Genomic DNA, 144179 nt, shown 5'->3' on the forward strand with positions numbered 1-144179 from the left:
TGACCTTGACCGTTGACTTTAACTTTAACCATGGTTGACCAAGTTAGACTTTTGAGGGCATTTTGGTTATTTCGGAATTTTGATGGGCTGGGTTATGATCGTGTTAGGCAGTTTTTAGGGAGTTGATATTTGGAGTCAGACCTTATCAGTTCTGCACTAATTGTGAGGTGAGTTGTCCTCACTGTACTTATAGGTCGCTCTAGACCGCGTCAGGGAGATCATTCGCGAGGAAGTAATTGCTATTGTCCAGGGTCAGATTTCGGAGATGTTCGAGTCTATCAAGACCACGATGATGGAGTTATTTGATGATCGCTAGATAGCCATTGCTGAGATGGCTGCTGCTGCAGCCTCCGCAGCCGTGGCGGATGCAGGTGTTGGGACAAGGCAGATCTTCCAGTATCGGGACTTCGATAATATGAAGCCCCCGACTTTCGACGAAGTTCAAGACTCGATCATAGCCATAATGTGGCTATCTGATGTGGAGGGATGTTTCTTTACTTGTTCATGCCCTGCTGACCAGAAGGTCAGGTGCTCTGAACCTTCTGAGGTCTAGAGCAAAGGATTGGTGGAGGTTCGCTACTAGTTCTTATTATGTTGAGTAGAGAGTTGCTGTTTCATGGGAGCAGTTTGCTGAGATAGACGGAGATCACCAAGATGTTCACAGAGATAGCTATGTTCTTCCCTGAGTTTGCTGCATCTAAGTAGGCTCACATGACCTGTTACTTGAGCATGCTCAAGACGGAGATCAAGCAGTTTGTTTCTACACAGTGCTATGGCTCTTTGTTGGAGATCCAGGAGGCTGCCAAGCGGCATGGGATTGAGATTGAGTTGTAGACTCGGTAGTTGAGACCGGTCCCGATGCAATCGCAGCTTGTGCCGAAGTGGTTTAGGGCCGCTGACTCCAGGTCGGAGAGTCAGAGGGGTCGCACTTATGGGAAGTGCGGCAAGGTACATGATGGTGTTTTTCGGCCTTCTTCGGGTAGCCATAAATGTGGCAAGTAGGGCCACATTGCGAGGGATTGTCGGCAGCAGGATCCAGCTTCTGGCACCAGACCTTGTTACCATTGTGATCAGGTGGGCCATATGAAGGCCCAATGTCCCTGGTTAGCTGCCAAGTCGGCGCAGGTTCCAGCACCGACTACTTTGAGGATCACTGATGGGAGTCAGGGCAGGGCGGAATCCCCAAGGGCTCGAGGTCTCGATTTCCAGATTACTATCGAGGAGGCCTGGACAGCACCATATGTTGTGACTGGTATGTTTCTATCCCTTTATCTTATTGATTATGTTTATTTTATGCTCATATGTTTGTACCTCTGTTAGGTACGTTCTTAGTGAACTCCTTGCCTGGTCTTGTATAGTTTGACTCGGGTGCGAGTAGATCCTTTGTTTCTTGATCTTTTAGTAGGGAGTTTGATTTGCCCATGGGGGAGTTGGAGTGTCCGTTGCGAGTTTCTATCGCCAATAAACATGGGATTTTTCCTTCTTCGGTTTATCAGGGTTGCGTTCTGGAGATCCTCGGGGTATCCTTTCCGATTGATTTGATTCATATTCCCATGGCGGATGTCTTCGTGATAGTGGGTATGGATTGGCTGAGCCGTTTCGGTGCCATGATCGACTACGAGGGTCAGCGTGTGGTGGTTTGAACACCAAGTGGGGGAGAACTGGTTATTTATGGAGAGGGCATCAGAATGGGTTCAGGGTTTTGTTTGGCAGCCAGGGCTCGACAATATATTCAGCACGAGTGTGCAGGTTATTTGCCTTATGTGATGGACACGTGGGTTGGGGATCAAGTGTTGATTGTTGATTTTCCAGTTGTCAGGGAGTTCGCTGATGTATTTCCAGAGGAGCTACCCGGTGTGCCTCCTGAGAGGCAGGTTGAGTTCAGGATTGACATTGTGCCAAGTGTGGCCCCTATTGCCAAGGTGTCATACCGATTGGCACCGCCTAAGATGCAGGAGCTGTCATCTCAGCTGCAGGAGCTGATAGGCAAGTAGTTCATCTGTCCAAGCAGTTCTCCATGGGGAGCACCGATTTTATTCATCAAGAAGAAGGATTGTTCAAACCAGATGTGAATTGATTACCGGGTGTTGAACAAGTTAACAGTGGAGAATCGTTATCCTCTTCCGCGGATTGATGATCTCTTTGATCAATTGCTGGAAGCATCTTGGTTCTCCAAGATTGATCGGAGGTATGGGTACCATCAGGTCAGGGTGAGGGAGGAGGACGTGGAGAAGACCGTGTTCCGCACTAGCTAAGGGCATTACGAGTTCGCAGTAATGCCATTCGGGCTCATCAATGCGCCTACGATATTTATGGATTTGATGAATTAGGTATGCAGGCTGATGCTTGATCGTTCGGTTATCATGTTTATTGATGATATCTTGTTGTATTCCAAGACCATATAGTAGCATGAGGAGCTCCTTAGTGAGCTTCTAGTGGGTTTTAGGTGGGAAGAACTATATGCTAAGTTCTCGAAATGCGAGTTTTGGTTGTGAGACGTTCAGTTCCTTGGACATCTCATTAATCAAGATGGGATTTTGGTCGATCCGGCCAAAATCGAGGCAGTGATGCAGTGGGAGGTTCTGAAGTCTCCCTCGGATAGCAGGAGTTGTTTGGGTTTGGCAAGGTATTTACCGGAGATTTATTCAGGACTTCTCCAAGATTGTAGTACCCCTCACTCGTCTGACGAGGAAGGGGGTGGATTTCTGGTGGGGCCCTAAGCAGCAGTCAGCGTTTGAGACCCTTCGGCAGAGACATTGTGAGGCCCCAATCTTGACCTCCCGGATGGAATTGAGGATTTTGTGGTTTTCTGTGATGCATCCATCACCGGCTTGGGGGCAGTTCATGTAGAGAGGACGTGTGATAGCTTATGCTTCGCAGAAATTGAAGCCACATGAGATGAGATATCTGACACATGATCTTGAGTTGGGGGCGGTGGTTTTCGCCCTCAAGATTTGGAGAAATTAACTTTTTGGGTTCTGTTGTACCATCTACACGGATCACAAGAGTTTGAGTCATAATATGGATTAGCTGAACCTGAACATGAGGCAACGCAGGTGGCTGGACGTAGTCAAGGATTATGACTGCGAGATCCTTTACCATCCGGGTAAAGTGAATGTGGTGGCGGATGCCCTGAGCCGCAAGTCGGTTGGATCTTCCGTTCTGGTGTCATGTATGAGGATATCTGTGGATTATCCACTTGTGAGTTTGGTTAGGGAGGCTCATACAAAGGGTGTTCGACAGTAGAATTTGAAGATTGAGAGGATCAGGGGTGAGATTACCAGATTTGTTCCGGACATTCGTGGTTTATTGACCCGTTGTAGTCGGGTATGGGTTCCTGTGTGTGGTGGGGTCGGACAGATTGTGCTGGAGGAGGCTCATATGTCTCGCTTTTCTATCCATCCGGGGGCTACCAAGATGTATCAGGATTTGAGATGGAGTTATTGGTGGTCGTGCATGAAGAGAGAGATCGCTTGCTACCTTGAGAGGTGCTTGACCTACAGGATGGTCAATACCAAGCATCAGAGGCCGCATGGCAAGCTGCAGCCTCTGGAGTTTCCCATGTGGAAATGGGAGCAGATTTCGATGGACTTTATCACCAAGTTTCCGAAGACGGCAAAGGGTTTTGATGCTATTTGGGTCATCGTGGATCGAATGACCAAGAGTGCCCACTTCCTATCAATTCGAGAGAGCTCGTCTGCCGAGAAGTTGGCTGATGTGTATATTCACGAGATCGTTGCTCGCCATGGGGTTACGGTCTCTATTCTTTCAGACCGTGATGTTCAGTTCACCTCTCGATTTTGGCAGAAGTTCCATGAGGAACTGGGCACGAGGCTACACTTCATCACATTTTATCATCCGCAGACTGATGGCTAGAGTGAGCGGACCATTCAGACTCTCGAGGATATGTTGCGAGCATGCGATATTGATTTTGGTGGGAGCTGGGACTCCTACCTATCACTTGTGGAGTTCTCCTACAAAAACAATTTTCACTCCGATATTGGTGCTCCGCCTTTTGAGCTTTTGTATGGGTGGAGATGTCACACCCCAGTCTGTTGGGGCGAGGTTGGTCATAGGGTCATGGGTCAGACCGAAGTGGTTCTGCAGACTACAGAGATGATTCAACAGATCAACCAAGATTGCAGACTGCTCAGAGTCGGCAGAAGAGTTATGCCGACCGGCGCCGATATGAGTTGGAGTTTCAGGTTGGTGACATGGTGTTGCCGAAGGTCTCACCTTGGAAAGGTGTAATTCGCTTCAAGAAGAGGGGGAGGTTGGGCCCCCGATATATTGGATCATTCCGGGTTATTGCCGGGTTGGCAAGGTTGCTTATAGATTGGGTCTTCCCGAGGAGCTCAGTTAGATTCATAGTACTTTCCATGTTTTGCGGTTGCGGAAGTGCGTATTGGATGAGGATGCAGTGGTATCATTGGATGATATTCAGGTTGATGAGCACCTGAACTATGTCGAGAGGCCGGTAGCTATTCTGGAGAGGAAGGTAAAGGTTGTGCGTAGGAAGGAGGTACCTTTGGTAAAGGTACAGTGGTAGCACCGGAGGGGATCTGAGTGGACCTGGGAGCCAGAGACTGAGATGCGGGAGCATTATCCAGATTTGTTCACCGCAGTAGGCTTCGAGGACGAAGCATATTCCAAGTGAGGGAGAGTTGTAACATCCTGAATTCCATGTATGAGCACTCGGCTAGTTGATGGCCTCAACTCGACGTGTTGGAAGGTTTTGGGCCGTGCATCTTTTTGGACCAACTCGACGAGTTAGTGAGGAAAACTTGACGAGTTGGCGCTGGATGAGAAACCCTAAATTTTAGGGTTTGCACCCTATATAACCTCCTTATGTCCTTGAGACTGATCTTTTATTATCCTGCAAACCCTATTATCGGCTTTGTGAACCATAATCTTCACTCCATCTCATATTGTGAGTTAGTATGGCAATTTGGAGCAAAAGAAGGAGAAGGTTGAGAGAAGGAAGAAAGGATCTAGCAAGCAAAGCTCTTGACTTCAGTTTGGCACTCCTTTGGATCATTGTAAGTATTCAAGATCGGATTTTTATCTATCTATGTAGCTAGATCTTGAGTTTTGTCCCTTTTTTCCATATTCTTAGATGTTTCAATGGATAGGCCTCATAAAGTTTGCAACATTATAAATGTCCATGTCAAGGTGACCTTATATTGGGTTAGATCCGTCTCTAGCCAAGATTTGATGCCATGGATGGAGTTTAGCTCATATTTCCCATTTTTGACCCATTTTGGGTTCAAAACATGCATGTCTATAAAGCACCAACCTTTGGGTCGTTTTTGAGGCTTGAATCTCTTCTGTAAAAGTTGGGTTCCTGATCTCAAGGATTTTGTGCTTAATGGTTAACTCTTTGAGTTTTCAAGCTTTATGGAAGGGTTCTTGAGCATTTGGAGTAGCCCCAAAGGATAAAGTTGGAAACTTATCCTTTTAGACACATTTTGGGTTTAGATCTGAGGCTTAGAGTCCCTGTAATCGAAGAATCAACTGCATGTGTTGAGCTGGGGAAAACTTGGTGAGTTGTCCAAACAACTTGGCGAGTTGGCTAGGGTTTTCCCTGACTTTCTGAGTACTGCAGAACTCGACGAGCTCAAGAGGTGCACTCGACGAGTTGGGTCAACATGGACTGTTGACCTTGACCGTTGACATTGACTTTCACCATGGTTGACCAAGTTGGACGTTTGAGGGCATTTTGGGTATTTCAGAATTTTAATGGGTTGGGTCCTGATGGTTGTAGGCATTGTTTCCGGAGCTGAGATTCGGTGTCAGACCTTATCAGTTCTACACTACTTGTGAGGTGAGTTTTCCTCATTATACTTGCGGGTCGAAGGCACCAATGCCGACTCATTGGATTTATATACTATTATGCATGCATTGTATTGTTATGATCTGTTAGATCGGTATCCTACTAGATAGGATGTTGCTATGCTTAGTGATATGTAGATCTGTGTGACAAGATGTAGTCTGTTACATGATTATCCGTTATATGTGCACATGGTTGAGGGCCTGGGGTATTCAACCCCGAGGATGACTGAACCCATAGAATATCGGCATTCCAACCTGATGGTTGAGGGGCCTGGGGTATTCCAACCAGATGGTTGATTGGGCCCAAAGTATGATGCTATTATAACTACGCTATTTGTTATGTATTGGTATTTTGGGGGAAACTCACTAAGCTTTAGGTTTACAGGTTGGATTATGTTTCAGGTAGCTCAGTGGATCGTGGAAAGGCGAAGGCATTATCGTGCCCCTCCTCAGGTTTTGTTCTTACGATTTTGGGATTTTCTCTAATGTGAAACTTATTTTGAAAACAAATTGTAATGAATGATAGTTTTGTGGTTATTTAAAAAATTTTAAATTTTCAAGAATTTTTCGAATGTTATAATTCCTCCATATCTTTAATGCGAATACTACCGCTGCCGACTCTAGATCATGAGTGGGGTAGTTCTTCTCGTACTCTTTCAATTGTCGAGACGCATATGCTATCACTTTATCTCTCTGGGTCAGAACACAACCTAACCCAACTCCAGATGCATCGCTATAGACAGCGAAGTCTTCAACTCCGTCAGGTAAAGAAAGAATCGGTGCTTCACAAAACTTCTCTTTAATTTATCGAATGCTTCTTAATGTTTCTCACTCCATGTATATGTAGCTCCTTTATGGGTCAAAGCTGTTAATGGAGCAGCTATCGAAGAAAAGCCTTGGATAAATCTTCGGTAATGTCCAGCTAATCCCATAAAGCTTCGATTCTTAGTGGGACTTTTTGGTCGTTCCTATTTTATCACAACTTCAATCTTTGTTGGGTCAACCATTATTCCCTCTTGGTTAACCACATGACCCAAGAATTGTACTTCTCAAATCCAAAAATCACATTTGGAGAACTTTGCGTACAACTTTTCCTTCTTAAGAACTTCTAATACTTCTTGTAGGTATTTGCCATGCTCATGCTGGCTCTTTGAGTAAATCAGAATGTCATCTATGAACACTATCATGGATTTATCGGGGAATGGTTTACAAACCCTGTTCATAAAATCCATAAATGCTTCTGGAGCATTGTTTAGTACAAATGACATAACCAAGAGCTCATAGTGTCCGTATCTTGTTCTGAATGTGGTTTTCTCAATATCTCGCTCTCTCACCTTCAGCTGATGATATCCTGACCTAAGATCAATAGTTGAGAAATAGCTCGAACCTTGCAGCTGATCAAATAGGTCATCAATACTTGGCAATGGATACTTTTTCTTTACTGTTTCCTTGTTCAGCTCTTTATAGTCTATGCACATCCTCATGCTTCCAACATTCTTCTTTACAAATAACACCGGAGCTCCCCAGGGTGATGAACTAGGTCTAATGAAACCGTTTTCCAACAACTCCTGAAGTTGCATCATAAGCTCATTCATCTCTGTCGGTGCTAATAGGTATGGTGCTTTTGCTATTGGTGTCGATCCTGGCAACAAGTCTATTTGAAACTCTACTTGTCTATTAGGGGGCAATCCAGGAAGATCTTTGGGAAAGGCTTCTGGATAGTCACACACCACTGGTATTCTTTGTATCTCTTTCTTCTCATTATTTGCATCGATCACAAAGGCCAAGTATGATGTGCATCCTTTAGACAAACAATTTTTGGCTTTCATTTGGGAAATGATTCTATAATCCACTCTACGTTTGTCTCCGTACACCACAAATGACTCTTTTCCAGGTGGGTTTAGTCTCACCGTCTTCTTCTTGCAGAGTATCTCGACATCGTCTGCACTAAGCCAATCCATTCCCAGTACGATGTCGAAACCATTCAACTCAATGGGTAACAACTGCTCGTGGAATTTATTTTCATTCGAGTTGATAACGATGTTTTTAATGCAATCGCTAACAAATATGATTTTGCCACTAGCAACTTCTATAACTAGAGCATTATCAAGTTGATCTACATGCAATGTGATCTACAGGAAATGCTGGTCTTCCACTAAATTTATGTGATATAAAGGAGTAATTTTCTCCAGAATCAAACAATATATTGGCAGGCAATCCGTTTATAAGAAAGGCACCTGAAGTGACATCTACTTTATCCCTTGCTACTTCCAGGGTCATTTGGAATGCTCTTGACTTTGGCCTTGGTGGAACATTAGGCCTTGCTGCCTCTTTCTTCTTCAGGCAATCCCTAGAAATATGCCCTTCTTCGTTACATCCAAAACACACCTTCTTGTTGAATGTGCACTCATTGGCATAATGCCCAGACTTTCCACACTTGAAACAGGTCACCTCCTCGCCACATTTTCCAAAGTGTTTCTTTTTTCACTTATCGCACCATCTTGTTTCGCCTCCTCCTCCTCCAAACTTCTTTGAAGCGGACTTCGAGAACTTGCTCTTCTTATTGGACCTTGAAGATTCTTCAAACTTCCTATTCTCGGCAACTTCAACCTTGCTGGCGGCTTTACTCTAAATCATCTCTTCAACAAACTTAGCAGCCCAGATTGTGACATCCCCAAATTCACAGTCATTTTTAAAAATTTTATTTCTGCTTATTTGAAAATCAAAGTATTCATAATATTGCAGAATTTGCTCCTAGAAAACGTGATAAATATTTTATCAAAGCATTTCCAAAGAAATGTATTTTGTTTATATTAAAACTTTGGATGTCATCGTCAATACAGAAACATAAGCATAAACAGACCTTACATTCATTTACGCTAGTGATTTACATCTCCTTTAATCTGTCAGTGTAATGTAGCTTTGTATCGACACCTGTGATACAAATAAACTGAGTGGGTCAGGTTGGGAAACCTGGAGAGTACATAGGCTTTTCAACCCATACTATTTAAGTTATTATGTCTCATCATCAAACAATTAACCCAATTACCCATCCCCATTATCTTCTTTATTTGTTAAGTATCTACCCTAAGAATCATCTATCATTCACTCATTCATTCCTCAGGATTGTCCTAAGGAATAGGCACAAAGTCCATCGCTGCCAGGGTTTATTTAACAGGCACTAAGTCTATAGTTGCCGATGTTCATCTATAGGGCACTAAATCGATAACTGCCAGGGTTTATCACTTTTAATGATGGTATTATTTAAAGGAGTCCACCCACAATACATGTCAATGGGTTTTTAGAGTACATCTGGTGAACACATTGTTCACAACACCTACAGGTTAGGAGCCTGCTAGTATTCCACTGGACTGTCCAGAATAGTCCATGGTTGTCTTCTATACTCTGCTAGATGACCGGGCCATCACTTAGGTCATCGCTTCTCATCATCTTTCACCTCTCATCACCTATATCATCTTTCATCTCTCATATTTCATCTTTCATGTACCCATCTTTACCCATCATAATTATGGGTATAAAATATGTATACGCTTTAAATCGAATAAAACATGTATATTTTGTTCATTTACATAGATACCAAGAACACAGATAATATGCATACATAGCACGTAATTTATATTAAATACTTCATTTTTCTATGTGTAAGATTAAAGTAATTATGCACTCACTTGTTAAAGTGATGATTCCAAACTCGGGCAACATTCGCTTCTGACAATTCTATTTTCCTTCGGCGAAACCTAGTATCATTACCGCTAGATTTTAGTCTAATATTTATAGCGACTATTTACGAGCGACATTGTTTTATAAGTGTTAAACAATACTTTTCAACCACTATGTACAAACAGGGGCCATACATGAAACACCGGAGGGCAGGACCATTTTGGCATTATCGCACTTTTGAAATCTAACAACCCTATGCGACTCTTCAAACTAGATTCCCCGTACCGCATGTAGTTAAAAGATATTATAACAACACTTTGTATATTATATTTTTATAATCTATATATATATATATATATATATATATATATATATATATATATATATATATATATATATATATATATATATATATTGTTTTTAAGTTCATAATAACGATATTGAACTTAAACATAAACTATACTTAAAGTAGGGTAAGCGTAACTCACTTACTAGGAGGTTTGGCCAGGAACTGGGCTCTGCAGGGGCAGAACTACCGAGCCGAAAGCTCTTCTTCTCGTAGCCTTTTGGCGCTCTGGGACTCGTCTCTAGCACTTGGGAAGTGCTAGGGAATGGGAGGGTATAAGAGGGGTGTTTGAGAGAGAAAAAATGGGAAAGGTGTGAGTTTTGGGATGATTTGCGCCTCTATTTACTGGTTGAGTCCGATTCGAACATAAGGTGTTCCTTTTATGAACGTTGGGCGTTCGTGGCCAGGTGTCATCATCTGCTGCCAAGCCGTGGTGAGGAAGCAGTGGCTCAGATCGCGCCACGTGTCGTCTCCTGGTTATTCCAAAAACTAATTGTCTTCTAAAATACATAATTTTTGCATACGAGCTCTGTTTTTTATGTTCTTTATATCCACACGTAGGTAGCGACGGGATATACAACTTTCGTTTTGACCCCATTGGCTAATTCTCAACCGATTTTAAATTTAACCATTTGAGAAGATTACACTGATAATGACTGTGTAAAATTCATAACTTCTACATACAGACTCCATTTTCGACTGTATTTATATTGTTGAGCTCCTATTAATGAGATATTCAATTCAAATTTAGGTTGTGTTGGCTAAAAATCGACCGATCTAAAATTCGATTTCTGGGTTGTGCACTGTTATGCTAAATCTTAGAAAAATCATAACTTCCTCATACGAAGTCAGATTTAGACGTTCTTTTTATGTACGTTCTCGGTTTAACGTATACTATGACTTTTGTTTAGATCCCTAAGGCTAAAAAGTAATTAATCAAAAATTCACTTTTTACGTTACGCGGTGCCGTGCCGGTTTAGTCGTAAAACTTCGACGGGTCATAGCTTCTTCGTTACAACTCGCATTTCAGCGTTCTTTATATATACGGAACCCTTGTGACATATACTATAACATGGTTAAGATTATTTATTCTAAATAATCTTTTATCAAAAAGTCATTTTTGATGCTTATTGTCTCTAAATTGATTAGCCCGAATCTATAAGCGTTACGATTATATCCCCCTTAGGATGATTACATCCCGGAATCATCAACATAACAGGGCTTGTATAATGACTCCATACGTTATCTCTTTATCCTAGGTAATAACCGTAACTTCTTTGTTCCTTCAAATAAGTATCTAACTCTTGGACTTCTTGACTGCAGGCGGTGCTCAATCTTGCACCCGCTCGTTATCCTATGTTGGACTTTCAATCGTAACCTTCGAGTTAGAAAATCGATCCTTATTGGAGACTCCTACTTCTTCTTAAATAGACTTAACCTAAAAGAAGTGCTTTACTTTGATTATCATGAAAAACCGATGGGTCATGTTCTAATGACCTCATGTCGTATGATGCAACGCTTAGACTTAGTTATTTTAAAGTCAAATTCCATAATGGAATATATCTTCCTTCATGTTCTAATGTGATATAATCACATTCTAGCATGTATCACTTCTAGCTACAAGCTTCTTACCTTAACAACGGTTGCGATGCTTCTATTGATCGCTTTGATTATCTTTCACTTCAATCTTCTGGCTTAATTCAGATACTACCACGAACTTGGTTCTCTGATCCACGTAACATACTCATCTTAGTCGGATTCGATTTGATATGACCACTAGGATCAGGATAACAATCATCTTCTTAGTCATTACCGAAATGATGGTGACGACATACATGAATAAAACAGAATCAATTACTAGCGCCTTGATAACCTTGTGACTTTCCCTGATCGAAGTACGAGTCATGTGCTTCCAGTAGTATAGGCCTCTAATACCTTTCACACCTACTCATACTCATCCCAAGTATTGTTTCGCAGTTTTCCAAGTCACAATACAAGAATTTCACATAGTCATTTAACATATCGGATAACATAACCAAGCTTTATATTATTTCTTGAAACGATTACATAAATGTTTAAGTTCAACCTGTACTATGCCTCTAATAGGCTACACCACATGATACTATTCGCATGGCTACTTCATATCTTGATCTTCAAATATAAATTCCTCACTCCAGGTTCCTTGTATTGTCACCTGCTTCGTCAACGATCATCTGAGATGCTCTTTCCTTTGACTTTGGAGGCACATTCTCTCCTGCTGCTTCATTTTTCTTTGGGCAGTCCCTAGAAATATGCCCTTCTCCCTTACGTCTGTAACATACCCTCTTGTTAGATGTACACTCATTGGCGTAATGCCCAGTTTTCCCACACTAGAAACAAATCACCTTCCTTCCATATTTTCCAGAGTGTTTCTTTTTGCACTTCTCACACCATTTTTATTTACCTCCTCCTCCTCCAGACTTTGAGAACATGTTGGTCATGTTAGACCTTGAAGATCCCTCAAATTTCCTCTTCTTTCCAACTTCAACCCAGATGGCTACCTCGAGAGTAGGTTCCTGGCGTACTAGCATAATAGGTTCATCCTTATTTTGTTGAAGTAAACGCCTTGTCTCTTCCATCTAACGATCCAACCTCATTTGCATCATCACTTGTACTCCTCCCATCATGATTGGCTCGGGTGCAACTGCTACTTCTGGTGCACGCTCAATCACTTGTGGATTAGGCTGTGGGTTACCTCTTTCCAATCCGCTTCGAGTTCTCACCATGTCTATCTATACACCATATCAGACGTTCGGTGTACAATGAAGAGAATTTAGATCGGGAAAGAATTATTTACGATTGACGTATAAATCTCCATATCACTCTGAAAAGTTACATGCCAGTTCTAATACCGTAATTAAACGTTTAAAAATCTGAACACATAAACATTCCAGATCCCAGCGGCAACATACCATAGATCTGATCAAACGATAGCATAAAGCATCACAAATCATTTTAGCAGACAGACGCAATTTAGGCGTCTTCCTTAAATAAACTAATGCTTGTGTCTATATAACGACCCAATTTTCAAAGTAAATTTTTCATTTTTAGAGTAGTCAAACATTATTCCATACATTAAGAAACCCAGTTATAATTGTTTTCAAAACATAAGTCAAATACAACTTTTATTCCAAATATCAGAGTGTCCCATCAAACGCCTGTGAGAGAGTGCACGCCGCGCCATCACGCCTTGCCCTTGCCCTTGGGATCTGAAGTACCTGAAACCATAACAAACATGTAAGCACGAAGCTTAGTGAGTTCCCCAGAGCATACCCCACACACAATCCACATAACATGCTGGCTATAAAAGCTACCTCTACCACATAACACATATCAATTAGCTATAAAGCTACCTCTACCACATAATGCATATCAATCAGCTATAAAGCTATCTCTACCATTAGCCAGAAAGGCTATCTCTACCCTTAGCCATAAAGGCTATCTTTAACATTATCCCTGAAGGCTATCTCTACCATTCGCTGTAAAAGCTTTCTCTACTACTTATCAATGCATAACAATGTCACACACCTATACACAGCAAGTATAACAACTATCATACAATGGCCAGCCTTGGTGCCTTAGACCCATTGGTATGGTGAGAAGACTCACCTTTCAAAGGCTGAACTGGCAAACTGAAGTTAGATATATCCCACGGTGCTCCTCCCACACTGCCTATAATCAATGAGTAAACAGCTCAGCATAATCCCATAACACCCCCCAGAGTCAAAGTCTATAGTCAAGCTCAACAGTCCATATTGACGTTGACTTGTCGAGTACAAATAGCCACTCGTTGGGTTCCCTGCTTAACTCATCGACTCGTCGAGTCACCCGAGGGACTCGTCGAGTTCCTTGATGTTCACGGCCGTAAACCACCAACCGAACACCCTTGACGGTAAACCCTTGGCTATGAACCCTTGACCGTAAACCCTTGACCGTGAACTAGAAAACCCTCTTGACTCGTCGAGTCACTTGCACATCCCGCCGAGTCTCCTTAGTCCCTTATGTTTACGGCCCTTTCCAGTGGGGATCAAGGTCCCAAACTTCAGATCTATACCCTACTAGTGTGGATAACACGTAAAGTTGCAAACTTTACGTGCATGTAAGGCCTCACATGGCCATAACACCAAAACTAACCTTCAAACAAGGTTTTCATGCATGGAGAGGGAATGAGCTTAATAAAAGGTGCAACTTTATGATATTTGGGACCTAAGAAGGTCCAAATATGGACCCATATCCTTGCGATAGGTCCAGATCTAAGCTTGCTTCCATTTCCTCAAAGTTGGTCATAAACTCTCGAATAGAATCTAGGCTTAAGGTAACAGATTCATACCTCAATTCGATGCCCAAGACGAAATAGATGCTAGATCTAGTGTTTTCCCCTTGATACCTCTTCTTCAATCTTGGAATCCCTTCTACAATCCCAAAGTTTAAGCTCCCAATGCTCTTACTTCACACCCCCAAGTGTTAAGGAAGGCTACAAAGGCGTATAATGATGTTTATATATGGGGCAAACCCCGGAACTAGGGTTTTCTCTAAACAGCTCTGACTCACCGAGTTGGGCCTTTCGACTCGCCGAGTCTGTTCCGAACCGCGTCCAAAATGTCTCGACTCTACTCGACGAATTGATCTCCCAACTCGCTGAGTCCATGCATAAAACCTCCCTAAATTGGCAACTTTCCAACCAACACCTGAACCAGGTGTTACAACTCTCTCCCACTTGAACTAGACTTCGTCCTCGAAGTTTGCTGACACAAACAAATGGGGGTAATGCTCTCGCATCTCCTCTTCCGGTTCCCAAGTCCATTCAGAACCCTTCCGATGCTGCCATTGCACTTTCACCAGTCTTACTTCCTTGTTCCGAAGAACCTTCGTCTTCCTATCCAAAATGGCAACGGGCTTCTCAATGTAGTTCAAGCTCTCATCCACCTGGATATAACCCAGTGAGACAATCGTGGCCTCGTCAGCGATACATTTCCGAAGCTGAGAAACGTGGAAGGTGTTGTGAATCTGGTTAAGCTCTTCCGGCAAATCCAAGTGATAGGCTACCTTGCCCACCCGAGCCGAAATCCTGAAAGGCCCAATATACCGACATCCTAGCTTGCCCCTCTGCCGAAACCGGATGATCCCTTTCCAGGGTGACACCTTCAATAACACGAAGTCCCGCACCTGGAACTCCAAATCTGATCTCCTCCGGTCAACATAACTTTTCTGACGGCTCTGCGCGACTCGCAGCCGGTCGTGCACCTGCTGAATCAGCCCGGTAGTTTTGAGCACTACCTCAGTGCTCCCCATGACCCGATGTCCAATCTCGTCCCAACAAATCGGGTCCTGCACCTCCGACCATATAACATCTCGAACGGAGCTCGATCGATACTAGCATGATAACTATTATTGTATGAAAACTCTGCCAGGGGAAGATACGTATCCCAACTCCCTCCAAAATCCAACACGCATGCCCGTAGCATATCATCCAGTGTCTGAATCGTTCTCTCGCTCTGACCGTCGGTCTGGGGGTGGTATGCCGTGCTAAAATGTAGTTGAGTGCCCAGCTCCTCGTGGAATTTCTTCCTGAACCTGGATGTGAACCGAACATCACGATCAGAGACTACCGACACAGGTACCCCGTGTCTAGCCACCACCTCACGCACGTAAATATCTGCCAACTTCTCTGCGGATATACTTTTGGATATCGAAATTAAATGAGCATTCTTCGTCATTCTGTGCACAATCACCCATATGGCATCCTGATGGGTTTTGAGCATTCTAACACTTCCTAAGTGTACATGCAACCCTAATAACCTTGGATCTATGTTTGTCTAATAATCATGCAAAGTTGAATTCCAAGGTTATATTCCTATCTAGCATACATGGGGAACATTTTTAACTTGAATGAAAGATAGAATAACTTACCTTGTTGTTGATTATGATCCTTGAAACCTTATGAGCCTAGCACCCCAAGTGTGATGCCTCAAATGCTTCACACAACATCAAATGCAAAGGAGTAAACATTGAAAGATTCTTACACTTGCAAAATCGGCTCTAGCCCTCTTGTTTCTTATGTGTACCGATTTTGGTGGTGAATGGGTTTCTTATATAGTGTTGACACATCTAGGGTTACACCATGTAAACCCTAATGTGTCATGACTCTTCATTTCCATGACCCATGGGTTTGTAACTCCCATGGATCATCCATGGAGCATGCTATGGGTGGAACCCAACTTGATAATCCATGGAGCCTCTTAGCCCACTATATAAGATATGGAAGATTTACATAATCTACCCATATATTTAATTAGTTATCTTTTGATCACTTAATTAATTCTAAATTAATTCTTGATCAAACTAATTAAATAATATTATTAATATATTAGAACTTATAATATATTTATAAACGATAAGTTTTATTTCTTTCATTTTAGTTTATCCAATTGCATGGTGCCATGCAACCCAAATTGACCATGTCGGGTCGGGTCAAGTACATACCAGAATAGTTATGGACTTAGACACCTTATCCAACAGTCTCCCACTTGGATAAGTCTAATAACTATAACTGCAATACTTCAGGAACCGATCGGCAATCGTAGCTCTTTCAAGGTCTCTCGGAACTGAGAAGATGATGATACGCCATTTAAGACAAGTGATCATATAATCCTCTGTTCTAGATATCAGTCGGACAAATACATGGAACAATGTCTTACTTATTGTCCAGCGGTTTGTTTCCCGATTTCCGATTTGTTTGACAAAGAACTTAATTGAACACATCAACTTAGTTCTGATCGGGCCCGGTACATAGGTCAAAACAAAATCATCGAGGGGCCCAAATATCAGCTTCTAATCCAAGAAAGAACAGATAAACTTCGACTCATATGTTTGTTCTACCACTCATTGAATTATACACAAAAGCACGTTTTATAACATCGAGTTACCAATGCGTTAACGTACAATCAATGCATAACCAACTCATAAGTAACAAATCATATCTCTAGGTTTGAAAACTTATATGATATTACCGTCTCACGATCACTCGAGATAAATTCCATGAAGTGATTCCAGTGAGCGTGGGTTGAGTCCAATGCTCAGAACTTATGAGCACTCATGAGTGTTGTAGCAATGTCCAACAGCTTAGACCTCTGCAACCAATCATGACAGTCTTGATTCATACCTACTTCCGACATATGACCGACTGTGGAGGTTCGAATAATATGATATACCAAACATAATTATTCTGGAAGTCAAAACATGCAAAAGAAATATAGTAAACGATCGTCAAGAGATAGCAACACTTTACTCATAAATAAAACACCTTTTATTCATCATCTAATGTCAATTACACTTTACAAATTTCAAGGTTATCTAACTACTAAATCTAATATCATCCTTCAGCCCTATGCTCCGAGCATGCTGGAGATTCTTAACCCGAGTCAGTCCCTTCGTGAGGGGATCTGCTGGATTCTCATCCGATGATACCCTCTTTGCCACGAGGAGTCCTTCTTCTATTCGATGTCTGATGAAATGGTATTTTCTGTCGATGTGTCTGGATCTCCCGTGATCCCTTGGTTCCTTGGCTAAGGCAACTGCACTTTCACTATCACAGAAAATTTCCATTGGCTCTTTAATAGCTGGTAGAACTCCAAGGTCTCCAATGAAGTTCTTCAGCCATATCGCCTCCTTTGCTGCCTTGCTAGCTGCTATATACTCTGATTCGCAAGTTGAATCAGCCACTGTCTCTTGCTTGGAACTCTTCCAAGAATTTTCTCCTCCATTTAAGGTAAAGACCCACCCTGACTGAGAGCGGAAATTATCCCTATCATTCTGAAAGCTAGCATCACTATACCCTACAACTCTCAAGTCTTCACTCCCACCGAGGGTAAGGACCCAGTCCTTAGTCCTCCGTAGGTACTTGAGGATATTCTTTACCGCAGTCCAGTGTGCCTTGCCAGGGTTCCCCTGATACCTGCTAACCATGCTCAAAGCAAAGGCTACATCGGGTCGAGTACACGTCATAGCATACATGATCGATCCTACAGCCGAAGCATAAGGTATTCGACACATTTATGCTATCTCAGCCTCAGAGGTACAGACTTGTCAATTGGCTCAACATGAGTTTCCTCCTCAAGTTGAGTGCTAGGGTTTCAAGTTCCTTCACCACTTGACTCTTGAATTTATTCAAGGTCAACTTGCCTCCCACTGTCTCCTTGGCTTATGAACTCTCTCTCTCGAAAGAAAGCCCTCCTAGCTACAAAGACCACATTCTCACTAGGTCTGTAGAAGAGGTAACCAAAGGATTTATGTGGGTAGCCGATGAAAATACACCTCTCACTTCGAGGTTCGAGCTTATCATGAGTCTCGCGTCTCACGAAAGCCTCGCAACCCCAAATCTTAATGTGGTCTAGTTTGGGTACTTTACCAGTCCACATCTCATGAGGAGTTTTGGCAACTTTCTTTGTGGGAACTAGATTAAGGATATGGGCGGCAGTCTCTAAGGCATACCCCCAAAATGAGATTGGTAGCGAAGCTCGACTCATCATGGAACGAACCATATCCAACAAGGTTCGATTACGCCTCGCAGCTACACCATTCAACTGCGGTGTCCTGGGAGGTGTCAATTGTGAGACAATCCCACATTCCCTAAGATAGTCGAGGAACTCTGAACTAAGATACTCACCACCTCGATCGGATCGAAGCATCTTAATGTTCCTGCCCAATTGATTCTCTACTTCCTGTTTAAACTCTTTAAACCTCTCAAAAGTCTCTGACTTATGCTTGATTAAGTAGACATATCCATATCTACTGTAATCATCAGTAAAAGTCAAATAATAACGATTAGCATCCCTTGTGGCATGTTTGAAGGGCCCACACACATCCGTGTGTATAAGATCCAACAAACCTTCACCCCTCTCACAAGAACCTGTGAAGGGTGACTTTGTCATTTTTCCAAGTAAGCATGATTCGCAACTATCATCTAACTTTAGGTCAAATGACTCCAATACTCCATCCTTTTGGAGTTGGCCTATGCGTTTCTTGCTTATATGTCCAAGACGACAATGCCATAATGATGCTTTATCCAAGTTATTATCATTAACAGAATCAATACACAATACATTATTTCCTAAGTTATCAACCACAGATACAGTTTCATACACACCATCACAAGGTAATGCTTTAAAATAAAGAACATTATTAAAGAAAGCATTAATCGAACCAACTTCATTATCAAATGAAAAGGTGAAACCTTGTTTATACAATGCATGAAAGGAAATAATATTTCTTGCCATTTCTGGCGAATAACAACATTTATTCAAATCTAAACTAAACCCACTACTTAGCGATAAAGTATAAACTCCAATCTTGGTGACAGGTAAAGCTTTCCTATTCCCCATGATTAAGTTTATTCTTCCATGCTCCACATTCTCACTTCTTTTTAGTCCCTGCAAATCAGAACAGATATGAATACCACAACCAGTATCAAGGACCCAAGAGTTAGAATGGGGTGAGTTATTAGATAAGATAGTGTAAATACCTGCATGGTTGGGTTTAACTTTCCCATCCTTCACATCTTGCTGGTACTTTGGGCAGTTCCGCTTCCAATGTGACTTTTCATGGCAATAGAAGCATTCATCCTCTTTAGGGTCAGAAGAAGGAGTGACAAAACCTTTCTTGGTTCCACTTGAAGAAGAGCCATCAAGGGTCCTAGCCTTGGTACCCTTCGAAGAGCTCTTCCTCTTCTTCCCTCTACCTTTCCCGATTGCCAAAAATGGGGCGGAGTTTGGAGTAGGAGTGTTAACAACCGACTTACCCTTAAGACCTGTTTCTGCGGTCTTGAGGAGTCCCTGAAGTTTGCTGAGTGTGACCTCTTCCTTATTTATGTGATATGTCATGCGGAATTGATCATAGGACGATGGTAAGGAGTGCAAAATGATATCTATTGCAAGCTCCTCAGGGAAGTTCACATTAAGCTTCAGCAACCGATCCACATACCTTTGCATTTTCTGCATGTGGCTCGTGACGGATTCCCCGTCCTTCATCATGGTTGTTATGATAGAGCATATAATTTCATACCTCTCTTGTCGTGCACTTTGATGGTATCTTTCCATCAGATCTTGGTGCATTTCAAAAGGGTAGAAGTCCTCATAGGACTTTTGGACTTCCGCTGTCATGGTGGCCAACATGATGCATGCCACTTTTGTAGCATCCCTTTCATGTGCCCGGAAGTCAGCGATCTCCTGGGGAGTTGCAGTGGTCTCATCAATCTCCTTAAGCTCCTTGTCAAGGACATATTATTTGTCCTCGTAGCGGGTAATCATCCTGATGTTTCTGATCCATTCATTGAAGTTGGATCCATCAAAAGTGACTTTCCCACACAAGTTCATAAGGGTAAGGGAGCCATTAGCATTAGAGCCAGAAGCAGCATTGTTTGAAGACATCTGAAAGAAGAGAACAAGATTAGTTTAAATATTAAGAGAGTCCTTAATAAAACACCCAAATGTAATATTAAGGCTAGGATCCAATCACAATATATTATAACTTAGAAGAGGTATGCCGTAATCCAAGCTATAACATATTTGAAAGGTAGGTGAATGACGATTCACCAATTTCCACCATGAAAAACAAAATATAAATATTAGGTTTTTAATTGGTTCTTAGAAATTCCTAGATTCTTTTGAGATTCAATGAACTTTTCAAAGGCATGTTTCAATCTCGAGTGTGCCCTCTAAGTTTTGTGACTGGGATACCGAGGATCACAAAACGAGGTGTGAAGTAACCATGCAAATCACTTGGTACACTCAATGTTTATTACTCAATCGATGTGCCGGTTAACCACACGAGCTCCACCGACCTATAATAAACTTTAAGTTACCCTTTACCTACCTTGTTAAGTCCAAGTTAGTGTGCCGGTTAACCACACGAGCTCCACTAACGACTTAAACAAAGTGTAAAGTGTAATTTCATGGATTAGCACCTTATTCACATTTTCCTAAAGTAACTAAGATTGGGAATTTAATAAAAGCATTTAGTTAATTTATAATATTCATTATACTTTTAATGAGAATTTATAAGTCCTTGTCCTACCCGTTCGGCTAACGACCCTCCACCGATCAAGGAGTGGTGGGTGAGAGTGGACACCCATTAAGTTGCCATTTTATAGGCAACAACCTTATACCCCACTTATAGACCGGCTTCGTGAATGAGGCGTACTAGCGGTAAGACAACTTGACGTTATACATATATATATTAGTAACTTATAATATTATAAAGTATAAGGGTTGAATTTTAACTTTTTAAAATTCTAAGGGTTGGAACTAAAGTTTTAATCAAGACTTTACATGTTCCAAAACTTGAGGGCAAGTTTTGTAAACTTCCAAAACTTTTCATTTCTTATAACTTATGAATTAATTGAGTAATAAAAATGAAGACTCTTCATTTTTATAACTCTTGTGTTCTTTTAATGGCTTTAATAAAAGTGAGACTTTTGGTTTTCCATAACTTGAGGACAAGTTATGGACTCCATTAAAACACATTATGATCATGAATTAAACTACCATGAAGGTTACTAACAATTCTTATGATCATCTAATCTTCATAAGTTCAAGAACATGAATATGAACACTTTCAAGAATCAAAAATTACACTTAAAAAAACTTGTAATTTTAATAATTGCCATTGTAAATGGATTAGCATAAACATTACACCATCTAAAACAAGCATTAAAACATCAAAACAGTTTAGGGTAATGTTTCTAGTCCATTTCCAGCAACAAATGTGCAAACTTTCATACGAGCAGAAAACAGAAAAAACGATTTTTTTCAAGCTATTTGCACAAAAAAAAACAACAAACAAACCTAGGCTCTGATACCACTGATGGGTTTTGAGCATTCTAACACTTCCTAAGTGTACATGCAACCCTAATAACCTTGGATATATGTTTGTCTAATAATCATGCAAAGTTGAATTCCAAGGTTATATTCCTATCTAGCATACATGGGGAACATTTTTAACTTGAATGAAAGATAGAATAACTTACCTTGTTGTTGATTATGATCCTTGAAACCTTGTGAGCCTAGCACCCCAAGTGTGATGCCTCAAATGCTTCACACAACACCAAATGCAAAGGAGTAAACTTTGAAAGAATCTTACACTTGCAAAATCGGCTCTAGCCCTCTTGTTTATTATGTGTACCGATTTTGGTGGTGAATGGGTTTCTTATAAAGTGTTGACACATCTAGGGTTAGACCATGTAAACCCTAATGTGTCATGACTCTTCATTTCCATGACCCATGGGTTTGTAACTCCCATGGAGCATCCTATGGGTGGAACCCAACTTGATAATCCATGGAGCCTCTTAGCCCACTATATAAGATATGGAAGATTTACATAATCTACCCATATATTTAATTAGTTATCTTTTGATCACTTAATTAATTCTAAATTAATTCTTGATCAAACTAATTAAATAATATTATTAATATATTAGAACTTATAATATATTAATGAACCATAAGTGTTATTTCTCTCATTTTAGTTTATCCAATTGCATGGTGCCATGCAACCCAAATGGACCATGCCGGGTCGGGTCAAGTACATACCAGAAATAGTTATGGACTTAGACACCTTATCCAACACATCCACACCCATCGCCGTCCTTGGCAACTTCGTAATGAAGTCCATCGTGATCTCCTCCCACTTCCACATGGGAATGGGTAGCGGCTGGACCTTACCATGAGGTCGCTGATGCTCGGCCTTGACCTTTGTAACATCCCAAAATTCAAGGCCAAAAATTTCATTTTTAAATAAGTTAATATAAAACCAACAGTATAAGAAAACATCCATAATATCATGTCATGTCAAAACCAAAGTAGGAATAATCATATGAGTTTAGAAGATCATAGAAATTATGTGCTAATAATTGATTAGATTAATTCTTGATCTTTATGTGTTTTAATGGAGTCCATAACTAGTTCTTAAGTTATGGATAACCAAAAGTCACATTTATAAATAACCATTAAAAGAACACATAGGTTACAAAAAATGAAGAGTCTTCATTTTTAATAACCATTAACTCATAAGTTATGAGAAATGAAAAGTCTTGAAAGTTTACAAAACTTGCCCTCAAGTTTTGGAACACGTAAGGTCATATTAAAAACTTTAGTTCCAACCCCTAGAATTTTAAAAGTTAAAATTCAACCCTTATACTTTATAATATTATAAGTATAATAATATTTATATATGTATAAGATCAAGTCGTCTTACCGCTAGTACGCCTCATTCACGAAGCCGGTCTATAAGGGGGGTATAAGGTTGTTGCCTATAAAATGGCAACTTAATGGGTGTCCACTCTCACCCACCGCTTCCTTGATCGGTGGAGGGTCGTTAGCCGAACGGGTAGGACAAGGACTTATAAATTGTCATTAAAAGTATAATGATAATACTAAAGTAACTAAACTTTATTGAATTCCCAATCTTAGTTATTTTAGGAAAATGTGAATAAGGTGCTAATCCATGAAATTACACTTTACACTTTCTTTAAGTCGTTAGTGGAGCGTGTGTGGTTAACCGGCACACTAACTTGAACTTAACAAGGTAGGTAAAGGGTGACTTAATGTCTATCATAGTATCGATGGAGCGTGTGTGGTGAACCGGCACATCGATTGAGGGGTAATACAATAAGGGTACCAAGTAATTTGCATGGTTACTTCACACCTTGTTTTGTGATCCTCGGCATCCCAGTCACAAAACTTGAAGGGCACACTCGAGATTGAAACATGCCATTGAAGAAAGTTCAATGAATCTCAAAGAATCTAGGAGTTTCTAAACCAATTAAAACCTAATTAAATATTTCGTTTTTCATGGTGGAAATTGGTGAATCGTCATTCACCTACCTTCAAATATCTTATAGCTTAGATTACGGAATCCCTCTTCTAAGTTATAAAATATTGTGTTGGGTCCTAGCCTTAATATTACATTTGGGTGTTTTGTTAAGGACTATCTCTATATCTAATCTAATCTATTCCCTCTTCTTTTCAGATGTCTTCCAATAACAATGCTTCTGGCTCAAACCCTACTAGCTCCTTCTCTCTCATGAATCTTTGTGGGAGAATCATCTTTGATGGGTCCAATTTTACAGATTGGATCAGAAACATCAGGATGGTCACTCGGTATGAGAACAAAGAATATGTTCTCGACAAGCAGCTGAAGATACCCGAGCCAACTGCTACTCCTAAAGAGCTTGCTGAATATGAGGTACATGAAAGAGATGCTACAAAAGTGGCATGCATCATGATGGCCACCATGACAGCCGAGCTCCAAAAGTCCTATGAGGACTATTATCCTTTTGAGATGCACCAGGACTTGATGGACCGCTACCATCAAAGTGCTTGTCAAGAGCGATATGAAATAATCTCCTCCATGATAACAACCCGAATGAAGGATGGTGAACCCATCACGGGCCACATGCAGCAAATGCAAAGGTATGTGGACCGTTTACTGAAGCTGAATGTGAACTTCCCTGAGGAGTTAGCAATAGACATCATTTTGCACTCCTTGCCATCGTGTTATGATCAATTCCGCATGACATATCACATGAACAAGGAAGAAGTCACCCTCAGCAAACTTCAAGGACTCTTGAAGACCGCCGAAAGTGGTCTAAAGGGTAAGTCGGTTGTTACTACTCCTACTCCTACTCCAACTGCGACCAATGTCTTGGAAATCGGGCATGGCAAAGGGAAGAAGAGAAAGAACCCTTCTAAGGGTACCAAGGGTAAGACCCTTGAAGGCTCCTCTTCAAGCAAAACCAAGAAAGGTTTTGTCACTCCTTCTGCTAACCCTAATGAGGCTGAATGCTTCTATTGCCATGAAAAGTCACACTCGAAGCGAAACTGCCCAAAGTACCAGCAAGATTTGAAGGATGGGAATGTAAAACCCAACCATGCAGGTATATACACTATATTGTCTAATAACTCACCTCATTCTAAGTTTTGGGTCCTTGATACAGGTTGTGGTATTCACATATGTTGTGATTTGCAGGGACTAAAAAGAAGTGAGAATGTGGAGCAAGGAAAGATAGACTTGATCATGGGAAACAGGAAAGCATCACCTGTCACCAAGATAGGAGTTTATTCCTTAGTGCTAAATAGTGGGTTTACATTAGATTTGAATAAATGTTATTATTCGCCAGAAATGGCAAGAAATGTTATTTCCTTTCATGCATTGTATAAACAAGGTTTTACCTTTTATTTTGATAATAATAATGGTAGTATTGATGCTTTCTTTAATAATGTTCTTTATTTTAAAGCATTACCTTGTGATGGCGTGTATGAAACTGTATCTGTTGTAGATAATGTAGGAAATAATGTATTGTGTATTAACTTTTCCACTAGCTTAGATAAAGCATCCGTATGGCATTGTCGTCTTGGACATGTAAGCAAGAAACGCATAGGCCAACTCCAAAAGGATGGAGTCTTGGAGTCATTTGACCTAAAGTCAGATGATAGTTGTGAATCTTGTTTGCTTGGTAAAATGACAAAGTCACCTTTTACTGGCACTTGTGCTAGGAGTGAAGGTTTGTTGGACCTCATACACACGGATGTGTGTGGACCCTTCAGAACCGCCACAAGAGATGCTAATCGGTTCTATGTGACTTTTACTGATGATTTTAGTAGATATGGATATGTCTACCTAATCAAGCATAAGTCAGAAACCTTTGAGAAATTCAAAGAGTTTAAGCAAGAAGTGGAGAATCAGTTGGGCAGGAACATTAAGATGGTTCGATCCGATCGTGGTGGTGAGTATCTTAGTACTGAGTTCCTTGACTATGTTAAGGAATCTGGGATTGTCTCACAATTGACACCTCCTAGGACACCACAGTTGAATGGTGTAGCTGAGAGGCACAATCGGACCATGTTGGACATGGTTCGTTCCATGATGAGTCGAGCTTCGCTACCAATCTCATTTTGGGGGTATGCCTTAGAGACTGCCGCCCATATCCTTAATCTAGTCCCTACAAAGAAGGTTGCCAAAACACCTCACGAGGTGTGGACTGGAAAAGTTCCCAATCTAGACCACATCAAGATTTGGGGTTGCGAGGCTTTCGTGAGACGCGAGACTCACGATAAGCTCGAACCCCGAATCGAAAGGTGTATTTTCATCGGCTACCCACAAAAATCCTTTGGTTACATCTTCTACAGACCCAGTGATAATGTTGTCTTTGTAGCAAGAAGAGGATTCTTTCGAGAGAGAGAATTCATGAGCCAAGGAGACAGTTGGAGGCAAATTGACCTTGAGGAAATTCAAGAGTCAAGTGGTGAAGGAACCTCAAACCCTAGCCCTCAACCTGAGGAGGAAACTCCGGTTGAGCCGACTGAAGAATCTATACCTCTGAGGCGTTCCACCAGTGTTAGGCATGCACCTGAGCATTATTATGGTTTTCATATTACTGCAGAAGGTGAGACACTTATCAGTGATAACACACTGGTAAATCTGGATGAACCTAACAGCTACACGGAAGCCATGGCAGGCCCTGAAGCTGCTAAATGGAAAGAGGCTATGGATAGCGAGATACAGTCCATGTATGACAATCAAGTTTGGAACTTGGTTGATAATGTACCTGATCGTAAGATAGTTGGGTGCAAATGGATCTTCAAGAAGAAGACCGACATGGATGGTAATGTACACACTTATAAGGCACGACTGGTTGCAAAGGGTTATTCTAAAACTCCGGGAGTTGATTATGATGAGACCTTTTCACCAGTGGCCAAGATTAAGTCTATTAGGGTTCTGTTAGCCATTGCTGCATTTCATGATTATGAAATATGGCAAATGGATGTCAAAACCGCTTTCCTTAATGGAAACTTGGCTGAAGATGTTTACATGGTTCAGCCAGAGGGTTTTGTCAGTACAGAGTACCCCAGTAGAGTGTGTAAGCTTGAGAAATCTATTTATGGATTAAAACAGGCACCTCGCAGATGGAATCTTTGCTTTGATGAGAAAGTCAAATAATTTGGCTTTTCAAGGAGTGAAGATGAATCTTGTGTCTATATCAAGGCTACTGGCAGTATAGTCAGCCTTTTGGTACTGTATGTGGATGACATACTACTCATAGGAAATGACATCCCAACCCTGCAGAAAGTAAAGTCCTGGCTTGGGAAGTGTTTCGCTATGAAGGACCTTGGAGAAGCTGCCTATATCCTAGGGATAATGATTTTGAGAAACAGGAGTAAAAGACTAATTGGACTTAGTCAAAGCACCTATGTGGACAAACTATTGAAAAGGTTCAACATGCATAACTCCAAGAAAGGAGAGTTACCCATCCAGAGTAACGCCAGATTGAGTAAGACACAAAGCCCTAGTACTGAGGTTGAGATAGCAGAAATGAGTCGAATACCTTATGCTTCAGCTGTAGGATCGATCATGTATGCTATGACGTGTACTCGACCTGATGTAGCCTTTGCTTTGAGCATGGTTAGCAGGTATCAGGGGAACCCTAGGAAGGCACACTGGACTGTGGTAAAGAATATCCTCAAGTACCTACGGAGGACTAAGGACTGGGTCCTTACCCTCGGTGGCAGTGAGGACTTGAGAGTTGTAGGGTACATTGATGCTAGCTTTCAGACTGACAGGGATAATTTCCGCTCTCAGTCGGGCTGGGTCTTTACTCTAAACGGAGGGGTAATTACTTGGAAAAGTTCCAAGCAGGAGACAGTGGCTGATTCCACTTGTGAATCAGAGTATATAGCAGCAAGCGAGGCAGCAAAGGAGGCTATATGGCTAAAGAACTTCATCGGAGACCTTGGAGTTGTACCAGCTATAAAGGAGCCAATGGAGATTTTCTGTGACAGCAATAGTGCGGTTGCCTTAGCCAAGGAACCAAGAGATCATGGGAGATCCAGACACATTGACAGAAAATATCACTTCATCAGACATCGAATAGAAGAAGGAATCCTCGTGGCAAAGAGGGTATCATCGGATGAGAACCCAGCAGATCCCCTCACGAAGGGACTGACTCGGGCTAAGCATCTCCAACATGCTCGGAGCATAGGGCTGAAGGATGATATTAGTTTTAGTAGTTAGATAATCTTGAAATTTGTAAAATGTAATTGACATTTGATGATAAATAAAAGCTGTTATTTATGAGTAAAGTGTTGCTATCTCTTGTCAATCGTTTACTATTATTTTTTTTTCATGTTTTGACTTCCAGAATAATTATGTTATGGTTTATATCATATTATTCAAACTCTCCACAGTCGGTCATATGTTGGAGTTGATATGAATCAAGACTGTCATGGGTTGGCTTGTAGAGGTCTAAGATGTTAGACAAAGCGGGGCTACATCACTCATGAGTGCTCATAAGTTCTGAGTATTGGATTCAACCCACGCTCACTTGTATCACTTCATGGAATTTATCTCGAGTGATCGTGAGACGGTAATATCATATAAGTCTTCAAACCTAGAGATATGATTTGTTGCCTATGAGTTGGTTATGCATTGATTGCACGAAAACGCATTGGTAACTCGATGTTATAAACCGTGCTTTTGTGTGTAATTCAACAAGTAGTAGAGCAAACGTATGAGTCGAAGTTTATCTGTTCCTTCTAGGATTAGAAACGATATCTGGGCCCCTCGATGATTTTGTTTTGACCTATGTATCGGGCCCAGTCAGAACTAAATTGATGTGTTCAGTTAAGTTCTATGTCAAACAAATCGGAAATCGGGAAACAAATGCTGGACAATAAGCAAGACCATGTTCCATGTATTTGTCCGGCTGATATCTAGAACAGAGGATTATATGATCACTTATCTAAAATGGCGTTTCATAGTTCAACAGAGTTTAAAGAGCTACGATTGCTGATCGGTTCCTGAAGTCATACTTGCAACTATAGTTATTAGACTTATCCAAGTGGGAGACTGTTGGATATAGTGTCTAAGTCCATAACTATATTTGGTATGTACTTGACCCGACCCGGCATGGTCCATTTGGGTTGCACTTCACCCGAACAATTTATGGATAATCGTTTGAGAATAGTATAAGTTATGATTTATTAATATATTATAAGTCCTAATATATTAATATAAAATCATATTATTTAATTAGTATTGATCTATAATTAATCTAGAATTAATTTAGAGATCAAAAGTATGACTAATTAAATATGGGCTCTTGTATTTATATAGTGTGGGCTAATGCTTATTTGGAATGGGCTAGGCTTGCATGGAAAGTCCATGGATACTCCATGGAGCTTTAACCCATGGATCTCATGGAAATGAAAAGACATTGGTATTAGGGTTTACATGAATGTAACCCTAATCCACCACACTATATAAAGGAGGCTTTGGTTCTTGAAATCACACTAGTTGTGGTGAGTAAAGTAAGAGGGCCGATTTCAAGAAAGGTGATTACTATTCTCTCAAAATTCCAAGTTTGTGGTGATTTGGGATTTCCATTTGAGGCATCCACACTATTGGTGCTAGGCTATAAAACTCCAAGCAATCAACTACAACTACAAGGTAAGTAATTCTACTAGCTTTATTTGATTCAAGTTCCCCATGCCATGCTAGATAGGATAAGAACCTTGGAAAAATAATTATTTGCATGTATCTTAGTCAAACATAGATCCAAGGTTTCTAGGGTTGCATGTACACCATAGGAGTGTTAGAATGCTCTGAAATCCCATCACTATCATGGCCGGATCGACCAGAATACCCTTTTGGTTGACAAGGTGCCCAAGAGATTGCACCTCGCACAACCAGAACTCACATTTGGAGAACTTTACAAAAAGTCTCTCTCCCACTTAGATTAGACTAAGTCTTCACGGCACGCGAGAATTGAAGGATTCCTAATCCTTCTCGCTTTCTAGTATCCCACTGATGACAACCTGTGCTTACCAATGCTAGCGATTGATCACCGGTTAAACCTTAAGATCGCCCATACTCTGAAATCTTGATGAGTAATCTTGAAATCTGGTCCAGTCTGACACCTCAGTCCACCTCTCATGCTGATCCTTGGAGGCCTTAATTCTTATCCTGGCTGACGAATCCTCATTCTCACTTCCAATCTTGCAGCACCACTGAACTCTAACTGAACACAACCCATGCAAGAAAATCAATTCTCTTGAACATACACTGACCAAACACCCATGCGTCTCACACTCGCAACTGACTCCACTATCTTCACGCTACCAATCCTTCCCTAGCAACGGTGGTGCCTTGAACTCCAAAGTTCTTCCATAGACAGCTAACGACCATACCCAAACAATGATAGAACCACTGAACCCTGACTTCACTGGAGAACTATCGCTCTAATCCTAACCCAATATTCTCTGAATAATACTCCAGCACAGATCCCGACAAAGATCCGGGATGAGAACGGTAGACGCGGAATCCACTCCGCAAGATACATCCCTTTGCAGGTTCATCAAGGACTCCCGGCATGCAGATTGGCATATGACAATCTTTGATAACCCATACAGTAGCAGAAACCGACCTAATATTTGACTTGTCCAAGTCACTCAAAATTCTGAAGCGGTATAGATTCCGAATATCTACTTGAAGTGGCAAAAGATGACATACCCGCGAACATCTAACGAAATCCTGATCTTGATGACAGGGACCAACTATAGGATCTTCCTTCCCGAAGGATTCTAAGGGTCCACAGACCTTGGGTTCCAAATGAACCCCTAACTCCCCCCGCGACAATTCGGGCCCGAAAGGCCCCGAGACGACTACCGAGGGCTCCCAAAGTCCTTTCCATGACTGAACGAAAGACCACTAATGTCCATTCCCATAATTTTGCAAGTAATCTCTGAGGAGATGAACTTCTGCGATCGCGCATCGACCGGTTCAGTCTCTGCTCCTGAGCTAGAACCCAAATCTGAGTTTCGTTCTTGGGTGCTTAACACCATACCGAACTGACATTCCAAAGATCAGAATATACCCAAGAATCCTTATCACCTTTTGCTGACATAACCAAACCCGCTACCTTGTAGTAGCTTAAACCCTTGGTGCGACAAACTCCCTTGCGCACTTTCTCGTACGTGCAGCACTGACTCCGACCCTGCTGGCCCTTCACTCGATGATCAGAAGTCATGGATCTCTACCCGGAACCCTCAACTATATGCACCTGGCACGTCCCTCTCTTCCCAGAGTGCTCCAAATCGATCTCGCATCTGTAACTCTTGGAAATCATATCCTTCTGGGTCTGACACCCTGTCACGCTCACTAGCTCACTTGCCAATGGCTAAGTAGCAACAACTGGAACATCCTCTGTCCCCAAACTAGGTCACAAACGCCCCCCGAATCTTCTCAGATTTTCCAAGACTCTCACCGATTCGAGTATGGATCCTGTGCTTTCAGTAGTACGAGCCCAATACTACCTTCCACACCTATCCATATTTTCCTCAGCAATTCTCCCGAATCCTCCAAGTCACTTCCTCAAACTGGTACTCCCACGTCTCACTGAACCTCACTACTAACCCACTGAAACGTATCCTAGGGTTTCCCAGTAATGTCAACTAGCTACCTTATGAATATAGCTGGCTCACATTACTAAGAGTCCCACAAAGCAGAAAGCAACCAGCATTCATACAATGGAAAATCTAACTGCCATATTCCAGTCAAACCATTTTATCCTCTACTCAGGAATCTATACATGCAAATCAAAGGCCCATGCAATCAGGCATAACCTGAACAGGCTATCCTATCACTGACTGATCAGTAGTACCATGCAAGTCTACAAGCACATACAATAGGCATATAAGGCATCCTCATAGATCCTTATCCCTAATCTAGCTTGCAGTTCTCATAATCATATCATAACATAACATTTATGGGTATCTTGGGGAAAACTTACTTGAGCTCGGTTGATTGCACGCATCATACACCTTGTTCTTTTCAAAGTTCTTTTCCCTTTCCAAACTTCTTTTTATAAAATGATTTTTACTTTTGAAAATTTTCATACCAAGTCCTTAGTTTGAGTTCAGACACAACCGAGAGTGTGCCCGAATCCCTCAAACCAAGGCTCTGATACCAACTTGTAACATCCCAAAATTCAAGGCCAAAAATTTCATTTTTAAATAAGTTATTATAAAACCAACCGTATAAGAAAACATCCATAATATCATGTCATGTCAAAACCAAAGTAGGAATAGTCAAAACATGTTATTATAAACAATATCAGAGTGTAATCCCAAAGATCTCATATGCGGAAAACCATAGTGTGATGCGCTGCGATCGAGCCGGCTCCTTTCCTTTGAAAACGAAGTACCTGAAACCAAAACTGAAAACCATAGTGTGATGCACTGCGATCGAGCCGGCTCCTTTCCACATACCATAGAACACACATGCTGCCAAGCATATCCGGGTGTTAGCCTACCCCTTCGGTATCTTTCAACCGGTATCTGGGGACTGTTTCACCCCTATCACTACCACCTAATAACATATCATAACATACATAAATATACTGTCAGGAATATCTGGGTGCCCGACCTACCCCTTCGGTATCTTTCAACCAGTAACTAGGAGCTAAGCTCCCCTTTGGTATCTTTCAACCGGTAACCGGGAGCTAACCTCCTCTTCGGTATCTTTCAACCGGTATCCGGGGACTATTTCACCCTAATACTACTAATACATATAACAGAGCATCCTAACACATAGAGCATATCAGATAGTTGCAAACCAGACAATTATCACAAAGACAATCATCTTATACATAGTCACCTAATAGTGGGCCGGCATTGGTGCCTTTGACCCACCTCTACTGGAAGGTAACCCACCTCACACTGCTGAAGTCCCGTAGACATAACCCCCAGCTGCTGGATGACAGATTCGCGAACTGTCAATATCGAAACATCACCCAATTAATATATGGGTTCCAACACATAACCATAAATACATACTTGGGGGTAAATACTACTTTACCCCTAACTTAGCTTTCTTCAAGCCCAAGGCCCAATCCAAAGGCCCAAAAGTCAACTATGAGTCAAAGCCTAACATATGGCCCAATTTTCCAAATTGGGCCCAAACCTTTACAAGGTCTTACCATAAGGCCCAACCATTTAGTCCAGTCCAACATTCAACATTCTAATGGCCCAATATCACATAATCATAAAGGCCCAAACTATGGCCCATTATGGCCCAATTTTCCAAATTGGGCCCAACTCCTCATATGGGCCTTACCTCAAAGCCCATTAATTATTCTAGTCCATTTTCTTGATCTTGGATGGCCCATTAATAACCCAATCATCAAGGCCCAATAGAAATGCCCAACAACAAATCCAAGTGAAATTAGGGTTTCACATAAAATGACGATTAGGGTTAAGTGTTTCTCTCTTAACCCATTAAGGACTTAATCCATTAAGTCCATCACTCTTTTAAATAACTCATATGGTGTGATTGGGCTTAATACACACTTCCATTCCAATGGCCCAAATGTGGGTAACGATAAGTCCAAGCCCATAAATCCAATATTAGGGTTTTCTAAACCCTAATTAAGGTTTCCAATCCCATCTAGCCCAATAGGCCCAATAGCTAGGTCTTTTGATCAATTAAGGTTCATTAGGCCCATTAGTCACATGTTTGGGCTTTTAGGTCAATTAGGGATTCATTGGGCCCATTAGGGTTTCATTAGGCCCGCTAGGGTTCACTAGGCCCATTAGGGTTTTAGTCCCTTGTCCAAACATCCCAAACTATTCACAATACAAACGAGGCACACCACCAACCGACACGGCGACCGGTGGCGGCAGAAGGCGGCTGCCACCACCCTACGGTGGTGGTTTGAGCTTCTTTCCATTATTCTTCTTTCTAGTTACATTTTACAATGCTAAACTCCAATAATCACACACACACACACACTAATACAAATACATATAGACAACAACCTAGTGGTGGCCGGCGGTGGCACGTGGTGGCAGCCACCACCCTATGGTGGTGGTGATGCCATTTCCAAGAACTTCAGCCATATACACACACACCAACTGAAACACGCACATCTTCACTTCTTGCTCGGAAGGGAAGCCAACCACCCACCTGGTGGCGTACGGTGGCGGTGGTGACACAAGAAGACGGCAGCAGTGGCGATCATCGGTAGTTTTTCGATGATAGCCACCACCTTACGGTGGTGGAAAGTTTCCTTGGGTCCCAGCCCAACAACACGTCCACAGAACCCTAGTCGTCGCGAGTTTGATATAGGGTTGCACTCCGACCTCAGCCACTTCTCGTGGTGGCGCAAGGCAGCTGGAAAGGACCACCGATTATTAGGGAGTAGCATGGAGATAGCGGTTGTGAAACTTCGAAAAGGTGGCAGTCGAACGGAAAGGCGGCGACTGGGGTAGCCATCGGAACTGCATCAGCGAAGTACCAGGATAAAATCGGAGAAGGGAATGGGAGAGGTTCGCTCTTCAGTAACCACAAACAGCAGCAGCGACAGCCACTCGTCATCGTCATCAACAAGGGAACAACAACACTTGCGGCGCCATCGACCGAAGATGTGGCAGCAGCGGACAGTTCCGCCGGTCGGGAAAGGAGTATGGAGGGGGTGGTGGCGGCTGGAGAGAAAGCGAGTTAGGGTTAGGGTCTCACCGGGGTGACGGGTTTATCTACCCCGATCCCCCAAACTTGTTACCATAATGCCAGGATCAGTCCCTCATTCCCTTTTCTTTAAAAATGTAATCCAATATTTACCCTTTCAACCCAATCCATGGAAATCCCTTACAAATTAAGTCCCGTAAATTACCAAACAACCCCCCAATATCTTAATTATGATATATTCAGCCCTTCGACCTCTTTTCCTTTTAAATTAAATCCAATAATTATTATGGAGCCCCTGCCTTCATAAATAAGTATAAACTGAGTCCGGAACTTACACTTTTAACCTATGACTTCTAAATTATGAAAATTAAATCCTCGAAACCAACACCCTGCATATATAATTATTGATTTTAGGGCTACTATACATTCGTCAATTTATTTAATAAATAAACGGGGTGTTACAACCTGCCTGCAGGTCAAGCACCGCTGTACAAACCAAGCAATTTCTCGTTTCATGCAGGGCCACCAATAACTCAGCCTCAAGTCCCTATACATTTTTATAGCTCCTAGATGAATAGAGAACCTGGATTTATGCGCTTCCTCCAGTACCTTCTGTCTCACTCCCCCAATAGTCGGTAGCCACACCCGACCACACTCCGTCAATAGTCCTCGACTATCCTTAACAAACAAAGGATACTGACCTCGGATCCTCTCTACCTTCCAATTCTCTTTCTTCACTCCCTCAACCTGAGCCTCTTTGACCATCACCAACAGTGGAAATATCACCGTCATCCTCAAACACACATTCCCAAACGGGGAACCTACCGTTTTACGGATCAAAGCGTCGACCACTAGGTTGGCCTTCCCTGAGTGGTATAGAATCTCGCAATCATAGTCTTTTAGCACATTCAACCACCTTCTCTGTCACATGTTGAGGTTCTGCTGGTCCATCAAATACCTCAGACTCTTGTGGTCGGTGTAAATGGTACACCGCACTCCATACAAGTAATGCCTCCAAATCTTGAGGGCAAACACCACTGCCCCCAGTTCCAAGTCGTGGTAGGGTAATTTGCCTCATGCGGCTTCAACTGTCGCGAGGCATATGCTATCACGTGCCCTCTCTACATCAGTACCGTACCTAAACCTGAAATCGATGCGTCGCAGTACACCACCAGATCATCTAATCCCTCCTGTAGTACAAGGATCGGAGCCTCACACAGTCTCCGCCTCAAGGTCTCGAAGGCCAAGTGCTGATTCGTACCCCACCAAAACGTCACATTCTTCTTGGTCAGACGGGTCAATGGACAGCAATCTTGGAGAAATCCTGGATGAATCTTAGGTAATAAACCGCTAAACCCAAGAAGCTACGAATCTCTGATGCATTCTTTGGTACTTCCCACCTCATCATAGCCTCAACCTTGGGTGGATCAACCAAAATACCCTCATGGTTGATGATATGCCCCAAGAATTGTACCTCTTGCAGCCAGAAATCACACTTGGAGAACTTGGCATACAGCCTCTCCGCCCTTAGGGTCTCCAACACCTCCCTTAAGTGTTGTTCGTGTTGCTCCCTGGTCTTAGAATAGAGGGTTAAAGAGTAATTTAGGACCAAATATAAAAAGGATTTGTTGAGGAGGGGTTGTTTGTCTAATTTGGACTTAATTTGTAAAGGTTTTAGAGGGCAGGGTCTAAATGGTAAATTTTGGAAAAAGATTGAAAAGTGACGGAGGTATATAATCCGTCACCCATGCCCTCCTCAAACCCTAACCCTAATATTCATTAGCCTCCACCCTCTCCATCTTCAACCTCCAGTCACCGCCACCACCATAGGAACCCTTCTCATCCGTCGTTTGCATCACCGAGCCTGACAGCCACTATTCCTCCTACTACCTCGCCGATGAAACGCCACCACAACTTCGTTGCTGCCGGAAACGTCGTGTACACCGGAGAACCACCGAGACCAAGGAAGCGAATTACGTGTGTCCTTCTGCGGGTCGTGAGCGGAAAGGGAGCTCATAGTAAGGACCACCGCCACCACCTACATCTTCTTCTTCTTTCTTTCTGTGGCATGACGCCGTGGTCGTCAACGTGAATCGATGGTGGGCTTTGGTCGCTGTTTCGGGGTTTTCGGTCGTCGCTTGCCACCCTTAGTGGCTGAGTTAGGAAAGTCTCGGTCTTCAGATCGTATTTTCGAGTGTGTGTGTGTGGTTGCTCGGCTGGGAATCAAGAGAACCGCCGCCACCACGGTGAGGTGGTGGCTGTCTGTTAGGTGCATTTCATGTACCCATTTTTGTAGCTTTATTTCATAAAAGTACATTGCATATAGGCTTAAACTCATGCATTTTGCATGTTTTTCGGGATTTTTCATGAGGCAATTTCATTCACATACTTTTGTGATATTTTAGGGACTTTTGGAGGTAGGATATTGTTGGAGGAGGTAAATAAAAGTTGCGGACAAAATTTCAGGACTTGCGGAGCACCGAGGAGCAAGATATCAAAGAAATGAAGATTTTGGCTTTACAGAGATTTACACGGCCGTGTAAATGCAAGCCTTGCGTTTACACGGGCCGTGTAAACGTAGATTTCTGCACAGTATATTTTTGCGTTTACGCGGGCCGTGTAAATGACAGTGTTAATTTACGCGGGCCGTGTAAACGTAAATGCGGGTTTTAAAGCAGTTTTTCACCATTTTTAAGAGGGGGAACCAATTTTTTTAAGGGGGGGTCGACTTTTGAGCAGAGAGAAGGCGATTTTCAGAGCTTTTGGAAGTAGATTAACACTTGGGAACATTTGATTTCATTTTGTAAGAACTTTAATTTCATTTTCTAGATTTGTGATCTTGTTCTAGTCATGAGTGGCTAGAACCCTAGATTCTCCAACTTTATGTCTTGACTTCTAGTTGTGATTTCAATCATATGACTTGATGTTTTCTTTCAATTTTCTATCTAGTGAATTTGATTTTGTTTCAATCGAATGTTTGATTCTAATTGTGATTCTTATTGGCCATTTGAATTAGGGTTAGATCATTCAAGTTATCTAATTGCAAAATCCGTAATTGTTTTGTAAATTGGACTAGGTAACAAGCACTAAACTGATTTCTATTATATGAATTTAGTGTAAATCTTATTTACACATTCTTATGCTCCCGAGCTTATGAGGAGTATTGAGTGTTGTTGGGAACATTCACATAAAGTTTAATGCAATCTTTCAACCTAATTCTAAGAGTTTGTTTAGATTAGATTGGTAAGGTTAGGATTAATCAAAGAGCTTTTTTTGGTTAATTATTGTGGTGAATGGGAAGTGTTAGAGCTTGTTAACACTTTCAAGTACCAACTTAGATAGAATTAAACAAATATCTTGTCATCCATGGAATCACATTGCTAATTTGTTTTGCATAGAGTTGTAGTACTTACAAATCTTGAACTTATTTCACTTAATCAATCATTTACTTATTGCTTTATTCTATAGTTTAAATCATTGCGTATAAATTCCCCCCATTCTGTGACCATTTTTGTACCTTACGCAAAAAGTTATAAACACTTGTCCCGTGTCTCTGTGGATCGAACCTACTTACCTTATACTACGTTTTTAGTGCATAGTAGTAGTGTTTAATGAGTCATTTGTACCCTTTATTTGTTGGGTTTGACACGCCTAACAAATTGGCGCCGTTGCCGGGGACACGGTGTTACTAATTGTTTATGCCAAGCATTTTGTGAGCAGGTGCTTTAAAAAAAAAAGAAAAAAAAGTCAGGTAGAAGATAAGTTTTCAATTGAAGGAAGTGGCGAGAAGGTTAATGTGTTGTAAAGGCCCACCTACTTAGAACAAAGCACATTCAGGGGCCAAGTCGAGCCAACGATTTAAAACAAGGGCAGCTAACCGGGAGGCAACCCGGAGTTTTTTTTTCTTTCTTTTAAAACTTTTTAGTCTTTGGTAAATTTCAATTTTTTTTAATGTCCCAAATGGTTTTAAACTTATTTTTTATGCCTAGAAAATGAATCTCCGGCTCCAAAAATACTTCACGGATAGCTTGGGAAGGATGAAGAGGAGGTTCACACCACAATTGTGAGGCACCAAGAAAGATTTGGTAAATTCTTTCCATATCTTTAATCGTTCCTATTTTACTTAAAATTCAATTGGTGTGCATTTGTGAATGTTTTAGACCCATTCCCAAATCAACTACCATCCTCCACCATCCGACTCTTAATAGGCCGACTATGCCTCTCTCCAAGCATCGAGGACGATGCTATATTTTAAGCTTGGGGAGGGGCATCCATCCATGCATAAATCCCATTGCATGTAGGTTGCATGTAGTTTTGTACATATTGCATTAATTTTCATTTCATTTTCTTTTTCATTTTTTTTTCTGCATGGAAAATTTTTCAAAAACCAAAAAGATTTTCTTTCTATTCTAATTTTTATTATTTTCTTTGCATTTTGTTTGCATCTAAATTTTTGCATTGCATTCATTGCATAATTTAAAAAAAAAAAAAAAAAAACGATCCAATCCCAAGCAACCGAATCTTTTCAAAACAGTTGAGCTGGTAAATGAGTCATGTGCCTTGAAATTGGCTTGCTCTTTTTATTGAAAAATCTAAAAGCAAGTTAATCACACACGAACACACCTCCCGAAGCTACTTGTGCAAAACAGAAAGTGAGAAGATTGTCAACATTGGAGCATAACAGCAGGTATGAGTTAATTCCTTGGGACATATGGCCGGTCTTATGAGTAGTAATGCTCAATTGAACTTAAAATGCCAAATTCAAAAGTTCATAAAAAGAATACAAAATCTCAATGTCCCGAGCCTTCCAGCGCTGTAAAAAGTCCTTTCTACTCATTCCCTTTTATATACCCTGCTTGGGGACATAGCTTTCAACTATACTTACGGGTCTTTGCATGTTAACCTTTAGTCCCCTGAAAATTGTCTTAGAAGTCCTCACGGTAATAGACCGTGAGATGTCCCACAATAGAAAAGTCAAGGACAAAAATATAAAGAAATAGGCCTAGCAAATAAATTAATAAGAGTGTTATATGTTATCTTATTTATATGAAAAAATAAAAAAAATAATAATAAAAAAAATTAAAAAAAAATATATTATTAAGTTAATCTGTGACCTTTGGGACTCGAACAAGTAAACTCTGAGGGGTGTTTTACACCTAATCGCCTAAAGCTAAATTGTTTGGGACTGATTGAGTTGAAAATTCGCTACACGGGTTCCATAGAAAGTCATGAACTTAATAACCAAATAAAGCTAATCTGTGGCCTTTAAGGTTCGGGCAAGTAAACCCGAGGGATCCTTTTAAATCTAGCACACTACGGTCATTTGATATGGATGTGTTGGTTGGAAGCCCGTTACACGGATTTCAAAGAAAGCCGTGAGCTTTATTTGTAAAAAAAATGTAATTAGGAAGTTTGTATATAGTTGTGTTTATAGTTTAATTGAATATTATGTTTAGGAAAAATATTTGGCTGCCAAAAGATTCCCTTGGACTTGGATTTGAACTTATGACATTGGGACTGAATGTTAATTACTTTGACTGGTGTAAGTGGTTTGAAGTTTGTAACCAATCTGGATAAATATTAGGGAATTTTTAGAAAAGATTTTTCAGAAAAAGATTGTTGTTGATCAACAAATAGCTGGAATCGGGCATTGTTATATTTTATGAAACAAAGATGGTTGAGCATGTTTTGTCACATATAATTTCACGAGAGTAAGACCATAATTTGTTCCAAGAATTGACTTGATGATATTGAAAGGGAATTAGTGTTGTGATGTTTGATTCTGTTGAGTTGTATTAGGGAGTGGCCAAAGTCTTATTTCTATTATCATATAATATTTTGAGACTAAAGCCAAGTTGACTCAAGGCATTACAGGTACATTCTCAACTATGGTACAAAACAGGGTTACTTGGGTTGAATATATTTTTTTCATGTTTGTTTTGATTTCTTGCATCAAGTTTCAAAAAAAAAAAAAAAAGTTTAACTTTGATTTTCTTTTCTTCTCTTTTATTTTATTTTCTCCGGTTTAAATTTTCTTGTTCTTTCTTGAGGACAAGAAAGGTTTAAGCTTGGGGAGATTTGTTAGGTGCGTTTCATGTACCCATTTTTGTAGCTTTATTTCATAAAAGTACATTGCATATAGGCTTAAACTCATGCATTTTGCATGTTTTTCGGGATTTTTCATGAGGCAATTTCATTCACATACTTGTGTGATATTTTAGGGACTTTTGGAGGTAGGATGTTGTTGGAGGAGGTAAATAAAAGTTGCGGACAAAATTTCAGGACTTGCGGAGCACCGAGGAGCAAGATATCAAAGAAATGAAGATTTTGGCTTTACAGAGTTTTACACGGCCGTGTAAATGCAAGCCTTGCGTTTACACGGGCCGTGTAAACGTAGATTTCTGCACAGTACATTTTTGCCTTTACGCGGGCCGTGTAAATGACAGTGTTAATTTACGCGGGCCGTGTAAATGTAAATGTGGGTTTTAAAGCAGTTTTTCACCATTTTTAAGAGGGGGAACCAATTTTTTTAAGGGGGGGTCAACTTTTGGGCAGAGAGAAGGCGATTTTCAGAGCTTTTGGAAGTAGATTAACACTTGGGAACATTTGATTTCATTTTGTAAGAACTTTAATTTCATTTTCTAGATTTGTGATCTTGTTCTAGTCATGAGTGGCTAGAACCCTAGATTCTCCAACTTTATGTCTTGACTTCTAGTTGTGATTTCAATCATATGACTTGATGTTTTCTTTCAATTTTCTATCTAGTGAATTTGATTTTGTTTCAATCGAATGTTTGATTCTAATTGTGATTCTTATTGGCCATTTGAATTAGGGTTAGATCATTCAATTTATCTAATTGCAAAATCCGTAATTGTTTTGTAAATTGGACTAGGTAACAAGCACTAAACTGATTTATATTGAATGAATTTAGTGTAAATCTTATTCACACATTCTTATGCTCCCGAGCTTATGAGGAGTATTGAGTGTTGTTGGGAACATTCACATAAAGTTTAATGCAATCTTTCAACCTAATTCTAAGAGTTTGTTTAGATTAGATTGGTAAGGTTAGGATTAATCAAAGAGCTTGTTTTCGTTAATTATTGTGGTGAATGGGAAGTGTTAGAGCTTGTTAACACTTTCAAGTACCAACTTAGATATAATTAAACAAATATCTTGTCATCCATGGAATCACATTGCTAATTTGTCTTGCATAGAGTTGGAGTACTTACAAATCTTGAACTTATTTCACTTAATCAATCATTTACTTATTGCTTTATTCTATAGTTTAAATCATTGCTTATAAATTCCCCCCATTATGTGACCATTTTTGTACCTTACGCAAAAAGGTATAAACACTTGTCTTGTGTCTCTGTGGATCGACCCTACTTACCTTATACTACGTTTTTAGTGCATAGTAGTAGTGTTTAAGGAGTCATTTGTACCCTTTATTTGTTGGGTTTGACACGCCTAACACTGTCCCCACAATATCACGTTGTGCCGCTGCTATTTCCACTACCATTGCCGCTGCCGTCGCCAAACGCCACCAGGTGGGTGGTTGTGTCTATTTCACAAGTCAAAGGCGTGTGTGTGTTGAACTTGGTTTCGTTTGGCTGAAACTCTTAAGAAAGCCACCGCCACCACCGTGAGGTAGTGGCTGCCACCATCTACCACCACCGGCCACCATAAGGTGGTTGTGTGTGTGGTTATTTTGAGATTTAGCATTGTAAAGTGTAAATTACAAATTGGAATAATGAAAGAAAAATAAACCACCATCGTGAGGTGGTGGCTGCCGCCACCGGCCGCCGTGTCGGGTGACGGTGTGCCTTGTTGGATCGTGAGTCATTTGGATATTCGGACAAAAGGACTAATAAACCCTAATGTGCCCAATGAGGCCTAATGGGCCTAATAAACCCTAATGGGCCCAATGAAGATTAATGGACCTAAAAGCCCAAGCATGTGACTAATGGGCTTAGTGAAACCCTAATGGGTCCAGTGAACCCTAATTGATCAAAAGACCTAGCTATTGGGCCTATTGGGCTAAGATGGGATTGGAAACCCTAATTAGGGTTTGGAAAACCCTAATATTGGATTTATGGGCTTGCACCTATCGGGACACACATTTGGGCCATTGGAATGGAATTGTGTGTTAATCCGAATCACACCATATTATCTATTTAGAATGGTGATGGACTTAATGGATTAAGTCCTTAATGGGTTAAGCGAGAAACACTTAACCCTAATCATCATTTTATGTGAAACCCTAATTTCACTTGGGCCTTGAGTCTGGCCTTTCCATTGGGCGTTGGTAATTGGATTATTAATGGGTCATCAAAGAATGATCATATGGACTAGAATATGTTTTTGGGCTTTAGGGTAAGGCCCATGTGAAGGTCTGCGCCTAATTTGGAAAATTGGGCCATAGATGGGCCATAGTTTGGGCCTTAAGGATTATATGATATTGGGCCATTAGAGTGTCAAATGCTGGACAAGAATAAATGGTTGGGCCTTTGAATAAGACCATGTAAAGGCTTGGGCCTAATTTGGAAAATTGGGCCATATGTGGGGCTTTGAATCCTAGTTTGACTTTTGCGCCTATGGATTGGACCTTGGGCTGGAATAAAGCCAAGCTTGGGGTAAAGTAGTAATTATCCAAAGTATGTATTTATGGTTATGTAGTGGAATCCAATTATTAATTGGGTGATGTTTTGATGTCGACAGTTCGGGAACCTGTCAACCAGCACTAGAGTTTTATCTGCAGGACTTCAGTAGTGCCAGGTGAGTCTTCTCACCATACCTATGGGTCTAAGGCACCAAGGCCGACGCATTATGTGATTATGGTATATGTGTTAGTCTTTCTGTGATTTGATATGATATGTTATTGTGTGTTTCACTTGGAAGACCCCGTGTAACAACCCGAGTCCAGGTATACCTTGTGAACCTTGATCTATTGAATTGTTGTCTATTTTGGTCCTTATTATAAAAAGAATGAAAAATGAGTACGCGGGGCGTACCTGAGGTGTATGCTTAGCGTACTCGTCAACGTGCATGTGACGCGGAGACCACCTAGTACGCTTGGCGTACCCGTGGGTACGCTGGGCGTAATAGGCCCAGAGTGCAAACCCTAATTTAGGGTGAGTCCCCTATATAAGGGATATGATGGCCTTATTCCTGGCCACCATTCCTAGAGAGAAAACCCTAAGAGTGCCCTAACCCTCGCTATAGAGCATGTGTGTGTGTGTGTGTTTGAGCCTTGAGAGTTTTGTGTGGTTTTGAAGAGAATAGGAGGTCTTGAAGAAGAAGGAGTTGGAGTACAAGTTTCTAGATCCGAGCAAATCTGAGTGGGGAGCTTATTGTTGAGGTATAAAGCTTCATACTTTGGCTCTCTTTTGTTATGAGCATCTTATTTGAGTATTTTAGGGTTTTGTTCCAAAAAGGTGGAGACTTGATGAGATCTTAAACTCCAGAGACTAGAACCAACCCCTTTTGAGCATATGAGTAGTGTATTGTCATAAAAATCCAATCTTGGATGTTGAAACCACTCCATGCATGAGTTATGAGCTCCGTTGAGACAAAAGAGTGTATAGTCTGAGGTTGGTGACCTTTTCAGCCAAGCAAAGGCTTAAAGTCACTGAATTTATGGGTTAGGAGCTATTAGAGAGTTTGGATCTATGAGATGAGCCAAGGTCTTAACTCTTTAAGACCAAATGAGTGAGAATGAGGAAACTGGAGAGTACGTTGGGCGTAAATCCAGTACGCGCGGCGTAGGGGTTGCGTATCTACAATGCCTGCATGGCAGCTGAGTACGCGCAGCGTAGAGATCAAGTACGCGCAGCGTACTCCCTGCCTATGGGACCAGAGGGTCCACTTGAGTTGTGGGACTGGAGGGTCCCACTGAGACACATCGACCGGAGGTTCCTACAGAGTTATAGCCTCGAGTGGCTAATGTGTTGTATGTGGTATTTTGGGGAACTCACTAAGCTTTATGCTTACCGTGTTATGTGTTATGTGTTTCATGTAGTTTCGAGGATCACGGAAAGGCATCGGCATGATTGTACACACTGGCGAGAGATTGTTTTTATGATTCTGGGATTGTGTTTTATTTGTTGACATTTGAGACATATGTGATTTTGAGAATTATGAAATGAGTTATTTTGTGTTTTTTAAAATGAGAAAAATTGTTTGAAAATTTACGTCGTTACAAATTGGTATCAGAGCCTTGGTTTGAGGGATTCGGATGCACCCTCGGGTGTGTTTGGACTCAAACTGAGGATTTGAGAAAGATTTTTAAAAAAAGAGACAAAATTTTTCTAAAATGAGAAAGAGTCTAAGAGAAAACGAGCCGGAGCAGTGTGTATAATCAGCCAGAGCCCGAGCGGTGATTTCCCAAAATACCCTTATTTTGTGCTACGAGAGATTTTATGAGATATAATGCATGCTAGAGAATAGGCTAGGTAATTCATATATTAGGACTAGGGTGGCCTAATTTGTGATGCCTTAGCCTAGGGATTTCTGGTATCAGTGATTTGCTTTGAGTAGGAGTATTTAGCAGGAGCGATCCAATGAGAAGGTCTACTGTGAGAGTAGCTTGTGAGGCATAGAGTACTTGTAATTGGGATCCGAGGAGGAGGACTAGGGGTGAACACTGATGCGGTGTGCAAGGTAGTATTGGGCCCGTACTACTGGAAGCACCGGATCAGTAATGAGTCCAAGTAAGAAACCTTAGGACGCTAAGAGACAAGTAGGGGCGAGTGATCGAGTGTGAGTATGCTAGAGCGAGTCTATGATAATTTTGTGTTGTGTTTCAGAGACATCATGGTGGGAACACGCCACAACCCTGGGGGCAGTGGGAGTAGCGATGAGGAGATACGGAGGATGATCCATGAGGAGGTGGCTGCAGCTATCCGAGCAGAGATTCCATAGATGTTTGGGTCTATCAAGACCACCTTGATACAAACGTTTGATCAGCGATACGCTGCTATCACTTAGGCTGCTGCTGTCGCGGTCACTGCAATTGTCGCCGCTGCTAGGCCTCAGGGGGGTGATTCGCTGTTGTTCTGGGAGTTTAGCAACACGAATCCACCAAAGTTCGATGGGACGCAGGATCCGATCGCTGCGATGAGGTGGATCTCTGATATGAAGGGCTGTTTTTACACGTGTTCATGTCCCGACCACTTGAGAGTTCGGTTTGCGCTGAACCAGCTTCACTTGGGAGCGAAGGACTGGTGGAAGTTTGTGACAGCTGGTTTTACCACTACAGATCAAGCTGCAGTGACATGGGAGAGGTTTGTTCAGATGTTCCGAGACGAGTATGTTCCCCCGGTGGAGAGGGAACGTTTGGCGCAAGAGTTTCTGTCTCTCAAGCAGAAGACAGAGTCAGTGACTAAGATTTTTAGGTGTTCCATGAGTGGGCGATGTTTTGCCCTGAACACGTGTCCACTGAGTAAGCACGTGTGAGCCGATATTTAAGCATACTAAGGAGGGATATACGAGAGTTCGTGGCGAACTCGTCATACACGACATTAGCCGAGCTTCAGGCCAATGCTAGGAGGAGGGAGATGGACCTTGAGTTGCAGACCAGGGAGGAGGAGGAGGAGTCCCGATGTAGGGATCGGAGGCCAGTGCAGTCGTAGCCGACGACGAAGCGGGCCAAGCCCGCTGATACCAGAGTTGGGGGCCAGAAGGGCCGCACTTGTAGCAAGTGCGGCAAGAGTCACGAGGGTTCTTGCCGTTCGGGGATTTGCTATAAATGTGGAAAAGAGGGGCACATGGCAAAGGATTGCCCCAAGGGGTTCTCGGTTTGCTTCCATTGCAACAAGACCGGCCACCGGAAAGCCGAGTGCCCTAAGCTCGTGCAGGGCTCAGCCCAGGGATCTGCACCTACTTCTGTGCGTGCTACTGAGAGCCAGCCAGTGAAGGCCGAGACACCGTGGGTTCGTGGGAGAGCCTTTCAGCTGACAGCGGCGGAGGTTCGCGCAGCACCTAACGTTGTGGCCGGTACGTATTCTTATATTATTCTTTTGAGATATGTTGTGCTTATATTGTGATTATGTATAGGTACTTTTCTTGAGAGTTCTGTGCCTGCCTTGGTGTTTTTTGACTCGGGTGCGGGTCGGTCTTTCGTATCATTAGCTTTTAGTTGTCACATCAGTATCCGACGAGAGGCGTTGAGTCGACCTCTGAGAATCTCCATAGCCGATGAGCATGCGATGTTTGTGACTGATGTGATCTGAGGATGTGTGGTTGAGATTTTTGGAGTCGAGTTTGCGATAGATCTGGTACCAATCACGATGAGGAATGCCTGTGTCATCGTGGGCATGGACTGGTTGAGTCGATTTGGAGATGTAATCGATTGTGAGTGTCAGCTGGTGACTATACAAGACCCTAGTGGGGGAGTACTTATGGTATACGGCGAGGGTACTAGATCTGGATCAGCTTTCTGCTCTGCTGCCAAGGCGAGGCAGAGTTTACATCAGAGATGTATGGGGTTTCTGGCGTATGTGATTGATACGCGGGCAACAACGGAGAGATCGATTTGATGTTTTCCCCGAGGAGTTTTCGGGTGTGCCTCCCGAGAGGCAGGTAGAGCTTCGGATTGATTTGATGTCGGGTGCGGCTCCTATTGCCAAGGCACCATATCGCCTTGTGCCACAAGAGATGCAGGAGTTATCCTCATAACTCCAGGAACTGGTGGGGAAACGGTTTATCAGGACAAGTAGCATGCCGTGGGGAGCTCCGATTCTTTTTGTTAGGAAAAAGTATGGTTCACACCGGATGTGCATTGATTACCGAGAGTTAAACAAGCTGACGCTCAAGAACCGTTATCCACTTCCGAGGATCGACGATATGTTCGATCAGTTGCAGGGTGCATCTTGGTTTTCCAAGATCGATTTGAGGTCTTGGTATCATCAGATGAGGGTCCGCGAGGAGGATGTCCTGAAGACGGCCTTTAGGACACATTATGGGCACTATGAGTTCGTGGTGATGTGGTACGGGCTCACCAACGCACCGGCGGCGTTCATGGACCTAATGAACCGGGTGTGTAGACCCATGCTGGATCGATCAGTGATTGTGTTCATCGACGATATCTTGGTGTATTTGAGGTCCAGAGAGCAACATGAGGAGCACCTGAGAGATTCTGGGTGTACTGAGATCGAAGAGGCTCTATGCCAAGTTCTCCAAGTGTGATTTCTGGTTACGAGAGGTCAAATTCCTGGGACACCTCGTTAATCATAATGGTATTTTGTACGATCCGGCCAAGATTGAGGCAGTTATGAGATGGTAGGTACCGAGATCCCCCACTGAGATCAGGAGTTTTTTGGGGCTGGCCGGATACTATCGGAGATTTATCAGAGATTTCTCCAAGAATGTCATCCCTCTCACCAGTTTGACCTGGAAGGGCGTCGCGTTTACTTGGGGTCCCGAGCAGCAGACCTCATTTGAGACCCTTGGCCAGAGATTGTACGAGGCTCCCCTGTTAGCCCTTCCAGAGGAAATAGAGGATTTTGTGGTTTATTGCGATGCATCTATTACAGGCATGAGTGTGGTGCTGATGCAGAGAGGGCACGTGATAGAGTACGCATCGAGGCAGTTGAAGCCTCATGAGACTAGATATCCCACCCACGATCTAGACCTGGGGGCGGTGGTGTTTGCCCTCAAGATTTGGCGTCACTATCTGTATGGGGTTCGGTGTACCATATACACGGACCATAAAAGTTTGAAGTATCTTATGGATCAGCCCAACCATAACATGAGACAGAGAAGGTGGTTGGATGTGGTGAAAGATTACGACTAAGAAATCCTGTATCATCCGGGCAAAGCTAATGTGGTAGCCGACGCCCTGAGCCGTAGAGCAGAGAATACCCCGATCCGAGATGTGTGTTTGAGGATGATAGTGATGACTCCAGTCTTAGATATCATTCGAGAGGCCCAGGCGGAGGTGCTGAGACCAGAGAACCGCAAGAGGGAGCGAGTAATTGGGCATGTAACATCCGGATTTCCAGGTACCATATTTAAATTGTTTATTTTGAGTTATGAGGAGGGACTCGACGAGTTGACGCCTACACTCGTCGAGTAGGATCGCGATTTGCTGACTGGATTAATGAACGGACTCGACGAGTCGATGGGTGGACTCGACGAGTCCGCGCTGTGGGTGGAAACCCTAATTCCTCGGGCATGTGCCCTATTTAAGGGACCTTATGGCCCTCATTTACGGCTACCAGTCCAGAGAGAGAAACCCTACAGAGCTTGGGCGAGTTGTATCTGAGAGCAAGCCATTTTAATCCTTTTTGGAGTTGTTTTGCAAAGAAGAAGGTGTTTCCAGCTAGAGGAGGTCAAGAGGGTTGCTAATCTGTGGTTTCCAAGCTTGGATCTGCAGTGTTGAGGTAGAAAATCGAACTATCCTTCTGTTTTGGTTAAGATCTATGAATCTAGGGTTTTCTATACCCTTTTTATGGCTTGAATTGATGAGTTTATGGTCCCTTTATGTTCTAGACTTCAGATCTGGACCCATAGAGGTCCAGAGAGCATTATCCATCTTGCTTTATGAAGTGTTATGGAAGGAATGAACTTAGGTTGCCATTTTTGAGGCTTTTTCTTCAAAAGGAACCATATATGTGTTGCATGAGTGTAAAGGTTTCACCTTTACATGATTAGTGGGTATGGAAAGGTCAGATCTATAGGTTAGAGAAGCGGATCTGACCTCAAAAGGTCATTTGAGTGTTGCCATGGATGCAGCTCGCCGAGTTCATAAGTGGACTCGACGAGTCGAGTGGGGTTGCCCCACGATTCGTAACAGGAGTAACCCGTCGAGTGAAGGGATGACTCGACGTGCCAAGTGAGGCTAGAAGGATTCACAGGACCCGCATGGACTCGCCGAGTCGCCCATGTGCACTCGACGAGTCGGGTCAAAGTTTGACCGTTGACTTCAGTTGACCTTAGGGTTTTGGTCAAGCTGATTCAAGATAGTTCTAGGAGGGGTAGAATGGTCTTCTACCCATCATTAGAGATGAGATTATGAGAGAGTATTGATTAGGGATGTTATTCTGTTGATAGGAGGAGGCTAGATCGGGTATCCGAGCATGGGAGATTATCCGATATCGTACGAGGTGAGTCTTCTCACTATACTGTACCTAGAGTGGTACCTATGTGTGACCGGAAGGTGTAATATGCTATGAGATGTATGTGTTGTATGCTGTTATATGATATAGATGTGTTATGTATGTTATGAATGATAAGGACCGGAAGGTCAAGATGATATGGACCGGAAGGTCATTACGGGTAGGACCAGAAGGTCTACCAAGGTTGTGGGACGGAAGTCCTCTGAGACACAGTGATTAGAAGGTCTTATAGCCTTGAGTGGCATATGTGCGTATGTGGTATTTTGGGGAACCCACTAAGCATTTATGCTTACAGTGTTTGTGTGATGTGTTTCAGGTAGCAGTGAGGATCGTGGGAAGGCGCCGACTTGATCTGTACACACTGATAGTATTTATGTATTAGAGATCTTGGGATTTGTTTTATTATGATGACATGTGATACAATGGATTCTTATGATATCTTATGAATGAAATTATGTTTTAAAAATGAAAAATTGTTTTGAAAATTTACGTTGTTACAAGTTTGTATCAGAGCCTTGGTTTGAGAGATCCGGATGCACCTTCGGGCGTATCTGAACTCAAACTGAGGATTTGAGAAAGTTTTTCATAAAAGAAACAATTTTTCTAAAAAGTAAAAGAATTTGAGAAAAGCGGAAAGAAGCAGTGTGTACGATCAGTCAGCGCCCGAACGGTGATTTCCCAAAATACCCTTACATTATCTGTTATGAGATATGATATGATATGTTATGTATGCTAGAGTAGGCTGGGTATTCATATTAGGACTAGAGTGGCCTGATTTGTGATGCCTTAGCCTAGGAGATTACTGCTGCTATGAGATGCTTGAGAGTGAGTAGGTAGCAGTGAGGAGCTTATGAGGGGCCTACCAAAGGGTAGCATGTGCTTAGCGAGAAGTAGAGTACTTGTGATCTGGGATCATAGGAGGAGGACTTGGGGTGAATACTGATGCGGTGTGGACGGTAGTATAGGGCCCTTACTACTGAAAACACCGGATCAGTGCGCAGTCCAAGTAAGAATCCTTAGGGTACTAAGGAACAAGTAGGGATGGGTTATCGAGTGCGTGCATACTCGAGCGAGTCTCTGATATTTTTAGGTTGTATTTCAGAGACATCATGGTTGGGACACGCCACAGAGAAGAGACCAGCGGTGTGAGTGACGAGGAGCTTTGTCAGATGATCCACGATGAGGTGGCTACGGCTATCAGCGCAGAGATTCCGGAGATGTTTGGGTCTATCAATACCACATTGATTGAGACCTTTGATGAGCGGTACACAGCAGTTACTGAGGCTGCGGCTGATGCAGCTACTGCAGTTGTTGCTGCTGCTAGACCTCAGGGGGGTGACTTGATGTTGTTCCGGGAGTTCAGCAACACGAAGCCACCGGAGTTTGATGGGACGCAGGATCCGATTGCTGCGATGAGATGGATTTCTGATATCGAGGGATGCTTCTACACCTGTTCGTGTTCGGAGCATTTGAGGGTTCGGTTTGCACTGAACCAGCTTCGCTTGGGAGCGAAGGACTAGTGGAAGTTTGTGACGGCGAACTTCACTCTTGCAGAGATTTCGGAGGTGACCTCAGAGAGGTTCACCAACATGTTTAGAGACGAGTACGTTCCCCCGGTGGAGAGGGAACGATTGGCACAGGAGTTTTTGTCCCTCAAGCAGGGGACGAAGTCAGTGATTGTGATCACACGGATGTTCCATGTGAGGGCGTTGTTTTACCCTGAGCACGTGTCGTCTGAGCAGGCACGCATGATTCGGTACTTGAGAATTTTGAGGAGTGATATCAGGGAGTTCGTGGCGAACTCATCATACCGGACATTTGCTGAGCTCCAGGCCCAGGAGGAGGCCGAGTCTCAGGGGAAGGATCGGCGGCCGGCACAGTCTCAGCCGGCAGCCAAGCGGGCAAAGCCCGCCGATTCGAGATCTGGAGGCCAGAAGGGCCGCACTTATGGGAAGTGCGGCAAGGGACATGATGGGGTTTCTCGATCAGGTGCTTGCTACAAATGTGGCAAGGAGGGGCACATAGCCAAGGATTGCCCCAAGGGGTTCATGGTTTGCTTTCATTGCAACCAAACCGGACACCGGAAGGCCGAGTGTCCGCAGCTGCGGGGGACAACACAGGGAGCACCGCAGGGATCTGCCCCTACTGCAGTGCGAGCTACTGAGGTTCGACCGGTGAAGGCCGAGGCACTGAAGGCTCGCGGGAGAGCCTTCCAATTGACAGCGGAGGAGGTCCGCGCAGCGCCCGATGTCGTGGCTGGTATGTATTCTTTCATTTATTTATGCTGAGTTTGAGATATTGTGCTTATATTATGATATGCGTAGGTACTTTTCTTGTGAGTTCTGTACCTGCTTTGGTGTTATTTGACTCGGGTGCGAGTCGGTCATTTGTGTCTTTAGCATTTAGTCAGCACATCAGTATCCAGCGGGAGGCGTTGAGTCGACCTCTACGAGTTTCCATAGCTAACGAGCAAGCGGTTTATGCTACGGATGTGATTCGAGGATGTGTACTGGAGATCTTCGGTGTTGAGTTCCCGATAGATCTGGTCCCGATTGCGATGGGGCACGTGTGTGTCACAGTGGGCATGGATTGGTTGAGCCGATTTGGGGCTGTTATAGACTGCGAGCGATAGTTGGTGACGATACGAGACCCTAGTGGGGGAGTACTTACGGTGTACGGCAAGGGTACCCGTTCTGGGTCAGCATTTTGTTCGGCTGCTAGAGCGAGGCGGAGCCTACAGCAGGGATGTAGCGGGTTGGTGGCTTATGTGATGGATTCACGGGTGGCTGTAGAGGGGCTGGGTTCAGTTAGTGATGTGCCGATAGTGCGTGAGTTCCTGGATGTTTTCCCCGAGGAGTTGCCGGGTGTGCCTCCCGAGAGGCAGGTGGAGTTTCGCATCGATTTGGTTCCGGGAGCGGCGCCTATCACCAAGGAGCCCTATCACCTTGCACCACCAGAGATGCAGGAATTATCCTCACAGCTTCAGGAGCTGTTGGGGAAAGGATTTATCAGGCCGAGTAGCTCACCTTGGCGAGCGCCGATCCTTTTTGTCAAGAAAAAGGATGGTTCACACCGGAGGTGCATTGATTACCGGGAGTTGAACAAGTTGACGGTCAAGAACCGTTATCTACTATCGAGGATTGATGATCTGTTTGATCAGTTGCAGGGAGCATCTTGGTTCTCCAAGATAGATTTGAGGTCTGGATATCACCAGATGAGGGTGCGGGATGAGGATATCCAGAAGACAACGTTTAGGACTCGTTATGGGCACTACGAGTTTGTGGTGATGCCTTTTGGGCTCACCAATGCACCAGCAGCGTTCATGGATCTCATGAACAGGGTATTCAGACCGATGTTGGATAGGTCGGTGATTGTATTCATCGACGATATTCTGGTGTATTCGAGATCTAGAGAGCAACATGAGGAGCATCTGGGAGAGATTCTCGGAGTTTTGAGATCAGAGAGGCTCTATGCCAAATTTTCCAAGTGCGAGTTCTGGTTACGGGAGGTGCAGTTCTTGGGGCATCTCGTTAACCAGAATGGGATATTGGTCGATCCGGCCAAGATTGAGGCTGTGATGAGTTGGGAGGTGCCGAAATCCCGCACCGAGATCAGGAGTTTTCTGGGATTGGCCGGCTATTATCGGAGATTTATCAGGGATTTCTCCAAGATTTCCGTTGGGCGTGACTTTTAGTTGGGGTCCGGAGCAGCATACCTCGTTTGAGACTCTTCGCCAGAGATTGTACCAAGCCCCGGTGTTATCCCTTCCAGAGGGAATGGAGGATTTTGTGGTGTACTGCGACGCATTGATATCGGGGTTGGGTGCGGTGCTTATGCAGAGAGGGCATGTGATAGCGTATGCATCGAGGAAGATGACGCCTCATGAGACGAGGTATCCCACCCATGACCTGGAGTTGGGGGCAGTGGTGTTCGCCCTCAAGATATGGCATCACTATCTGTATGGGGTTCGGTGTACCATATACACGGACCACAAGAGTTTGAAGTATTTGATGGATGAGCCCAACCTGAATATGCGCCAGAGAAGAAGGTTAGATGTGGTAAAGGATTACGATTGTGAGATCCTGTACCACCCGGGCAAAGCTAATGTTGTAGCTGATGCCCTGAGCCGTAGGGCAGAGAGTGCCCCGATTCGAGATGTTTGTATGAGGTTGACGGTGATGACTCCGGTGTTGGACACCATTCGGGAGGCCCAGGCGGAAGCCGTGAAACCAGATAACCGAAAGAGGGAGCGGGTGATTGGGCTGGTATCTGAGTTTGTTACCGATGGCCGAGGGCTTATGACCTTTCAGGGCCGGATTTGGGTACCGTTTACGGGCAGGGCACGTACCATCCTGATGGAGGAGGCACACAGATCGAGGTTCTCGATCCATCCCGGGGCCACTAAGATGTATTTGGACCTGAAGAGAGAGTATTGGTGGCCCTGTATGAAGAGGGATGTGGCGTGGTTTGTTGAGAGGTGCTTGACCTGTCGCATGGTTAAGTCCGAGCACCAACGTCCGCATGGCAAGTTGCAGCCACTCGAGGTTCCCCAGTGGAAGTGGGAACAGATTTCCATGGATTTTATCACCAAATTGCCAAGGACCGCGAGGGGTGTCGATGCAATTTGGGTGATCGTTGACCGGATGACGAAGAGCGCTCACTTCCTTGCTACCAGCGAGAGCTCTACCGTAGAGAGACTGGCAGAGATGTATGTGAGAGAGGTGGTATCGCGACATGGAGTACCGATCTCGATTGTTTCAGATTGAGATGTACATTTCACTTCCAGATTCTTGAAGAAATTCTAGGAGGAGTTGGGTACGAGGTTGCATTTCAGCACCGCTTACCACCCACAGACGGACGGACAGAGTGAGCGGACGATTCAGACGCTCGAGGACATGCTTCGAGCATGTGTGTTGGACTTCGGAGGAAGTTGCGACACGTACTTGCCATTGGATAAGTTTTCCTATAATACCACTCACCATTCGAGTATTGGTATGCCTCCCTTCGAGTTGTTGTATGGGAGGAGGTGTCAGACTCCCATCTGCTGGGGAGAAGTAGGGCAGCGAGTAATGGGTAGCACAGAGATAGTGCTTCAGACGACGGAGTAGATACAGCAGGTCAGACAGAGGTTGGTGATAGCTAAGAGTCGCCAGAAGAATTATGCGGATAGGCGACGATCCGAGCTCGAGTTTCAGGTTGGTGACTTCGTAATCCTGAAGGTATCTCCTTGGAAAGGAGTGATCCGATTCAGGAAGAGAGGAAAGCTGGGGCCCCGGTACATTGGCCCTTTCAGGGTGACCACGAGGGTGGGCAGGGTAGCGTATCGTTTAGAGCTACCTGCGGAGTTGAGCCAGATACATGATACCTTCCACGTGTCTCAGTTGAGGAAGTGTATAGTCGACGAGTCGGCAGTAGTGCCACTAGAGGATATTCAGGTGGATGCGAGCCTGAATTATGTTGAGAAGCCGATCGTGATCTTGGATCGGAAGATCAAGGTTCTGAGGAACAAGGAGGTGCCCCTGGTTCAGGTCCAGTGGCAACATCGGAGAGGGTCTGAGTTGACTTGGGAGCCTTAGGCGGAGATGCGGGTGCAGCACCCAGAGTTGTTTGCAGAGCGAGACTTTGAGGGGGAAGTCTGATTGTAGTGGGGAAGAACTGTAACATCCGGATTTCCAGGTACCATATTTAAATTGTTTATTTTGAATTATGAGGAGGGACTCGACGAGTTGACGCCTAGACTCGTCGAGTAGGATCGCAATTTGCTGACTGGATTAATGAACGGACTCGACGAGTCGATGGGTGGACTCGACGAGCCCGCGCTATGGGTGGAAACCCTCATTCCTTGGGCCTGTGCCTTATTTAAGGGACCTTATGGCCCTCATTTGCGGCTACCACTCCAGAGAGAGAAACCCTAGAGAACTTGGGCGAGTTGTGTGTGAGAGAAAGCCATTTTAATCCTTTTTGGTGTTGTTTTGCAAAGAAGAAGGTGTTTCCAGCTAGAGGAGGTCAAGGGGGTTGCTAATCCGTGGTTTTCAAGCGTGGATCTGCAGTGTTGAGGTAGCAAATCGAACTCTCCTTCTGTTTTGGTTAAGATCTATGAATCTACGGTTTTCTATACCCTTTTTATGGCTTGAATTAATGAGTTTATGGTCCCTTTATGTGTTAGACTTCAGATATGGACCCATAAAGGTCCAGAGAGCATTATCCATCTTGCTTTATGAAATGTTATGGAAGGAATGAACTTAGGTTGCTATTTTTGAGGCTTTTTCTTCAAAAGGAACCATATATGTGTTGCATGAGTGTAAAGGTTTCACCTTTACGTGATTAGTGGGTATGGAAAGGTCAGATCTAGAGGTTAGAGAAGCGGATCTGACCTCAAAAGGTCATTTGAGTGTTGCCATGGATGCAACTCGCCGAGTTCATAAGTGGACTCGACGAGTCGAGTCGGGGTTGCCGCACGATTCGTGACAGGAGTAACCCGTCGAGTGAAGGGATGACTCGACGTGCCAAGTGAGGCTAGAAGGATTCAGAAGAACCGCATGGAATCGCTGAGTCGCCCATGTGCACTCGACGAGTCGGGTCAAAGTTTGACCGTTGACTTCAGTTGACCTTAGGGTTTTGGTCAAGCTGATTCAAGAGAGTTCTGGGAGGGGTAGAATGGTCTTCTACCCATCATTAGAGATGAGATTATGAGAGATTATTGATTAGGGATGTTATTCTGTTGATAGGAGGAGGCTAAATCGGGTATCCGAGCACGGGAGATTATCCGATATCGTACGAGGTGAGTCTTCTCACTATACTGTACCTAGAGTGGTACCTATGTGTGACCAGAAGGTCTTATATGCTATGAGATGTATGTGATGTATGCTGTTATATGATATGGATGTGTTATGTATGTTATGAATGATAAGGACCGGAAGGTCAAGATGATATGGACCGGAAGGTCATTACGGGTAGGACCGGAAGGTCTACCAGGGTTGTGGGACGGAAGTCCTCTGAGACACAGTGACCGGAAGGTCTTATAGCCTTGAGTGGCATATGTGCGTATGTGGTATTTTGGGGAACTCACTAAGCATTTATGCTTACAGTGTTTGTGTGATGTGTTTCAGGTACTAGTGAGGATCGCGGGAAGGCGCCGGCATGATCTGTACACACTGATGGGATTTATGTATTAGAGATCTTGGGATTTGTTTTATTATGATGACATGTGATACAATGGATTCTTATGATATCTTATGAATGAAATTATGTTTTAAAAATGAAAAATTATTTTTAAAATATTTACGTTGTTACAGGGTAGGTGGCCGAGTTTGTGACGGACAGCCGAGGGCTTATGACCTTTCGAGGGAGGATTTGGGTGCCCTATACGTGCAGAGCTCGACGTACACTGATGGAAGAGGCGCATAGATCGAGATTCTCAATCCATGCCGAGGCCACTAAGATGTACTTGGACCTGAAGAGAGATTATTGGTGGCCCTGTATGAAGAGAGACGTTGCTTGGGTAGTCGAGAGGTGCTTGGCCTGTCGTCGGGTTAAGGCCGAGCACCAGCGTCCTCATGGAAAGTTGCAGCCACTGGAGGTTCCCCAGTGGAAATGGGAAAAAATTTCTATAGATTTTATCACCAAGTTGCCAAGAACTGTGCGGGGTGTCGACGCGATTTGGGTGATTGTGGACCGGTTGACGAAGAGCGCTCACTTTCTTGCCATCAGTGAGATCTCTTCTGCGGAGAGGCTGGCGGAGATATATGTGAGAGAGGTGGTAGCTCGGCATGGGGTGCCGAAATTTATAGTGTTAGATCGGGATGTGCGTTTTACTTCCAGATTCTTGAAGAAGTTCCATGAGGAGTTGGGAACGCGATTGCATTTTAGTACAGCCTACCACCCACAGTAAGACGGACAGAGTGAGCGGACGATTCAGACACTCGAGGACATGCTTCGAGCATGTGTTATGGACTTCAGTGGAAGTTGGGACATATACCTAACCTTGGCTAAGTTTTCTTACAACAACAACCACCATTCCAATAACGGTATGCCTCCTTTTGAGCTTCTTTATGGGAGGACGTATCGGACCCCCATCTGTTGGGGAGAGGTGGGGTAGCGAGGGTTGGGTAGCACTAAGATAGTGCTAAAGACGACTGAGCTGATTCAGCAGGTCAGGCAGAGGTTACTAACAGATCAGAGTCGCTAGAAGAGTTATGCGGACAGGCGACGATCCGAGCTTGAGTTTCAGGTTGGAGATTTCGTTCTCCTGAGGGTATCCCCGTGGAAAGGGGTGATACGGTTGAGGAAAAGGGGCAAGCTGGGGCCCCGATACATCGGTCCTTTCAGGATGACCGATAGAGTGGGTAAGGTAGCGTACCGTTTAGAGCTACCTGCGGATTTGAGCCAGATCCATGACACCTTCCACGTGTCCCAGTTGAGGAAGTGTGTGGCTGATGAGACGGCAGTGGTACCACTAGAGGACATTGAGAGACCGATCGCGATGATGGATCGCAAGGTGAAGGTTTTGAGGAACAAAGAAGTACCCCTGGTTCAGGTTTAGTGGCAATATCGGAAAGGGACCGAGATGACTTGGGAGCCGAAGTCCGAGATGCGGGAGTAGCATCCGGAACTATTTGAGGAGCATGACTTCGAGGGTGAAGTCTGATTCTAGTGGGGGAGATTTGTAACATCTCGAGTCCAGGTATACCTTGTGAACCTTGATCTATTGAGCTGTTGTCTATTTTGGTCCTTATTATAAAAAGAGTGAAAAACGAGTACGTGGGGTGTGCCTAAGGTATACGCTTAGCGTACTCGTCAGCGTGCATGTGACGTGGAGACCACCTAGTACGCTGGGTGTACTAGGCCCAGAGTGCAAACCCTAATTTAGGGTGAGTCCCCTATATAGGGGATATGATGGCCTCATTCCTGGCCACCATTCCCAGAGAGAAAACCCTAAGAGTGCCCTAACCCTCGTTGTAGAGCTTGTGTGTGTGTGTGTTTGAGCCTTGAGAGTTTTTGTGTGGTTTTGAAGAGAAGAGGAGGTCTTGAAGAAGAAGGAGTTGGAGTCCAAGCTTCTAGATCCGAGCAAATCTGAGTGGGGAGCTTCTTGTTGAGGTATAAAGCTTCAGACTTTGCCTCTCTTTTGTTATGAGCATCTTATTTGAGTATTTTAGGGTTTTGTTCCAAAAAGGTGGAGACTTGATGAGATCTTGAACTCCAGAGAGTAGGACCAACCCCTTTTGAGCATATGAGTAGTGTATTGTCATAAAAATCCAATCTTGGATGTTGAAATCACGCCATGCATGAGTTATGAGCTCCCTTGAGACAAAAGAGTCTATAGTTTGAGGTTGGTGACCTTTTCAGCCAAGCAAAGGCTTAAATTTACTGACTTTATGGGTTAGGAGCTATTAAAGAATTTGAATCTATGAGATGAGCCAAGGTCTTAACTCTTTAAGACCAAATGAGTGAGAATGAGGAAACTGGAGAGTACGCTGGGCGTAAATCCAGTACGCGCAGCATAGGGGTTGCATCTACAATGCCTGCATGGCAGCCGAGTACGCGCAGCGTAGAGATCGAGTACGCGCAACGTACTCCCTGCCTTTGACTTTTGTTGACTTTTAGGGTTTGGTCAAAGTGTGAACTATTAAGCCTATGGAGGGGTAAAATGGTCTTTTACCCTTCTAGGAGTGTAGAATGGTGAGTCTAGCTTCTTGAGGGCCAATATTAATTAGGGATAATTATTATGTGTTAGGCGGAGGCTAGACCGGTGGGTAGAGTTCGAGATTTCCGAGTACGAGGTTTTCACTTGCTAGCTTACGGGGTGAGTCTTCTCACTATACTTACCTTGAGTGGTAACTTATGTGTGACTAGAGGGTCTTATGTGTGTGTGATGTGTATTGAGATATCCTATTATTTGTTTTGTGATATGCTTACTGTGTATTATATTGAGTTGCTGAGTTGAGGGACCAGAGGGTCCACCTGAGTTGTGGGACCGGAGGGTCCCACTAAGACACATCGACCTGAGGGTCCTATAGAGTTATAGCCTCGAGTGGCTAATGTGTTGTATGTGGTATTTTGGGGAACTCACTAAGCTTTATGCTTACCGTGTTATGTGTTATGTGTTTCAGGTAGTTTCGAGGATTGCGAAAAGGCACCGGCATGATTGTACACACTGGCGAGAGATTGTTTTTATGATTCTGGGATTGTGTTTTATTTGTTGACATTTGAGACATATGTGATTTTGAGAATTATGAAATGAGTTATTTTGTGTTTTTTAAAATGTGAAAAATTGTTTGTAAATTTACGTCGTTACACCCCCGGGGGAGCCCGTGACATTGGATGTAAGACCATGTGGGGTAGCCCATGGCAGTCCTAAGTAAAGACCATGTGGGGTAGCCCATGGCATTGGATGTAAGACCATGTGGGGTAGCCCATGGCAGTCCTAGGTAAGGACCATGTGGGGTAGCCCATGGCATTAGATGTAAGACCATGTGGGGTAGCCCATGGTAGTCCTAGGTAAAGACCATGTGGGATAGCCCATGGCATTGGATGTAAGACCATGTGGGGTAGCCCATGGCAGTCATAGGTAAAGACCAAGTGGGGTAGCCCATGGCATCCTTATAGGTTTATATATTCATGGCTTATGTGGTATGTGTAGCTTTATAGCTAATATGATATGTGTTATGTGGATTGTGTGGGGTATGCTCTGGCAGACTCACTAAGCTTCGTGCTTATGGTTTTCAGTTTTGGTTTCAGGTACTTCATTTTCAAAGGAAAGGAGCCGACTCGATCGCAGCGCATCACACCATGTTTTCCGTACATGAGGTCTTTGGGATTATACTCTTATATTATTTTATGATGACATGCTTGATTATTGACACACTAGTTTTGATAGGAGATATTATTATGAATGTTTTATATTGATGGTTTTATGTAATAACTTAATTAAAACGAAATTTTTGGTCAGGAATTTTGGGGCGTTACAAGTTGGTATCAGAGCCTTGGTTTGAGGGATTCGGGCACACTCTCGGGTGTGTATGGACTCAGACTGAGGACTTGCTATGAAATTTTCCAAAAGAAAATCATTTTTACAAAAAGGAATTTTAAAAAGAAGCTAAAAAAGGGAAAAGAACTTTGAAAAGAACAATGTGTGTGATGCGTGCAATCAGTCTCAAGTAAGTTTCCCCAGAATACCCACATATGTTGTCTGCTATGACTTGGTTTATGAATCTGTGACTCGCGTGCTAGTTAGGGCTAGGGTAGATGCATGTATATGCTGTATGAGCTGGTAGACTTGCATGCTAGTGCTGAGTAGTCAGCAATAGGTTGGCCTGATATGTGATGCTTGTAGACTTGGAATATTGATGCCATGCTGGAATGAGAATGATAATTGGTATTTGTAACTGCTATGTGTATGCTTTTAAAATTGTATACGGTTAGGATCTTATAGCCTTAGAATAATAGATTTGGCCTTATTTCATGTTCCTTGTTTGGTTGTGGTTCTAGGGTAGAGTCAATTATTCGACAGTCTATTGGATCCTGTTTTGTGTATAATTTGCATGCATAAGGCAGCCGACAGTGAGGATTGATGGATGTGGATAGCGCGAGTTGCGATATATGGACTGAATGTTTTATGGCAGTTCTTTGGGTCGGAGTGCAACTGCACGAATGCTGCTTGCTTTGTGCTTTGTGGAACTCTTAAGTGATAGGAGTCAGCTACTAAGTGGATGTGACGATATCCAGGAGGTAGACGACTGGTATCGTGGCGAGTTCTTCAGCAGTTGATGGCAGGGAGAGGTTGAGAACCTAGGAAAGCCTAGGATGTGCTCCAGTGAGCTTAGTAGAGGCAGTTCGGTGAGGTGTGGGAGCCTGGGGGGCCTAGGAGGTGCTTCGGTGGATATTGTGTTGCTGTTTAGCAGATATTGGTGTAGAAGTGGGATAGATGACTTAGAGGATTCCGGAGGCTCGTTGAGGAAAGTAGGGATAGGTGTGGAAGGTAGTATGGGCCAGTACTATTTAAAGCACAGGATCCATACTCGAATCAGTGAGAGTCTTGGAGAATCTAAGAAGTTGATGGGAAGGGGAAATTCAAGTCTATGTTCTGATAGTGGGGATAGCTGCTGTGCAGATGAGGATGAGCACGTATAAGGGAGGACCAGGGTTTGGACCCGGCTCTGGTAGTGATCCAGTTAGTGGAAGGACTGCAAGGGTTTTGAGTTCGTCGTGGATCTCTTGTATCGGACGACACGGATCGATTATGCGATTTATTGCAATTTCAGGATTGGAGGTCGCTCCAACTATGGCAGTTCAGCCGTTGATGATTGGACTGGAAAGTGGGTTAGGGTGCGAGTCCCTGAATGATATGATTTCTAGAGCTCGAGAGCAGGGATTGATTTAGGGAATGCTGGGAAGGGGGAAACAGATCGGGTGCCTACATTGAGGATCCCGGAAGGAGACCCAAGAGTTCGGGTTAGCTTTTTAGAGGCCATCAGGGCAGGATTCAATGCAGTTCTTGTGGGAAACTGCACGAGGGTTTTCACTTCAAGGGTATTAGTGAGTTCATATCGGGGTTTTTTCCCCCGCTTGTGTTTGGGGTTATACCTTCAAACATTGTCTTATGCTATTTGCATGCCGTGAGTTACGGGGTGGTTAGTGAAAAGTGGTTTACCTCTTTGTTGGTTTGGAGCATTCATTGTTATCTGGGTCTAGGGTCGGGATCGGTTCAGAGATATGATGCAGAAGGTTTACGGACAAGATTGGTGACTCAGACTCTGTGCTCGAGTCGGCTTTTGGAGGCACTAAGGGAAGTGGTTTACTGTTGAGGCTTGGCTTGGACATCGGTTATTTGGACTTCAAGATATAAGCGGGGCATCATTTCAAGGCGTCTGAGATTATTAGTTTCGCTAGGATTCGGGAAGTGTTTATCTGATCTTTAGGAGTGGCGTGGTCCTTGGGGGATTTGGGCCAGTACTAGACCACGCGCACAGACAAGAAACAGGTTGTCAGAAGTTGGTTATTAAAGAGTAAGAAGGATCGGGAATCCTTCAAATCTCTTGTATTGTGAAGACTTAGTCGAATCTAAGTGGGGGAGAATCATGCATGTATTCAGGACAGGGACAGGTAGGAGACCGGGATGGGTTTCTCGTCCTCATCGAGGGAAAATGGCGGCCCAAGTGGCTATTTGGTTTGAGGGTTGTGCGAGTTTGGAGTCCAGTAAGACTCCCCGTCATGTGAATCACGTCTTCTTGGGGGCTTGATAATAGAATTTGGGGAAACAGGTTAGGGCTCCAGTCATGAATCGAGTTCATTTCAGGTGATCGGTCAAGTGTGTGATTGATTCTGCATGCGTACGAATCGATAGATCAGGGGTAAGGTATTGGGCTATGGTTGTGAAAGTGTTGTAAGACTACGGGGGAGCCGTAGCATTCACTAGTAACCAGGTAGTGTGGAAAGTGTTGTAAGACTATGGGGGAGCCGTAGCATTCACTAGTAGTCAGGTAGTGTGGAAAGTGTTGTAAGATTATGGGGGAGTCGTAGCATTCACAAAGTTGGAAGATGGTGCTAGAATGTTGTAAGGCTATGGGTGTAGCCGTAGTATTCACTAGTTTGGTAGATAGCATGAGAGCGTTATTAGACCATTAAAGGGGCAGTAGATCTGGTGAGCCAGTGATAAGACTGTAGGAACACTACTACAGTTATGAGATCGAGAAAGCAATGGATTTCTTAAGGTTGCTTATTATATAAGTCTACCATTGGTTAGGTAGCAATCGCTTTTAGTCATGGGTTTAGAGACGTCAGGATTCGATGCATGAGCCCAATCGGTTGAATCAGGAGGTTGTTAGGGCCATGGTGGTAAAGTAACTAACGATAACTATTGGCAGGCAAGGATTTTGGTTCAGAAGTCGCGTGGAGCGACTGCGTGTGGGCCCTTTCGCTCCGCAGCCGGGCCGGGACCCGATAATTCAGATGGTTAGCGAACGAATTGAGACCAGGCAAGTCTGGATAGATTTTGGGAAGCAACTATGTAGCAGCATACTGCTTCAGGCAGTTCAGTGTTCAAGCAATTTCAGCGTTTGGGCAGTGTTAGCATTTGTGCTTCAGGTTGCGAGTACGGACGGAATAGCTAGATGATTTGGGGAGTGACAAGTCACTCACAGCAGGAGTATCTGAGCCTTGGCCAGGTACAAGTGATCTGCGGAGATAATTAGGTCCGTGATCCTGTTTTATAGTGGGAACCTCGAGTTATCAGAAGTTAAGTAGTCAGTTGAGGGATAAGCAGACTAGATTCAACAATAATGATTCAGTATGAGTGGTCTGTCAGAGAATCAGACCATCTCAAGACAGCTGATTTCAGACGGAGTAGGTGTGAGCTTCTTGCGAGGAAATTCATTCACCTGCGGATTTTCGGGCCTTACGAAGATTGGACACAGCTACCCTGGGAAGCCTAGGGTGTACCCAGGATGGTGACCATATTACTCGAGTGGTATGGGGCATAAGGGCTTGTAAGGAATGATTTCGAGGACGAAATCTAATTTAAGTGGGAGAGAGTTGTAACACCCCGTTTATTATGTAAATAAATAGATAAAGATTAATAAATGAATCCTGGCCTTAAAATCCATAATATTTGGTAGGGCGTTGGTTTTGGGAGAAAAAATTTATTATTGGCTTATTCATGGGTTAAAAGTGTAAGTTTCGGGTTGATTTTATAAATAATTGTGAAGGAAGGGACTATTCGGTAAATTATTGGACTTAAATTGAAATGAATTTGGAATGTTGAGAGCTAAAGAGTAATTTAGGACCAAATTTAAAAAGGATTTGTTGAGGAGGGGTTGTTTTGTCAAATTTGGACTTAATTTGTAAAGGTTTTAGAGGGCAGGGTCTAAATGGTAAATTTTGGATTAAAACTGAAAACAATCTCGTAAGGAGGGGTTGATAATGTTATTATGGCAAAAGGTTGAAAAGTGACGGAGGTATATAACCCGTCACCCATGCCCTCCTCAAACCCTAACCCTAATATTCATCAACCGCCACCCTCTCCATCTTCAACCTCCAGTCGCCGCGACCACCATAGGAACCCTTCTCATCCGTCGTTTGCATCACCGAGCCCGACAGCCACTGTTCCGCCTACTTCCTCGCCAATGAAACGCTACCACAACTTTGTTGCTGCCGGAAACGTCGTGTACACCGGAGAACCGCCGAGACCGAGGAAGCGAATTACGTGTGTCACTGTGAGAATCGTGAGCGGAAAAGGAGCTCACGGTAAAGACCACCGCCACCACCTACATCTTCTTCTTCGTTCTTTATGTGGCATGAGGCCGTGGTCGTTGACCGGAATCGATGGTGGGCTTTGGTCGCCGTTTCGAGGTTTCCGGTCGTCGCTTGCCACCCGTAGTGGCTGAGTTAGGAAAGTCTCGGTCTTCATATCGTATTTTCGAGGGTGTGCGTGTGGTTGCTCGGCTGGGAATCAAGAGAACCGCTGCCACCACCGTGAGGTGCTTGCTGTCCCCGCAATCTGACGCTGTGCCGCCGCTGTTGCCACTAGCATTGCCGCTGTCGTCGCCAAACGCCACCTGGTGGGTGGCTGGGTCTATTTCGCAAGTCAAAGGCGTGTGTATGTGTGTTGTACTTGGTTTCGTTTGGCTGGAACTCTCAAGAAAGCCACCGCCACCACCGTGAGGTTGTGGCTGCCACCATCTACCACCACCGGCCACCATAAGGTGGCTGTGTGTGTGTGTTTTTTTTGTTTAGTGTGTTTGTTTATTTTGAGATTTAGCATTGTAAAGTGTAAATTACAAATTGGAATAATGAAAGGAAAAATCAAACCACCACCGTAAGGTGGTGGCCGCCGCCACCGGCCGCAGTGTCGGGTGGCGGTGTGGCTTTTTGGATCGTGACTCGTTTGGATGTTTGGACAAAGGGACTAATAAACCCTAATGGGCCCAATGATGCCTAATGGGCCTAATAAACCCTAACGGGCCTACCAAAGCTTAATGGACCTAAAAGCCCAAGCATGTGACTAATGGGCTTAGTGAAACCCTAATGGGTCCAGTGAACCCTAATTGATCAAAAGACCTAGCTATTGGGCCTATTGGGCTAAGATGGGATTGGAAACCCTAATTAGGGTTTGGAAAACCCTAATATTGGATTTATGGGCTTAGACCTATCGGGACCCACATTTGAGCCATTGGAATGGAATTGTGTGTTAAGCCCAATCACACTATATTATCTATTTAGAAGAGTGATGGACTTAATGGATTAAGTCCTTAATAGGTTAAGCGAGAAACACTTAAACCTAATCATCATTTTATGTGAAACCCTAATTTCACTTGGGCCTTTAGTCGGGCATTTCCATTGGGCGTTGGTAATTGGATTATTAATGGGTCATCAAAGAATGATCATATGTACTAGAATATGTTGTTGGGCTTTAGGGTAAGGCCCATGTGAAGGTCTGGGCCAAATTTGGAAAATTAGGCCATAGATGGGCCATAGTTTGGGCCTTAAGGATTATATGATATTGGGCCATTAGAGTGTCAAATGCTGGACCGGAATAAATGGTTGGGCCTTTGAATAAGACCATGTAAAGGCTTGGGTCCAATTTGGAAAATTGGGCCATATGTGGGGCTTTGACTCCTAGTTTGACTTTTAGGCCAATGGATTGGACCTTGGGCTGGAATATAGCCAAGCTTGGGGTAATGTAATAATTATCCAAAGTATGTATTTATGGTTATGTAGTGGAACCCAATTATTAATTGGGTGATGTTTTGATGTCGACAGTTCGGGAACCTGTCAACCAGCACTGGAGTTTTATCTGCGGGACTTTAGCAGTGTCAGGTGAGTCTTCTCACCGTACCTATGGGTCTAAGGCACCAAGGTCGGCCCATTATGTGATTATGGTATATGTTTTAGTCTTTCTATGAATTGATATGATATGTGATTGTGTGTTTCACATGGAAGACCCCAGGGGAGCCTGTGGCATTGGATGTAAGACCATGTAGGGTAGCCTATGGCAGTCCTAGGTAAAGACCATGTGGGGTAGCCCATGGCATTGGATGTAAGACCATGTGGGGTAGCCCATGGCAATCCTAGGTAAAGACCATGTGGGGTAGCCCATGGCATTGGATGTAAGACCATGTGGGGTAGCCCATGGCAGTCCTAAGTAAAGACCATGTGGGGTAGCCCATGACATTGGATGTAAGACCATGTGGGGTAGCCCATGGCAGTCCTAGGTAAAGACCATGTGGGGTAGCCATGGCATCCTTACAGGTTTATGTATTCATGGCTTATATGGTATGTGTAGCTTTATATCTAATATGATAGTTGTTATGTGGATTGTGTGGGGTATGCTCTGGGAGACTCACTAAGCTTCGTGCTTACGGTTTTCAGTTTTGGTTTCAGGTACTTCATTTTCAAAGGAAAGGAGCCGGCTCGATCGCAGCGCATCACACCATGTTTTCCGTACAGGATGTCTTTGGGATTATACTTTGATATTATTTTATGATGACATGCTTGATTATTGACACACTGGTTTTGACATGAGATATTATTATGAATGTTTTATACTGATGGTTTTATGTAATAACTTAATTAAAATGAAATTTTTGGTCTGGAATTTTAGGACTTTACAGGATACCTCCTAAGGTTTTATCCTCAACCCATGTGGGATGGGATAACCCTATGAACGAAATTTCCCTTATGCAAAGGGAATTTTCGTCCACCACCTTTCTTCCTAGGGTTCTGGAATATTCCCGACTAACCAACTATTGATTAATTGATATTCAACCCTTCTATTAATTAAACTGTTAATTATTTCACAAATTGTTTTCCAATTAGTTTCTAATTAAATATTAAACAATAATAATTAATAAACTAATCCCTCCCATATTATTTCTACTTGATTTGAGTCTTGAGGGCTACCCAAGAGGACCCTGCTATTATTAGAAATATCACCAATAGTTATTGACCTTGGACACACTTCCAATAGTTTCCCACTTGTACAAGTCATAAACTATATATGGTCCTATATTTCTCTAATAATCAATAGAGAGAATGCCATCCAATCCATCTGCCAAACTTTGATCTAATCAGTTTCAGCCCTCAGATTAGTGATAAACTATTCCTTCATCCTCATGATATTTGTATGAATTTGAGACAAGGATAATGGTCAATCTTTAAATTCAATATTATGTTTCTCTATAAAGACTAGTGACGACTACATCTGACTACTAAATTGAACACATCAATTTTAGTCAGGACCCGACCAGGTATTTAAGATGTCAGCACCAAATCATCAAGGGGCCCATAGATATCGCTTCTCCTGTTAAGGCAGAAGGTATGAAAAAACTTTTACTACCTAGTTTTTGTCTATTTCATCATTTCATATATGAATATACCCGTTATAGCTACCAGTTACAGATACCGTTACAGTACACTAATGCACAACAAAATCATAGAGCAAAACTCCACATGTATCTCAGTTTGAAGAACATAAGATATTATCATCTTAGAATTACTCGTGACTATATCCATCAAGTAATCTCTAAGTGCGGGTTGTTCCAATACCTAAATCACCATTAAGCACTCACGAGTGTTGGCGCAATCAATATGTTATGCCCAATCATAAGGGTCAATCCACCAATACTCATGACAGTCTTGAATCACTACTTACTTCCAAGAGTATGATCGAATGTGGAGGTTTGAGTAAATTAATACTCGGGAAGTGGGTTCTAAACATGCAAAAGTGAAACACATTAATAAATTAACAGTAATGATAGCATCACTAGCACTTTATCAAGTCTCCACCAAATAAACATCAATTCAGTTAATGATTCATACTGCTAAATGTTTCAAAGATTATCAAACTAAACAACCAAACAGTTACACCATAACGTTAGCAAATCTAATGTATATAGATCTAGTATGACTATTATGCTTGATCCTTGATAATGACTTAGTGAATGGACCAGCTAGATTCTCTTCCGACGATACTTCGCTCACGACAATATCTCCATCATCGACTCTATGTCTCACATTGTGGAATTTCCTAAGTACATGTCTTGAGTAACCATGGTCCTTGGGTTCTTTAGTCAATGCGACTGCACCCTCATTGTCACAGGAAATTTCCAAGGGATCCTTGATGCTCGGAATGACACCAAGATCATCAATGAAATTCTTCAACCATGTAGCTTCTTTTGTAGGTTCACTAGTCGTTATATACTCTGACTCGCACGTAGAGTCTGCCACTGTCGGCTGGTTGGAACTTTTCCAAGTGACCGTTCCTCCATTAAGCAAGAATACCCATCCTGACTGCGAACATGAATTGTCCCTATCAGTCTGGAAAATCGCATTTATATAACCTGTAACTCTTAACTCATTTTTACCCCAATATACCAAGAACATATCCTTTGTTCTTCTTAGGTATTTGAAAATGTTCTTTACTTTTGTCCAATGACTGTCGCATGGGTTGTCCTGAAAACGACTCACCATGCTCAGAGCAAATGATACATTAGGTCGAGTACATGTCATGGAGTACATGATTGATCCTATAGCAGAAGCATATGGGACTCGACTAATCCTTTCATGTTCATCACTAGAACTAGGACATTGAGTCTTACTCAATTTGGTGCCATGCTGCATAGGTAGAAAACCTTTCTTGGAGTCTTGCATCTTGAGCTTCTGCCTTAGTCCTATTAGAATTTTTGATCTATCTCTATAGATCCTTATACCAAGTATGTATGCAGCCTCTCTTAGATCCTTCATAGCGAAACAACTCCCAAGCCACGTCTTAACACCTTGCAACATCGGGATATCATTTCCTATAAGGAGTATGTCATCCACATACAATACTAGGAAGACTACATTACTCCCACTAGCTTTGATATATACACAGGACTCACCTTCACTTCTTAAAAATCCAAACTCTTTGACTTTTTCGTGAAAGAAAAGGTTCCAGCTGCGAGACGCTTGTTTCAGTCCATACATGGACCTTTGAAGCTTACACACTCTATTTAGATGTTTTGGATCTATGAAACCCTCAAGTTGTGCCATATACACCTCCTCTGTGAATTTTCCGTTAAGAAAAGAGGTTTTCACATCCATTTGCCATACTTCATAATCATGAAAAGTTGTTATGGCAAGTAATATCCTAATAGACTTGATCTAGGCTACTGGTGGAAAAGTTTCCTCGTAATCAATCGCTTGAGTTTGAGTATAACCTTTTGCAACCAACCTAGCCTTGAACATTTGCACATTCCCATCCATGCCAGTATTCTTCTTGAAGATCCATTTGCACCCAACAGTTTTAATGCTAGGTGTAGGATCAACCAAATTCCAAACTTGGTTGTCATACATGGACTGAATCTCGCTCTCCATGATTTCCTTCCACTTGGCAACCTCAGGGCCTACCATCGCTTCCTTATAGTTGGATGGATCATCCATATCAACCAGTGTACGATCACTGATCAATACGTCTCCTTCTGTGATTACATGGAAACCATAGAACTCAGGAGGAAGACAAACTCTATTGGATCTACGAAGGGGAGGTGGAGATATATAAATTTTCTCAACAGGTTGCTTTGTTCGGGTTGAGGTTCCTCAACAGGTTGTTGCACCTCAAGTTGAGTGCTAGTGTCTACTAAAGATTCTTCTTCACTTGACTCTTGAAGCTCTTCAAGGTCAATATGGCTCCTACTGTCCTCTTTGGAAATGAGATCCCTCTCGAGGAAGAATCTCCTTTGAGCAACTAACACTTTCTTCTCACAAGGCTTCTAAAACAAATATACAAAGGAATTTTATGGATAGCCAACAAAGTAACACTTCTCTGATCTGGGTTCAAGCTTTTCATTCGCCTCACGACGAACAAAAGCCTCGCAACCCCAAACTTTCAAATGTTTTATAGAAGGAGGTGTCCCACTCCATATTTCAGAGTGTGTTTTAACAACCTTCTTAGTAGGTACGAGGTTGAGGATGTGGGCGGCTGTCTCTAAGGCATACCCCAAAAAAGATATCGGAAGTGTAGCTCAACTCATCATAGATCGAATCATGTCTAACAACGTTCGATTTCTTCTCTCAGCTACTCCATTCAACTGTGGTGTTCTGGGAGGACACAATTGCGAAACTATGACAAAATTCTTAAGATGGTCGTAGAATTCAAGACTTAAATATTCTCCACCCTTATTGGATCGAAGCATCTTGATCTTTCTGCCCAATTGGTTCTCTACTTCTTTTTGAAACTCTTTAAGCACCTCAAATGTTTTTGACTTATGCTTGATTATATATATATATATATATATATATATATATATATATATATATATATATATACTAAAATCATCAATAAAAGTCACGAAGTATGTTTCTCCATGTCTTGTGGCAAATTTGAATGGTCCACAAACATCTGTGTTGATGAGGTCCAACAAACCCTTCCCTCTTTCACAGTGGCATGTGAATTATGCCTTTTTCATCTTGCCAAGTAAGCAAGATTCGCATACATCATCCGATTTGAGGTCAAATGATTCCAAGATTCCATCCGATTGGAGCTTGGCGATGCGCGTCTTGTTTATATGGCCAAGTCGACAATTCCACAAACATGATTTATCTAATTCACTATTAGACGAAACAACATTCAATAATAGTTTGTTAATTTCACCAACACAAACAATAGTTTTATACACACCTTTACAAGGACTTGCTTTGAAAATAAAACAACTATTCTTATAAACCAAAATGTCACCATTATCATTCTCAAATGAAAAACGACAACCATCCTTACAAAGTGCATGAAAATAAATGATCTTTTGTGGCATATCAGGCGAGTTGCAAATATTTAATAAACTCCGATAAACACCACCACTAAGCATGAGCTCATAGTTCCTAATACTTGTAACAGTTGACTTGTGCCTGTTTCCCATTATTAGGTTGAGCTCACCATGCCTCAACTTCCTACTTTGTCTTAGTCCTTGCATATCATAGGAAATATGAGTACCACATAATGTATCATGAATCCAAGAGTTAGAAGTAGATGTGCGATGGAGTTCTATCATGAACATACCTGAGGTGCTACCCACCTTGACTTTTCCCTTCTTAAGGTCCTCGAGGTATTTAGGGAAACTACGCTTCCAGTGTCCCTTTGACTGGCAGTAAAAACAAATGGCCTCACATGGATCAGTAGAAAGAGCTATATCAGCTTGGACCTTTCTCTTAGGGACTTGGTCAGACTGTCCGACCTTACCCTTTCCCTTTATTTTGGGATGAGAAACCCTTTTCCTTTTAAAAGAACCACGATTAATGGCTATGACCGAATCAGTAGGGTTGGAGTTGTTGGGTTTCTTCATGCTCGCTTTAGTTTTCTTGAGCATGCCATGCAACTCCATCAAGGTATTATAGAGGTTGTTCATATTGAAGTTCATGATAAACTACGAATATGGACTAGTAAGCGAGTTCAAGACCATGTGAACGATCATCTTTTGGACGTGCGCACACACAGAAGCTCCTTCTTGTTGTTTACATGACGTGAGGAGCTTAACAATCTCGAATCGCTCTTACCTAGGCTGCTCTTGGAACATGTCCTCGAGCTGCTGGTTTATGTCCTCGCTCTTGCAAGCCACTTTGGTTGATTCATCGTAATGCTTGTTGTAGGCAGTAACTTCTTCTAGGGTAGCATTTTCTCCAAGTATGGGAACATCTTCATCGATAACATACTCTTTGTTCTCATATCTCAATGTGAATATCAAGTTCCTGACCCAATCAAGATAGTTGGATCCATCCATATTGCGCCTTTCCCTATTTCGAACTGACAGTAGAGAGAAGCTTGAGTTTTGAGTGAGAGGAAGAGGAGGAAGATTTTTGTTGTTGTTGACTGGATCCACATCTACAAAAGATAAGATTCCAATTAGTTTGATGTATAAAATTCATTATTAAATAATCAACCTAATTCAAATTATCAGATTAAGTCTAGGACCCATATTTGGCTCCATGATGTGTAAAGGGATGCCGTAAACACACCACAAAGTTATTTAGGTAGACAAAACTCTTTGTCAATTTCAATCACTATGAAATTCCTAGATATTTGAGATTCGTTGACTATCAATTGCATGTTAATCTTGGATTATGTTCATCTCAAAGTCAATGACGGGGATGCCGCGGATCATTGAACATATGGTGAATCACCCATACAAAATTGCGTGGTTCCCGGCTCAAGTTACGCTTGAGATTCACGAGTCTCACATCATTCTCTACCTATACTCTCAAATTGATGTTTCGGTTAACCACGCGAGCTCCATCAACAATTTATAACGAGAATGTGCAATTTTTATGGATAACATAAGATTCAATTTTAATTAATAAAATGAGATATTGTTTTATACTTGTATTTAAAATACTTTTAGATTGACTATTATCGCTATCAAACCCTGTCAGTAACTCCATTCTCAAAATACAATAGGGCGATGAGGGTGGTGAGCGCGAAGCATATTAAAAACTGACCTCATTAGGAATCATAGAGACCTCCTTAAACCCCTACATTAGAACATGTGAGCCTAGTCGCAGTAAGACTGACATTGTCAATATTTCAAATACGCGATGACGCATATTGTAATTCTCTTATACATACAATAGATATGGATCTTACATATATATATATATATATATATATATATATATATATATATATATATATATATATATATATATATATAAGGGACAAAATTGCAAAAATGGTCCCTGTGGTATGCATTTTTTAGGGGTTTTAGTCCAAACCTCGACTTTTTTGGATTGGTGGTCCTTTTGGGTTGGTTTACATGCAATTTTGGTCCCTATCCAAACTAAAAAGACTATTATACCCTTAATGAATTTAGTTTTCATTTTCACTTTTTAAAATTATTATTATTATTAAATATAACAATGGGCCCACCTCTCTCTCTCTCGTGTATAATCATCTTCTTCCTAAAAAACCCACACAGCTTCTTGTCAAAATTAAAACTCAGACAATTTCACACATACAGACACATTGTGGTCTCTCATCTTCTTCATCAATACACACATACACTTAATGGAGAAAGCTTCAGTGACCCTATCTCTCCCTCTCTCTCTCTCTCAATCGGCCACTACATCCCAAAATACATACCATAACATTCATCTTCTTCAATCTCATACATCAATCAATCTTCTCCTCTACCTCTGCAAGATTCATGTCTAAATAACATTGAATCACCGACAACAATATGCAAGATTTCAGTACTTATTAGCAATTTGATGATTGGTATGAAGAATAATAGGCATAAGGGACCTCCGATCCTTGGTTTTCATATGATCGAGAAGGCTAATCATGAACGAGGCAGTGAAAGGGAAGGCTTGGGGGTGGTAACGAAAGCAGCAAGGGCTACTTAAGTAGCTCATGCGCTTCTTCTGTCTCGGAAGGAAGGTGCGAAGGTGGGGAATCAAAAGGGGGTTGCCGCCTCCGATGTTTTCTCCGGGGAAACACCCACTTCGGTGGTGGGTTCAGGCCAAGGAACGAAGAAGAAAGGGGGAAAGGCAGCAGCGATCGTAACAGTCTTCAGGGGGGTGTTCAGTGACTACGATCGACAGGTTGAAAGGGTGGAGCAACAAGGGGCTGTTGCCTCGAAGTCTCGTCGGAATTGGCCATCACCCGAAGGAGAAGATAGGCGAAGTAGAAGAGGCAGCTGCCTCCTGTTCTTCTTCTTCATGGAAACAACAAAATTTAATGAAAAAAAGGATGTTTGGAGCTGGTTTATCTCATCAAAGCTTTGGGTGTGAAGAAGGAGAAATGGGTTCGAGATTTGGGTTGTTGATTTGGGTTCTTATTTTGGTTTACAACTTCGATTTTCATCAGAACAATGGTGATTTCAAGGTTTGATCAGGGGAGAAAAACGATCGTTAAATGTGGGTGATGTAGAGAGAGAGAGTGAGAGAGAGTGAGAGAATAGGGTGTGGGCCCCATTTTATTATTCATAAAACATTAAATTAAATAGGAAAAAAATATAAAACTATATCATAAGGGCAATTTAGTCATTTTAATTTTCGAAGGGACCATTTTCACATACAACCTAGTCGAAAAGGACCATCAATCCAAAAAAGTCGAGGTTTGGACTAAAACCCCAAAAAAATGCATACCATAGGGACTATTTTTGCAATTGTGTCTATATAAGGGGTAAATTTAAAACTCTTTAAATTTAGTTGTCTATTTATTAATTCCAATTAATTACAAGGATGCAATATAATAATTAATAAAACATGAGGGATCAATATTCAAATTTAGTAAATATTTGTTATAAATAATATTAAATATTTAAATTCAATATTAAATAATAAATAAATATTTAAATTTAAATAAACATATTTAAATAATATTTATCAATTTTCCAGATTTAAAACATTTTAAATTTGGTATTTATCCATATTTAATAAACCTTCATATTTGAAAAATGGAAGAAAATCTGAAACCCTAATTCTGCCGAGTTCACGTCGTGAGCTGCGACTAGGGTTTTATCAATTACGAATTTTTCAGTTATTCTTCTATCATTCAATTTCAAACAAGTATTTTCAGAAAACATGGATATAGGGTGAATGTAATCATGAACCAATGGCTCTGATACCACTGTTAGGTCATATAAGCATCAAATACACTCAAATAAGGTAGCGGAAATATCGAAAAAACAATGATATATGTAAGTGTACATGCAACCAATGGATCTATGGTTTCATACTATTACATCTACCCTATGAAAACCAAAAATACAAAGGAATAACACATACCTCTTGTGCAGCCAAAGATCTTCGCGCTTGACTCCTAGTGCATGCCACCTTGTTTGGATGATAAGGACCCAAACCAGAATTCCTCTCTTGGTTCACACCCAATGAACTAAAAAGAGTAGAATCAAATATAACTAGGATGGGATGAACTATAAGGAGAGTTCTTCCACAAGGAGGGAGAAAGAAGGTGGCGAAAATTCAAGCCAAGAATGAGCAAGGATGAATGAATCCCTAAGGCCCTATTTATAGCCTTGGATACCTCCTAGGGTTTTATCCTCAAGTTCATGTGGGTTGGGATAACCCTATGAACGAAATTTCCCTTATCCAAAGGGAATTTTCGTCCACCTCCCTTCATCCTAGGGTTCTGGAATATTCCTGATTAACCAACTATTGATTAATTAATATTCAATCGTTCTATTAATTAAACTGTTAATTAATTCCCAAATTGTTTTCCAATTAGTTTCTAATTGATTATTAAACAATAATAATTAATAAACTAATTCCTCCTATATTTGTTCTACTTGATTTGAGTCTTGAGGGTAACCCAAGAGGACCCTACTATTATTAGAAATATCAATAATAGTTAATGACCTTGGACATACTTCCAACAATAACTTCTTCATTATAAGTCGGATTTCGGCGTTCCTTATATCCCCCAAATCCTTATTATGACTACTTCAACTTTCTTTCAAGATATTGGGTCAAATCCTCATTCTATTTTTGACGCATATTTTTATTATTATTTGATTATATCATTATAAACACATATATTGCACATAAATCACATAAATAACATAATACTCAAATAATTCTTCTTCGTTACTTCAAAATAGGTTACAATTGTTGACCCTAACTATTACATCATAATATTAATGTCTTGCCAGAAACACGGGCGTTACAGACCCAATCCATACAATCCTTACAAGTCCTAGTTCGACAATCATCTAAAAGAATCACCTTACCTGATGAATTGTCTGAGCATCTGTTTGACTACACAACTAGGGGAGTCCTTGGCATGTGTAAGTCATATATAAGGCAACTAATGTTCAGAGATTTGATAAATATGGTATTGCATTTTATCTACGTCCATGGGTTATAAGTCCATGCTAGCAACATAATTCACTAGACCACCTAGAATAGTCAAGTGTTGTCATCTACTCTGGTTGATGACCCAGACATACCTACTGGTTGTCTGATCTGGACCCACCATTTCTCGTCATCCAAAGATGAGGAATACGACACTCCACTATCTGATCTGACACTCTACCCTAGAATGGGAAATGTATAAAGTCCAACTTATTAGGAACTAAACACCTTTTGCAAGTCTTATTATAACTAATCCAAACTTATATTAAAGGCAATCTATGACCAATACAGTTCCTAATAGGAAGCACTGTCATACTTTATATCATTAACACAAAATACACATAATACAACTAACACATATCATAAATACTTTTATTAAAGTTATGTAGTTGATAATAACTCTGCACTCACCTGACAAAAGTAGGTGACTCAAAGTTAGGGTAACACTTCGCCTTAATTCTTTTCCAAAAGACATAGATGTACATAACGTTAAGTCTTAGTCTAGTTTCATGATTCATGATCTATTATCCAAAAGGTTTAGATTTCTCAACGTTCTCAATGTCTACATCAAGATATATCAAATAAGGAATAACCATGAAGGGTTATATCGGAGGTAGGGTCAGCTTGGTATACAGAGTATACTGTTTGGAAATCCCACTTTAAACACCTCGCTAAATCCAGCTTAGACATCACTCCTATGTGTAGCTCAATTAGTATAACGACTTGGAATCACTGATAAATCTTAATTATAGGTTCATAATAACGACTTCTGATTATAATGATAAGTTGCACTGAAGCAGAGTAAGTGTAGTGAGACTTACAGAGTTTTCCTGACTAAAAGTCTGGAAAGTTTGCAAACAAGACTCCGAATCGTACTCTACTAATTTCTAGACTCCCAGATCCTCCACATCTTAGCTAGATACCTAAAACACTATTGAATTATAAGGATAAATTTCGAATATTTCAGAGGAAATGCAACTGAAATGGTGTTAGGAAGAGTATGGGTGTTTGCAACTATTTATAGAAGGATTTTGGGGCAAGCATGTCGTGTATCATAGAGGCGCATAACGCCCCTAGTCGGAAAGTGATGACATGGTATAAAGTTGGCCTGACACATGGCGTAAAGTGGGTGAGGCTGTGTGGTCTTGTCGGCCGCGCACAAACCATTTTCAGATTTTGAAAATTGTGTATATTCTCCATACGAGCTCTATTTTTGACGTTCTTTATATCCACGCGTAGCTATCGACGGGATCTGTAACTTTCACTTAGACCCTATTGGATAATTTTGACGTTATTTATTTCACACAGGCTTTGACGGTTAAAGCTCGTATTAAATGCATAACTCTCTCATCCGGCGTCTGTTTTCGACAGAAATTATATCGTTGGACTCCTATTAACAAGATCTTCAATTCTCATTTAGATTGTTTTTGCTAACAATCAATCGATCTAAAATTTGATATCAGTGTTTCACACTGATGTGCGGAGTCGTAGAAAATCATAACTTCCTCTAATGAAGTCAGATTTGGACGTTTTCTACATGCACGCTCTCGATTTAACGACTACTATGACTTTCATTTATATTACTTAAGCTAATAAGTAATTTATCAAAATTTCACTTTTTACGATATGCAGAGTCGTGCCGGTTTAACCGCGAAACTTCAAAGAAGCATAACTTCTTCATTGTAAGTCAGATTTGAGCGTTCCTTATATCCCTGGAATCCTCATCTAAACTACTTCTTCTTTCGTTCAGGTTATTCATCCTAACTAGTATTGTATTTTGATGCGTATTTTAATCTTATTTATTATATCACTAAATACATATATAATATGCACTAAACATAATATAAAACACTTATGCACATAAATATATGAATAATCCTTTTTTATTCATTCATAAAAAGATTACAAAGTGATTAGAGATTATGACTATTCTAGCAGGAAACGTGGGCGTTACAATTTGCATGCCAACTAAGAGAAATAAAATCAAACCCTAAGTCCATGAAGTACTCTAATGCTCAACATCTCATGCATGGAATAGATGAGAGTGACCAGGATCTCATTTTTATGATTCAACAACCCTAAAAACATCATAAAATGGTCTTCAAATGGGATGGAGTAACTCAAACTCACAGGGAACAAGGTTATGGGACAAAAAACATATAAATCCATGACAAGACAAATATAGCATGAAAGAATACCAAGATGGGAACTTTATACCTTTTGGACGTGGATAACAAGGTGAAAATTTTGGATCTACAAAGTTAGAGCTCCCAAATGCTTCTCTAATGATCTTCTCCTTCAAGGGTGCACACAAGAACACTCTAAGACCTCAAAACTCTCACAATGTGGCTAGGGTTTCGAAATGACTGGATAGGAGGGTGGAGGTTGAGCATGAAGAGACCCAAAAGGAGTTAGAGCCTTTAAATAGGCTCACAACCCCAATAATTAGGGTTTTGATCCTACCCTCCAAGCTTAGAGTAATTCATCCTACGCTCAGCGTAGGTCATTAAGTCCCCGCATGAAATCTTCCTCCTATGCTCACCGTTGGGGGCTATACTAAGCTCAGAGTAGGACATAATAATGCAATAAAATACCAATTTATCCTTAGAGAATCATACCTGCGAATACGGGTGTTACATTTCTCCCCCAATAGAATCAGATTTCGCCCTTAAAGTCTGCTGCTGCAAATAACTCCAAGTAATGGTCCATCATCTCCTCCTCAGGATCACATTTCTACCCTGAACCCCTCTGGTGCTGCCATTGCAACTTCACCAAGCCTACTACCTTGTTGCACAAGGTCTTCGTCTTCCTATCGAGGATTGCCATCACTCACTCAATATAATTCAGGCAATCATCAACCTGAATGTCATCCAATGGAACAACAATAGACCCGTCGGTCACATATTTCCTCAGTTGGGAAATGTGAAAAGTGTTATAAATCTAACTAACCTCCTACGGTAGGTTCAACTGGTAGGCTACTTTGCCCACCATAGCCACAACCCAAAATGGACCGATAAACATGGGACCTAGCTTGCCCAGTTCCCTGAATCGAATAACACCTTTCCAAGGTAGCACCTTCAGGAGAACCATATCTCGGACCTGAAACTCTAACTCATAACTTCGCTGGTCTGCATAACTCTTTTTTCGGCTCTGAGTTGTCTACAATCTCTGTCTGATCTATTATATGAGCTTTGTTATCCTAATATCTATATCAATGCTCCCCATCACCCTCTGACCAACCTCTACCCAACAATCGGGGTATGACAGTTCCTCCCATACAGAAGCTCGAAAGGAGGCATACCAATGTTGGCATGATGCCTGTTGTTGTAAGAAAACCCAACCAAGGAAAGGTAGGAGTCCCATCTCCCACTGAAGTTGATGACACAAGATCTCAGCATATCCATGAGCGTCTGAATGGCCCGCTCACTCTGTCCGTCCGTCTGCGGATGGTAGGCGGTGATGAAAAGTAATAGGGTACCCAATTCCTCATGGAACCTCTTCCGAAACCTAGAAGTGAAACGAACATCCCGATCTGAAATGATAGAAGAAGTTATGCCATGCTGATAAACCACCCACCGAACGTTGATATCAGCCAACTTCTAGGCCGAAGAGCTCTCACGAATAGCCAAAAAGTGAGCACTTGTGGTTAACCAATCGACAATCACCTAGATAACATCAAATCCCTCTGCAGTCCTCGGTAATTTCGTGAGGAAATCCATGGTGATATGTTCCCATTTTCACATTGGGGCCTCTAATAGCTATAATTTTCCATGAGGGTGCTGACGTTTGTCCTTGACCTTTCGGCAGGTCAAGCATCGTTCCACAAAACAGGTTATATCTTTCTTAATACATGGCCACTAATAGTTGTGTCTCAGGTCATGATACATCTTCGTTGCACCCGGGAGAATAGAAAATTTTGATTTATGTACATCATCCATCAATATATGATGGGTCCTACCAGCATAAGGTATCCAAATCCTGCCACGCAACGCCAATAACTCCCTGCTATCAATAACAAAAGATAACACCTGACCCACCACCCGCTCACTCTTCTGATTCTCCTCCTTAATGGCCTCTAAATGAGCATCCCTAATCATCTCCAATATCGTATTCACAACTATCATCCTCAAACATAGATCTTGAATTAGGGTTCTAACCGCCCAACGGAACAGAGCATCGGCCACCCCGTTGGCTTTACTCGGATGGTACATAATCTCGCAGTCGTAATCCTTCACTACGTCAAGGGTACATGTATACTATAAAAGATCTCTGTCATACACTTTGATAGCAACATACATTGAACAACTAAACTTGCCTAACCCTAGTGTAAATCGAAAATTAAATAGTTTAGGAAACATACCTTTGATTTGTTATAGCAAACAAATCAAACCAATCCTTGAAGTTATGAAGCTTGGAAAGACTAGCACCAAAGAGATCATGCCTCTAATGGATTTTACCCAAACCTGAGCAACAAGATAACAAGAGGAGAGGATAAAGTAGTAAGGAACTTTGGCTATTAGAAGAATAAGAATGCATGGACGAAAATATGATCCTTAAGGTCCTATTTATAGGTGATAAGTGTTGGATTTTTGAGCATTCTAACACTCATAAGTGTACATGAAACCCTAAATACCTTGGAACTATGTTTTCTCTATTATACATGCAAATATGAATATTCCAAGGTATTACCCTATCTAGCATACAATCCTTGATACTTGGGTAATATAACAAGTTAGAATACATACCTTTTAATGAAGCTTGAAGTCTTGAACTTTAAGAGCTTAGCCCCAATAGTGTGGAAGCCTCAAGTGGAATCACAAATCACCAAAACACCTTGGAAAACCTTTAGAGAATATGGATACTTGGCTCACACTTATGAAATCGGTTATTGCCATCTTTAGTGTATCCACACTGGCCACTAGCCTAATTTCATGAACCATAAGACCCTTTATATAGTGTGGAGGATTAGGGTTAAACCCTAATACCCATGACCTTTCATTTCCTAGGATCCATGGGTTAAAGCTCCATGGACTATCCATGAAGACTTAGCCCAACCTAAATGAACTTGGCCCACTACACACATATATCTAAGAGTCCATATTTAATTAGTTCCTTTTGATCACTTAATTAATTATAAATTAATTCTTGATCAATACTAATTAAATAATATGATTATATATTAATATATTAGAACATATAATATATTAATATAAATCATAAATATACTATTCTCAAAAGACTATCCATATAAATTGTGTCGGTGAAGTGCAACCCAAATGGACCATGCCGGGTCGGGTCAAGTACATACCAAATATAGTTATGGACTTAGACATTAATCCAACAATAAGGAATCCTTGGATAACACTCAATTAAATATCTCAAAATAGGCAGTTATCCAAATCATTTACTTATCGTCCAAGGCTTCCTAGAAGCCTTAGGAACCACCAAAAAACCGTCCCCATGAGGGAGGTTCTAGAATCTCTTCATTGCTCAACTTTTGAATAATGTCACCTTTAGTCCCCCCTACTTCCAATTATTTTAATTAATCCTGAAATTAATTCCAATTAATTTTTGATTAATTCTAAATTAATAATTACCATTTCTAATTAACATATTAATCATATAATATATTAATAAATTATCCTCACTCTCTCCAAATATAATTATTCTTAGTTGATCGTTCTGAGGGCAACCTAAAAAGGACTTTACTTTTATTTCAAGAATATAACAATTTAGTTATTGGCTTAGACACCTAAATCAACAGTCTCCTACTTGGATAAGCCAGTAACTACAATTCCATGTATAGACCTTGAAGTAAACAACAAAGTGTGCTTTCCAAAGCCACTGTCAAACTCTGATTCATATTAGTCGTCAGCACTAAGATAAGTGATAAGTTATTCCTTCATTCTACAAGATATCATATGGACACGAGACATGGATCAGAATCAATCTCATTGTCCAAGATTTTGTTTCTCGATCTCCTGGTTTTTAAAGACTTAATTGGACTTCCATTGAACAGATCAATTAGTCATGGCTGAGCCCAACACTGTATATAGTCAACATCAAATCATCGAGGGTCCCAAAGATATCGCTTTTCCTGTATAGAAAAAGGAAAGAATTATTTTGACTATATAGTCATACAATTTACTAACACAATGATACATGGAATTACTCTTTATAACACCCAGTTACGAAATGTGTTTGGGTCAACCAATGCACAATTGACTCGTAAACTACAAACTATATATATCCACTTAAGAATAGTAGATATTATCGTCTTAGAATTACCCGTGACTAGATCCATGATGTAATCTCTAAGCGTGGTTATATCTAATACTTAAAATCTCTATTTTCAAAGTACTCATGAATATTGTAGAAATTCCAATTGCAATGTCTTAACCTCATCGACAATCTACAATCAATTCACGACAGTCTTGATTCACTACTTACTTCCAAAAGTATGACCGATTGTGTGGTTCAAATAATTCAAATTACTCGGGAACTATAAACATGCAAAACGAAACACAAGAATAAATAATCGAATAAGGCAGTACGATACTCAAAAATAATTCTCTATTATTCATTAACCAAAGCAATTGCATTTATTTTGTTATAAGTATCAAAATATCAGCTAACTACTAAAACTCATGTCGTCTCTTAGGCCAATGCTCCTAGCATGCTGGTAGTGTTTGACTCTTCTCAAAACTTTTGTAAAATGATCTATAATATTATCTTCTGATGATATTTTCTTTACTATAAGTTGTGTTTCTTCTACCTAATGCCAAATATAAAGGTACTTTTTGTCGATATGTTTAGATATGCCATGATCCTTTGGTTCTTTTGTCAAAGCAATCGCACCTTCATTATCACAGAATAGTTCCATTGGTTCCTGAATAATTGGAATGACTCCAAGATCTCCAATAACGTTCTTTAGCCAAGCCGCTTCCTTTGATGCTTCACTCATTGCAATGTACTATGGCTCACAGGTGGAATCAGCCACCATGTCTTGCTTGGAACTTTTCCAAGTAACCGCTCCCCTATTTAATAACAACACCCAACCATACTGCAAACAAAAGTTGTATCGGTCTGTTAGAAAGTTGTCGTTACTATAACCACTCACTCTTGATGTATCACTGCCATCAAGAACTACGAATATTTCTTCTGCTCTTCACATATACTTAAGAATATTCTTCACCCCAATCCAAGCGGCTCTGGAAGGATTTCCCTAAAATTGACTAACAATGCTCAAATCATAAGACACATCACGGCGAGTACATGTCGTTACATACATTATCGATCCTACAGTCGAAGCATATGGACTCGACTCATGCTAGCTATCTCTTCATAAGTGCTAGGACTTTAAGTCTTACTCAACTTGATAGTACTACGAATAGGCAATTCTCCTTTCTTTGAATTCTCCATACTGAAATGCTTCAGTATTTTATCCAAATATGTACTCTGTCTAAGACCGATAAGATGATTCTTTTAATCATGATGAATCCTTATTCCCAGATATAGGTTGCTTCCCCTAGATCTTGATGGGTTATAAGAATAACTACATCATATGTGTTCATGCAACCCTAATTGCTTTGGATCTAAGTTTTTCACTAGTTGAACATGGAATTGAATACCAATGCAATAAACCCTAGATCTAGCATACAGTTTTCGAAAATCATACAATAAAAGGGTTTTGAGTTTACCTTACTTGTTATGTAGTAATAACAAGAACTCGTAGCAGATCCTTGACTCTTGAAAGCTTAGTGCCTTAAATGTTGCAACTCTAATGGCTCACAAACACCAGTAGCAAGAATATGAGAAGTAGAGACGAGAAAGCTCTTAGAATTTTGGCTAGGGTTCTCTAGATACAAGCATTGGCTGAAATCCTAAGCCTAGGGGTTCCTTATATAGCTGAGGGCTGCTAGGGTTTTTGGAGGAAACCCTAATTTCTTGCTTAAAGCTCAACCAGCCCATGGACCTCCCACTAAGAAGCCTGGACGAAATCTATGGCGCCTCCCAATAGAATTTCGTCCACTCCTAATTAAGGAGTCCATCAGCCTAGTTTCACAACTATCAATGATTTGCAAAACAACCCCTGTTCTTTTAATTAGTTCCTTTAATCCCAAAATTAATTCCAAATTAATTTCTAATTAAATAATAATTAAATAACATCATTTCTAATAATATATTATTTTCATAATATGTTGAATCATAAAAAGTGACCCTCTTGAACTTCAGCTACCGCAACCTCTTCAGCTACCGCAGCCATACAGCACCCGCAGTCAAGGTTCTTCATCAGCAACTGCAACCGGAGTCTCTTCCTACCGCAGTCACTTAGCTAGATTACTTTACTTGTCTTTATTGTAATACACTCTATTATCCAGTATGCCTTGCATGGCTACTCATAGAGATGCAATCTAGTGTACTTCATGAGTCTCTATAAATAAGAGCTCATTCTCTTGTATTCAATACGGATAACTCACGCATCTATTCTGAACACATTTCCCTAAGTTATCTTTTCTATTTCTCTATCTTATTACTCATCCCTTCTTACTCTCAATTCTTCCTAGAACATAACTGATTATAACCACTCTCCGGAGCAAGTCTTCTGTGACTTAATCACTAAGTTTGATCTTCCTTATTAACTTGGTTTGAATGCATTCCTTGTTATGAATCAACTTATATGTATACTTGATATAACAATTGTTGTCATTTCTATTTCTTTACTTTTCCGCAACTAACTCTCTAACTATCTAACTATAACTTATTAATATTATTGTTGAGCTTCTAGATCCTTCAAGATTAACTATTCTGCAATCCACTTGTTCTAACGTTTGTTCAAGTGTGTCTCCAAGTTTTTCTCTCAACAATTGGTATCTGAGCCATAGTGGTTGCTTTTTGAAAACGGAACTCTGATTTCTCAAAAGGCCTTCTATACCACTAAAGCTCATTTCTTAAAAAAAACAATTTCAAATGGCACAATCGTTATCTCTGAACGTTTCCAACAATGTTGGTGGTTCTAACCGAGCCCCAATACTGGTAGCAAATGAGTATCATCACTGGTCACAAAGAATGGAAAGATACTTAAGGAGACTTGGTAGAGATGTATGGCGATCCGTAGAAGAAGGACCACATGTCCCAGTCCTTACACCTGTCCAAACCGACGGCGCTACAACCAGACTAGGAGGAGGTCAACCAATTATGAGCCGTCCCACCAAGGATAATCTCGATAAAATGGAAAATGATGTTGTTGCTTTTTATGAAATTTCTTGTGGAGTTGCTCCTGACAACTTCGATATTATCATAAATTGCAAATCAGCAAAAGAGATCTGGGAAGTTCTCAAGAATCTGTACGAAGGCTCAGAACAAGCACAAGACAAGAAGCTTACTACCGCACTCAATGAGTTCAACAACTTCAAAGCTCATACCGGCGAAAGTTTGGAAGACTCCTTCAAAAGGTTCAATCTGATAGTCACCAAGTTATCCAATGCGGGCACCATCCGCAGTAACCATGAAACAAACCTTCAGTTTCTTAATGGTTTGGGAAGACATTGGACTACGGCTAAGATGATAGTCCAAGGCGATAGAAAGATTCACTCTTTGTCACTCTACAAGCTCTATGGAGAGCTGCAAGCACAAGAATCCACCGTACTCAAAGACTGTGCTGACTTCGGAGGACCACTTGCTCTCATAGCACAAGTTCCACCGCAGTCACCCTACTCTTCATCATATGACTCTCCACCGCAGTCATACGAAGCTGATTCAGAGTATGATGATGAAGAAGAATTTCAGAAGGCTATTGCTCTGGTTAGCCAACAGTTCAACCGTCTACCACCTCCTTCCTTCCGCAAGAATCAACAATTCAACAAACCTCCATTCAACCGTAACTTCAGTTCCCAGAATAATCGTCCTCGATATCCCAAAGTTCTCATCCAACACCGCAATCTCAAAATAATCAACCAAAGGAGGTACCGCAGTCTCCTCAGAACACTGACTCCGGTACTACCTCTGAAGACAAAACTGATGTAGTGATTTGTCACAAATGCAACAAAGAGAATCACTTTGCAAGAGATTGTAAGGCCAATGTAGTAAAAGATAGAGCATTCTATCTTAGAATGGCTCAAGAGTTGGAAGATAAGGAAAAGGAGAGGGCATACGTAGCCCATGTCAAAAGAGACCATCAAGTTTGGTCATCCGGAGACGAAGATGAAGCCATCAGCAGTGTCAAAGGAAAAAGGAAAATCTGCATGCTGGCAACTGCGGATGATGATGAGTGCACAAAGCTAGAAAAGAACTACTGCTACATGGTAAAGGATGGAACTCTAAGCATCGTCGAACAGGTAAAAATCATGATCCAAACTCTAAACTATAGCATGTATGACTGTCAACCATACATAGATGATCTTAATGACACGTGTGTTGCCGTCCTTACAGACTATAACAAAGCCTTAGATGAGAAGAACATTGCGTCCCAAGAGATGTTCCATGTAAGAGGACGCCTGGATAACAAAAGACTCAAATTGGCTATGTTAGAAAAAGACTTAGAGTTAGAGAAAGATGCAAGAATGTTCAGTGAAACACACTTAGAGATAGCTTTGAACCAAAGAGATTTTGCTCAGAGATAAATTGTACGCCTAAATCTTTTAATCGAGAAATTGTTCAATGAAAGTGAAGCTATTGAAAATTTAGTGAATAATGAAACCGTGGACAATACATACAATTGGGGTTGGTCAAATGGATATCCTACCGCAATGGATTCCTCACCCCGGTTCAACAAAGACAGACTGTATGTTCCTCCAGACCGAGAATTTCATTTCCCAGTCAATGACAAGACCTTTCCCGAAGACATCAAAACTCACTTCGGTAGACTACACAATCTAAGCAATAATTGTGTCATTGAGGAAATTGTGCCTGAGGTTTCGGGTCACACAAGTGATCTCACCCCTATCTGTGGCACCATTTACCCAAATTCTCAAACATCATTTGTAGTTGATGAAGAAATTGTCATTGAGGGCCCCGAAGTCTCAAAATACTTTCCACCTCTGTCCTCAGACCGCAGTGTATCACACTATAGTCAAAAGTCCCACAAAAGTCCCACCGCAGTCTCAACTCAGACTTACTCTGCAGTAGTTAAAACGTCACTACCAGAATCCTCAGTAAAAGGAACTGTGACTCTTCAAGCGATTCATCATGAATTACCTATAGAGAACTTTGAAGTGGGTCAATGCTCTCAGATCCCAGAATCTTCAAGTTCGGATGACTCAAGCCCACGTTTTCAAAATCATTCTAAGAATTCCAGGAAGTTGAACAACAATGACTGCGGTTCACCAAAATCCTTGGCCAAAAAGGCCTTGAAAGAGGAAATTAGATCTCGAGGCACAAACAGACAAATCTTTTCAAAAAAATAAGGAGCATGTCAGAATTCCAAAGTCCAAGAGTCCAGAAAAATTTGTTTTTTCACACTACTTTTCAAAAAACTCTCCCTCCAAGAAAACAAACAAAAAGGAAAGTTCAGCTTCAAAAGTCATTCCTGCTTCTTCTGACACAACCCAAAAGGGTGTTCAGTCCTTTCGAAACAATGGTTTTCAGGTCTATTCCTCAAATGATCTTAAATGGAAAGGTATTTTACACACACCAACACTTTTAAAGTCACGTCAAAACTTCAACAAGTGGAAGGGTATCCTACCAAACCCACCGAAAAGGACTCAAAGATTTGCACGTGCTAAACCTTTTCAAAAACAAACTTTTTCAAAATCCAACACCACTCATGTCAGAAATCACCAACATCGGACCGGTAACAAGTCCAATTCATCCTATAGACCGCTGACCAAGCATAATGTCAGAGCAAATGACAAAATCTCTTTTTGTAAATGTCAGTGTAGTTGTCAAAAGAATTCATCCTATGTCAAATCTAGTCGGAGTCAGAAACCTCGTACTTTTTCGAAAACTCACAACACTCCAATTATGCACAAACATCCAGAACTAGGATTTAAAGTTGACAAGAGACCCGTCCCTGCAACCTCGGTCCATGCATCACTCTGCAATTCACCAATTGCCCCAGGCTCCAAACTAGTTTGGATGCCTAAACTAACCGTGTAATTCTCAGGCTTTGTGCAAGGAGGAACAAGTAGATGAATGGTTAATTGACAGTGCCAGCTCCTTACACATGACCGGAAGGTTAGAATACCTTCGGGATTTCAGGACTATATGCAATGGTGGAAATGTCACATTCGGCAACAATGCGAATGGGGTCATCCGAGGTTACGGTGTTCTCACAACGGGGAACTTTTCCATTCAGAAAGTTGCTTATGTAGAAAGCCTTAAACACAATCTCATCAGTGTTGGCCAACTATGTAAAGCAGGACATCGAGTTGAATTTGATGATCAGTTTTGCTACGTAATGACAAGTGATAGGAACACATGCCTGATCAAATCCCGATCCGAAGGTACCATGTACCCTTTGGATGTTTGTCTGATCATTGGCAGACCGCAGTTGTGCTTCCTATCCAAAGTTGTATCCGAAGTAAGCTGCCTATGGCACCGCAAGCTAGCTCATCTCAACTTCAGGTACATCAACAACTTGGTCACAGGAGAACTAGTCAGAGGTCTCCCTATTCTCAAATTCAGCAACGATACTCTCTGTCCGGCTTGTGAATGTTGTAAACAGTCCAAAACAAGTCACCCTCTGGTAATGGACTCTTCAATTTCTGAACCACTGGAGCTATTGCACATTGTTCTCTGCGGTCCATCTACCGTAGCCAGTCTCCATCATAAAAAATTCATACTGCTTATTGTAGATGACTATACACGCTTCACATGGGTCTTCTTCCTCAGACTAAAGTCAGAAACACCGCAGATTTTCATCAACTTCATCAAAGAGATCGAACTTCGGATCAAGCTTCCAGTAAGAAGAATCTGCAGTGATAATGGAACCGAGGTTACTAATCATCTCCTCAACAGCTTCTTGGTGTCCAAGGGCATCTCTCACAAATTCTCAGCTCCCTACACACCACAACAAAATGGGGTAGTAGAGAGAAGGAACCACACTTTAGTTGAAGCAGCCAGATCTATGCTCAACTTCGCACACCTTCCTCTCTACTTCTGGGCTGAAGCTGTAGCAACCGCATGCTTTGTACAAAATCGAAGCATTGTGTGCAAACGCCTCAATAAAACACCATATGAGGGCCTTAACAACCGCAAGCCAAATGTTCGCTTCTTTCATATTTTTGGGTGTAGATGTTTCGTGATCAACAACAGAGATCTGCTTAACAAGTTTGCACCAAAGTCTGATGAAGGCATTTTCCTTGGTTATTCCACTAACAAGGTTTCTTACCGAATGCTCATCAGACGTACAAGGCTGATCATTGAAAGCTTCGATGTGAAGTTTGATGATTCTCACATCCGCAGCGCCCCTCCATCCACTGAAACCACCGCAATCATGGAAAGTGATATCCCTGTCTCTTCAGGTCCTTTAAATCTAGTTGAAGTCAATTATGACGATCTTATCGATCCTGTTGAAACGGTGAAACTATCTGAAGTTCTTGTGTCACCCGCAGCTCAACAACAACACGCTGATGTTTCTGGACCATCTCTATCTGAAGTATCATCTCTCAATACTTTCACCTCTCCGGTTGAGGGGGAAAGCTCTACTCCGAATCAAGCAACAACCGTTGAGGTTCCAGTACTTGATGCTGCTCAAATTCCCATCCGAAGAGATTCATTACCATCAAACGTATCTTCAGATTCGGATGATGAACACATCGAGAATATTGACACAAGAACAGACCCAAGGATCATCACTTTCCCATCCGCAGTCCAGGGGGAACCTTCTCAGGTTCCAGATGAACTCCCATCCGCATTCCAGGGGGAACCTCTTCCAACTGCTCAAGAAAATTCCATTCTCGTTCCAACAAACCAAGATGACTCAGCAGGTTGTTCACAAGTCCAGGGGGAACTGCCATCTCCAACCGCATATTCTTCTGATATTCAAGATATTCCCTCTACCGCAGCTGCTGATCATCTTCAACCCCGTCTACACGTGTGGACGAAGGACCACCCACCAGGTCAAATCATTGGCAACCCATCCGCAGGTATCCAGACTCGATCTTCCAAGGACCTATCTGATCACTGCCACTACGCAACATTTATGTCCTCGGTAGAGCCCAGTACGATCAAAGAAGCATTGCTCGAACCTGACTGGATAGCTGCAATGCAAGAAGATTTAGAAGAATTTCAAAGAAACAAAGTTTGGCAGCTCGTTCCGAAGCCACGTGGTCACTCTATTGTTGGCACTAGATGGGTGTTCAAAAACAAGCTGGATGAATCTGGTACGGTAGTCAGAAACAAGGCAAGGCTAGTTGCAAAGGGGTATAGTCAACTTGAAGGCATTGACTACGATGCAACGTATGCTCTGGTAGCACGCATGGAAGCTATCCAGATCTTCCTAGCATACGCAGCCCACAAGAACGTTAAGGTACACCAAATGGACGTTAAGAGTGCCTTTCTCAATGGGGAACTAAAAGAAGAGGTTTAACTTCAGCAACCTCCAGGTTTTGAAAATGTTGAATTCCCAGACCACTGCTACAGGCTTGAAAAAGTAGTCTACGGTCTGAAGCAAGCCCCAAGAGCGTGGTATGAGACTCTTTCTGAATTCCTTGTCTCATCCGGATACAAGAGAAGAGTGATTGATCCCACATTATTTAGAAAAGCAAATGCTAACCACCTTATGCTTGTTCAAATATATGTGGACGACATCATCTTCGGATCAACTGATCAAGAAATGGTGAATGAATTTGCTAAGCTCATGACCAACAAATTCAAAATGAGCATGAATAGAGAGATTAACTTCTTTCTAGGTCCTCAAGTAAAACAAATCCCACAAGGAATTTTCATTCATCAAGAAAAATACACCACCGAACTGTTAAAGAAATATTCTATTGACAACTGTTCTTCAGCCAAGGTCCCCATGGCCTTCGGTTATAAGATCTCTGCTGATCCCTCAGGAGAACCTGTGGATCACAAGACTTATAGAGGTATCATTGGCTCTCTAATGTACCTCACCGCAAGCCGACCAGACATTGTCTTTGCAACTGGTGTATGTGCAAGGTATCAGGCTGACCTAAAAGTGTCACATATGACCGCAGCCAAACAAATTCTACGGTACCTGAAAGGAAGCAAATCTCTTGGTCTATGGTACCCCGCAGGCAATGACTTCAGCCTGCAAGCTTTCACAGATGCGGATCACGCCGGATGCAGATTAGACCGCAAAAGTACCTCAGGAGGATGTCAATTTTTGGGTGGAAGACTCGTCAGCTGGTCCTCAAGGAAACAAAGTTGTGTTTCTCTATCTACCGCAGAAGCTGAGTATGTGGCCGCAGCCAGCTGTTGCTCTCAAGTCCTTTGGATGAAAACTCAACTAATGGACTACGGGTATAGAAGGTTGCAGATACCTATCTACTGTGACTCTGAAAGTGCTATTGCTATTTCTCACAATCCAATTCAGCACTCCAAGAATAAGCATATCGAACTACGGTATCATTTCATCAAAGATCACATCTTGAAAGGTAACATTGAACTCATCTTTTTCCATACTTATGAAGAGATTGCTGATGTGTTCACAAAAGCGCTCGACTCCGCAAAGCTTAACACCTTCCTGCAACTATTAGGAATGATGAATCCTGACCCGCAATTCTTTTTGAATTGATAGATACCGCAGACCATCCTTGGTCTCCGTTGCGGTTCTAACTGAGAGTTACTTATGATAGATGGTTTTGGTACCACAGTCTAGGTACCACAACCATATATCATATTTATCTCTCATGAGTCTTTATTGTTTGTTATTACTAATTTTTGTAAAAGTGCTTTCCTCAGTTCCTTACTGCAGACATTCATCGTTTCCATCCGCAATGACATTTCCATCCGTGATCATTTTGATAACTTCTCAACTGGTTCATCAACCCTTGAATCTTTGTGTGCTATTTAATGATCTTTCATTAAATAAAACATTAAATAAAAAAACATTCCCTTTAGAAACTGTCTCATTCTCTTTCTGAATAAACCTTGTGTCAGACCTATTTTAGGTATGATGACAAAAAGAACGTTTTTCCATAAACTCATCCTTAATCTGTCTTTTCCTCTCCTCAGCACGTCCCATCCGTTACAACTTCCTTTCCCCTCACCCCACGATAACCTGACACATTGATAGATGTCTGACTTTTCATTAAATGCAAACGCTCTTTTAGTAAATCTCCCAAATCTTTTTTAAAAGGTTTCATTATTTGTGGCTGAGATTTAATCCCCAATTCAAAGATTCCCTCTAAACCCCAAACGACGTTTTTACCTTATCCTTACCTTTTACCTAGGGTTAAAAAAAAATTTCACCCCTTTATAAACCCATCTTCTTCCCCAAAATCACTTTACGCTTTCTGAACATCGAACCTTCCCTCTCAAATCCTTCAAGAACTCTATTTTCTACTCCTTCTCTCAAGCTCCTACAATGGTGAAATTAGGTGCATCAAAGAAACAGTCCAAGGTTTCAGGCTCAGTGAATCCTACCAGTTCAGACTCTCTAACGATTGCTTCAAGAAACTTTCGAGCAGTGTTTGAAGATCATTCTTCATACAATGCTCCAACCAAACTGATGATCAAGTTTCTCAAGAATCACCCTCTGTTTGGCCCTTTCGACGCTTTTACAGATGTTGTTCCAGTCTCGACCCTCTTCAAATGTGCATTCTCCGCTTATCGCCCAATCGAAAACCCTCAAGAAGTTCACCTCAACCTAATTAACGATTCCTTGGTCATACTGTCCAAAGAAAAGTTTCTTACTGCCATAAACCTTCTGGTTCATCCATCCATCAAGATTTTCTCTCCTTCCATGGCCGACGTTACCTCTGCCTTTTACCAAATGGGGTATCGGAAACCAATTAGAGGAATTGGTGAATTCAAGAAAAATCAATTGCCTGCGGTTTGGCAGTTTGTGTGTCATTTCATCATCCGCTGTCTATCCGGCAGAACCCGAGGCATAAACAACATGGGACTCAAGCTACTGGAGTTGGTGTGGAGCATATTCACAGGACACGATGTAAACTACGGGCAGATCCTATGGGACGACTTCCTTCAATACATTCCCAAAGAGAGCCCAAAGGAGAACCCAACCGAGCTCACTTTTGCAAGGTTCTGGTCACTCTGCATTTCAGACCTTCATGCGGACGCTGGAATCGACATGGGCAGTGACATCAACTTCTTTGTCACTAAGGATCTCAAAAGGTACAATCCCTCTTCCGATCAAACTGTTTTTGGACCTATCTGCAGACTCCCTACCCACATTCTTTCCACACTTGGTCTTGAGACTGCTGATGTCTCATATCACATTGAGGCTACGGAAGGTATTGCCCCAAACCTTCCTACCCCGCCAACCGCACCCACACTCTCCAACACCCATCCGCAATTGTTAACCCTGAAGGTACCGCAGTCCCTTCTGCTACTACACTCTCCAATCTTTCTCAAAAAAGAAATCAATTGGCAACCAAGAAGAAACAAAGAACCCCTAAGAAGGATGCTCCCAAACCAACCGCACCCACTAAGAAACGTAAAACCAAACCAACCGCGCCTACACCTAGTAGTGATTCTGATGAGGATAGGCAACCAATTGCTATCCTTAAGAAAAGGAAAACCGATACCTCTGGCCAAATGCGTGACCAGACCGATACTGAAGCCTCTCAAAAGGCTCCGGTAGTCCTTGGGGTGGCCGCAGACCCATTCAACACCACTATCATTTTCCAATCAGAGTCAGAAAGTGAGTCTGATTCACGACATCGTGGAGACTCCCCCCCAGTTCACTCCCAAGAGGATGAAACTGGTGATCGCCCTAAGGTCTCCAGGGCTTCCCAACTACAGTTATTTTCTCCTGAGGAGTTGCACTCCATCCTTTTGAACGTCACCCAAACACTTCAAACACCTTCCCAACCGCAGGGCACTTCTTCCGCCCTACCCAGAACTGAGCCGAGGACAAACTTGACCACGGGTCAAGGAGACCGAGGAAGCTCAGGAAATCCTACTCTGCTTACATCCGCAGCAGGTGGTTTAGGCACGGTGAGCACAAATGTGCAAAGATCCGTGGACCCGAAGGACCCTTCGTTGCGTTTTCAAGGTTTTGACGGTGATGAATCCAATGACTCATGGTTACAGTACAATCCGGTAACTGAGTCAGAAATCAAGAAATATGCTGCTTTCAAAAGGGAATTCCAAGCCCGCAAGGAACAACAGATCAAGCAGCAGCAGCAAAAGGAGTAAGAAATCCAGTCATTGGCACGATATTGGGCAGACGCAATCAATAATTCCAATACCGTAGCCACCATTCTAAAGGTTCAAGACTGGATGACCGAGATGGAGGAAACATTCCTTAAAGCTCAAGCAACAGGTGAAGGTGCAGGTACCTCTAGAGTAACTCCAACCCCAACTCCAACTCCAAATCACATTCCAACTCCAACAGTCAATGAATCACAAGACAAAGGAACCGCAATCGAAGTCAGTTCTGCTCCCACCTTCGGTCTTGATGATGAAGACATTCAGGAGGTAAACAAGCCTAGTCCTTCTGATGATGACCTCATGATGTTCGATGAGGAAGAGGAATCTAGTGGCTCTCAACATTCGACTTCTAAACCCAAAGAAAAGAAGAAAGAAAAGAGGAATGTTGTCACCAGGAAAGAATTTCTGAGCTTACAAGCTAAAGTCGATCAGATCTTAGCTGCGGTCAAGCCAACTCAACCGCAACCAGAAGACACCCCGGGACCGCAGTCCCTGATCGAACGTATAGAGCGTCTGGAAACAAGGGAACGCTTGGCTGCTGAGAGAATTTCTGTCAAAGTGGAAATGGGGATCCGGTCCCTTGACAACAACTGCAAGGCAGATCACAAGGACTTTATGGCTGCTGCGGAACGCCTCATCACTGAGGTAACCGCAATCAAAACTGATCTCCAAACAGCCATCGCGGATCAAGCCACTCAGTCTCAGAAACTGATAGCTGAGACTCACACTGCATATGAATCCACTATCTCAGTTCTTCAAGCAACAATCAATAGACTACAACGATCCCTGTCCTCCAACTTCCATGGTCCCGAGATCCTCCAGCTCACCAAGGAAATACACAGGCTACTCTTCAACCCATCCATCCCCAACAATCAACAATTGGCAGACGCCCTCAAAGCTCAATTTCAAGAAGTCTATGCCAAGGTTGATGGCCTTAAACAATGGCTTGAGTAAGCTCCTCCGTTGCATTCCTCAAGAGGGGGAAGTGAAGAAGAATAAGTCCATCACTCTGATCACTCCATCTCTCAACATCAGAGCCCTCCCATCATCACAGAAAAAATTCCCACACCGCAACCCTCACCGCAACCATCTCAACATACTCTATCTCCTCATACTTCACCACAAAAGGAGAACACTCCTAACAAGCCAGAGACTCCCCCTCCGAGCTCATGTCCTCTCCGAGCTCAACTGACTCTCCTGCCACCACCCAAAGGAAGAAAGATTGGAAGGCAGCCAAACTTGCAGAGCTTATATGGAGAGAATGCGGTTTTGATACTATGATGGACGAATCCTTGATAAACTCTTGGATCAATCCTCACCGCAGACTGCTGGACGACGATTACAGACCCCACCTCACCTATGCTGAACCCCCTACTGATGGCTACTGGGATGTCCCAATTTCTCCAAATGCCAAATACTTCACAGTATTTGAGCAATTCGACCGCAGCCTTCCTGACCACAAAATACTGCCAATGGAATTTGAGAGACTTAGTCTTTTTCATGCTAAACATGCCTCTTCCATTGAAAATATATGGTCTAACGATATACCATCCGCAGTCAAGAACTACAAAATCCGGAAGTTCATGAAGGCTGGCTACATCCAGTATACCCTCACTAGAATGGAGCATGACTACATCCGCACCCAGGCAGACTTTCCCTGTATGAATCCGGAAGAAATCTTTCTTATTGCCAAGGTGTTTCAAAACAAGTCAGAAAAGCACCCAAAAATGAAGATTGCGCTTGAAAAGGCCAATACATTGATGAAGGAAACGGTCTGTGATTTTGCCAAGATCGATGCAGACATATACCCTATCATTGCCAAGAAATTTGATCTGCCACCTCTCGCACCTGCACCAATGCCTACCGAAGGCTTTCAAGAAAGATCCTTAGGTGCAACCAACTTTCCTGAACCTGGAGTCATTTTCAAAAGGAAGTTCGATAATGTCAAATACTTCATTCCTATGACTGCCATGCATCGCCTAACCAAGAAGCAACTTGACATCTGCTGAACCGCAGTTGAAAGATCAAAGCACACTACTGCAGAAGTCAAGTTCGAGATCTCAAGGAGAATCACCTGGCTGGAAAACATCAGGAAGTTTTGGTGGATCCTGATCAAGTTCCTCAAACTTGATAGCTGAACCGAAGTTAAAGATGTCACTTAGGGGGAAATTGTTGAATCATAAAAAGTGACCCTCTTGAACTTCAGCTACCGCAACCTCTTCAGCTACCGCAGCCATACAGCACCCGCAGTCAAGCTTCTTCATCAGCAACCGCAACCGGAGTCTCTTCCTACCGCAGTCACTTAGCTAGATTACTTTACTTGTCTTTATTGTAATACACTCTATTATCCAGTATGCCTTGCATGGCTACTCATAGAGATCTAATCTAGTGTACTTCATGAGTCTCTATAAATAAGAGCTCATTCTCTTGTATTCAATACGGATAACTCACACATCTATTCTGAATACATTTCTCTAAGTTATCTTTTCTATTTCTCTATCTTATTACTCATCCCTTCTTACTCTCAGTTCTTCCTAGAACATAACTGATTATAACCTCTCTCCGGAGCAAGTCTTCTGTGACTTAATCACTAAGTTTGATCTTCCTTATTAACTTGGTTTGAATGCATTCCTTGTTATGAATCAACTTATGTGTATACTTGATATAACAATTGTTGTCATTTCTATTTCTTTACTTTTCCGCAACTAACTCTCTAACTATCTAACTATAACTTATTAATATTATTGTTGAGCTTCTAGATCCTTCGAGATTAACTATTCCGCAATCCACTTGTTCTAACGTTTGTTCAAGTGTGTCTCCAAGTTTTTCTCTCAACATAATAGATTAATAAATCAATTTATTATTCTAAATAATAAATTCAACCTCTCTCTCCAAAAGTCATCCTGTCAAGTTGCAAGGGTGAAGGCAACCCAAAAGAACCATGCTACTATCAAATCAAGTACATACCAATTATAGTTATGGGCTTAGACACCTAATCCAATTGTCTCCCTCTTGGATAAGTCTAATAACTATAATTGCAAGTATGACTACAAAATTTGACCAACAATTGTAGCTTTCAAAAGCCGCTGTCGAAATCTGACCTAGTCATTCGTGTGTCCTTAAGATAAGGGATAATATAATCCTCCTTTCTGCAATATATCATGTGGACAAAGACATGGAACATAATCATTCTCCTGGTCTAACAGTTTGTTTTCCGATTTCTGATTTGTATGACGAAGAACTTAATTGAACACATCAATTTAGTCTTGACCAGGACCCGACACATAAGTCAACACCAAATCATCGAGGGGCCCAAGATTCACTTTTACCCCTTGGGATAAAAGGAACAAATAAACTTTGACTTATATGCTTGTACTATTTACTCATCAAATCATACACAACAATACGTTTTATAACATCAAGTTACTGACGCGTTTACGCATTATCAATTCACAACCAACTCGTAAACAACAAATCATATATCTCGGTTTAAAGACTATACGATATTCTTGTCTCACAATCACTCATGATAAATTCCATGAAGTAATTCAAATGAGCGTGGGTTTAATATAATACTCAAATCCCCATTTCAGGAGTACTCATAAACGTTGCAACAAACCATTACTATGTCTAAACATTTAGACAATCTACAAGCCAATTCATGACAGTCTTAATTCACTACTTACATCCAAAGTATGATCAACTGTGGATAATTTGAATAATCCAATTATTCTAGAAGTAAAACATGCAAAGTTGAAACACAAAATAAACAAATGACAAAAGATAGTAGACAATACTTATATATAAATCTCCATTATATAATCATCAAATCTCAGTTACATTTATATTGTTACAAGTTTCTAAATATCTATCTAATCACAAAAACTAATATCGTCCTTCAGACCAATGCTACTCGTATTTTGAACGTGCTTAATCCTACTCAGACCCCTTGTGAGGGGATCTGCAGGATTCTCTTCTGACGATACCCTCTTGACGACGAGGAATCCTTATTCTGCCCGATGTTTGATGAAATGGTATTTTCGGTCAATATGTCTGGATCTTCCATGATCCTTTGGTTCCTTGGTCAAGGCAACCGCTCCTTCATTATCACAGAAAATCTCCATGTGCTCCTTTTGATGGGTTTTGAGCATTACAACATTCCTATGGTGCACATGCAACCCTAATTGCTTTGGATCTAGGTTTTTCTCAAGTTATACATGCATAATAATTTTCCAAAGCAAAACGCTAATCTAGCATACATATTTTCAAAATCAATAACTAAACCAAAGTTAGAAGAATACCTTTTCCTTTGTTGATGGGTTGATCTTGACCTTCAAGAGCTTAGTGCCTCAATTGTTGCACCTCTAATGGAGTCACAAACACCACAAAAAAAAAGATGAACAAGAGAGAGAGGATGGAGGCTTATTGAAATCGGCTAGGGTTTTCTTCGAAGCAAAGGGGAGCCGAATTCTGTAAGTCATGGGGTCTATTTATAATTTTGATTGCTCGGGGTTTAGGTGGAAACCCTAATATGACTGCTTAAGGCTTAAGCAGCCCATGGACACCTTCTAGAATAACCCTTGGACGAATTCTCTATGGGTTTCCCATAGATTTCGTCCAACCTTATTCCAAGGTGATCCATCAGCCCAATTACAACTACCAGTTATTTGCAAAATTAGTACCCGTTCTTTTTAATCAGTCTCTTTTGATCACTAAATTAATTCCAAATTAATTTTTGATCAATACTAATTAAATAATATAATTTCTCAATTAATATATTATTCTTATAATATATTAATAAATCATTTGTCAACCTCTTTCTCATAATTCATCATGTGAAGTTGCTATGGTTAAGTAAACCCAAAAGGACCAAGCAACTATCGGGTCAAGTACATACCAATTATAGTTATGGGCTTAGACACCTAATCCAACAATCTCCCACTTGGATAAGTCTAATAACTATAACTGCAAGTATGACTTTAAAACCCGATTAGCAATTGTAGCTCTCAAAAGCCGATGTCGAACTCTGACCTAGTCAATGACACGTCCTTTAGATAAGGGATCAAATAATCCTCCGTTCTTCAAGATATCGTGTGGACAACCGATTTGTAAACAACAAATCATATATCTCGGTTTAAAGATTATACGATATTATCGTCTCACAATCACTCGTGATAAATTCCATGAAGTGATTCAAATGAGTGTGGGTTTAATCCAATACTCAAATCTTATTTCAAGAGCACTCATGAACGTTGCAGCAACCTTTTGCTATGTACAAACACTTAGACAATCTACAAACGAATTCATGATAGTCTAACCTCGTAACTTACTCCCAAAGTATGATCGACTGTGGATAATTTTAACAATCTAATTATTCTGGACGTAAAACATGCAAAAGTGAAAAAATAGTAAACAACTGACACAAGATAGTAAACTTTACTCATGCTTAACGCAAAAGCCACATCAAGGCTAACCATGCTTAACGCAAAAGCCACATCAAGGCGGGTACATGTCATAACATACATGATCGAGCCAATCGTGGAAGCATATAGCACTCGACTCATTTCCGCTATCTCGGCATCTGTACTCGGACTCTGAGTCTTACTCAGCTTGGTATTGCTTTGGATTGGCAGTTCCCCTTTCTTGGAATCCTCCATGCTAAAACGTTTCAGCACCTTGTCCAAGTAAGTATTTTGACTAAGTCCTATTAGTTTCCTACTTCTGTTTCTCAATATCCTTATCCCTAGAATATAAGCAGCTTCCCCTAGATCCTTCATAGCGAAACACTTCCCAAGCTAGGACTTAACCTCTTGCAAGATCGGGATGTCGTTTCATATGAATAGTATGTCATCAACATAAAAAACTAGAAAGATAACTACACTCCCACTAGCCTTGACATACACATAGGACTCATCTTCGCTTCTCGAAAATCCAAACTCTTTGACTTTCTCATCGAAAAAAAGATTCCATCTGCGAGACGCTTGTTTCAAACCATAAATGGCTTTCTCAAGCTTGCACACTCTATTGGCGTATTTGCATCCACTATACCTTCTGGCTGACACATGTAAACATCTTCAGCCATCTTCCCATTAAGGAAAGTGGTTTTGACATCCATCTACCAGATTTCATAATCATGAAACACAGCTATGGCTAACACAACCCTAATAGATTTGATCTTGGCCACAGGTGAGAAGGTCTCATCATAGTCAACGCCCAGGGTTTGAGTAAAGACCATCGCAACCAATCGTGCCTTGAACGTATGCACTTTCCAATCCATGTCGGTCTTCTTCTTAAAGATCCACTTGCACCCAACTGTCTTACGACCCGGTACCTTGTCAACCATGTTCCAAACTTGATTGTCATACATGGAATGGATGTGACAACCCGAAATTTCTATTCTGGACAACAATTCACTTCAATAGAAGTCAGAACTGTTTCTATTAACTTTTGAGCTGTGTAGACTCAGTTTGAGTGTTTTAAAGCTTAGTACTTCAGGAGATAACTGGAGAGAGGATGCCCTAGGGTTTATTGTGCAACAATAAAGTCCCAACACTCCAAGAGTTTGGAGTTTACGGCCTAAACATGGTGTTTACGGCCGTAAACCCCAAGGGGTATAAAAGTGACACTCAGTCATTTTTAACACTTTTTCACCATTTCAAGAACTAGAACTCAAATCCTCTCAAGTATCATCCGATTTTCCTTCTTGATCTTCAACTTTTTAAGTGTTTCTTGCCCTAATTAGTTGATATCTTACTTAATCTAGTGATCTTACATGATTTCATCCATGAAATCATTCCATATGTGTAGATCTTCAAGTGTTCTTAGTTTCACCAAGAACACACACTAGTGTTCTTGGACTTTTAACACCCTTTCAAGCTTCCACATAGTAAGTACTCTTACCTTGGCTTGTTATAAGGCTTGTTTCACTTCTTAATCAACTAGAAAACACAAAGAAACACAAGATCAAAGGTGTCTACGGTCGAACATGTTCTTGGACCGTAAAACCTAATGAATGGACCATTGTGTGCCCTAGTCCCTTACCAAGCCTTGGATACTAGTCTAGGTCATATCCTTGATGTGCTTAGGACCCTAAACATCAAAAAGATCATGAACCATTAGGGTTTACGGCCGTAAACACATGGAGAAATGGTCCATGGGCCGTAAACTCCATAAAGGGGTGAAATGATGCCACAATCACCTCCAAAGGCTTAGACTTGAAGTAGGAATGCTTCTTATGACCTTATAAGCTTCAAAACACAAAATGGTAGAACTACCATGAGTTTACGGCCATAAACTCATGGGTTTACGACCGTAAACTCCAAGGGAGTTGGTCACAAAACCGTAAACTCATAAAGAGTTTACCCTTGGACCCTAAACTCAAAAGCTAAGCCCTACAACCCTTAGATGCAATCCTAAGTACTTATAGCACTTAAATCAAGTGTTTTTCATGTCCTAGGATGTCTTAACTTGGTTAATTAGTTGTTAAATGACTAATTGGATACATATATGTGTTATTATATGTTAACTAGGATGCTTGTGTGTGTGTTCAAGTCTTCACTTGACACTTAGCATCCTAAAACATTCAGTTCATCCAAACCACTCACTACAGGTGCGTTCATACCCCTTAATCAATCTTTTAAATGATTTTAAATGCTTTTATGGGGGGGAATACAAGTTGAACTATTATAGTTATTATATCAATCACATGTGATTAATGTTTATCAAACAAGTGGATTTCTTACTTTTCAAACTGTGTTATCAAGCAAACTACTTCAAACTGTTTTAGAAACTCTTTTACATGTCAAATACTTTTATTAAACTCTTTTAAACTTATATTCTGTTAAACGTGTATCTATATAGATATAATTATATAAGTACGATTGAAAGGACTTAGGACTGATAGCTCACCTTACTTCCTGTTCCTTGTTTGGTTGTGGACTTAGGGTATTCAGGTTATTTGTCCGACGTTCGTTTGAATCCTAGTTATATATTATGTATATGTATATAGATATAAAAGTTCCTTCTTCCATTCAGTTCAATACCTTTGGGTAGCAAAGGTATACAAACATGTTCATACACACAAACAACATTACTAGTAAACTATAATAGGTATAGTTTAGGGAGATACTAATACTATTACTAGAACATAGAGAACATACAATACCATATAGAGAGAACATACAATACCATACAGAGAGAACATACAATACCATACAGAGAGAACATACAATACCATACAGAGAGGACATACAATACCATACAGAGAGAACATACATACATGCTAGACATGGAGAGAACACACAATACAGCTAGCACATACATTACATATACAAGAACATTACTACAGTTATGTGAGCCACGTAACGGGGCATGGCATCACCTGTCATGACCCGTTTTGTATCCAGAATCTCCTTAAGTGGGGAGCGTTTGAGTTTGTGTATAGATCTATACTGGATTGACTATCCTACACCTTGCAGCTCGCTACAGTGGGACTTGCAAGTCTACGGGTACCAAACGTCATTTCTTCCGACGTCTTACATCATCGTGTTTATAGTCGGTAGCAGGGTACAGGCCGATCACATGGTACTTTAAATAATAATTGGTTTAAGGTAGTTAGTACAGCAGTAGTTACTTAATACAACACTACATTACTATTTCATTTTCCCGTTGCATTCACTTTGTGATCTTCACACAATAAACAGTAATTTAAAAACTATATTTTTAGTTAATGATAGTCAGATTGGGAAAATACATACTCTTACAAGAGTCTTACATACAAATAGTTGATGCCTTGGTAGAAGGCTACTTTTAGTAGGAAACATAGGGTTTTCTAGGAGAGTTCAAACAATTACAAACTTTTACAAACTTATATATCACATACTTACAAACACTTTCATACAAACAATGACACTAAAATACTTATGACCTCACCAGCTTTAAAGCTGATAAACTCTTTCAAAATAACTTGTATTCTCAGTTCACCAGTAGACAGGTACCGGTGCTAGGTTTTGAGAAGATGGAGCTCGTTCAAGACTCATCTTTTATTTTGATTCATATTTTGGTGTCTATTAAACTTGACAGAACACACTTGTATTAAATTATATTATTAATGCAATGGATGATGTTGTTGCTAGTTTACTACTATACATTGTTGTGATACTGTACATGACGTCCTCCACCCCCGAACGATTCCGTTGTTCCGGTTTTGGGGTGTGACAGATTGGTATCAGAGCTTTGTTTATAGTGAATCGAGTATATCAAACCATAAAAGATATACGGACTATAAACACAGCGGGATTAAAATACTCTGATAAAGAGTTTATACTTTTAAATAATAAAATATTTAACCAAGTATACATGCCTGCATTCAGACTAAAATCAGTGTCAGTAGGCCAGAACAAAAGTATTATGATTGTTGGACAACACAATTAGACTTAGAGACATATAGTCAACCCTGGGAAGATATAGCCTGATCAACTATATTATCCGAGGAGTGACTAGCATGTGCCTAAGGGTGGTTGTGAGGTTGCAACAAGTCTAAAAACTTACCAACACTACTATAATGAGAATAGTAGAACAGAACATAAACCTAAAATACTATAGGAGTATTTTGTGTTACTATAATTACTTATCTTAGAACTAAAGGTCTTTATTAGTATATCAATAGTTGCCGAGTGGATACGCTAAGGTTATATGTATCTAGGATATCATAGACTTAGAATCTGTGACCTTTGCTTTACTTCCTGTTCCTTGTTTGGTTGTGGACTTAGAGTTAGGGTCACGTATTCGAAGGTCTATCATGTTTTGAGTACATATAACTGGTATGTACTAAACAAGTATTGAAGTAACTAATAAAGATCATCTTATAAATATCTAGATAGTCCGCCTATTAATTATTTCTTTATCCCTTTTCTGCGCGTAGATATCATGGCTGGATTCCATATCCCTGGAGACCCGTACTATCCCAACCACGACAATGCTGGATGGCTTGGAGAAGATCCAGAAGATGATCACCCAATCCCTTTGGATGATCACTATGCTGAGGGTTTTTCTGATGGTTCTGACTCAGAGCCGGAAGTCAACAACCTACCCCCAGCTGCTCAAGGCCCAAACCTAAACCCCCGTCCAACATTTCAAGGCCCCACACCTCTGCGGGAAACAAACTTGAACAGATGGAGTCACGAGCAAGGTCAGCCGTTACCTTACAACGGAGACGGAAGCTTCTATGACTTAAGCGAGGGAGGTTCAGCTGATTGAGTCTTGCCCATCATGGTCCGTAGGATTTCCCGGAACACCGAGCAAGGTCGAGCAACTATTGATCGAGTGTTGGAGATTGACGCCAACTCTCGTGTTAACACTGTCCGCATTCGCCAACTAGAAGTAGCTATGGAAAGGGCTAGGATAACCAATGGGACTCTGCAGCAACAACTAACTACATCCCAAGCTGAAGTTAGAGAACTTCGGGCTAGGAAGTCAATGTATGAAAGGCGCATGCGAGACATAGAGCGCCGTCTGCCTGAATCAAGAACTCACTCTAGTAGTTCTCGTCGCCACTAGAGTCTCCTCGACTTCTCTTTTGGATATAACTTAGTTTATGTAAAAACTCTTGTCTAATTTCCTATCTTAGTTCAAACCTGGACCTGTTAGGTCTTGATTAGGTAGTAGTTCTGTCAGAATTTTCCCATTTTGGTTTGATGTAAGACCTACTTCTAGGTCATTTTTTTCCCGAACTAGTTACATCTGTAATACCAGCGTTATTGACAAATATCTAATCTCACGAAAATTATTATCCAAATGCTATCATCTGTTAGTACTAGATCTACATCCAATCGTGCTATTCAATTGTGCTGTTTGACTATGGAGAGTTAGTCCATGAGGCATTCTCATTAAATTCTCCCTGTTAAATTCTTATCAATCTCTTCATCTTTGTAAACTTATAGTTGAAAGATGCCTCCACATCGATCAACGAGGCGCGTTCCTCCAACAACTGCAACACCCCCTGCTCCTCAAATCGATACGGCAGCTCTGAATGCTGTTGTAGCTGCAGCTGTGGCTACAGCCATGGCTCAATATCATTCTTTTGGTTCCACTGGGGGAGGAATCCATGTTCAATCTACTCATGGTGAAATCCATGTGCGCTTGAGAGAGTGCTCCTACAAGGACTTCACCAACTGCAAGCCACTGTCCTTTAAAGGGACTGGCGGAGTCATTGCCCTCTCGCAATGGTTCAAAAAGACAGAGTCGATCTTCGAGATCTGCTCATGCCCGGAGGGAAGCAAAGTAAAATTTCCTGCATGCACCTTCGAGGGAAAAGCCCTGACATGGTGGAATAGCCATGTCAAGTCACTATCTCTCATAGTGGCTAATGCTATGGGCTGGGAAGCTCTGAGAGAGCTGATGATCGAAGAATACTGCCCGAGGGGCGAAATCCAAAAGCTGGAGGAGGAACTGTGGAGCCTAACCATGAAAGGCTCCGACATAGTCTCCTACACCGCCAGGTTCTGTGAACTGGTGGCCCTCTGTCCCAACATGGTTCATACAGAGGGAAAGAAGATAGAAAGATACATATGGGGGCTGGTGCCTCCATTCCAGGGAAATGTTTTGGCTTCAAACCCCACTACATTCGATAGTGCCAAGCGATTGGCACAGCGGCTTATAGACCATGGGGTTCGTACCCTGGCCATCTCAGAACCTTCCAAAACCGTTGATTCCAAGCGGAAGTTCTGGGATGAAAAGAAGAGGAAAAAGGCTGCCAAAAAGCAGCAGGTCGTGGCAGTTCATGCTGCGATAGCTCCTGCCGCTGCTGCTCCGGTAAAGTAGTACGCTGGAAGTTTGCCTAAGTGCAACAAATGCAACTTCCACCACACTAGAGCCTGCCGGGAAATGCAGTGTTCAAACTGCAACAGGAAGGGGCACACCGCCCGTTTCTGCAAAGCTCCAGCGAGGCCACTCAACCAAGTCCCCGGCGCAGGAGTGGGCCAATCTTGCTACAGTTGTGGCGAGGTGGGCCACTACAAGAGGGACCGCCCTAAGGCAGGGAATGTCGGAAGAGTGGGAAGAGTTCTGGCCATAGGCCACGAGGAAGCGGTTGTCGACCCCACAGTGGTCACTGGTACGTTTCTCCTCGATAACTCTTATGCATGCATACTGTTTGATAGTGGAGCGGAGAGGAGTTTTGTGAACCAAAAATTTGCTCATTTACTTAAGCAAAAATCACGAACACTTAAAGAACCGTTCACTGTAGAAATGGCTAATGGAAAGACGGAGAGCACTAGCAGTATATCCATAGGGTGTACCCTAACACTAGATAGCCATTCTTTTTCGATCGACCTCATGCCAGTCACAATTAAAAGTTTCGACGTCATTATCGGCATGGATTGGTTGAGTCTTCATCGTGCCGACATCATGTGTTACGAAAAGGCAGTTCGCCTTAATCTGCCATCTGGGGAAACTCTAGTAGTTTATGGTGCCAAACCCGGCACGAACCTTCGTATCATCTCGAGCATTCAAGCCCAGAAATTCTTGCGAAAGGAATGTCGCGCATTCCTTGCTCATGTGGTCGATGTGAGCCAAGAAACGAAAAACATTCAGAACATTCCAGTAGTACGCGACTTTCCCGACATCTTTCCAGAAGAACTCCCAGGATTACCTCCGCAACGTCAAGTCAAGTTCAGAATCGACTTAGTTCCAGGGGCTACCCTCGTAGCCAAATCGCCCTATCGTCTAGCACCTATAGAGATGCAAGAACTATCTTGTCAACTTAACGAACTGCTCAGCAAGGGCTTTATAAGACCAAGCTTCTCACCCTGGGGAGCTCCAGTCTTGTTCGTCAAGAAGAAAGACGGATCGTTTCGTATGTGCATCGACTACAGGGAGCTCAACAAACTGACCGTCAAAAATCGTTACCATCTTCCTCGTATTGACGATTTGTTTGACCAACTTCAAGGGGCGAACTTCTTTTCAAAAATCGATCTAAGATCCGGATATCACCAGCTACGAGTGCTAGGGGAGGATGTTCCGAAGACAGACTTCCGAACTCGTTATGGGCACTACGAATTCGTAGTGATGCTGTTCGGATTAACAAACGCGCCCACAGTATTCATGGATTTAATGAATAGGGTGTGTCATCCTTACTTGGATCAGTTCGTCATCGTTTTCATCGATGACATACTTATCTACTCTCGTAGTAAGGAGGAGCATAGTCAACATCTACGACTAGTCTTAGAAACGCTGCGTTCGGAGAAGCTTTATGCGAAGTTCTCGAAATGGGAATTTTGGATCCGAAGAGTCGAATTCTTAGGTCACGTGGTTAGCGAAGAGGGAATACACGTGGACCCTTCCAAAATCAAATCCATTGAGAGCTGGTCAGCTCCGAAGACGCCTACAGAAATTCATCAATTTCTAGGCCTCGCTGGCTACTATCGCAGGTTCATTCAGAACTTCTCCCGAATTGCAAAACCTCTTACAACACTGAACCAGAAAGGTGTGGCCTTTGACTGGGAAGAGAAGCAGGAAGAAGCGTTTCAAACGCTAAAGCGAGCCTTGTGCACCGCGCCAATACTATCCCTCCCCGAAGGGATAGAAGACTTCGTTGTCTATTGCGATGCGTCAAATCAAGGGCTCGGCTGTGTTCTGATGCAACGAGGTAAAGTCATCGCCTATGCCTCGAGACAGTTAAAGACACACGAGGTCAACTACACTACCCACGATCTTGAGTTAGGAGCGGTTGTGTTTGCTCTGAAGATCTGGAGACACTACCTGTACGGTACAAAAAGCACTATCTTTACAGACCACAAAAGCCTACAACATATATTCGACCAGAAGGAGCTCAACATGAGACAACGACGGTGGGTCGAGCTACTCATTGATTACGAATGCGAAATTCGTTATCGTCCGGGTAAAGCCAACGTAGTAGCTGACGCCCTTAGTCGAAAAGAATACTCTGGTCGTAGAGTCAAATCTTTGACTATGACTATCCATTCACACTTGTCCACACAAATTAAGGAGGCTCAGCTCGACGCTTTGAAACCTGAAAATGTGGCGGGTGAATCCCTGAGAGGGATGGATAAGAACTTGGAAGTCAAGGGTGGCGGAGCCTTATATCTCATGGATCGGATCTGGACATCGAAACACGGTGGTTTCAGAGACTTGGTCATGACCGAGGCGCACAACACTCATTATTCCGTCCACCCAGGTTCAAATAAGATGTATCTGGATCTTAAAAAGCTATACTGGTGGCCTAACATGAAAGCGGAGATTGCTACCTTCGTGAGTAAATGTCTTACTTGCGCCAAGGTGAAGGTCGAATACCAGAAACCCTCCGGTCTACTACAACAACTGGAGATACAGGAATGGAAGTGGGAGCGGATCACTATGGACTTCATAACCAAGTTGCCCAAGACCACGGGTGGACTTGATACCGTATGGGTCGTCGTCGACAGATTGACCAAGTCCGCACACTTCCTGCCTATCAAAGAAACAAACAAAATGGAGAAGCTTACAAGAACCTACATACAGGAGATTGTACGACTGCACGGTGTTCCCATATCCATTATCTCGGACAGAGATAGTAGGTTCACTTCGAGGTTCTGGCAGTCGTTATAAAGTTCCCTAGGAACTAGGCTGGACATGAGTACAGCCTACCATCCACATACCGACGGACAAAGTGAGAGGACTATCCAAACCTTGGAAGATATGTTGCGAGCCTATGTGATTGACTTTGGGAAAGCATGGGATACTCAATTACCCCTTGTCGAATTTTCCTACAACAACAGTTATCACACGAGCATAAAGGTTGCTCCATTCGATGCGCTCTATGGCCGAAAGTGCAGATCCCCTCTGTGCTGGACTGAGGTGGGGGATACCAGTTAGCTAAAGGACGAGTTCCTAACAGCACTCTCACGGGTCCGGATATCATTCGGGAAACGACAGAGAAGATCGTTCAGATTCGTGAACGATTGAAAGCCTCTAGAGACCGACAGAAAAGCTACGCAGATAAATGAAGGAAACCATTAGAATTCCAGGTGGGCGACCGTGTTCTATTGAAGGTCTCACCCTGTAAGGGCTTAATACGCTTCGGAAAGCGTGGAAAGCTAAATCCAAGATACATAGGGCCTCAACTTCATGGAAGAACCTGTAGAGATCATGGACCGGGAGGTCAACCAAACGAAACAAAGTCGTATCCCGATAGTGAAGGTTCGCTGGAACGCCAAGCGAGGACCTGAATTCACTTGGGAGCGAGAGGATCAGATGAAACTGAAATATCCTCGTCTTTTTACTTAGTTATTTGTAACTACTTATTTGCTTAAACTCTAATTTCGGGACGAAATTCCTTCTAACGGGGGGATGATGTGACAACCCGAAATTTCTATTCTGAACAACAATTCACTTCAATAGAAGTCAGAACTTTTTCTATTAACTTTTGAGGTGTGTAGAGTCAGTTTGAGTGTTTTAAAGCTTAGTACTTCAGGAGATAACTGGAGAGAGGATGCCCTAGGGTTTATTGTGCAACAATAAAGTCCCAAAATTCCAAGAGTTTGGAGTTTACGCCCTAAACATGGTGTTTACGGCCGTAAACCCCAAGGGGTATAAAAGTGACACTCAGTCATTTTTAACACTTTTTCACCATTTCAAGAACTAGAACTCAAATTCTCTCAAGTATCATCCGATTTTCCTTCTTGATCTTCAACTTTGTAAGTGTTTCTTGCCCTAATTAGTTGATATCTTACTTAATCTAGTGATCTTACATGATTTCATCTGTGAAATCATTCCATATGTGTAGATCTTCAAGTGTTCTTAGTTTCACCAAGAACACCAAGAACACACACTAGTGTTCTTGGACGTTTAACACCCTTTCAAGCTTCCACATAGTAAGTACTCTTACCTTGGCTTGTTATAAGGCTTGTTACACTTCTTAATCAACTAGAAAACACAAAGAAACACAAGATCAAAGGTGTTTACGGTCCAACATGTTCTTGGACCGTAAACCCTAATGAATGGGCCATTGTGTGCCCTAGTCCCTTACCAAGCCTTGGATACTAGTCTAGGTCATATCCTTGATCTGCTTAGGACCCTAAACATCAAAAAGATCATGAACCATTAGGGTTTACGGCCGTAAACACATGGAGAAATGGTCCATGGGCCGTAAACTCCATAAAGGGGTGAAATGATGCCACAATTACCTCCAAAGGCTTAGACTTGAAGTAGGAATGCTTCTTATGACCTTATAAGCTTCAAAACACAAAATAGTAGAAGTACCATGAGTTTACGGCCGTAAACTCATGGGTTTACGACCGTAAACTCCAAGGGAGTTGGTCACAAAACCGTAAACTCATAAAGAGTTTACCCTTGGACCCTAAACTCAAAAGCCAAGCCCTACAACCCTTAGATGCAATCCTAAGTACTTATAGCACTTAAATCAAGTGTTTTTCATGTCCTAGGATGTCTTAACTTGGTTAATTAGTTGTTAAATGACTAATTGGATACATATATGTGTTATTATATGTTAACTAGGATCCTTGTGTGTGTTCAAGTCTTCACTTGACACTTAGCATCCTAAAACATTCAGTTCATCCAAACCACTCACTACAGGTGAGTTCATACCCGTCAGTCAATCTTTTAAATGATTTTAAATTCTTTTATGGGGGGAATACAAGTTGAACTATTATAGTTATTATATCAATCACATGTGATTAATGACTACCAAACAAGTGGATTTCTTACTTTTCAAACTGTGTTATCAAGCAAACTACTTCAAACTGTTTTAGAAACTCTTTTACATGTCAAATACTTTTATTAAACTCTTTAAAACTTATATTCTGTTAAACGTGTATCTATATAGATATAGTTATATAAGTAGGATTGAAAGGACTTAGGACTGATAGCTCACCTTACTTCTTGTTCCTTGTTTGGTTGTGGACTTAGGGTATTCAGGTTATTTGTCCAAAGGTCGTTTGAATCCTAGTTATATATTGTGTATATGTATATAGATATAAAAGTTCCTTCTTCCATTCAGTTCAATACTTTTGGGTAGCAAAGGTATACAAACATGTTCATACACACAAACAACATTACTAGTAAACTATAATAGGTATAGTTTAGGGAGATACTAATACTATTACTAGAGCAGAGAGAACATACAATACCATACAGAGAGAACATACAATACCATACAGAGAGAACATACAATACCATACAGAGAGAACATACAATACCATACAGAGAGGACATACAATACCATACAGAGAGAACATACATACGTGCTAGACAGGGAGAGAACACACAATACAGCTAGCACATACATTACATATCCAAGAACATTACTACAGTTATGTGAGCCACGTAACGGGGCATGGCATCACCTGTCATGACCCGTTTTGTATCCAGAATCTCCTTAAGTGGGGAGCGTTTGAGTTTGTGTATAGATCTATACTGGATTGACTATCCTACACCTTGCGGCTCGCTACAGTGGGACTTGCAAGTCTACGGGTACCAAACGTCATTTCTTCCGACGTCTTACATCGTCGTGTTTATAGTCGGTAGCAGGGTACGGGCCGATCACATGGTACTTTAAATAATAATTGGTTTAAGGTAGTTAGTACAACAGTAGTTACTTAATACAACACTACAGTACTATTTCATTTTCCTGTTGCATTCACTTTGTGATCTTCACACAATAAACAGTAATGTAAAAACTATATTTTTAGTTAATGATAGTCAGATTGGGAAAATACATACTCTTACAAGAGTCTTACATACAAACAGTTGATGCCTTGGTAGAAGGCTACTTTTAGTAGGAAACATAGGGTTTTCTAGGAGAGTTCAAATAATTACAAACTTTTACAAACTTATACATCACATACTTACAAACACTTTCATACAAACAATGACACTAAAATACTTATGACCTCACCAGCTTTAAAGCTGATAAACTCTTTCAAAATAACTTGCATTCTCAGGTCACCAGTAGACAGGTACCGGTGCCAAGTTTTGAGAAGATGGAGCTCGTTCAAGACTCATCTTTTATTTTGATTCATATTTTGGTGTATATTAAACTTGACAGAACACACTTGTATTAAATTATATTATTAATGCAATGGATGATGTTGTTGCTTGTTTACTACTATGCATTGTTGTGATACTGTACATGACGTCCTCCACCTCCGAACGATTCCGCTGTTCCGGTTTTGGGGTGTGACAATGGATGTCGCTATCCATTGCCTCTTTCCATTTAGCAGACTCAGGGCCCGCCATGGCTTCCTTGTAGTCTTTAGGTTCATCCAAATTTATTAGTGTACTATCACTGATAAACGTATCACCTTCAGCAGTTATATGGAAACCATACAACACAGGTGGAACACTAACTCTACTGGAATGTCTTAGAGGTAAGGACTCGTCAACTGGTTCAACAGGAATCTCTTCCTCAAGTTGAGCGCTAGTGTTATAGGTTCCTTCATCGCTTGACTCTTGAAGCTCATCAAGATCAATTTGCCTCCCACTGTCCTCTTGGCATATGAGTTCTCTTTCGCAGAAAACCCTCTCCTTGATACGAAGACCACGTTGTCACTAGGTCTGTAGAAAAGATATCCAAAAGACTTTTGTGGGTAGCCGATGAAAACACACCACTCACTACGAGGTTCAAGCTTGATGTGAGTCTCTCGTCTTATGAAAGCCTCGCAACCCCAAACCTTGATGTGTGCCAATGAGGGAACCTTCTCTGTCCACATCTCGTGAGGTGTTTTGGGAACCTTCTTAGTTGGGACTAGATTAAGGATATGGGTGGCAGTCTCTAAGGCATACCCCTAGAATGAGATAGGTAGCGAAGCTCGACTCATCATGGAACGAACCATGTCCAACAAGGTTCGATTGCGCCTCTCAACCACATGATTGAGTTGTGGTGTCCTAGGCGGCGTCAATTGTGAAACAATTCAACGTTCCTTAAGATAGTCGTGGAACTCAATACTAAGATACTCATCACCCCTATCAGATGTGATCATATTTATCTTTCTACCAAATTGATTCTCCACTTCTTGTTTAAACTCTTTGAACTTTTCAAAGGTTTAAACATAGAATCGGTTAGCATCCCTTGTGGTGGATCTGAAGGGCCCACACACATCTGTGTGTATGAAATCCAACAATAACTCACCTTTTTCAAAAGTACCAGTGAAAGGTGATTTAGTCATCTTTCGAAGTAAACAAGATTCACACGTGTCATCCGACTTTAGGTCAAACGACTCCAACACTCCATCCTTTTGGAGTTGGGCTATGCGCTTCTTATTGACATGTCCAAGACGACAATACCACAAACATTCCTTGTCTAAACTATTAGACGAATCGATATGCAACACATTATTTCCTAAGTTGTCTACAACCATCACAGTTTCATATACACCATTACAAGGAAATTCTTCAAAATATAAAGCACCATTATAGAAAGCATTAATAGAACCAATTTCATTATTAATTGAAAATATAAAACATTGTTGGTACAAACCATGAAAAGAAATAATATTCCTCGTCATCTCTGACGAGTAGCAACAATCATTCAACTCTAACCCTAACCCACTACTAAGCACTAAAGAATAAATCTCGGTCTTGGTGACAGGCGATAATTTCCTATTCCCCATTATCAGGTTCATATTCCCATGCTCCATATCCCTACTTCTTCTTCGCCCCTGCAAATCAGAACAAATGTGAAAACCACATCCTGTATCAAGGACCCAAGAACTCTCATGTGATGAGTTATTAGATTGAATAGTATAAATACCTGTGAAGGAGGGATTTATCTTCCGATCCTTGATGTCCTGCATGTATTCTGGGCAGCTTCATTTCCAACGCCCTTTCTCATGACAGTAGAAGTACGTTTCTTCTTCAGGACTGGATGATGGAGTAGCAGAATCGGCTTTACCTTTGGATCGGTTTGAGGAGGATCCATCATGGGACTTTCCCTTGTGGCTCTTAGAGGGAGCTTGCCTCTTCTTCCCTTTTCCATGTCCTATAGCAAGGACGGGGGCAGCAACAGTAGGGGTGGACTCGACAACTTTGCCTTTTAGTCCACTTTCAGCAGTTCTCAACGAACCTTGAAGTTCGCTCAAGGTGACTTCCTCCTTGTTCATATGATAAGTCATCTTGAACTGATCATAACAAGGAGGCAAAGAGTGGAGAATGATATCAATCGCCAACTCTTCGTCAAAGTTGGCATTCAACTTGAGCAATCGATCCACATACCTTTGCATTCTTTGCAAGTGGCTCGTGATGGACTCTCCATCTTTCATCTTGGTTGTTATCAATGAGGCAACAATATCGTACCTTTCTTGACGCGCACTTTGATGGCACTTTTCCATCAAATCTTGGCACATTTCGTAAGGCCAGTAGTCCTCATATAACCGCTGGAGCTTAGGAGTCATAGTGGCTACCATTATACACGACGCCTTTGTCGCGTCCTTTTCGTGAGCCCTATACTCAACTATCTCTTCAGCAGAAGCTATGGTTTCATTTATCTCTTTGAGATTTTTGTCGAGGACGTATTCTTTTTCCTCGTATCGAAGGGCCATGCGAATGTTGTGGATCCAAACATTGAAATTCGACCCATCGAAGGTGACCCTCCCACGAATGTTCATTAGAGAAAAGGAGCTTGAGGAGTTCGAGCTAGAAGCGTTGTTTGAGCCAGACATCTGAAAACGAAAAGGAACAAAGTTTAGATTAGATAAGCAATCCTTAATATAACACCCAAATGAAATATTAAGGCTATGATCCAACTCTATAATTTACAATTCAGAAGAGGGATACCGTAATCCAATTACAAATTATATGAAGGTAGGTAATTGATGATTTACCAATTCCACCATGAAAAACGAAATGAACAATTAGGTTTTAAATGAAATGAAATTCCTAGATTCTTTTGGGATTCATTGAACTTTTCAATGTTATGTTTAATCTCGATTATGCCCTTCAAGTTTGTGACTAGGATACCGAGGATCACAAAAAAGGTGTGAATAACCATGCAAATTAGCTAGGCACTCTCGAGTCATTTACCACCTAATCAATGTGCCGGTTCACCACACACACTCCATTGATCTATGATAATTCTCAAGCTACCCTTCGCCACCCTTGTTAGTCCAAGTTAGTGTGCCGGTTAACCACACACGTTCCACTAACGACATTGACAAGGTGAAAAGTGCAATTTCATTGAATAACATCTAAATAAGATCGGAAATTTATAAAAGTATTTAGTTACTTTATAATATTCATTATACTTATTAATAAGGAATTAATGTCCTATCCTACCCGTTCAGCTAATGACCCTCCACCAATCAATGAAACGGTAAGACTGCATCGTCTTATATATATATATATATATATATATATATATATATATATATATATATATATATATATATATATATATATATATATATATTTTCATATTATAATAGTATAAGAGTTGTATTTTAAACTTTTAAAACACTAGGGTTTTAGAAATTTAATATTTCAAAATTAAAACTTTTATTCAAATTTTAAATTCCAAAACTTGAGGGCAAGTTTTGATACTATTCAAAACTTCTATATCAAATTTTAAAACAATTAAATTAATCATATAATTTATCCTTATTATAAATTTGACCTTATCTTTTTTTTACTTGGTAAGAAAATTCAAATCAAATTTTAAAAATAATTAGTTTATCACAAAATCTCATAATTATCTTAAAATTTTGACAATTACCTTTCAATTAGATGTGGATATCCATTACCATATCATAAAATTCGAATTTAATTAGTAAAATCAACTTATGGTAATCATCAAAATCTAATTTAGGCCAAAAAATCCGAAAATCTGCCAACATACGAGTCTCCACGTCGTGTCATGCCATAACACGTCGTGGAGGACCGACATGTCGTGTTCATCTATGAACACGTCGTGTTCATCAGGTAGGACAAAAACGATTTTTCTTTTAGCTTTGATCAAATAAAAAACGTATCAAATATAACAGAAAAACACCCTAAGCTCTGATACCACTAATGGGTTTTGAGCATTACAACATTCCTATGGTGCATATGCAACCCTAATTACTTCGGATCTAGGTTTTTCTCAAGTTGTACATGCATAATAATTTTACAAAGCAAAACCCTAATCTAGCATACATATTTTTCGAAATCAATAACTAAATCAAAGTTAGAAGAATACCATTTCCTTTGTTGATTGGTTGATCTTGACCTTCATGAGCTTAGTGCCTCAACTGTTGCACCTCTAATGGAGTCACAAACACCACAAGCAAAAGATGAACAAGAGAGCGAGGATGGAGGCTTATTGAAATCGGCTAGGGTTCTCTTAGAAGCATAGGGGGGGCGAATTATGTATGCCATGGGGTCTATTTATACTTGTGGCTACTAGGGTTTTAGGTGGAAACCCTAATATGATTGTTTAACCCTTAAGCAGCCCATGGAAACCTTCTAGAATAACCCTTGGACAAATTCCCTATGGGATTCCCATAGATTTTGTCCAACCTTATTCCAAGGTGATCCATCAGCCCAATTGCAACTATCAAAGATTTCAATTATCAGTCCCCGTTCTTCTTAATCAGTCTCTTTTGATCACTAAATTAATTCCAAATTAATTTCTGACCAATACTAATTAAATAATATGATTTCTCAATTAATATATTATTCATATAACATATTAATAAATCATTTATCAACCTATTTCTCATAATTCATCCTGTCAAGTTGCTATGGTGAAGGCAACCCAAAAGGACCATGCTATTATCGGGTCAAGTACATACCAATTATAGTTATGGGATTAGACACCTAATCCAACAACTTTATGGCTGGCAAAACTCCAAGGTCTCCAATGAAGCTCTTCAACCATACAGCCTCCTTTGATGCTTCGTTCGCGGCTATATACTTTGACTCACACGTTGAATTAGTGTAACACCATAAATTTTCAAACCAAATTTTTCAAATTAAAACAAATTTATCTCATTTTCAAAATTCACAAAAGTGCCACAAATATCAATTCATCAAAACACATTTCCAAAATTGTATATATCATAAATCCAGGATCCTCTCAAACATAACTCTAACTCTGGTGTGTGTACAATCAAGCAGGCGCCTTCCCGTGATCCTGAGAAGTACCTGAAACACATAACACATAACACGGTAAGCACAAAGCTTAGTGAGTTCCCCAAAATACCACACACATCACATTAGCCACTCGAGGCTAACTCAATACGACCCTTCGGTCAATGTGTTTCAGTGGAGACCCTCCGGTCCCACAACTCGGGTGGACCCTCCGGTCCTAACTCAATAAGCTCATAATAATAATACTCAGCATAAATCACAAAGACATAATGCAGAATATCACAATACACAAATAAGCACATTAAGACATCGCGGTCACACAAAGATACCACTCATAGTAAGTACAGTGAGAAAACTCACCTCGCAAGAAATCGGATAATCTCGAACTCAAAAAACCAGTCTAGCCTCCGCCTGACACATACATCAATTATCCCTAATTAATCACGGCTCTCAAGAAGCTAAACTAACCCTTCTACAAACTCACAGATGGGTAAAAGACCATTTTACCCCTCAAGGGCCTTAATAATCCACAAATTGACCAAACCCTAAGGGTCAACCAAAAGTCAACGTCAGGGAGTATGCTGCGCGTACAAGATCTCTACGATGGGCATACTCCGATGCCACGCATGCATCGGGGATTCTCAACCCTGCGTTGCGCGTACTGGGATTACGCTCGGCGTACGCCCCGGTTTTGCACTTTCTTCTCTTTTGGTCTTAATCAGTTAAGACTTTGGCTCATTTCACAGATCTGGACTCCCTAATAGCTCTTATTCCATAAAGTCAGTGACTTTGAGCCTTTGCGTGGTTGATAAGGTCACAAACACATAAAATCCTATCTCTCTTAACTTAAAATGCTCATATCTTATGCATGGTTTGATTCCAACGTCCAAGTCTTGATTTTTATGACACTACACCACTTAATACGCTCAAAGGGGTTGATCATAGTCTCTGGAGCACAATATCTCATAAAGTCTCCAACTTTTGGCACAAAAACCCTAAAATACTCTACTATGATGCACAAAACGAAAGAGTGAGAAAGCTTGAAGCTTTATACCTCTATATGAAGCTCCCAACACAACTATGCTCAGATCCAAGGGCCTGGACTCTCACTCCTTCTTCTCCAAAGCTTCTTCTTCACTCCAAGAACACACAAAATCACTCAAAGGCTCTCAAAAGCACTCACAAGCTCTATGAACGAAGGTTTAGGCTTTAAGAGAGTTTGTTGTCTGAGAATGGTGGCTAGGAATGAGGCCATCATATCCTTTATATAGGGACACACCCTAAATTAGGGTTTTCACTCTGGGCCTAGTACGCCCAGCGTACCCTCTGGTATGCCCAACGTACTAGGTGGCTTCCGCGTCACAAACACGCATATGAGTACATTGAGAGTATACTCGCGTACGCCCGTGTATTCATTTACCACCTTTTCTCAATAGGGGCTAAACTCGACAATTTACCAAAAGAATAAGGGCTTAAGGTATACCTGGACTTGGGATGTTACAATTCTCCCCCACTAGAATCAGACATTGCCCTCAAATTTAGGCTCCAAAAATAAATCTGGATACTGCTTGCGCAACTCGGAATCAAGCTCCCAAGTGCACTCGGGCCCCTTCCGATGTTGCCACTGGACCTGAACCAGAGGCACCTCCTTGTTCCTTAGAACCTTCACTTTCCGATCCAAAATCGCAATTGGTCTCTTAATATAATTCAGGCTCGCATCAAGCTGAATGTCCTCTAATGGTACCACTGCCATCTCATCGACTACACATTTCCTCAGCTGGGACACGTGGAATGTAATTATGAATCTGGCTCAACTCGGCTGGTAGCTCTAACCGGTAGGCCACCCTACCTACTCTAGCGATCACTCTGAAAGGACCAATGTATCGGGGCCCCAACTTGCCTTGTTTCCTGAATCGGATCACCCCTTTCCATGGGGATACCTTCAGGAAGACAAAATCTCCAACCTGGAACTCTAGCTCAGATCGTCGCCAATCCGCGTAACTCTTTTGGCAACTCTGGGCTGCCAGTAACCTCTGTCTGACCTGCTGAATCTGCTTGGTCGTCTTCAGCACTATCACAGTGAAACCCATCACTCGCTGCCCTACCTCTTCCTAACAAATGGGAGTCTGACACCTCCTCCCATAAAGAAGCTCAAAGGGAGGCATACCAATACTCGAATGATGCCTGTTGTTGTAAGAAAACTCAGCCAAGGGAAAATAAATGTCCCAACTTCCTCTGAAGTCCATAACACATGCACGCAGCATGTCCTCAAGCGTCTAAATCATCCGTTCACTCTGTCCATCCGTCTGCGGATGGTATCCGGTACTGAATTGTAACTGGGTACCCAACTCCTCATGAAATTTCTTCTAGAACCTGGAAGTAAAGCGCACTTCTCGATCTGACACAATCAAGGTCGGCACTCCATGCCGAGCTACCACCTCTCTCACATAAATCTCGGCCAGTCTCTCTGCAGAAGAGCTCTCACTAATAGCGAGGAAGTGAGCACTCTTCGTCAACCGGTCCACAATCACCCATATCGCGTCAACCCCACGCGCAGTTCTCGGTAACTTGGTGATAAAGTCCATAGAAATATGTTCCCACTTCCACTGGGGAATCTTTAAAGGTTGCAAAGGACCATGTGGACGCTGGTGCTCCGCATTAACTCGGCGACATGTCCAACACCTCTCTACAACCCATGCCACGTCCCTCTTCATATAGGGCCACCAATAGTCTCTCTTCAGGTCGAAATACATCTTAGTGGCCCCTAGGTGGATTGAGAATCTCGATCTATGTGCCTCCTCCAACAATACATGGCGAGCTCCACCTGTATTGGGCACCCAAATCTGCCCATGGAAAGTCATAAGCCCACGACTGTCAGTCACAAACTCGGAAACTTGCCCAATCACAACTCTCTCTTGCGGTTCTCCAGTCTCACAGCCTCCACCTGAGCCTCTCGGATGGTACCTAAGACTGGAGTCTTCACCGTCATCCTCATACACACATCCCAGATTGGAGCGCTCTTAGCTCTGCGACTCAAGGCATCGGCTACCACATTAGCCTTGCCTAGGTGATATAATATATTACAGTCTTAGTCCTTCAGTACATCCAACCATCTCCTCTGTCTCATATTCAAGTTGGGCTGATCCATCAGGTACTTCAGGCTCTTATGGTCCGTGTATACGGTATACCGGTCAACATAGAGATAGTGGTGTCAAATCTTGAGGGCGAACACCACTGCCCCTAACTCCAAATCATGGGTGGGATACCTCATCTCATGAGGCTTCAATTGCCTCGACACATATGCTATTACGTGACCCCTCTGCATCAAATTTGCACCCATCCCTGAAATAGACGCATCACAATAGACTACGAAGTCCTCCACTCCCTCCATAAGGGCCAACACCGGAGCTTCGCAAAATCTCTGGCGAAGAGTCTCGAATGATGCCTGCTGCTCAGGCCCCCAAAACAAAAGTAACACCCTTCCAAGTCAATCCGGTGAGAGGAACCGCAATCTTGGATTAATATTTGATAAATCTCTGATAGTAGCCGGCCAATCCCAGAAAACTCCTGATCTCGGATGGGGATCTCGGCGCCTCCGATCGCATAACTGCGTCAATCTGGGCCGGATCGACCAATATCCCATTCTGATTAACGAGATGTCCCAGGAACTAGACCTCTCGTAACCAGAAATCACACTTGGAGAATTTGGCATATAGCCTCTCCGACCTCAATACCCCAAGAACCTCTCGTAGATGCTCCTCATGCTACTCTCTGGACCTCAAATACACTAAAATGTCATCGATGAACATGATCATCGACCGGTCCAACATATGCATGCACACCCGGTTTATGAGATCCATGAATGTTGCCGGTGTATTGGTGAGCCCGAAAGGCATCACCACAAACTTGTAATTCCCATAACGAGTTCTAAAGGTCGTCTTCTGAATATCCTCCTCGGATACTCTCATCTGGTGATATCCATATCTCAAATCAATCTTGGAAAACCAAGATGCCCATTGCAACTGATCGAATAAATCGTCTATCCTCGGAAGTGGATAACGGTTCTTGACCGTCAGCTTGTTCAACTCCGGGTAATCTATACACATCCGGTGTGAACCGTCCTTTTTCTTGACAAAAACGATCGGCTCTACCCACGGTGAGCTACTCGGTCTGATAAGTCCCTTCCCCAGCAGCTCCTGGAGCTATGAGGATAACTCCTGCCTCTCTGGTGGCACAAGGCGATAAGGTGCCTTGGAAATAGGCGTCGCGCTCGGAACTTCACCTGCCTCTCGGGAGGCACCCCTAGTAACTCCTCGGGAAAAACATTCGGGAACTCGCACACTATCAGAACCTCGGAGATACAACTCGGCCTCTTTGAAACAACCCGCGTATCCATCACTTACGCCAAAAAGCCCGTACAACCCTGCTGTAAACTCTGCCTCGCCCTGGCAGCAGAGCAAAAGGCTGACCCAGATCTGGTACCCTCGCCATACACTGTAAGCACTCCTCCATGTGGGTCTCGTATAGTCACCAACTGACGCTCGCAGTCGATCACTGCTCCAAAACGGCTCAACCAATCCATGCCCCACGATGACATAGACATCACCCATCGCAATCGGTACCAGATCAATCGGAAATTTGACACCAAAAATCTCCAACACACATCCTCAGAACACATCAGTAGCAAAAACCGCATGCTCGTCAACTATAGAAATCCTCAGAGGTCGACTCAACGCCTCACGTCGGATACTGATGTGACGACTAAAAGCTAAAGACACGAAGGATCGACTCGCACTCGAGTCAAATAACACAAAAGCATGTACAAAACTCACAAGAAATGTACCTAAATTCAGCACAGAATAAGCACAATAAATCTCAAAATAAATAAATAAGGAAATACATACCAGCCACGACATCAGGTGTTGCGCGGACCTCCTCCGTTGTCAGCTGAAAAGCTCTCCTACGAGCCCTCGGAACCTCGACGTTCACCGGTCGACTATCAGTAGCACCCAAAGTAGCAGGTGCTGATCCCTGAAGAAGCTGGGAGCACTCGGCCTTCCGATGGTTGGTCTGGTTGTAGTGGAAGAAAACTACAAACCCCTTGGGGCAATCCTTCACCATATTCCCCTCTTTGCCACATTTATAGCAAATCCCCGCTCGGCACGACCCCTCGTGACTCTTGCCGCACTTTCAAAAAGTGCGGCCCTTCTGGCCCCCAGTCCTCGTATCAGCGGGCTTAGCCCGCTTCGCTGCCGCATGCCACTACGCCGGCCTCCGGTCTCTCCCCTAAGACCCCGCCTCCTCCCTGGCCTGAGTCTCCAGCTCGATCTCTCTCCTCCTGGCATTTTCCTGAAGCTCAGCAAATGTCCGATAAGATGAGTTCACCACGAACTCTCGAATATGCCTCCTCAGAATGCTCAAATACTGGCTCATGCGCGCCTGCTCAGTCAACGCATGCTCAGGGCAGAACAACTCCCTCTCGTGCAACATCTGTGTAATCTCAGTCACCGACTCTGTCTTCTGCGTGAGAGACAGAAACTCTTGGGCCAACCGTTCCCTCTCCACCGGGGAAACATACTCATCTCGGAACATCACTGTAAATCTCTATCAAGTCACTACAATATGCTCTGCAGGAGTAAAACTGGCTATCACAAACTTCCACCAGTCCTTCGCTCCCAAGCGAAGCTGGTTCAACGCGAACCGAACACTCAGATGCTCCGGGCAAGAACATGTGTAAAAACATCCCTCAATATCAGTGATCCACCTCATAAAAGCAATTGGATCCTGTGTCCCATCACACTCTGGTGGCTTCGTGTTGCTGAACTCCCGAAACAGCAATGAATCACCTCCCTGTGGCCTAGCAGCAGCAACAGCTGTAGTGGATGCAGCAGTAGCTGTCTCAGTAACAGCAGCATATCGCTCGTCAAATGTCTCGATCAAAGTGGTCTTAATAGACCCAAACATCTTCAGAATAGCCACTCGTATGGCTATGACCACCTCATCATGAATCATCCTGTGAATCTCGTCATCGCTAGTCCCACTGCTCTCGGGGTTGTGGCGTGTACCCACCATGATGTCTCTGAAACACAACACAAAAATCATCAGAGACTCGCTCGAGCATACTCACACTCGACCACTCACCCCTGCTTGTTCCTTAGCATCCTAAGGATTCTTACTTGGATTGCATACAAACCTAGTGCTTTCAGTAGTACGAGCCCAATACTACCTTCCACACCTAACCTGTAGTCACCCAAAGTCCTCCTCCTAGGATTCTAATTCACATTTACTCTATCTCTCACAATTTCAGACTACTCTCTCAGTAGGCTACTCGCATGCTCATCTAAGTATCTCTCCTAGATCACCCATCAACTCAGAACTCAGCACATACTAAGGGGAAAATAACAGATAACACTGATCAATAGCATCTCCTAGGCTAAGGCATCACAAATCAGGCAATTATCGCCCTAGAATATGAAATACCTAGCCTATTCTCTAGCATGCATTTCTAATATCTCATAAATATCTCATAACGCAAATAAGTAAGGGTATTTTAGGAAATCACCGTTCGGGCTCTAGCTGATTGTACACACTACTCCAACTCGTATTCTTCTTAAAACTCTTTCTTGTTTTAGAAAAATCATTTCTTTTGAAAAATTTTCTCAAATCCTCAGTTTGAGTCCAAACACACCCGGGGGTGTATCCGAATCCCTCAAACCAAGGCTATGATACCAACTTGTAACACCGTAAATTTTCAAACCAAAATTTTCAAATTAAAACCCATTTATCTCATTTTCAAAATTCACAAAAGTGCCACAAATATCAATTCATCAAAACACATGTCAGAAACTGTATATATCACAAATCCAGGATCCTCTCAAACATAACTCTAACTCTGGTGTGTGTACAATCAAGCCGACGCCTTCCCGTGATCCTAAGAAGTACCTGAAACACATAACACATAACACGGTAAGCACGAAGCTTAGTGAATTCCCCAAAATACCACACACATCACATTAGCCACTCGAGGCTAACTCAATACGACCCTCCAAACTCCGGTCAATGTGTTTCAGTGGAGAGCCTCCGGTCCCACAACTCGGGTGTACCCTCCGGTCCTAACTCAGTAAGCTCATAATAATAATACTTAGCATAAATCACAAAGACATAATGCAGAATATCACAATACACAGATAAGCACATTAATACATCTCAGGATACCACTCATGGTAAGTATAGTGATAAAACTCACCTCGCAAGAAATCGGATAATCTCGAACTCAGATCACCGGTCTAGCCTCCGCCTAACACATACAACAATTATCCTTAATTAATCACGGATCTCAAGAAGCTAAACTAACCCTTCTACAAACTCACAGAAGGGTAAAAGACCATTTTACCCCTCAAGGGCCTTAATAATCCACAAATTGACCAAACCCTAAAAAGTCAACCAAAAGTCAACGCCAGCGAGTACGCTGCACGTACAAGATCTCTACATTGGGCGTACTCCAATGCCACGCATGCATCGGGGATTCTCAACCCTACGTTGCGCGTACTGGGATTACGCTCGGCGTACGCCCCAGTTTTGCTCTTTCTACTCTTTTGGTCTTAATCAGTTAAGACCTTGGCTCATTTCACAGATCTGGACTCCTTAATAGCTCTTATTCCATAAAGTCAGTGACTTTAAGCCTTTGCATGGCTGATAAAGTCACAAACACACAAAATCCTCTCTCTCTTAACTCAAAATGCTCATATCTCATGCATGGTTTGATTCCAACATCCAAGTCTTGATTTTTATGACACTACACCAATGAATACACTCAAAGGGGTTGATCATAGTCTCTGGAGCACAATATCTCATAAAGTCTCAAACTTTTGGGACAAAAACCCTAAAATACTCTACTATGATGCACAAAACGAAAGAATGAGAAAGCTTGAAGCTTTATACCTTTATATGAAGCTCCCAACATAGCTATGCTCAGATCCAAGGGCCTAGACTCTCACTCCTTCTTCTCCAATGCTTCTTCTTCACTCCAAGAACACACAAAATCACTCAAAGGCTCTCAAAAGCACTCACAAGCTCTATGAATGAAGGTTTAGGGTTTAAGACAGTTTGTTGTCTGAGAATGGTGGCCAAGAATGAGGCCATCATATCCTTTATATAGGGACACACCCTAAATTAGGGTTTTCACTCTGGTCCTAATACGCCCACCCAGCATACTAGGTGGCTTCCGCATCACAAACATGCATATGAGTACACTGAGCGTACACTCGCGTACGCCCCGTGTACTCATTTCCCACCTTTCCTCAATAGGGGCTAAACTTGAAAATTTACCAAAAGAACAAGGGCTTAAGGTATACCTGGACTTGGGATGTTACAATCAACCACTGTCTCCTACTTGGAACTTTTCCAAGTTACTGCTCCTCCGGTGAGGGTAAACACCCAACCAGACTGAGAATGGAAGCTTCCGCGGTCTGTCTGAAAACTGGCGTCACTATAACCAGTAACTATCAAGTTATCACTGCCACGAAGAACAAGGGCCCAGTCCTTAGTCTTTCGCAGATACTCAAGAATGTTCTTGACTGCTATCCAGTGAGCTTTACCCAGGTTCCCTTTATATCGGCTGACCATGCTCAAAGCAAAAGCCACATCAGGGCGAGTACATGTCATAGCATACATGATCGAGCCAACGGCGGAAGCATATGGAACTCGACTCATTTCTGCTATCTTGGCATCGGTACTCAGACTCTGAGTCTTACTCAGCTTGGTGTTGCTCTAGATAGGTAACTCTCCCTTCTTGGAATTCTCCATGCTAAAATGCTTTAGCAGTTTACCCAAGTAAGTACTTTGACTAAGTCCAATTAGTCTTCTACTCCTATTTCTAAAACGCCTTATTCCCATTATATATGCAGCCTCTCCTAGATCATTCATAGCGAAACACATTCCAAGCCAGGACTTAACTTCCTGCAAGGTTGGAATGTCGTTTCCTATGAGCAGTTAGTCATCCACATACATTATCAGAAAGCTAACTGTACTCCCACTAGCTTTGACATATACACAAGACTCATCCTCATTCCTAGAGAAGCCAAACTCTTTGACCTTCTCATCAAAGCAAAGATTCCATTTGCGAGAAGCTTGTTTCAATCCATTGATTGATTTTTCAAGCTTACACACTCTATTGGCATTTTTAGTATCCACAAAACCGTCTGGCTGCCACATGTAAACATCTTCAACCAACTTTCCATTAAGGAAAACGGTTTTGACATCCATTTGCCAGATTTCATAATCATGAAACACAGCTACGGCTAACACAACCCTAATAGATTTGATCTTGGCCACAGGTGAGAAGGTCTCATCATAGTCAACCCCCAGGGTTTGAGTAAAGCCCTTCGCAACCAGTCGTGCCTTGAACGTGTGCACCTTTCCATCCATGTCGGTCTTCTTCTTCAAGATCCATTTGCACCCAACTGTCTTGCGACTTGGTACATTGTCAACCAAGTTCCAAACTTGATTGTCATACATGGAATGGATCTCGCTATCCATTGCCTCTTTCCATTTAGCAGACTTAGGGCCCGCCATGGCTTCCTTGTAGTCAGCAGGTTCATCCAAATTTATCAGTGTATTATCACTGATAAATGTATCACTTTCTGTAGTTATATGCAAACCATACAATGCAGGCGGAATGCTAACCCTACTAGAACGCCTAAGAGGTAATGACTCGTCAATTGGTTCAACAGGAATTTCTTCCTCGGGTTGAGTGCTAGTGTTAGAGTTTCCTTCATCACTTGACACTTGAAGCTCTTCAAGATCAATTTACCTCCCACTGTCCTCTCTACATATGAGTTCTCTTTCGTGGAAAACCCATCTCCTTGCTACGAAGACCACGTTGTCACTAGGTCTATAGAAAAGATATCCAAAAGACTTCTGTGGGTAGCCGATCAAAACACACCGCTCACTACGAGGTTTAAGCTTGTTGTGAGTTTCTCGTCTAACGAAAGCCTTGCAACCCCAAACCTTGATGTGTGCCAACGAGGGAACCTTCCCTGTCCACATCTCGTGAGGTGTTTTGACAACCTTCTTAGTTGGAACTAGATTAAGGATATGGACGACAGTCTATAAGGCATACCCCCAGAATGAGATAGGTAGCGAAGCTCGAATCATCATGGAACGAGCCATGTCCAACAAGGTTCGATTGCTCCTCTCAACCACATGATTGAGCTCCGGTGTCCTAGGCGGCGTCAATTGTGAAACAATTCCACATTCCTTAAGATAGTCGTGGAACTCGATACTAAGATACTCACCACCCCTATCAGATCTGAGCATATTTATCTTCCTGCCCAATTGATTCTCAACTTCTTGTTTAAACTCTTTGAACTTTTCAAAGGTTTTCGACTTGTGTTTGATTAAGTAGATATACCCATATCTGCTATAATCGTCAGGGAAAGTAACATAGAAGCGGTTAGCATCCCTTGTGGTGGATCTGAAGGGCCCACACACATCTGTGTGTATGAGATCCAACAATAACTCATCTTTTTCACAAGTACTAGTGGAAGGTGATTTAGTCATATTTCCAAGTAAACACGATTTGCACGTGTCATCCGACTTTAGGTCAAACGACTCCAACACTCCATCCTTTTGGAGTTGGGCTATGCGCTTCTTGTTGATATGTCCAAGACGACAATTCCACAAGAATGCCTTATCTAAACCATTAGACAAATTGATATGCAACACATTATTTCCTAAGTTGTCTACAACCATCACAGTTTCAGATACACCATTACAAGGCAATGCTTCAAAATATAAAGTACCATTATAGAAAGCATTAATAGAACCAATTTCATTTTTAAATGAAAATCTAAAACCTTGTTTGTACAAACCATGAAAAGAAATAATATTCCTCGTCATCTCTGACGAGTAGAAACAATCATTCATCTCTAACCCTAACCCACTACTAAGGACTAAAGAATAAATCCCGATCTTGGTGACATGCGACGATTTGCCTTGTAGCGAGGACGGGGGCAGCAGCAGTCGGGGTGGACTCGACAACTTTGCCTTTTAGTCCACTTTCAGCAGGTCTCAACAAACCTTGAAGTTCGCTCAAGGTGACTTCCTCCTTGTTCATATGATAAGTCATCTTGAACTGATCATAACAAGGAGGCAAAGAGTGGAGAATGGTATCAATCGGCAACTCTTCATCAAAGTTGGCATTCAACCTGAGCAATCGATCCACATACCTTTGCATTCTTTGCAAGTGGCTTGTGATGGACTCTCCATCTTTTATCTTGGTTGTTATCAACAAGGCGACAATCTTGTACCATTATTGACGAGCACTTTGATGGCTCTTTTCCACCAAATCTTGGCACATCTCGTAACGCAAGTAGTCCTCGTAGAACCGCTGGAGCTCAGGAGTCATAGTGGCTACCATTATACATGAGACCTTTGTTGCGTCCTTTTCGTGAGCCCTATACTCAGCTATCTCTTCAGCAGAACCTATGGTTCATCTATCTATTTGAGATGTTCGTTGAGGACGTGTTCTTTTCCTTGTATCGAAAGGCCATGCAAATGTAGCGGATCCAATCATTGAAATTGGACCCATCGAAGGTGACCCTCCCACAAATGTTCATAATAGAAAAGAAGCTTGAGGAGTTTGAGCTAGAAGCATTGTTTGAGCCAGACATCTGAAAAAGAAAAGGAACAAAGTTCAGATTAGATAAGAAACCCTTAATATAACACCCAAATGAAATATTAAGGCTATGACCCAACACTATAATTCACAATTCGGAAGAGGGATATCGTAATCCAATTGCAAATTATATGAAGGTAGGTAAATGATGATTTACCAATTCCACCATGAAAAACGAAATGAACAATTAGGTTTTAAATGAAATGAAATTCCTAGAATCTTTTGAGATTCATTGAACTTTTCAATGGCATGTTTAATCTCGATTATGCCCTTCAAGTTTGTGACTAGGATACCAAGGATCACAAATAAGGTGTGAATAACCATGCAAATTAGCTTGTCACTCTCGAGTCATTTACCACCTAATCAATGTGTCGGTTAACTACACACGCTCCATTGATCTATGATAATTCTTGAGCTATCCTTCGCCACCCTTGTTAGTCCAAGTTACTGTGTCGGCTAACCACACACGCTCCACTAAGGACTTTAACAAGGTGAAAAGTGCAATGTCATTGAATAACATTATTTTCACATTTTTCCTAAAGTAACTAAGATTGGGAATTTATAAAAACATTTAGTTACTTTATAATATTCATTACACTTATTAATGAGGAATTAATGTCATATCCTACCCGTTCGGCTAACGACCCTCCACCAATCAATGAAGTGGTGGGTGAGAGTGGACACCCATTCAACCGCCATTTTATAGCAGTTTCCTTATAACCCCCTAAGAGATCGGCTTCGTGAATGAGGCTGACTAACGGTATGACTGAATCGTCTTACACACACACACACACACACACACACACACACATATATATATATATATATATATATATATATATATATATATATATATATATATTAAACTTTTAATATTATAATAGTATAAAGGTTGTATTTTAAACTTTTAAAACACTAGGGTTTTAGAAATTTAATATTCCAAAATTAAAACTTTTAATCAAATTTTGAATTCCAAAACTTCAGGGCAAGTTTTGAAACTATTCAAAACTTCTAGATCAAATTTTAAAACAATTAAATTAATCATATAATTTATCCTTATTATAAATTTGACCTTATCTTTTTTTTACTTGGTAAGAAAATTCAAATCAAATTTTACAAATAATTAGTTTATCACAAAATCTCATAATTATCTTAAAATTTTGACAATTATCTTTCAATTAGATGTGGATATCCATTACCATATCAAAAAATTCGAATGTAATTAGTAAAAACAACTTATGGTAATTATCAAAATCTAATTTAGGCCAAAAAATCCGAAAATCCGCCAACAGACGAGTCTCCACGTCGTTTCATGCCATAACACGTCGTGGAGGACCAATACGTCGTGTTCATCTATGAACACGTCGTGTTCATATATGAACACATCATGTTCATCTGGCAGAGACAAAAATGATTTTTATTTAAGCTTTGATCAAATCACAAATGCATCAACTACTATAGAAAAACACCCTAAGCTTTGATACCACTAATGGGTTTTGAGCATTACAACATTTCTATGGTGCACATGCAACCCTAATTGCTTTGGATCTAGGTTTTTCTCAAGTTATACATGCATAATAATTTTCCAAAGAAAAACCCTAATCCAGCACACATATTTTCGAAATCAATAACTAAACCAAAGTTAGAAGAATACCTTTTCCTTTGTTGATTGGTTGATCTTGACCTTCAAGAGCTTAGTGCCTCAATTGTTGCACCTCTAATGGAGTCACAAACACCACAAGAAAAGGTTGAACAACATAGAAAGGATGGAGGCTTATTGAAATCGGCTAGGGTTCTCTTAGAAGCATAGGGGGGCCGAATTCTGTAAGCCATGGGGTCTATTTATACTTGTGGTTGTTAGGGTTTTAGGTGGAAACCCTAATATCACTGCTTAAGCCTTAAGCAGCCCATGTACACCTTCTAGAATAACCCTTGGACGAATTCCCTATGTGCTTCCCATAGATTTCGTCCAACCTTATTCCAAGGTGATCCATCAGCCCAATTGCAACTATCAGTGATTTCCAATATCAGTCCCCGTTCTTTTTAATCAGTCTCTTTTGATCACTAAATTAATTCCAAATTAATTTCAGATCAATATTAATTAAATAATATAATTTCTCAATTAATATGTTATTCTTATAATATATTAATAAATCATTTGTCAACCTCTTTCTCATAATTCATCATGTCAAGTTGTTGTGGTTAAGTCAACCCAAAAGGACCAAGCTACTATCGGGTCAAGTACATACCAATTATAGTTATGGGCTTAGACACCTAATCCAACACCTTTATGGATGGCATAACTCCAACATCTCCAATGAAGTTCTTCAACCATATAGCCTCCTTTGATGCTTCTCTCACGACTATGTAATCTGACTCACACGTTGAATCAGCCACGGTCTCCTACTTGGAACTTTTCCAAGTTATTGCTCCTCCACTGAGTGTAAACACCGAACCAAACTGAGAACGGAAGTTGTCGCAGTCTGTCTGAAAACTGGCGTCACTATAACCAGTAACTCTCAAGTCATCACTACCACGAAGAACAACGACCCAATCCTTAGTCTTTCGCAGATACTTAAGATTGTTCTTGATTGCTATCCAGTGAGCTTTACCCGGGTTCCCTTGATATCGGCTGACCATACTCAAAGCAAAAGCCACAGTAGGGCGAGTACATGTCATAGCATAAATGATCGAGCCAATGGCGGAAGCATATGGAACTCGACTCATTTCTGATATCTCGGCATCGATACTCAGACTCTGAGTCTTACTCAGCTTGGTGTTGCTCTAGATAGGTAACTCTCCCTTCTTGGAATTCTCCATGGTAAAACGCTTTAGCAGTTTATCCAAGTAAGTACTTTGACTATGTCCAATTAGTCTTCTACTCCGATTTCTTAAAATCCTTATTCCCAGAATATATGCAGCCTCTCCTAGATCATTTATAGCAAAACACTTTCCAAGCCAGGACTTAACTTCCTGCAAGGTTGGAATGTCGTTTCCTATGAGCAGTATGTCATCCACATACAGTATCAGAAAGCTAACTATACTCCCGCTAGCTTTGACATATACACAAGACTCATCCTCATTCCTAGAGAAGCCAAACTCTTTGACCTTCTCATCAAAGAAAAGATTCTATTTGCGAGAAGCTTGTTTCAATCCATAGATTGATTTTTCAAGCTTACACACTCTATTGGGGTATTTAGTATCCGCAAAACCCTCTGGCTGCCACATGTAAACATCTTCAACAAGCTTTCCATTAAGGAAAATGGTTTTGACATCCATTTGACAGATTTCATAATCATGAAAATGTTGGGTTTTGAGCAAACTAACACTCCTAAGGTGTTCATGCAACCCTAGAAACCTTGGATCTATGTTTGTCTAAAATACATGCAAAATAATTTTCCAAGGTTCATAACCTATCTAGCATACATGGGGTACTTTTAAACATAAAAGATACTAGAAGAATTACATACCTTTGTTAGTGAGTTGATTCCTTGGGAGTTTGAGAGCCAAGCACCAATAATGTGAAAGCCTCAAATGGAAATCACAAATCACCACAAACTTGGAAAACTTGTGAGAGAGCACTCTAATACTCTAGAAATTGGCCACACCTTATGCACACACACATAGTGTCTTCTCAAGCACCATAAGCCTCTTTATATAGTGTAGATGATTAGGGTTATGAACCATGCAAACCCTAATAACCCATGTCTTTTCCTATTCCAAGGATCCATGGGTTAAAAGCTCCATGGATCATCCATGGACTCCCATTCAAGCTTAGCCCATTTCCTTATGAGTTTTAGCCCACACTATATAAGTACAATAGCCCATTATTTAATTAGTCACCTTATGATCACTAAATTAATTCATAATTAATTTACGATCAATACTAATTAAATAATACAATTTCATATTAATATATTATAACTTATAATATATTAGTAGGCCGCAAATATACTCTTCTCATAATGTTATCCATATAAATAGTTCGGGTGAAGTGCAACCCAAATGGACCATGCCGGGTCGGGTCAAGTATATACCAAATAAGTTATGGACTTAGACACCTTATCCAACAGTCTCCCACTTGGATAAGTCTGATAACTGTATTTGCCTATATTGCTTCAGGAACCAACCGGCAATCGTAGCTCTCGAAAACTCTTTTGAACTATGAAGCGCCATTTTAGATAAGTGATCACATAATACTCTGCTCTCATGATATCAGCCGGACAAATACATGGAACAATGTCTTACTTATTGTCCAGCAGTTTGTTTCCCGATTTCCGATTTGTTTGACAAAGAACTTAATCGAACACATCAATTTAGTACTGACCGGGACCGGTACATAGGTCAAAACAAAATCATCGAGGGGCCCAGATATCGCTTCTATTTCTAGAAGGAACACATAAACTTCGACTCATATGCTTGTTCTACTACTCATTGAATTGCACACAAAGGCACGTTTTATAACATCAAGCTACTGATGCGTTTATGTGCAATCAATGCACAACCAACTCATAGGTAACAACTCATATCTCTAGGTTTGAAGACTTATATGATATTACCGTCTCACGATCACTCGAGATAAATTCCATGAAGTGATACAAGTGAGCGTGGGTTTATTCCAATACTCATAACTTATGAGTACTCATGAATGTTGTAGCAACCATTGCTATGGCTAAACACCTTTAGTCATCTACAATCCCAATTCATGACAGTCTTGATTCATACCTACTTCCGACATATGACCGACTGTGGAGAGTTTGAATAAACTTATTATTCTGGAAGTAAAAACATGCAAAGCTGAAACAATAGTAAATAATTGACAATGATAGCAACACCTTACTCATAAATAAATCACAACTTTTATTCATCATCAAACGTCGATTACATTTTACAAGTTTCAATAATAACTATCTAATCTGTAAAACTAATATCGTCCCTCAGCCCGATGCGTCTCGCATGCTGCAAATGCTTCACCCTCGTCAGCCCCTTCGTAAGGGGATCCGCAGGGTTCTCATCTGACGATACCCTCTTTGCCACGAGGAGTCCCTCTTCTATCTTGTGTCTTATGAAGTGATAGTTTTTGTCAATGTGTTGGGATCTGCCATGATCTCTTGGTTCCTTGGCTAAGGCAACCGCACTATTGCTGTCACAGAAAATCTCCATAGGATCCTTAATAGCTGGTACAACTCCAAGGTCTCCGATGAAGTTACTCAGCCATATCGCCTCCTTTGCCGCTTCACTCGTTGCTATGTACTCTGATTCACAACTCGAATCAACTACAGTCTACTGTTTGGAACTCTTCCAAGTGATTGCCCCTCCATTTAAGGTAAAGACCCAGCCCGACTGAGAGCGGAATGTATCCCTATCAGTCTGAAAGCTAGCATCACTATACCCTACTACTCTCAAGTCATCACTCCCACCAAGGGTAAGGATCCAATCCTTAGTCCTCCGCAGGTACTCGAGAATATTCTTTACCGCAGTCCAATGAGCCTTGCCAGGGTTCCCCTGATATCTGCTGACCATGCTCAAAGCGAAGGCCACATCAGGACGGGTACAAGTCATAGCATACATGATCGAGCTAACAGCGGAAGCATAAGGTAATCGACTCATCTCAGCTATCTCATCTTTTGAACTCGGGCTCTGAGACTTGCTCAGTTTGGCATTGCTTTGGATCGGTAATTCTCCTTTCTTGGAATTATGCATGTTGAACCATTTCAACACCTTATCCAAGTAGATACTCTGACTAAGTCCAATTAGTCTTTTACTCCTTTCTCTTAATATCCTTATCCCTAGGATATAGGCAACTTCTCCAAGGTCCTTCATAGCAAAGCACTTCCCAAGCCAGGACTTAACCTCCTGCAAGGTTGGGATGTCATTTCCTATGAGTAGTATGTCATCCATATACAGTACCAAAAAGCTAACTATACTCCCACTAGCTCTGACATACACGCAGGACTCATCTTCACTTCTTGAGAAACCAAACTCTTTGACCTTCTCATCGAAACAAAGATTCCAACTTCGAGATGCTTGTTTCAATCCATAAATGGATTTCTCAAGCTTGCACACTCTATTGGGGTACTCTGCACTGACAAAACCCTCTAGCTGATTCATGTAAACATCCTCAGCCAACTTTCCGTTAAGGAAAGCGGTTTTGACATCCATTTGCCATATTTCATAATCATGAAATGCAGCAATGGCTAGCATAACCCTAATAGACTTAATCTTTGCTACTGGTGAAAAGATTTCATCATAATCAATACCCTGAGTCTGAGTAAAACCCTTCGCGACCAGTCGAGCCTTATAAGTGTGCACTTTCCCATTCATGTCGGTCTTCTTCTTGAAGATCCATTTGCACCCGACTGTCTTACGGCCTGGTACATTGTCAACCAAGTTCCAAACTTGATTGTCATACATGGACTGTATCTCGCTGTCCATAGCCTCCTTCCATTTAGCAGACTCTGGGCCTGCCATGGCTTCCTTAACATTCTTAGGTTCATCCAGATTTACCAGTGTACTGTCACTGATAAATGTATCACCTTCCGTAGTAATATGAAATCCATAATAAAACTCAGGTGTGTTCCTAACCCTTGTGGAACGCCTCGAAAGTATAGACTCGTTAGCTGGATCAACAGGAATTTCCTCCTCAGGTTGATTGCTAGTGTCTGAGGTTCCTTCACCAATTGAGTCTTGAATTTCTTCAAGGTTAATTTGCCTCCCACTGTCTCCTTGGTTTATAAATTCTCTCTCTCAAAAGACCCCTCTCCTAGCCACAAAGACCACATTCTCACTGTGTCTGTAGAAGAGGTAACCAAAGGATTTTTGTGGGTAGCCGATGAAAATACACCTTTCACTTCGAGGTTCGAGCTTGTCATGAGTCTCACGCCTCACGAAAGCCTCGCAACCCCAAATCTTGATATGGTCCAAATTGGGAACTTTCCCAGTCCACATTTCATGAGGTGTTTTGGCAACCTTCTTTGTAGGGACTAGATTAAGGATGTGGGCGGCAGTCTCTAAGGCATACCCCCAAAAAGAGATTGGTAGCGAAGCTCGACTCATCAAAGAGCTAACCATGTCCAACAAAGTTCGATTACGCCTCTCAGCTACACCATTCAGATGTGGTGTCCTGGGAGGTGTCAATTGTGAGACAATCCCACACTCCTTAAGATAGTCGAGGAACTCAGTACTAAGATACTCACCACCTCGATCGGATCGAAGCATCTTAATGTTCCTGCCCAATTGATTTTCTACTTCTTGTTTAAACTCTTTAAACCTTGCAAAAGTTTCTGACTTATGTTTGATTAAGTAGACATAACCATATCTACTAAAATCATCAATAAAAGTCACATAATAGCGATTAGCATCCCTTGTGGCGGTTTTGAATGGTACACATACATCAGTATGTATAAGGTCCAACAAACCCTCACCCCTTGCACAAGTACCAGTGAAGGGTGATTTTGTCATTTTTCCAAGTAGACAAGACTCACAACTATCATCCGACTTGAGGTCGAACGACTCCAAGACTCCATCCTTTTGGAGCTGGCCTATGCGTTTCTTGCTTACATGTCCAAGACGACAATGCCACAGAGATACTTTATCCAAGCTAGTAGAAGAATCACTGCATAATACATTATTTCCTAAATTATCTACAACCAATACAGCTTCATACACACCATCACAAGGTAATGCTTTAAAATAAAGAACATTATTAAAGAAAGCATTAATGCTACCAACTTCATTATCAAAAGAAAAGGTAAAACCTTGTTTGTACAAAGCATGAAAGGAAATAATATTCCTCGCCATTTCAGACGAGTACACACATTTATTCAAATCTAACTTTAACCCACTATCTAGAAACAAAGTATAAACTCCAATCTTGGCAACAGGTGCAACCTTCTTGTTCCCCATGATTAACTTTATCTTTCTGTGCTCCACATCCTCACTTCTTCTTAGGCCCTGCAAGTCACAACAGATGTGAATACCACAACCTGTATCAAGAACCCAAGAATTAGAATATGGTGAGTTCTTAGACAATATAGTGTAAATACCTGCATGGGATGGTTTCACTTTCCCATCCTTGACATCCTGCAAGTACTTTGGTCAGTTTCACTTCCAGTGCCCCTTATTTTGACAGTAGAAGCATTCAGCATCCTTAGGGATGGAAGAAGGAGTGATAGAACCACCTTTGGTTCCAGATGAGGAGCCATCAAGGGAGTTTCCCTTGGTACCCTTCGAAGGGTGCTTCCTCTTCTTCCCTTTGCCTTGCTCGATAGCCAAAACAGGGGTAGTAGTAGGAGTAGGAGTAGTAACCGACTTACTCTTAAGACCACTTTCGGCAGTCTTCAGAAGTCCTTGAAGCTTACTGAGTGTGACTTCCTCCTTGTTCATGTGGTATGTCATACGAAATTGATCATAACACGAGGGAAAGGAGTGCAAAATGATATCAATTGCCAACTCCTCAGGTAAGTTCACATTCAGTTTCATTAGACGGTCCACATACCTTTGCATTTTCTGCATGTGGCTCGTGATTGGTTCTCTATCCTTCATACGGGTAGTGATCATGGAGGAGATTATTTCATACCGCTCTTGACGGGCACTCTGATGGTACCTTTCCACCAGATCCTGATGCATCTCAAAAGGGTAATAGTCCTCATAGGACTTTTGGAGTTCAGTTGTCATGGTGGCCATCATGATGCATGCCACCTTGGTGGCATCTCTTTCATGTGCCTGATACTCAGCGACCTCCTCAGGAGTAGCAGTGGACTCATCAAGCTCCTTTAGCTCCTTATCGAGGACATATTCCTTGTCCTCGTAACGAGTGACCATCCTGATGTTCCGGATCCAATCCATGAAGTTGGAACCATCAAAGATGACCCTCCCACAAAGGTTCATGAGGGAATAGGAGCCAGTAGGGTTAGAGCCCGAAGCATTGTTGTTGGAAGACATCTGAAAAGAAGAAAACAAGTTTAGATTAGATATATCGAATCCTTAATAATACACCCAAATGTAATATTAAGGCTAGGATCCAACACAATATATTATAACTTAGAAGAGGGATGCCGTAATCTAAGCTATAACATATTTGAAGGTAGGTGAATGACGATTCACCAATTTCCACCATGAAAACGAAATGAATTATTAGGTTTAATTGGTTTTGAAATTCCTAGATTCTTTTGAGATTCATTGAACTTTTCAATGGCATGTTTCAATCTCGATTGTGCCCTTCAAGTTTTGTGACTAGGATGCCGAGGATCACAAAACAAGGTGTGAATAACCATGCAAATTCACTTGGTACCCTTAATATTATCACCTAATCAATGTTTCGGTTAACCACACATGCTCCACCGATCTATGATAAACATTAAGTCACCCTTCGTGATCCTTACTAGTCAAAGTTAGTGTGCCGGTTAACCACACACGCTCCACCAACGACTTGGTAAGGTACAAAGTGTGAATTTCAAGGGTTAGCACCATATTCACATTTTCCTAAAGTAACTAAGATTGGGAATTTATTAAAGGTTTAGTTACTTTATAATATTCATTATACTTTTAATGAGAATTTAAAGTCATTGTCCTACCCGTTCGGCTAACGACCCTCCATCGATCAAGGAAGTGGTGGGTGAGAATGGACACCCATTAAGTTGCCATTTTATAGGCAACAACCTTATACCCCCCCCCCCTTATAGATCGGCTTCGTGAATGAGGCCTACTAACGGTAAAGCGACTTAATCTTATACATATATATAATAATTAACCATTAATGTTATAAATAGTATAAGGGTTGAATTTTAACTTTTAAAACTCTAAGGGTTTGGAATTAAAGTATATTAAAGTGTGTGTAACTTTACAAATTCCAAAACTTGAGGACAAGTTTTGAAACTATTCAAAACTTTTCATTTCATAACTTATGAACTAAAGGTTCATAAAATGAAGACTCTTCATTTTCATGTAACTTATGTGTTTTAAGTGTGCATAAATGAAAGTGACCTTTGGAAATCCATAACTTGAGGACAAATTATGGACTCCATTAAAACACATAAATGATCAAGAATTATCAATAAACAATTTAGCAAATAATTCCTATGATCTAACAACAATTCATAAGAACAAGAACATCATATAAAAAATTCCAAGAACATATGAACACATATTATCATGCAATTTTGATATAAGCCATTGTAAATGGATTAGCATAAACATTACACCATCTAAAACAGGTTTTATAACACCAAAACAGTTTAGGGTAATGTTTCTAGTCCATTTCCAGCAGCAAAACTCGAAAATCTGCATTCTGAGGCTTCTACTCGTCGAGTGCACGAACCTACTCGACGAGTAGGATGAATTTACTCATGGACTCGGCGAGTTCATGCTGCAGAATGCAGAAAACTTGAGTTTTTCAACAAGTTTGCAACAAGTATCAAACAAACAAGCCTAGGCTCTGATACCACTGTTGGGTTTTGTGCAAACTAACACTCCTAAGGTGTTCATGCAACCCTAGAAACCTTGGATCTATGTTTGTCTAAAATACATGCAAAATAATTTTCCAAGGTTCATAACCTATCTAGCATACATGGGGTACTTTTAAACATAAAAGATACTAGAAGAATTACATACCTTTGTTAGTGAGTTGATTCCTTGGGAGTTTGAGAGCCAAGCACCAATAATATGAATGCCTTAAATGGAAATCACAAATCACCACAAACTTGGAAAACTTATGAGAGAGCACTCTAATACTCTAGAAATCGGCCACACCTTATGCACACACACATAGTGTCTTCTCAAGCACCATAAGCCTCTTTATATAGTGTAGATGATTAGGGTTATGAACCATGCAAACCCTAATAACCCATGTCTTTTCCTATTCCAAGGATCCATGGGTTAAAAGCTCCATGGATCATCCATGGACTCCCATTCAAGCTTAGCCCATTTCCTTATGAGTGTTAGCCCACACTATATAAGTACAATAGCCCATTATTTAATTAGTCACCTTATGATCACTAAATTAATTCATAATTAATTTAAGATCAATACTAATTAAATAATACAATTTCATATTAATATATTATAACTTATAATATATTAGTAGGCCGCAAATATACTCTTCTCATAATGTTATCCATATAAATAGTTCGGGTGAAGTGCAACCCAAATGGACCATGCCGGGTCGGGTCAAGTATATACCAAATAAGTTATGGACTTAGACACCTTATCCAACAGAAACACGGCTATGGCTAACACAACCCTAATAGATTTGATCTTGGCCATAGGTGAGAAGGTATCATTGTAACAACTGTCAATTCAGGTCATTCTCGGACTCATGCATCTTTTTATAAAAACCATACATGCACAACATGCCATGGCCTATTAGTATAAATTAGGTCAAAATCTTGCATGAACTAGGATCCAACTAAAATCTAGGACTAATATACTTGACTCTTACGATTCTAGTAAGTTGTTTAACTACAATAGGAAATGCCAATACCCGAATTAGAATAAAACTTCAAACTTTGTTACAATTGAAAAAGGGTATAAAACCCTAAAAATAAATTAAAATATTCTAATTTCATCCCAATATGATGGTGAATATCAAACAATGTTCCAAAAACTCTAAAGAGCCCAAAAATCCAAATTTATAAACTTTAAAACTTAAAAACTCTATAAAATTTGCTATAAACTTCCTAATATCAAATTTTAATAATCAAATTATGGGATATAATGAAAGACATAAAAATTTAATTATCAAACATTAATCATAATTTATTAGTTAAAAACAAAGATTTTTAATAAATCAAGAATTAAATAAAGAAGCCTTTTTATAAAAGTTGGGGTTTTATAAAAATTAACGGGAAATTATATAAATGTGAATTAGGAGAGAGAGGACCTCTCTTATACTCATAAATTTCATCCATACTCTCTCCCATGCTCTCTTTTCCCCAAAAATCTAAATCATTTTATCCCTCTCTTACACTTCAACTTCCCCTTCACTCTCTCTCTCACACTCCACTCTTTACAACACTCAAACTCTCTCTTCCTCTCTCCAAACCCACGAAAATCATCAGCCAAGAACACCTCTCCACACTCAAATCTTCATCTTCTAAGGTTGTTCTTCAAGGTATTCACGAAAATCCTTCATTTTCCCTTACTTTTCTTTCTTGTTTTAAAGAGTTTTCTTGCATTTCTCATTCTTCTACACCATTCTTAATGAACATTCATGAACATATCCATGAATGTCGAGTTTGATGATGATGGTGGTAGGGTTTCACCCAAGAACAACGTGCATGTTGTTTAATGGTGAAATCCAAGGACCAAAACCTATGTCAAACACTAAAATACAGATTTTTACAAGTTTTAAGGGTTCATATACCTTATGTATTCAAGTATTTCCTTTGAAAACATCACTATGACCAACATATGTCCATGCATGGTCTTCAAACCGTGATGCATGTGATGAACACCAAGCTAAAGAGCTTGATGATCAAAGTACATTGTTAATAGTGCATGTAAATGATTTTAATTATAAAAAAATCTAAAAGTTCTTTTCAGTTCGAAATAAAATGTTCCCAGATTCCCATTAAGATGATATGAATATCTGGAAAATCCCAAGAGTTTTTATCATTTCCTTGATTTATTAAAATTGTTACAAAAAAACAAGGGCATAAATGACATAAAATACTTCCAGAGGTCTATAAATCCTGAATATATTCGTGGATGACCCCTATGGTGAATAATTACCTCTCATTAAGTTTCATCGATTTATGTTTCTGTTTAGTATGACTTTTGATTTTCTTTTTGTTTGGTTCCAATAAATAGCAAAACCACTTTAGAGAGTGTGAAAATTGTATCTAACAATTTTCGCAGCTCTTACCAGAGGTGGGAGACTCAGAAAAATAATTTCAGAATTTTTCATCATGCATTTCTCTTTTTCCCTAATTTTTGTATTTATAATGGCCTAAAAATAGAAAAACTAGTTCTGCTCATCCAAAATTCATGAAAATTTACAAAAACACCTTGTAGTACATTAGGAAGCTACATAAAAATTTTGATAATTTTTCTCTTCTGTATACTATTTTTCTCCTATTTTCTAAGATTAAATACACTTAAATACACAAAATCGGATTATACAATATGAAAACCACCTTTGGTATTTTTCCCAGGTTATTTACACTGTAAATGATGTTACAAAATTTTTTGGTAATTTACTTTAACTGTTTATTATTTATTCTCCAATTAATGATTATTTAAGAGGATAAAACAAAGAAAAATAGAAAGACCAACTGAAAAATATCTTTTATATTTTTCACAGTTTCTATATGTATAATAACAGTGTTAAAAAAAATTTGGGTAATTTTGGAAACTGTTTTCTATTTATTTCAATTTTTATTAGAATAAATGCTCAAAAATCATAAAATTTGGGTTAAACAGTTGGAAATAAATTTTTATATTTTTCCTAGTTTAATAATGCTTAATAACAGTAATAGAAAAAGTTTGGGTAATTTTGGAAACTGTTTTCTATTTATTTCAATTTTTATTAGAATAAATGCACAAAAATCATAAAAGTGGGTTAAACAGTTTAGAAATCCATTTTTATATTTTTTCCCAGCTCAAGTATGTCTAATGGAAGTATTATAAAAAGTTTGGGAAGTTTTATGCTTTTAATACTATTTTTATGAATTTATGTTGTTATGAAGGCTTAAAAAATTTAGAAAAATAGTTAGTCATATCAAAAATTCAAGGAAAATTTTCTGTAAAACCTCTATTGTATTTAGAATGAAAATACAAGGTTTGACAATTTTTGGAAACTGTTTGATAATATTTTACATTTTTAGGAATTTAAAACACCTTTAAATGTGTTGAAATACCCTCAAATTTATATTACTAAATCTGGAAAATTAATATCCCAAATAGTATTAATTGCATGACTATTAGAATTTCATCATTTCAGAAAATTTGTAACCAATTAATATAAAATCCAATATTAAAACATAAAATTGGCATTTCACTATATGTAGAGTTTAGTATATTAGCATTAGGTTTCGACATGGAAACTCACTAGTGTGTGTTTGATGTCGTAGGATCCCGGTATTAAGACGTTGGTGTATTCCGAGGCACCACTTGTACCTACTCGAAACATTGTGAGTATTCACACAGTCCCCTATTTTCAGTTTTTTTTTATGTTTTGGGGTGGAAAAGCATGTCCCGAAAAACTATTATTTGAATGTTGTATTTAAATTGATTTGTATCAAACATGATTGCTATTTTATTGCTATGTCTCTCTATGTATGTCTATGCAACACGGAACATGAGAACTTATCGTACTAAGGCCCTTCCCTTATCTCTAACCATTAACTCTTTGAGCCAATGGTCATTATGGATAGCGCTATTAGGAATTGACAACTCCTCACTCGCCCTATTGCTGGAGTGCATGATACCATATTCATCTATGGAACGATAAGCATAGATCTTGATAGGGCTTCAGTTATAGGTTTGGTTGAGACTCATTGTTTGCTCATACATATACAAACTCGTTTCTCGTTATAGCAATAAACTTGTTATCAATAATAGCAATCAACTTTGTTTCTCATTAAAGCAATGTACTTGTATTTATGAAAAGCCTTATTCCAAATCTTGATTTTATAAACTTGTGAACTCACCAACTATTTTCATAGTTGATGCTCGTTTTACATGCTTTTTCAGGAAATAATTAGTAAGTGGATATAAAGATTCATCATCATAGAGCATGCTGCATCGTGTTAAAGTTATTTATGAA

Source organism: Lactuca virosa, chromosome 5, assembly GCF_052849685.1.
Source record: "Lactuca virosa cultivar CGN04683 chromosome 5, Lactuca_virosa_CGN04683_v6, whole genome shotgun sequence".
In the NCBI taxonomy this organism is placed as follows: domain Eukaryota; kingdom Viridiplantae; phylum Streptophyta; class Magnoliopsida; order Asterales; family Asteraceae; genus Lactuca; species Lactuca virosa.